This window comes from Ruditapes philippinarum, unplaced genomic scaffold (assembly GCF_026571515.1).
Source record: "Ruditapes philippinarum isolate M1 unplaced genomic scaffold, ASM2657151v2 ctg2489_1_1_1_1, whole genome shotgun sequence".
NCBI lineage: Eukaryota > Metazoa > Mollusca > Bivalvia > Venerida > Veneridae > Ruditapes > Ruditapes philippinarum.
The window spans coordinates 15826-160004 of record NW_026867168.1 but is presented as its reverse complement, the minus strand read 5'-3'; the positions used below and the strand labels follow the sequence as shown (position 1 = coordinate 160004).

Genomic DNA, 144179 nt, shown 5'->3' with positions numbered 1-144179 from the left:
TAACAATAACTAAACTGTCCTTACCTTTTTAGTTTTAAGTGTACTTTACTGTAGGCCTACTTGAGAAGTTTTCTTTTTCTTTCATTCTTTAAGCAAGTGATGATATCTACAAATCATAAACATACAAGGTTTTATTTAGGAAACAAAACACTAACCCATTTACACGGTTATGATCTGTGAAATCTGATCCTTCTGTTTCCAGAATATTCTTAGTATGGTTTTTGACAAAATAACGATGATATCCTATGTCCACCATATCGGTAACGTTTCACTGATTAAATTTGTTAAATAATCCTTTGTTGCATGCTTAAATCGTCTGCATGTTCCAGTTTGACACATAATTATTTACATTGCAATTACTTCCGTTGAAAACGGATGTTCACTTTTTGACTATTCAACAAAAAGTTATTTTATACGCGAAAAGCACACCAGGTTGCAAACAACTAAATTTTATAAATGTCATAGTTACTCCAGAGGAGAAATTGATGTCCTATCGGGGTTTAACATTGAAAATAAGAATGAATCGAGAAAAATGGCGGCCATTTTATTTCATTTTATTTAGGAAATAGACCACGTGACCTGTTAAAAAATACTGTTACCTATGTAACAGTACAAAATTCTTAGTCACGTGGTACACTTGCATTAACAGTAAAAATAACTCGCAGAGGCCTATGGGAAATTAGCATTACGAAAAAAGTGAGGGGCAATAATACAAGTTATTGTGCACTGCACTTCTTCTCAATTAGATCCTTCATCCTATGAAGTTTTAAGTCAATAACTTTTAAAGTGTATGACAATTGGCGCGAACAAAAATAAAGTATGCAACTTAACAGAGGGCAATTACTAAAAAAATAAAAATGCAGAGTAACGATTCTTGTGCACTGCACTTTGGGCCCTTAAAATAAGCATGCATACCAAGTTAAGAGTCAGTCTGACCTTAAGTGACCGAGTTATGCTCCGGATAAAAAATAACGTATGACAAGAAATTAACAATGCCATGAAACCAGGTTTTTCAATTATCATCATTGTAAAGTATAAGTCAGTATTTTGTAATAACAGCAGATAGAAAAAATATCTTGACCTTGGTCCTAGGGGGATAATAAAATTCCTAAATCTAGTTATTGACCGGAAACCGATTTTCTATTTTTAGTTTTTCTAGGTTGATCCTTTACGGGGCCAAAAAGCTATCTTAAGTGAGGTCTTTACATAAGCTTAGTTTAAAGCAAGTTTCATTAAAACATCTAATTCCAAACTGAAGTTATTGACTAGAAATCGATTTTCTACTTTTAGTAACCCTGGCCTCAATCCTTATGAGACCCAAAAGCAATCCCAAAGAAATCTTCACAAAATGTTACTATACACCAAGTTTCATTGAAATATCGCTTTCCAAATTCTAGTTATTGGTCTGAGAATGGTTTTCCATTTTTAGTTAGTAACCCTGACCTAAGGGGGCCCAAAAGCAATGATAAGCGAAATCTTCATTAGGCTAACTATAGACCACATTGCATTGCAATATCTTATTCCAAACTCTTGTTATTGACCGGACACCAGTTTTCTATTTTCAGTAACAGTGACCTTGACCCTAGCTGCTTAAAAAACCCATCCCATTCATGGTCTCTACAAAAGTTTGATTTACACCAAATCTCTTTCCAAACTCTAGATATTGACCAGAAACGTATTTTCTATTTTTAGTAACAGTGACATTGAGCTTGACTGTAGGAGGCCCAAAAGCAATCAAAAGCAAGGTATATACATAAGTTTATATACACCAAATTTAATTGAAATTTTTCATTCCTTTCTCTAATATTCTCAGAAATCCACATTCTTTAAAAATTTCAAACATGTGTTTTAATAATGGATTCAGAACATGTTAGATGTTTAACAAATAAAGAAAGTAGCGTTGAACATGCACAATGTAAACAAAGTAGTATTTTGACTTCCATACAAATTACTATTTCACTATAATTAATCCAATTACTAATATAGCAACAGAAGCAAATTTTAGTTCCTCTACATAGCAAATGAGTAATGTTTTGGAAATTGTAACAAGATACCAAAAATAAAAGTTTTTGAGAAATAAAAATGATAGCATATCTCAGGCATAATGGGCCTTTAATGTTAGAAATAGTTTTAGTAGAAAGTTGAAATGATTGTCAATACTCGATGAATTAACATGTTGGAAATGCAAAGCCTGTATCCTTGATTGAGTTCAATTTGTTTGAGTTAGAAAAAGAAAAATGGAAATAAATGTTAGGTAGGGATAAGTCCGTTAGAGGAAATTAACCGTAAGATAGAAGATGCTATCTTAACTGTGAATGTGTTGAAAAACATGTTCTCTTTTATTGCCCTTTATATGATGAAGTCAGGACTGTTTTAGTCTCAGCTTAAAATGATATATCAGATGTAATCTATGACAATGATAAACTAATTTTGACCATTAGTAATGAAAAATTTATGTATGTTGCTGTCAAAACCTGCCATAGCATTTTAAAAGATAGGAAATCATTTGTATACTCTAGGTCGTAGCCGTTTAGTATTTTTACCAATTACAAGTCTTATTTTAGATATACATGTATACGTATATGTATGTTTAGTCTTATAAAATATTGGTTAAAAATATGTACATATCCAGAATCAAAATAGAAATATTTATTTGATGTAAAAGAATGACGCAGTTAACGAACCAAATGTAACTAACTGGGTGACTAATGTTAAGAGCTTACTGATAAAACTTGGTTTTGAACATGTATAGTTAAATCAAGGTGTTGCAAATAAAGAACTCTTTTTATTTATATTAAAGCAAGGGATAAAAGATATATGACTGATTGATTTTAATAACAGATTAGAAGACTCGACAAGAGCACCGTTTTTTAGAACAATTGTTAGTTTTAATTTTAGCAAATATCTAGATATTATAAATATCCGTAAGTACAGAATAGCTTTAGCACGTCTACGTTCATCTCATAGATTACCTGTAGAATCTGGAAGATTGAGAACCAGAATGTGTTCCTTTTAATGAACGACTTTGTCATATATGTAACATATTAAAAGATGAATACCGTTTTGTACTTGTATGCAATATGTTTAAAGAACTTCGTACAAAATATATCAAAAGATACTATTGGAATCACCCTAGTAATGTAAAAATTTATTGCTCTTATGGCTACAGAAAATGTTACAGATATTCGTAATTTAAGTATTTACACTCGTATAATGCTTTTATTAAACGTCAGCAACAGATCGATTCAACGTAGATTGACAATTTTACATGAAGTTATATATAAAGCATAATGCTATGTTTTATGCTTACTAAGACAAAAATACGTTGTATAAACAAATTGCTTTACATTATACCTTAGATGTTATAATCAGCTTTTGAAATGTACTCTTACTGTCAAGTGTTAACTCATCAAAAATGAAAACGATGACTCGATAAAATATGAATAGAATGTCTATATCATTTTATAAGACTACTTTAAATTCTTGGTCAAACAAATTGCTTTATGTTATATGCTTAATATTACATTGATGATAATCTAGTCATAGATACCTTTTAAGTATAGGTTAGTGTTAATTATTTTTGTTAATACATATTATTAAACATTAACCTATTTAATGATCAACATTTTTTTTTTTTCAACCAAAAACAAGGCATTTCTCTAAATCACCGATAGCTCCGCCCTTTCGCTCTACAAGATGTCTACACCTTGTCAAGTTTCTAACATTTCACATTTAGATAAGCTAAATAAATGGCCCTTTCAACATATAATCAGGCACATTTTTACTGAAATGTCACAGAATTAATACCTTAATCTACAGTAATTACATTTGGCTAAAACAATGGAATTAATGAAATGTGTACATCCTTTTAAAATTAATGGAAAATGTGAGAAAAATTAGAGATTATTAATTGATACAAATTCGTTATGAGCTTCAAGTTATTCACTAACATTTAAAATCTCTATTGATTTGCTCATTTGACAAAAACAGTTCATTTTATTTTTAGTGTGTCAATTTTGGTTAACAGGTGGAGGGGGTTAGTTTACAATGAGTTTTCCAGCCAAAAATGTAATCATTGTATTCTTGATATCAAGGATTGTTAATGCAGTTAATTCCTATCAAGTGAAAGAAAATAATTTTTGGTGACTTTTTCTAGAAAATATAAAGTTAAAACAGTCAGCAAATTTATAACAGACATTTTTCTTAGAGTTAAAAGGATATAAAAAAAAGTTACTATGTAATCATTTGTCTCTGCGTACCCCACATGTATTATCTATGTAATAAATCAATTGATTGTATCCTCACATTTAGAAAGCCTAATTATTTTTACGTTGGCATTGTTTTGCTAACTTTATATTTTACAATTCAGAGTGTAAACCATACCTCTAACTCCTCCTTAATATAATGCATTACTGAAATTTGTTAGACTGGTTAGACGACAGATTAAGTGAATTTTATTTAGTTAGTACACATTAACCAAAGTAAAACTCAGCAGAAATTTGAAAAATACTACAATGTGATTGGACAAAAAATAATGTTGATCATTAAGAATGGTTCCGTAGATGGAGGCTCCTAATATTTCTGTTTATTAGGCTGGTGTTATATACAGATCACCATTATGTGCTCTATATTTTCGTTTTCGTATTTCGATAGGGCATATATGTGTTGGTGAATGTATCAATTTTAGCACTACGTATCATTTGTGGATAGTGCCCCTTTTAAGAAAGGGCAAAATCCTTAAATGATAGAAGCATATTATCTGGGAGCATCCAATCTCGTTAACCATATTGTTATATAGAAATTAATATGGTTTGTCTTATTGTAATATTTATATTATTTTGCCTCTCCTATGCGAGATGTCATGTGAAACCACGCTTGCTTCGTTTATATCTTGTTCACTGAAACTTCTTGATTTTGTAATTTTATATTATTAAGACACTTAACGTGAGCAAGCTCAAAGTGTATGAGCTCCTTTCCTATTTACCAAAGAATTATTTTCAGTGAATACACATGCCATCTCGACTTTTTGTCACGTATTGCTATGTTTCTGCTTTTTGTTTAGTATATATTGATGTTTTGTCAATGGCTCTTTTTAAGGCTTTAGTACAAAATAAAATGATAGATGTTGAGTGTGTACATTCAAAATTTTGAAATATACATTGTAAAACATATGGTAATTGAATAAATTCTAGTCAATCTTTATATTTTAGGCATGTGTTAACTAATACACGGATCGTTTTAGGTTTTAGATCTTACAATGTACACGTGTTTTATATTAATTTTATAGTCTCTTACAAATCATTTATTGATTGTTCACTTATTGGTAGGGTGACAATTACGAAAAAACTAGCCTATTTATAGGGACTACCCGGACCTATTTTTTTAACAAGACATGTCATATACCAAAATGTTCCCAAATTTTGTCGTTTCCAAATCTGCCGGCATAAATTGACATAAATGGTGGCGAACAGAGAAATCCAAGATGACGTCCAAGATGGCCGCCAAGAAAAGTACCACTTAGTCACTATTGCTTTAAGCAGTTAAAACAAATGCTTTTGTTCTTCAATCGCATTCCGGTATCAAATTGATGTCAGGAATAAAGTTATATTACCTACTTTTAATGTAAAAGTGTTGTTAATGGTAAAAAGCAGATAACGTACAAAAATGATAATATTTAAAGATTTCCTGCTCATTTTTCCCATGTTTTTCGTGCAATTCTTAAATACAAAATTAAGTTGTTTTATCATGTCTTATATAACAGGAAACAAACTTCTTATATAAGAAAAATGCCGCTGAGTGTTTTCATTAAATAGTAAATTTTGAGATCAATGTGTATATCTGAGTGGGTGGGGTAAAATAACAAATTTGTCTTTATCACAAGTCCCATAACTCTTTTTTGCTTTTTGCATATTAATGCCCCTATTTCGACTGTGAAATTCTTGGTTAAGTTTTTGCGTGTAAGCTGGTATCACCATAACTACTGAAGGGAATAGATTGAAACTTCACACACTTGTTTTCTGTGACTTTCTTACGTGTTGGCACAAGTCCAAAAACTCTGATTTGCTTTTTTGTATATTAATGCCTTTTTCCGATCTACAAAATTTTGGATAAATTTTTGCGTGGATGGCGTTTGTAACAGCCAATGTTTGACAATTTTATGTAAAATAATATATTTCCCTTAATAAAACATCTTTTTGACAGGCTTTGTGCCTGTTTTTTGTGACAATTGTATGCATTCATTCTGTATATCCTACCAGTAAACATACAACTTAATTAAATAGATTGTAGCATTTCTTATGATATTTCCTACAGTGATTGTCCAATTTAACATGTGCATGTGAGTGGGTTGGGAATAATGTAATTACTGTTTTTAAAGGATTTAAATATGACATAAATAAATAACCAGATGATATCATTATTTTTGCGTCATTGAATCAAACATATTTAAGATGTTTACGTTTACCGTAAGTAACAAATTTTTTTCATAGTCAAAATAGGAAAGCATTCAATTTGATAAAATATGGTGGGGTAAACACTTAAAATTTTAAATACACTTTAAACACTGTATACAATTGATTTCGCGCAGTTTATTTGTAACAACCGATTTTAATTTCGCTTTTTCATTGAATGTACATGTACCTAAATTAACATTTCAAAAATTCAATGCAATTCCATTTTAATGCAGCAATACCTTTCCTCAACCTAATCAAATTGAATTAAATAAAACAAAAATGAAAAGAAATTGAAATATTGCTAACTTATGCTTACTATTCTTGAACTTGGTAAATTTTAGTATCTTGTCTTGTAAAACATTATTATAATTTAATGAATCAAAATGAATTCAGAGCAACAGATAAGGTGCGTATTTGCGTATTTACGCAATTAATTTTACAGATTACGCAATCAGAATTACCATCAGCAAGTATTAATGGATTACTTTCCTTACAGTTACTTAATGGTGTGGATATGAAGTACAGAGATCTGAGTTGGGACACGATAACTGAAATTCAGAGTTCTATATGTCAGGTTTTAAAAGATAATGTTGTGACTGAAATTAAACATTCAAAATATTTTGGATTGATGTTAGATGAAAGCACTGATGTAACAGTGGAAAAAAGGCTTTCCATTTGTATTCGCTATGTTAAAGGAGGGGAAGCAGTGACAAAATTTCTTTGTAATGTTCCTGTTGATGACGGCTGTGCACATACCATAATGAACTGTGTAGCAGACACAATGGATCAACTAGGTATACCTCTTCACCTTTGCACATCACTTTCAACTGATGGTGCTGCAACCATGATGGGAAAACGTTCTGGTGTTGGTGTTCAACTCCAGGCCAAGTTCTCCCCATTCTGTGTCCAAACTCATTGCGTGGCACACAGACTTAACCTTGCCTGCACTGATACAATCAAGAAAAGTGAGTATATGGTTAAGTTCAGAGATAAGTTCAATTCCCTCTACTTTTTTATGAGTGCATCCAGTTTGCGGATATTGGCTCTGAAAAGAATTCAAGAAGTCCTACAAAAGCCAGAATTGACAGTAAAGCAACCACATTCTATAAGGTGGTTAGGACTAAAAATGCAGTTGAGGCAGTTTTCCATTCCTACTCGGCAGTGATTGCAACTCTCTCTAAGTTTGCTGCTGAAAGATTCCGGTGGCAAAAGGTTTACACAAGTACTTTAACTCTTATAAAGTTGTACTGGTAACTACATTCATGCTGGTTGTCCATAGTGAATTAGCTGTACTGAGCTGTCAGCTGCAGAAACAGAACCTATTGTTCAGTGAAATAAATCCATTGGTAGATGGTACCCTGGCAAACTTAATACCTTGGTTTCTTCTGATGGAGAAGCACTTCATGAAATTAAACAAAAAATTTTAATTGAAAATGATGAGGCTAGTTATAATGGAGAGAAAATGTTTTACAATAAGAATATGGAAAAAGAGTTTGAATCAATTAAGAGAATATCTAAAAAAAAATGAAAAAGAATATTAAAGAAAGATTTAAGAAGAAAGATATGGATATATTTGATGACTTAAGTAAAGTGCTAGAGCCAGAATTTGTGGTTAGTGTAGACAAAAGTGATATTGAGGGAGCAGTGCAGCACCTGGCTACATTCTATGGCTATGAGAAAACAGTGAAAGTTGTAGAAGGTAACTTGATAGGGGTACAGCTGAGCATGAAACTATAATTGAGCCCCTTCTAGATCCTATCAAGTTAGAACAAGAATGGCAAAGGCTGTATGGAATGATCAATGGGGCATATGCATCTCTGACACCACATAAATTGTGTAAAAGAATTATTCTTCTCCATTCAGATTTATTACCAAATTTTGCAGCTCTTGCATCTATTGCATTATGCATGCAACTTACAAGTGTGGAATGTGAGCACAGTTTCAGCGATCAAAATCGTTTAAAGAATAAGTACCGTTCATCTCTTGGATTAGAAGCATTAGACACTCTTTTGACAATCAGCATGTTAGGACCATCTGTGAATGATTTTGATACCAAACCAGCAGCAATCACCCTTTGGCTTAGAATGAAGAAAAGGAGGAAGGGAAGATTGTTCTCTGAATATAAGCCAAGAGTTAAAAAGCAGAAACTGTGTTAAACTAGTGTTTCCTTGACAACTCACTCCAGGCATTTATAGGAAATAAAAACATTCAGATGATTGCACTTTTAATAATTTGATTTGAACTGGACAATTGTACTTAATTGAACTCTAAATATCATTTATATGCTATATGTTAAAACAGGTAGTTTTTACAAAGTTACTTTTAGTCTGGCATAAATCTGATTTATGCATAGTTAATAGAAAATAAAACAGTTGTGAAAAGTTTTAGTAAACAACCGTTTTAGCTTTATTGGTATTGAAACCATGATATTTATATCTTCATAATTGAATACACAATTGATCTTAAAATCATAGTGTAACTGGTTTTAGAATACCCAATTAAATAGAGCCAATACCCAATTCCAGATGAAATGATGGAGTAATACCCAATTCACTTCTAAAGCTTATCTGTTGCTCTGATAATCCTTTTCACAGAAAACGAAATTTAACAGAAATATAAACGCAAAAAAGAAAACGTTCCATATAATGATTTTATCTAGTAGACTACTACATTTATAGTTTGAATTTATATAACAATTGTAAAGTTTTAAAAACCTCATACTTTCAATATCTTAATGTAAGAAACCAGCAGGGTATTTTTTTGCATAACACCCTTTGTACATGATTTAGTGAATGACAGCACCTTGTTCATAACTAATAAGATTTATCACATTTATCCCATTTCAATAAGTTTATTAAATGATTAAAAAACAGTTCTTTAAAACATCAAGGTTCAAAGCATTCAACTTACGTCTAACATTTTTACTCTTTACCGCAACTGCTCAAGTTATATTCTGCAGTCAAACTTTGTCATCATGGTGAGCAATATAGAACTACAAGGACCCTCTTGTTCTTGAATTTTACTACAATTACATTCCATTTCACCTGTTTAGTGATTGGGTGTTACTATACCGAAATGTAGGGGGGGGGAAGGAAATTTACTATGATCAAATGTGCCTTTATTGTATTCAAATTCAAAAACTAGTGATTATATTCATTTGGCTGTTTACTCTTACCTGAAATTTCAATATGTGATACCTACCCCACCGACTCAGTTACATGAAAGATCAGTAAATATATGAAGAAACTCATCAAAGAAAGCGTACATGTTAGAATAAGTTTTCATATTTACATAAGAAATATCCAAGAAATATAACAAATGCTTGTTAAACTTTGATAAACGATAGAAAAATGCAAGTAAACTATTTAAGCATAAACTTAAAAGGTTGAATGAAACACTATTTACAACTTATAGTGCTTAATTTCCCAAAAAAACTATTAACAATCTTGCATACTCTGTCCAAAAGGGACTGAACTTTGTTATAAAGTATAGATTAAAGTCTTTTAAGTAGTTTATATAAAATAATAACAATTTAAAAGATAAAAGGAATGTTACTTACAATAAATTTGTGATTTTGATTAAATTATTATTTTACCCCACCCACTTAAAATACACATTTTCTCAAAATTTACAATGTATATGAAAAAATCAATAGCACATTTCTTATGCAGAGGATGGTTTCTTGTAATAAAAAAAACATAATACATTAATTGATTTATAAATTGCATTATTACATGGAAAAAATTCGGACATCTTTAAATATTGGCAATTTTTCGTTATTTTCGACACAATTTTCAGCCTGTGTCTGTACAAAGGTATTTTTACATTGAAAATAGATATTAACTTTGTATGTGTGACGTGTCATGGATACACAATGCATGAAAAGAACCAATGCATCTGTTTTAACTGATTAAAATCAAGTAAAAGTAAGTAAGTTGTAATTTCCATATTTTTGGATTTCTCCGTTCGCCACCATTTATGCCAATTTATGCCGGCAGTTTTGGAAGCTATGAATATATTGGAACATTTTGGTATATGACACCCCTTGTTAAAAAATGGGTTCAAGTTCCTGAATGGCTTGATTGTCACCCTACCATAGATGTAAATTGTAGATTAGATCTGTAAAATATATGTGTATATAAAATGTGAAAGAAACTGAAATAAAATATTCTTATTTTATATAACCATAAAATTGTTTATGTTGACTACGTCAGGTTATTACCGTTGTATAAATTATTTGGTTCCGTAAACTGTACATAGCGACCTTCAGCTCGAACCGCTCACCCGGTTTCCAATCATCGAGGGTTGAATGTGCGAAATTCTGTTAGTGCTAGGTTTATTCCTACACTGACAGTGACATTGTAGCGTCTTTTCAAAGAAATATGCTGAAATTTTTGTTTTATTATTCAAAAACACAAAAAGTTGTAATGCTTACAGTTCAATATTGCAGACACAGCTTAAGCATTATGGATGTAATAAGATTTATTTTTCCATTATAGATACAGAAAAGCTCTTGGTAATGCAGGTAGAACAAGTTTTCTGAAGGATACAACAATATACTCGTACAGATGTCTTTGGATACACATTTGATGAGAGGTTAGATAACCGGTCAATACATTCTTTTGTTCTTTTCCTCATTATTTACCTTTGCATTTTACCTTTTTAGCACTTATTTGGGATACTTAGTTGAGCTTTAAAAGTTTTTTGAATATAACTTATTAAAAATAAATCATTTCTTAAAGTAATACTTGTAATCAATGTAACCGTGTTTTTAATGACCTTTTTACTTCAAGTGGAGGACCATGGATATATAACAACTTTGAAGTCGTTCATTGGGACGATTAATAAATTTATAATTGGCAATTACCATATAAGCCAGTAATGAATCGATACGCATATAGGAATATGGTCATAAAAAACCATCTAGTTAGCTAACTGTTAAGTCGTTATTGTTTTTTCCTGTTTGTTCTGGTTAAATATGGCAGAGGCAGGCGTGCGAAGGCCGTGACATATTCACACATCACCAAGGCAAACAAAGAAGAGCGACGTTCATAGAAACAACCAGAAACGTCTGGCCCGTCCGAAGTACCGAGACCAGTAATTCAAGCATTGTGTGTAATCAATAAGGATTGTCTTCGTTACTCTACCAGAATCATCATTTTCACAACTGTTTCTGTTTGATTATCTATTTGACATATATTCAGGGATAAAATTGGGTAAACTGAAAACTAAATAATAACATGCATTCTCACATGATCTTCACAGAATAGTAATTAACTTCGTGCCAAGTGTTTCATCTTCATATTTTTGGCAGTTTATGTTATATAAAACTCATATGCTTTTATTTATTTATATTTGAATTATTACAATAACTTGGCGTATTTTCTGTTGAGGGAGAAATGTTTCTGCCCTACAGTCCATGCCCGAGAAAATACTACTTCTGGTTGGTATTGCATAACAACGAACCGCGTCTTAAAAGGTCTAGCTCAAAATCAGCATTTTAAAACAAAGCCCAAAATATTTTAAATTCATAGCCATGCATTTTATGCAGCAAGGAAAAGTGTAATTGCTATAATATTGTCGTGATATTAACTACGTCTTTTAAACACTTGGATATATGACATACATTTAGGTACCAGTGTCAGAATCAAAACTAACCAGAGTATTTCCTTTTCAGTTTGTCAATATTGATCGTTTTTAAGGATAGGGTGTTGTGCTTTGTTGATGAAGCGATATTTTATGACAATTACTAGCCAATGTTCCGTATACAGCCATTGGCGGAACCCCACGGGTACTGATCTCGCTGAATTACATTAAACACGGATGGAATTAAGGTTTTTAAACAGACTGATAAATTCTAAAACGTAAAATTTATTTAAATATCACTTAGTACTTTTTACAGGGTTGCTTTATATTTCAATCATTTTTCTTTTCTCATTGTTTTCTTTTTTGCTGTTTACTCTAACATAATATGTTCCATTGTAAAATACTTAACTAATTTGCGAATTTCTTATTTCAACTAACCGTTGTGTGCGGTCATGCCATGAACTGTGCTTATATAAATTGTAATAAATGAGAACACTCATAAGCTTCATATCTTTTTGCCCAATCCAAAAATGTATGTTGTAAATATTGTTCACATGTTAAATGTTATGATGAATCTATATGTAGAACCAACCAGAATAAAATTACCAATACAGTAAAAACTCCATAAACCGGAAATGCTCTGGACTATCATAAATTTGCGGTTAAGACAGGATTCCTGATTGCGGAGTTTTTTCTCTTTAGTAAAGTATTATTTGTATTTTAAAATCTGATATACTTCTGCAAACCTGCAATTAAAATGCAAAATGTAATACAATGGTAGGATACTACGTCATCGCGCACCTGCTGAATGCTCCCACTTGGACCATTTTTTCGTCGACTCGAAGGTAAAATACAATTTTATTATAAGAAAACGTAAGAGTATCAAAAAATCATGTAGCGCACCAAAGAATGGCTATAGTACTTGAGATGATTGTAAATAAAGTTTATAGATTCATTGCCTGGTTTAGGCCTGAAAACGGGATAAGTGTTTTTCTCTGAATGCTCCCACTCGGACTTTTCCCGAAACATATTAGAAATAAGGTTAAAAACCTTCTTGAAAATTATTTTTAACGTACCGGAACATAAACCGAGTCATGTTTACACATTTTTCTAGATTGATTTCAAATATTTCTATTCAAAAGTTAGTTTTTTAAAGTCTTTTTTTATAAAAATGGAAAATGCTCCCACTCGGACTCGATTTCAGAGATGCTCCCACTCGGACCCAAATATATACATCTTGAAAGCGCATTGCTGTGTTAAGCTTTTGTGGATTATTCTCACAATTTTTACACCATTTTGTCAATAACTACTGTGTTTGGCAACATTAACTTTTCCTTCTTTTTACAGAGATCACTTCTTTGATTCTGAAGAATGGCGTCGTTGGGCAGGAACAAGGTGCCATGGCAAAGTTTCAACTGACAGGATCACTATACAGAAAGGTGCACTTGGCTTGTGTTGGATCCGAAGGGATGATTCAAAATTATTGCCAACAACAAAGCTAGGACTATAAGACTTTAGATGGACAGTTTGGATCTCAAGTCATTATACATTGTTTAGTGCCATACTGGATTAAGATTCTGTTGGACTCGTACACATATTAGAGGCCTGCATTTATTAAAAAAATGCTGACTTTAATATCTTGTTAATAATTTAAAACCCAATGATTTGCAGGTTTGTTAAACTTGTGATTTAGATTTTAAAACAACATAATGGTACGTTTATGAACATAAAGAAGTCAATGTCTATCGGTTGATTTGAATAGTTTATTAAAGAACAACATGTAAATCATTTTTGTCATGAACTGGTTAAAAAGTCAGTGTACTGCCATACACATAAAGCAGGCATCACAATTATTGACAACTTTGACAATTTTATGAAAGTTGTATCATGTGTACGTATTTTTACCTAAAATAACAAAATTAGATAAATAACAAAACAAAGATCACAGTTATTTCTTTATCACAGTCTTTACCATATCTTGGTAATTAAAGACCCTGCATGTAAGTTATATTTCAGGTTGTTACCAATTGAAATTTTATATATATGTATATAATTATGCTACTAAAACAATTTTCAAACATTGTGGAATATGTAAAATACGTGGTGCAAAAGCTTGTCCACATTATATGTAATCATTAAAATATACATGTATGCATTCATTTCTTACTGAAGAATTCAACTTACACTTAATAGAATATATATTTCTAATTACCTCCCTTTATGAAATGTAAAGTCGGTATTATCTTTACAAACAATGCTTTTTAGAACAAACAATATCAATTTGATAAATCTTCATTTGAGCATTATATTTATTATATATAAAACCATAGAAAAATGATTTCAGGATATTTAAATGACGTTAAAATAAAACAATCATACAAGAAGGAATCACAGACAGTAAAATCCCCCGCTAAAAAGGAGGAGATACATTTCATAGGGGAAGTAACCCTTACATATATGTAAAAATTCCAAGTAATGACATTCGTGAAAATTAATGAAAAGTTATAGCCTAGACATAATAAATCATGACAAAAATAACACTCCCATGAAAAAAGAAACAAAGAAAAAACAACAAAGAACCATTAAGTGAACACTTTTGGTCCTTGTGCTCTGCTATTCAATTCTATTAAACATGTTCAATTTACAGTTTCAAGTTTATATCTCAAATAGCTTTAGAGGTATGGTCGTTGCAAACAAATCATAGTGAATAGAAAGAGCAAAAACTCCAAAACTGGAGAGTTGTCATTCTTGTTTGCGGTATTTTACTTTATTGAAATCTATCCTCCAGTGAAGTTTCCTATGAATTGATCCTTTATGACACATTGTCCAAAAATTGACGCAAAAACTGAACAAAAGACAGTTACTTAAAAGAACTATTATTCTTGTATTTTCTAGAGGATTCCAGGTCCCCACTGAGATACATCCACAGTTGGTATCTAAAATATTTGCTCCAGTTATGCCGTGCCAAGATGTCCTGCCATGTGCTTTCTTACGTCGCAATGTGGTTTATACCTTTTCCCATGCTGGTCAAAAACACAAATACTTTCTGCAAAACAAAACGTTATTATGTTTTTAAAATGTATAATCCAATTCTTTCTGATTTCAGCGACTCTATTTTACGAGGAATTATTTCAACACAACCCTTTTTTTCTTATTCTTAGGCCGATAACTGATCCTCTAAGAAGACATATTTACGAGACTGTTATGATAAAATATGTCACAACTTTAGTGATCTAAATATTAGTATCGTTTTTTAAAAATGCTGTTTCATTGAATTCTAACTGATTCTATGAATATATAAACGTGAATATAAAGATATTTATGCTTTCAAAATTTGTATATATTTAGGTCCGAGTGGGAGCATCTCTGAACTTGAGTCCGAGTGGGAACATTTTCCATTTTCATAAAAAGAATTAAGAAAAACTGATTTTTGAATAGAAATATTTAAAACTTATATAGAATAAGGGGTAAACATGACTCGGTTTATGTTCCGGTACGTTAAAAATAATTTTCAAGAAGGTTTTCAACCTTATTTCATATATGTTTCGGGAAAAGTCCGAGTGGGAGCATTCAGTGAAAAACACTTATCCCGTTTTCAGGCCTAAACCAGGCTATGAATCTATAAACTTTTTTTACAATTATCTCAAGTACTATAGCCATTCTTTGGTGCGCTACATGATTTTTTGATACTCTTACGTTTTCTTATAATAAAATTGTATTTTACCTTCGAGTCGACGAAAAAATGGTCCAAGTGGGAGCATTCAGCAGGTGCGCGATGACGAAGTATCCTACCATTGTAATAATTGAAGAACTTTCACAACTCATTATGTCATAGTGGTATGATCGATTAATGTAAACGTTATCGTGTTCGACTTATATTACGCAAATGTTAACGGGTAGACTCATAAATTTAATAATGGACTCGAGTCAGTAAGTCAAATTTATAAGTGACAAATATGCCAGACTTACTTACCTAGATAGCCTTATTGAAGGAATATCAAAAGGGTTAACTTATAGGATTCTGAAGAACGACTTGGAAGTAAGGCGAATAACTGCCAGATTGATAGACTTCCCGTTCGCTAACATCAGACCAGAAGATATGACAGTCGCCGTGTTTTCTAATATTGCGAGTATTCTCCAGATTTTACACCCTGTGACTTGTTTCATTTTTCCTAGAGTGCAGGTCCAGCGCTGAAAGAGTATCTGCCATTTTTCAGTTATTGAAAGGTTGAAAGGTTTACCTAAGGAGGGCTACTTCTTTGAAGCATTTAAATTGGATTGAACGTCTGGATATTTGTATTACTGTTGATGGAGATTATTTCGAGGGATTGAAAAAGTTAAATCTGTTGACACATTGATCATATTGTATTACATATTGACCCACCCTCATATCAACAAGAGAGAGCGACAAGTCTCCCAAAACATAGTTATTATATTTTCTTTAGATATAGAACTTAATAGTTTTAGGAACTTGTTGCTGATGTAAATTTATTTATATGAACGTATAATGTTTTTACATTTAAAGAAGATAAAATATCTCGGTTGAAATTGTTTCGCTATATTTTGTTCTATTCTTGCGTATCAGACTGGCGTTTCCGCTAGTTTTACCCATGCCGGAAATTTCGTCTGGCATGGGGTGCCAGATGAGTCGCGTGCTGTACAATGGCACGCATGGGATGACGTAATTTTACCGTTATGAATAAAGTTGTAATTTCATACGCTGTTGTAAGAAAATATTTAAGGTGGTAATGACATAAATTCCATGGAAAATTGTTTTATTAAGGTAAAGAGTTTAAAATATAATGGAATATGGAAGAATATGCGAGAGAAAATATCTGACATGTTTGCGGTTCGGATCGGATTATCCGTCGCTCGGGTACAACCGCCGGTGGACGGGTCCCCTTGGGACTTATATTCCGATCTGAACCGCAACATATGACACATATTATTAATTAAACGCGGTCATTGCTTTATCTCTTGTATTATACAAATAATGTTTATCTTTTTCTTTACAAAACATTCACAATTCAAATAGACCAGTAAAACACGAGTAATAAAAGTATCCGTTCTATTTTGTTTGCATATAGTTATATCACTTTAGTAAGGTGCTTTAAGCGCATTTGCTTTTTCATAATTGTAAACAGAAATGTGACCAAGTATTAATTTCATTTTTCTAATAACTTCATGTGAAATTCAAAAATAATTTTCTTTTCAAATCTTACTTATGTTTCGTGTAATTTAGAAAAGTTCAGGTGTTTTACTGCATAAAAGGTTTTGATATTCATATCCTGTTTCTTTAGGGATTCTGTTTTACTCTATTTTATCCGCATTTTTGAGCACAATGTAACATATTAAATTTCGTTCTAAATGCAGAATATATAATAACTGCAGATAGACGATAGAACATAGTCAATATGCTCTTGAGCATGAATATCATTTTTTTTTACACGAGAATGCCACGTACTGTACATGTATACTACTGAATTATGAAACAAATATATACAACAGAAGTATTGGAACAAACAAAATATGTATACATTTATAAAAGTACTCAATTCAGAAAATAAAAAATTGTAAGAAACCTAGGAATATTTATTGAAAATGCTGTTAACATAAGAATGTCTATCATTCAATTATTATTTATAATGCAGACTTATAAATATTAATACTATTAAGTAGAAAGAATCTAATGTAGTCATTAGCAATTAGATATTGATATTATTACATTAGTGTTTCCTTGTTTCAAAATGGACTGTGTCTTTGCACTTGCTTTAAGGGTTTAAGGGCTTCATAACCTCTGATCCCCTTTCAAAATTCCATTTTATTTAGTTCCGCCAATTGTTTTCTCGTTTAGGGCACACGCCTTTTATTACTTTGGGACCATACGCCGCTTTTCATGGAATGGCACGGAAGTGTCACATTGAAGGTTCTATGATAACCGCCGTATGAACACATCTGCGGATGTTTCTAAATTCAAAATTTTACTATTTCACGTTTAAATGTTGAATTCTGCTCAAGCCGGTGCTAGGGGGCGTGGACGGTAACTCGCACTTGACAGTACCGTCCATGAACAGGCTCAATCAAACCGAGCCTGCAACATTTTCAATTTTGCCATGTTGGGCTTTCTTTAGGGATTCTGTATTTATCTATTTTTTTAAATTATCTGAGAGAAAATTGATATAGAAAAGTGAAATGCACTTACATTCGTAAACAATTTACATATGTTTTTTCCTACAAGCAGGAGATGCATGTTATATTCTGGGGAAACATTTCATACTTGATCATATAACACAATCTCTTGTTTCTAGTTTGAAAGAACTTTGGCATATGAATAATTGTAAAAATTACTTTGTGTGTGATATGCATATTTATCTAAGAAATCCGTACGTTTGTTTGAGGACATGAACACTGTTCGTTGTCTTGTATTATGCCATTATCATGGGCCTATTATCATAAGCCTTATTTGATTGACATAAAATGTTTGTCTGTAGTAAATAACGATCGACTGTACATTTTCTCTCTTGTTTGTAACAGGTCTACTTTTTCGGATAGACTTGTTTAAGCAAGATGCATGTGCTAAGGTGGTCTAGTGAGACAGTCCTGTTCGTGTAAAACACGTGAAAAGATGCCTACGTGCAGGAAAAGAAAACAAACAAAAAAGAAATCTGAAATTAAAAATGGAAATTAAATGAATGTTTTTTCATACAATATTCCTTTTATTAAAAAAATTACATTCAGAATTTTTAACGAGATAATAATAATTCAATTGAATGAACGTAGCAAATATTCTAACATATATATATCAAATATTTCAATAAGAATAATTGATAGCCTATTGTCAATTTGCAAATAATTGTATTGATTTTTCATAATATATGATAAAATTGGATGTTTTAAGTGTACATTAATTAAATTTCACATTATAATATATAATTCATAACACGTCAAACACTCTAGAAATTTTGCAGCATGTAAACATTGTACCTCAATTTTATTTAGAAAATTATAACAAAAGTTTGTCTCCCGAAAGTGCGCTCTACTTTAAAATAGCTGAGCGGTACTGTGACTTTTGTGTCATTGAAAAAATGAGCTTTTGACAAAGCGTTCGCTTCTTTAATTGCAATCCTTCGAGCTGTTTTTCTGAGCAAATATTTTGCACTAAGCTCCTATTTAAGTGTCCCTTTGAAAGTAATGATTAAAATTATCAAATAAGTTAATAGTTATTACCGAGTGTGTACGTTATATATATAGTGTCACTATAGGCAAGTTTTTGACCTGGATAAGAATGAAATTCGTGACAACGTCTTTCCTAGACCTCTGTCGATATCCTTCACATAACATAACTGTCACATGACATCGCACTATCTAGTGGAAAGCATTTTAAAAGGGAATGTTTATAAAAACAACAGACAACGACACGTGAACTAACATGTTCAGACGTTTACAATTTAAATGCAAGAACAGCATTAATGCATTAACATTCTGCAAAAGCATAAGGACGCATTTAAAGTCACAGCCAACAGCGCGAGAGATCAATATTCACACTGTTCGTTCTACATAAATAATGTAATAGAATAATACAGTTTTGATTAATTGTTGTTGAGTTTAATAATACGTGAAGTAAAATGAGCGATCCGGATTCATAGTAAACGATGCATAGAAAATGAAACATTTATACAGTTTCCAACCGGCAATTTGTTTTTATTTCCGGAACCAGTACCCTGCGATTTTCCTGAATGTCCTTAAGAATTATTGACTGACGTTTATCTTCTTTCCCTTACGATTTCCGCAATACATCCTGAGTTTTATTCTTTTAATTAAGGCACATTATGCCTCAGAAATGAATAATGTTTTTATATTTACAAAGGACAAACATGAGTTTTAAAATATTTAAATAATGGTTTTAGAGCATGTAAGATCACCTGAGGAAAGCAGCACTGAATGTGAAATTATTTGTCATTAAAGTAGCAAAATGTAAACAAAGTAGCATTTTGACATCCATACAAAATACCACATCGTTATAACTATACTAATTAACAAAAGCAACAGAAGTAAAAGATGTTGCAGATTTCTGGCCAATGAGTAAAATTCTGGAAACTATAACAGGACACGAAAAATAAAATACCTTTTAAGAGATAAAATTTAAAGCATTTCTGAGGTATAATGGGCCTTCAAAAGTATGGTAATGTTTTCCCTTAGATTTAGAATTATCAAATTAAATGTCATCCCCTCTGCCTCATCAATTTTAATGTCAATCTTGATAATACTAGTAATTGTCTTTTATTTTGTCATCAGTCACATTCTTGTCATTTTTGACTTTGAAAAATAACAACTTGTTCCTGAATTCTTTGCACCGCAACTCGGTAATGCAATCGTTACAATACTGATTCTTTGTTTCAACTTTATTTTAACTGCTAACAATAGATTCATAATTCATAAGGGCGTCGACTGTCTTGCTATCAAATTCACAGCTTAATTCATTTTTTAAATCTTTTTGTTTGTTTTGTCGACCGTTTTTACAAGGTTTTGAACTTTCATCTTTTATCCGACCATTATACTCTTGGTCATGCGACTATTTTTATTGCGCATAAATTGTTTTCATTGTACGTCACTACAGGTGTAATTGGCTTTCAAATTATCAATTTCGTGTTCTTTGATGAATTATTTGAGTATGTTTATCAGATATGACCATGTCAAAACCAAAGAAAACACAATCATTATCAAAATTCTCTTTATATGGCTTTTTCGACAACCCTCTGCTTATTAAATGGAATGGCTGAGCACGCTTTTATCAGACAGCTTGTTTTTTTTATCTTAATTATGGTCACATATTAAAATTCAAAGCGATATCATAATAATTAATACATAACTTATAACATAGTAGCAAACGATCAAGGTATTTTATGATGTTTAATGGTTCAAAATATATAAAAACAGCACGATTATACAAGTAGTTCTTAAAGATATACTATGCTCAAATTAATTTTTTGAAAGTATTGATAATTGCTACACAGTCTCTTTGTATGTATAAAATAAACATGTTTCGACTTCATTTAAAGTAGATAAGTTATGTTTTGAACTCTACACACTATAGGTGGTCACAATATAAATATATAGTGTCATTAAAAGAACTGGCAGTTTTTTTTAAAGAAAAGACCAACTTTACTTGACCTGTAATAGGGAATACAGCTTCCAATACATAGTTTATTCATTTTTTATTCAAATTACACATATTCAGTAAGGATTTCATGGATTTTAATACATTTCTGCGATAAAAATATTTTACCCAAATATGAGCATAGTATATCTTTAAATATGAATGCATTTAGAATTTTATGTTGTACAATATATATAACTATCTTTATACCTTAAAAGACTATGAAAATTATTGAAACTTTGTTCATCTGTTGGAGGTGAATATATTTAGGGAACCAGATAAAAGGTCAGTGAAACCTATGAAGAATACAATTTTACGTGTTTTGATGCATTCAAAATTTAAACTCCACTTACAGGCTTCTTTCATCCATAGTTAATTAAAATGGATTCACTAGATGGCTGATACACAGATGAATGCTTTGTGTATTGCATAAAATATAAAACGTGTAATACACATTAATTGATGTTCAACAAAGTTTAAATTACTAAGCTTACCGGTGTTTCTAGACATATTTATATTTAAGCATAAATAGTGTTTCTAGAAATATTTCTAAGAATGGAAAAAAATTATTCTATACCAATCTGTTTAATTCTTTATCTATCTATGAACACTGCAAGCTGCCAGGAACAGCAACATGTGCATCACATATTTTTCAGTTTGGCCTCTCGGCAAGCTCTATAATTCAATTGAACACTAGAATCTAACGTCTAAGCATTTCTATATAAAAGAGAAAAGCATAAAGATATACCAATGCCGAATATATCTTGACAATAATTGGTCATCTTTAATCCCAAATTTTATACAAAAAAGAATATTTACATCTGCGTCATAATGAATTGTAACGGCTGTAAATGCTTTGACAAAATAGCACGGTGAAATCAGACTTAAACTTGTCTCAAAACTCAGTTTGCACCCATTCTCAAAACTTACCATGTAATACGAATTTTATTACATCAAATATAAATCAAAGTCAAAGTTTCTAAGTATTTGGAAACAAATCTATATTGTACACAATTTAATGCGTTGAAAATTCCGGATCTTATGTCTCATAGACCCCAACCTCGCAAAGAGCAAGGTTATCACCGTTGTATTTAGTATTCGGTTTTGTTAACCGCACATAGCGACCTTGCATGACACTGTTGCAATTAAGTTCGATCCGCTCAATCGGCGGATTATCGCCGAGATAGAACGCGCAAAATTCTGTTGGTGCTGGGTTCATTCCTACACTCACAGTGACGTTGTATAGTCTTTTAGAGAAATATGCTGAAATTGAAAACGTGTTAAATAAGACATCAACACGTGAAATGTTTGTATAGATAAACAAGTTAATATTGCAGTTGTGGATGCAATAAGAAAAATTTGTTCCATTATGGATATAGAAAATCTTACGACATGTTAAAAATTTCTGAAGGATATAGCAATATACGAATACCTTTCAATCAGGTAACCAAAAGCTCATTGATAAAGCGACAAGATTACCGGTCAGTACAATTTTCCATTTTCTTCCTAATTATTTATCTACTCATCTCCATTTACAGCTGGTTTACAATGCGCGTTTTACGTTTTATTATGACTTAAGTTTTGATTCGGAAATAAAGTTAAAAGGGATCACGATCCTGTGCTACTTAGCCAATCTTTACTGATTTCCTTGAAATATATTTAAGTTCACAACAAATTGAAAAATATTCATTTCTTGAAGTTTTATTTGTATTCTTTCATAAAAGAAATCATCGTTACTCTTGATGGAAATGAAAAAAACTCTCGAGAGCAGTGGAGATAAAAATAAAATAGTTTAAAACCATAGACAAGATCGTTTTGTGTTTCTTCATGTTTTTCAAAGATGACTCGATATAATTACAGCCCTAAGTACCGGCTTAAACCCTTTTGCAATTTAAACATAAAATGGTAAGTATATATGATCCGGAAAGACCAGGAAAATATGACAACAATTAAGTTGTTCAGTGCATAAATGATCAAAAAATATACTATTTACAATTACCATAATTAATAAGCCAGAAATTAATCGATAATCATAAAGGAATATGATCATATGAAATGTGTGTAACATCAAGTAAGATAAACTATTCAACTGTCTGATTACTGATACAAACATCAAAGTGATCAACAACGCATAGCGACGCCAGGAAAAAAGGCATTATTTTTTGTACCGAACAGAGACGTAGGAGACTAGTAAAACTGTATCAAGCTTTGAGACGGAAACTTAAATGCCAAAACTGAAGACTGATTATGAGTTGATATCATTGTCTTCAGTTAACTACGAGAATTATCATTTACATAAAATAAATATCAGGTTTCTATTTGTTGCACTATATTTTAAATTACCTCTAGGTATAACTTTAAATCAGTAAAATTCTATTCAAAACAAAGCCTGAATATCATTTGATGCAATACCATCTTAGAGGATGTCTTAATGTACTTTATGATACAGATAAATGTGCCATAGATATTATATTAACAGCTGAGTTTTAGCACAATGTATCTATATTAAAGATACTTGGATTTAAAGATATTTGGATACATTATATCGATTTTAGAACTAGAAACAGTTTTAACAAACTATTGTATTTTAAAACAATGATTTCACTTTGTCCCTCGTGCAAATCGTTAATATTTAGAACATAATGTGGCTGCTACCTTCCATTGTAACCTGTATGTATATAACATATATACAATCGTAAAGTATCGTGTAAATATCATATTTTACATTTAATAATCTAATGTTCATTTATTCGGGTTCATCATAGAACGCTTTAAGTTAAATAAATATGAAATAGGGCTGTTTACCACTTTTCCTATTTCTTATTTTTATTCTCCGTATGGAATAAACCTGTTGCAGGTCAACTTCCCACCAAGCGGTTTGTTCTACATGCGAATTTGTGTGAGAACATGGGTTAGTAAAAAAGTCCGATATCCATATTCCATCTGTTGCCCGGTTAGCTCCATAGCCCCTGTAGGTAGAGCTCTGTGTAGCCGGTTTCAGCCAAGCTTTGTTAACGTCGCCTTTAAAAGTAGAACAGCTTAATTGATCAAAGATATCCAATTACATTAATGAGCAATCTAAATCAACATGACCTTTATCGTATTTTTTATATTTTAATAAAGTGCTTAGGATAAACTTGATATAAAGTTTACCGTACACATTTTTGTTACACTTAAATTGACATTATATAACTATATATAAAATGTACCAACAATTTTAAAATGTACCAGATAATCATAAAAAGAGAGTCAGAAAATATGGTTCGATGTCATTCTAAATTTGAATACAATTAATTACTCTGAAGATATGCATATTAAAATAATCTCTAATAACAATAACATTCACTTATAAACATAAAAGAAATATTTGCAGAGCTTGATTGTGCCTAAGATTATAATAACTCACTGATTACAAAAGTGCAATCAATACTTGGCATCCAAACACCACTTTTGTCACATGTTATGATTTCTTCAGTTATAGCAGAACTAACATCACTAGTTCTAGTAGAGGCATAGCCTTCATGGCATGTCACTGTGGCGTTTGTCGGCTGCTGTCCATTGGACGCTGTCTCAATCTCACAATTTTGTAAGATAGGCGCACTACATTCTGGAGAAAAAGGCAAAAATTATATCAACAAAGCTTATAGATATCACCAAGAGCTTGATTCTTAATAGAATAACTTTCAAAATTAAAATCTATGTTTCAATGGACAATTGATATGAAAGATAAAGTGTTTTAATGCAAATAGTTAAAGTGACATTATGCTCATCAGCAATATATTTCTATAGATTGGTTATAATCGTATAATGGTGTGTGGCTAATTTTTGATAAAGAAAAATGTAAGGAACAAAATATAAAAAGCACCTAAATTATAAATAGTTTTTCCTACTTTTTAAGAATTGGGTCACTCAGATAATTTATTATTTTTGCATTGTTTAATAAAGAATTGAACACAATATGGGAAAATGTAGTGTTATTTTGAATATAACCTGTAAACTCACCATGGGCATACTGTCAATTTAAAGTTTTATCTTATAGTCTTGATTTTGTGAAACACTATAATATTTACTGAATAACTAACAACATAAATAGATATGCTCATTCTTCCTTTTTTGTTCATTTTGATTAGAGAATACTGTGTGTTTGATTTTCTGGTCGCGAAATATTTTATAATTGTGCTCAATTCGTTATATTACATAAAAAGAGGATATTTAGTGTAAGTAGGTTCATAACTGAATTTTTGGAAATTGTTGAATAAAATTAGATTATGTGAGCCTCTGTCTTCTACGAATTCAAAACCACCAATTTTACTTTCATGCAAAATCATAATTGCGACCAGAAGTAAACGAAGTAGAAATGAAACTAAACAAACTAAATATTAACTCAATTTATATAATACTCAAAAAAAGAAAAGTTTTTCAGCCAGAGGCTCGCATAATATGATTTTATTCAACTCGTTCAATAAATTTATTATTAAACCTACACTCATTCAATATCCTCTATTTATTGCATACAATGTGACGTCAATCATGTCATGTCAAACCGGGGAAAAAAAAGGCACGAGTTTGCGATAAATGTGTCATAAGACGTTTGCCCCTATTTTAATTCAAATGATTCATATGTTTGCCCGTCTGAACAAAAATACGTATAAATGTTTATGTAGATCTATATATAGAATCAAAAATAATGAAGTCAAACCTTTCCAGCATACGGGATAAGGGATCCAAGTTTTGTTTGTCATACATTTGATTGAATTATGTCCAAACAAATTATATCCGTCATTACATTCAAATGTTCGAAGACTTCCGAATGAATTCATATTACCCCAAACCTTTCCGCCAACTACTTCCACATAAGGACATTCTGAAAAGAGTATCCAAATCAATGTTACTGTGTTTTTAAGGCATTCTAAACGTTGAAAAATTTAATACATATGGGAATAAGTATCGTAAAACATTTGAATGATTTGATCAATTTCATGTTTGATATCGTTTGATTTATGATTTAAGATTATATTGTCATGATGGCAACGCTCATGTTTGACATAGGATGGAGGTCCTCAGCTTATCCGTCCGTTTATATAATTAGTTATAAAGATTGTTGACAGGTTATATGGCCCTATATAAATGGCTGTTTGTAAATATACCCCGATGCGCTAGGCGAGGGTTATATTGCAAACAGCCGTTTATTTTGGCTATATAACCTGTCAACAATCTTTTTTACGAATTTATAATACAGCAAACATCATTTTTAGAGAAAAAAAATAAGATTTCTTCATGAATCGACAACAGACGTGAGTATAAAACTATATAAACGTCACGATTATCCAATGAAAAGCGACGTTACAAACGTGCAGTATTATAAACTGTGACATGAAGTGAACGCAAGACAGACCCGTAGGGAAAGTTCACAAATTATCGTGCAAGGAATCCGACACGCTCCTATTCATTAATTGAACATGTCATGAAGTACAATAAAGTATATCCCGATAAAACTATGTATAATCTGTTGATAAAAGACAAGTATCGACAGATATAAACATAAACTACCTAAAAGTTCCCTGTAGGTAAAACATCAACATCGCCATCTTGCCAAATATGGAGGGCGTTCGTTGCCAAAATTCCAGACATGTAAAGTGTTCCTTTTTAAAATGACTTTTGAAAATGCGAACTTGTATGCCTACCATTTTTATTGTAAACCTCTTAATTCAATCTTTTATTTGAAGGTTACCGCCTTTATATAACAAGTTTACATATATATCGTAACAACTGACCTAACATCTAAAACGACAACAAATTTACAAGTTCGTATCTTCCATTGCATGCAATACATATGCATGTTTGCACACTTATAGATCTGAAATATACAAATGAAACGTAATTCTCGAATACGGAAAATAGAGTTTAAGAAAACGTGTTACCAGTTGTAGAACTACAAGAGTACGTTAACACAGTAACATGTTTAAAATGACAAAAGTAGATTCACAAAGTTAAACGATTTTAAGTCAAGCATAACGCCCGCCCCCTCTCGGAGTATTTACGAACTTCTATTGCGGACAGGTATAAAACGGCGCCTCTCCATATTTTTTAATAAAAACTGAGGGACAACATACGGCATTTTTCATAAAATATATATGTTACATTTGTTACAAAAAGTTTTGTCAGTAGCAACATCACTTGAAAAATTGCTGATTTTACCATTTATGATGAAGATAACTTATGTATTACCTTATTTTTAACATCGTGTTCTTATCAGTTACAAATTATTTATCATTTTAGTGATTAGCCTGTCCGTGCTCTGCCTAGTGCCCTGTCCTGTGTTTTGTTTTGGGTCCGCCTTGGCTTCTTGCCACTTGTTCTTGTTGCTGGGTCGTGTGGGGTTGCGTTCATTGAGCGCCGCCTTTCCTTGTTGATCTTGTTTATCATATATTCCTGAGAAACATCGGCGATTGGGAAAGTTTTAGGGGAAACAATGACCAACTTCAAGGTAGTAATTTTATTAATAATGTAAAAAAAACACCCAATATTCTTATTGGTATCATTGAAAAATGTATTGGCACAAATTTCATTTTCAACAAAAACTATGCAAGTATATTTTAAAGCGGCCACCGAGATTTCCTTTCCGAAATCAAGAAAATACTTATCCGTAGCACATATGTACAATCTTTAATAAGGTATTTTCAGTATGAATAAAAACGTTTTGCACTTGTTCCTTATCCCTCATGTACAGACTCAATCAAACCGAGTCTGCAATTCTTATGTAATTTTGTAGTGATTGCTTCCGAGGGATCACTTTGTTTCCAGATTTTTATACTTCACAACAGCAGGTTTCAAGTGCCGTGAGGCAGCTGTAAAAAGTTGCCCCGTACTTCACTTCAGTGTTGTTATATTTTTCTGGTCTTTCGGGATCATTGATGCCAGCGCTATTAAGTGTTGAGAATTGAGTACCGTTCAAGCCGGTGCTAGAGGGCGTGAGGCATGTTGCACTTGTTCATTATCCCTCATGTGCAGACTCAATCAAACCGAATCTGCAATTCTTAATGTAATTTTGTTGTGATTAATGCTTCCGAGGGATCACCTTGTTTCCAGATTTTTAATATATTTGTTCAAAACTTATGGTCTTAACTTCATTCAATATTTATTTTCCTTTTTTGAATAAAGTATCTAAAGGAAGCGACGTTATTTTTTTTCCCGAATATATGAGTGTGGATTTAAGAGAAAAAAAAACAACGATAAGTTAGAAACAAAATTTTTAATACTTCTACGTAATTAATTTTCATTTTTAAGGCATCACTAGAAAGTTCATTAAGGATTCTTAAGCACTATTAAGTGTTTGAGAATTGAGTACCGCTCAATCCGGTGCTAGGGGGCGTGAGGGATGTTGCACTTATTCATTATCTCTCATGTACAGACTCAAATCAAACCGAGTCTGCAATTCTTATGTAATTTTGTTGTGATTAATGCTTCCGAGGGATCACTTTGTTTCCCAGAATTTTTTACTTGAGTCTAAAATTATCAACGCCGCCTTTCCTTGATGATCTTGTTTATCATATTCTAAAATTATCAAAATTGACCAAGAAATAAAAAAAGTAAGAGTAGGGGGCGCCATGTTTCTCTTACTGAATTTTCAGAGTGTGTTTTGTTTTTTTTTACTTTGGGGATCATATGCCGTTTTTTCATGGTATGGCACTTACGTGTCACATTGAAGGTTCCATGATAATCACCATATTAACACATCTGCGGATGTTTCAAAAATTCAAAAATTGTTCCAGTTCATGTTGAATTTTGCTTAAGCCGGTGCTAGGGGGCGTGGACGATAACTTGCTCTTTCCATTACCGTCCATGAGCAGGCTCAATCAAACCGGCCTGCAACATTCTCAATTTTGTCGTTTTGAGCGTTCTTTAGGGATTCTTATTTTCTCTATTTTACAGAAAGTAACATGATAAACTTTTTAACGAAAAGTTAATTCATTTTGATTTAATTCCTTTTTATTTTGAGGCATTATATAATTATATATCACAAATCGTATTAATCACACTTTTATTTCAATCCAAAATTATCAAAATATATTACGAAATAAAAAAAAGTTTGGAGGGAACGCCGTGTTTTTCTTACCAATTCGAGAGTGTTATTTTCAGACTAAAAAAAAAGCAATACATCTATTTAATTCATTTTTATTTCCGAGGCACTCATAGAAAGCTTATGGAGTAATCTTTCATTTGATACAAATTATATTGGACTTTTTATAGAAATAAAAAAAAAAAGTTAGAATGGACGCCGTGTTTTCCTTCACTTTATTGAGAAATAGGAGAGAGGCGACGGGTATTATACCTGTCCGTACATTTCCGTGATAGAAGATCGTAAGTACTCAGAGAGGGGCGGGGCGTCATGCATGACTTACAATCGTTTAACTTTGTGAATCTACTTTTGTCATTTTAAAACATGTAACTGTGTAAATGTACTGTTTGTAGTTCTACGACTGGAAACACGTTTTATTAAATTATATTTTCTGCATTCGAGTTTTACATTTCATTTGTGTTTTTCAGGTACATATATATATCTACAAGTGTGTAAACATGCTTATGTATTATATGCAATGGTAGATACGAACTTGTAAATGTGTGTTAGGTCAGTTGTTAAGATTTACATGTAAACTTGTTATTTAAAAGCGGTTGCCTTCAATTAAAAGATTGGATTAAGAGGCATATCATTTGCTGTGCACGAATGCAATCAAAAATGCTAGACATACATATTCGCATTTTCAAAAGTAGTTTTCAAAAGGAACACATTACATGTCTGGAATTTTGGCAACGATCGCCCTCCATAGCCAAAATGTTTGACCACGTGATCACGAAATTGACATCTGCGCTTACGGTTAATAAAACAGTACCCATATGCTTCATCTTATTTTATAGATTACTTTTTTAAAGATGTTAAAAAATTAGATTTACTGATTATTGTATATAATATAATTAAATAAGTTTATAAGTCGTTGTAATTGATGTTTCGCAGTTAAAAGGCATTTTATTGACAGAATTAATATTTTGAAAACTTTAATGGTATAGAACGACATTAAAATAATTGTTGTATCGATTATTGCATTAGAATGAATTTGTAAAGGGTATTTGCAAATAAAAGATAAAGTTAAATCAACTTATATGCTATTCTGGATAGGTTTCGTAACGGGTCAGATTAATAACTTCAGTGCCGCATTATATGTAAAACAAAAACGTTAAAAAGCAGCTTATAGAATTTTGGAGGTCAGAAGTTTGGCATAATTGATATACATAACTAAACATATCACATAAATAAAATGTTAACAAGCAATTTCGTTGAATTTATATCCCCCGCCGAGTATTCGTTATTACTAACACAACAACTGAAGATATAAGGCTTTATTTATATATTTATCATGGCATAAACAGTAATATTCTTTGAACTTGATAAATATTTAGGGCAATAACAGAGCCATACCTTTGTGTTAAGTAGTAATATCTGGAAATGCCAATTAGATGTATGCATACTGCATAACTAATCAAGGGCCATAAATCTGAGTTATTAGTGTCTGACCGGAACAAGGCGACTATATGCACATCCCCTCTTCGTTTCCCATAAAGTTTCATTGAATTCCAACCAATAATTACAGAAAAGTAGCACAGAAACGATTATTGCTCTGGTTGTATACTGCATAAGTTTTCAAGGGCCATAACTCTAATTTAAAATGTCTGACCCGAACAAGGCGATGATATTGAAGGTTCCAATAAAGTTTCATTGAATTCCAGCCCGTAGCTGCAGAGAAGTAGCGCAGAAACGAATATTTTTCTATATGCATACTGCATAACTAATCAAGGGCCATAACTCTGAGTTAAAATGTCTGACCCCAACAAGGCAATGATATGCGCATTTTCTCTTGGTATTGAAGGTTCCCATAAAGTTTTGTTGAATTCCAAACAGTAGTTGCAGAGAAGTAGTGCGGAAACGATTTTTGCTCTATATGCATACTGCATAACTAATCAAGAGCCATAACTCTGAGTTAAAGTGTTTGACCCCAACAAGGTGACGATATGCGCATCTTCTCTTGGTATTGAAGGTTCCCATTCAGTTTTGTTGAATTCCAGCCTGTAGTTGCAGAGAAGTAGCGCGAAAATGATTTTTGCTCCCTATGCATAATGCATAACAAATCAAGGGTCATAACTCTGATTTAAAGTGTCGGACCGGAACAAGCCGACGATATGCGCATCTTCTCTTGATATTGAAGGTTCCCATAAAGTTTCGTTGAATTCCAGCCAGTAGTTGCAGAGAAGTAGCGCGGAAACGATTTTTACTCTATACGCATACTGCATAACTAATCAAGGGCCACAACTCTGAGTTAAAGTTTCGGACCGGAACAAGCCGACGATATGCGCATCTCCTCTTGATATAGATGATTCCCATAAAGTTTCGTTGAATTTCAGCCAGTAGTTGCAGATAACTAGTCCGGAAACGAAATTCGGACGGACGGATGAACAGACGGATGGAAGGATGGACGGACGGAAGGCCGAACGGACAACGCTAAAACTATATCCCCCTCCCGATTCCATCGGCGGGATAATTAAACAAATTTTACAAATAATAGATTTCTAGAAAGACAGACAGTACATACTGCTTTGTTGTCATAAAGTATTCCTTTTAAACTTTTTATTTGCACTTTATATCAAACACATCACACCATAATTAGGACAGCCACATCGATTATTGCTTTTTTTTGTTATCTTTTTAATGGATTATTGTAAGTTAATAAAATATTTGTCTTCCCTTGAACTAGCCATAAAAACAAATATGTACATAACTATTTACCTTGAGCTGAACATGTGAAATCATCCTCACAAATTTGAATGTCGGCGTCGGCAATGATCTGACTCTCATCCGTCTAACGTACCAAGAGTAAAATACGGAAAGTAAAATACGGAAAGTAAAATACGAAAAGAAAAACTCAAAAATCTTTACTGACTTTTGAAATCTTAAAGTAATCAAAATAGAAAATTACTTGTGTATTAAATGCCAACTTTATTGTTTCTTCCGAAAGTTTGCAAATAAACTTATCGAAGATGACGTAAAAATTCTTTACAGAAAAAAGTATTTTTAAACAGAAAAATATAATATCAATTATCCCAAAGGCAAACAAAAATGTCTGTACCAATTGTCTACACCAATTTTCATAATAGCTACGAACACGAAAAGTAGATATTTCCAACGTTAAATGTTTACTTTCATATCATTTTATTTTTTTTATTTTGTATCAAAACTTTTTTTAAAAAAAAACTCATCTTTTATCATTTAGTTATTTATTTATTCAATGATATTTTATTTTGCTTAAAACTTACAGCTTCGATGTCACTTCGCTTTATATTTACACAGTCGGCAAAATATTCCTGCGTAAGTTCTCCATTATATAACTCGCATAATAAAAACCTCTTTCTGTAATTAAGTCCTGTGCATGCCGACCGAAATACACAACTGGACACGCAGTCATTTAAAGATAAATTAGTTACCTTCAGAATGTTAAAACTTGTCGGAATAACTGCACAAGATTTGAAATTAGTTATTCCATATTTGATATTTAAGCTATTCTTCTTAAATTTAAAACAATAAACATTTGCAAAAATAGAAAGCAGCAAAACGTTCAACATTTCATTTCGTAGATTCATGGTAAAACTTATACCAAAAGTGACGATTTTTTTCTAGATTCGCGAACAATCTTTTATAATAATTATGAAAAGATGATCCACTGTATCCCGTCTACCCGCATGTCGATAAAATTGATACCGATTCCCTCAGTCGACACTGCTTATTAGAACATCAATTTTCCCCCGATAATTTCTGCAATTACTTATTTATTAGACCAATTTAACTTTTCCAGGTCAAATACGAACATTGCTACAGTCAAAGAGAACGGTTTCATTCACTAGTTGTTCAATGGAGACGATGTTAATAAAATATAACATTAAAATATAAAATACATGTATATCTTTATCTGTATACATGTTTATTCACTACGATTCGACGATCCACAGTTTTATATACTTAGTCGATGATGGCAAATATTTGTAAAGGTGAAATAATAGTGATATATTTCCGTACTTTGGCATTTATTTTGTTAATTACACTGAATTTCAAGTTCCTGTCGCCTATGTGTTACAAGCAATACGTCTGATAATTCCACATGGAAAGAGAAAACACATGTTGTTTAGAAAAAAGATGTCATGCTTTTACAAATCTATTATGAAAATTAGCCCGTGTATGTTCGTCAGGCAGTTAAACAAGTTGCATGTCATTCCGTTGAAGCCAAAAATCTACTGTGATTCGAGACCCAAAAATATTTCGTCTCTCTGTCAGAAATACCTGCATATATAAGTGTTACGGAAGCACTGTCTCTGCTTTAGCAACTCCCTATGCATTGCAAAATATTATAAATTAACTGGTGCTTCACCTTGAAGATTTTCTCATTGCTTTAAGTTTGTACACATAGTTGCAACTAGAAAATTCATGTATCATCGTATATACCATACAGAAGGGTTCTTTGCTTTGCATGGGGATTTACTCTCTTCTTCTATTCCCGCAAAACATGTCGGTTTTTTACAAACATGTCAAAGTGTTGGCAAGAGACATGTAAATTATCTTTATGGAAAATATTGAAAATGTCTTATTTTTTTTCCTTTTCATAATATTCTTACTTATTCATTATTCATGCATTATGTACATAACAAGACATGTCCTTTGACATCACACTATTGTCTATAAAAATAAAAGCTAGGCAAAAAAAGTACAAAACATCTTTAAAGACTTACCAACCTAATTTTTGAAATTAAAGCTAATAACTGTAATGCTTTGGAAAATAATTGTCAAATAGGAAGAAAATTAAGCAAAACTAAATTGACAGTGTTAACGTCCATTTAGAAATGCGCTAAAATTTCGATTTAATAGCAAATATCTATGACAGTTAATTTTTTTATAAAATTTTAGAAAAAGGTAAACCAGTGCAATATCTTTGCAAAAGATGGCATCACTTTTAACGTTTAAAGTTAATGGGTTTGATAACTTTTGAGAAAATGAAACTGAAGGAAAAGGTTAGCCAATGTCATCGAAAGGGTCATAACATTAGCAACATTTTTTTTCTTCTGAAAGTGTAGCTTTATATAAACAAGAGTTGCTATGTCACCTTACCAACAACCCCCTCCCTCTCTTGACACCATATACTTGAAGAGTCTAGAAGTACACTGATGACGAAATTCTGCACTAACATACGTGCACAGAAATATACAAAGGAAAAATATTTACCATAAAGTTAAGTACTCCACATGGAATCATTCGTATTGTCAGTTCGGTAACTATGTGTCATGTAACTTTATACCATGTAGGTGTAGTGTAAAAAGTTTGCATTGTATGAATAAGTAAATGGAAGCCTGAAATGTAACACTCAAATATCAATTGTTATTTTTAATTTGAATGCCATAAAATTAACTGCGAATGCCTTTTTTAGACTAGAAACAGTATTCTTGGGATTTTTATTGTTCATTTCATCAATGTGGCGCAGTAGCAAGAAAGAAATGAGATCAGTTAATGAGTGTGAATAAACAATGTTATTTATGCCTCAATATGACTGAAGTGAGTGCATGGAAACTATTCCTTTGGTACCATTCTACAACATTGTTCTATATCATTCGTATTTCAATATAGCATTTACAATGCTCTTTATTCTGCTGGAATCTGTTAAAATTGATTAACAAATGCGATATTGTTTCGACTTTGGAATGAAAAAATGGTCAAACATTATACCATTTAACACTTGACAATAATCATTAACCGCTGTTTGATTGAGGTTTTACATTTAATAAGAGTTAAGCACGATTGCTTTAGGGTTAGTTTATTTTAATTTCAAGTACAATATCAATTTTCAAGTGCATCTAAAAGTGTACAAGGGTTAGCAGTGTTCAATCACCAGTGCTCTTGGAAAACCACGAAACACTGAAATATTAGGTCAAATGATAATTAAGATCAACTCTAAGGTAATCTATAATTACTTACACTTCTAATGCATTTTGATTTGTCAAGAAGATATTGTCTCCTTTTACAGATCAAAAATGAAAAATACCAAGCATATGTACCTCTGAAATATAACGATTGAAAATGACTTCAAAGAAAATAAAATATTGACTTTACACTAACGTTTTGCCTACACTCCTGCGCATCGGTCGAATGGTCCACAATCGGTAACGGTAGAGTATTTATTTAGCACATAAGTCACAATAAATAATAGAAATTGTGTTATCCAAAACAAATCAGTGAAAAAATACAGATAAAAGAGTATGGATATCTCATAATTACATTTTCTATTTTTAATGTCATAATTTCTTAAAATAACCTTAAAGTTTTCTCCATCTTACTTTTTATATGACTGTGAATAAGCTTGATTTTTTGTGGATCTAGTCATTATTTTGATGGTAAAATTTCTTTATCTTAGTGATTTAACATTTTGATACAAATAATACGAAAATGCATGAAAGTATATATGATAAATACTATTTAAATAATTTGTTTTCAATTGATTAGGATTTATATAATTTATAAGGGTTTACTTATTTAGTTTATTCGCTAGATGAGAAAAATCGACGTATAATCACGTGACCTATTGTTTTGGTAATAGTCGGTCAAGGATAATATTAATGTTCTGTTCTGATAATATTAATGGTATCGCCTTTCGTAGGGAAATCTTGTTGTTGATGTTATTGTTGTTGTTGTATGTGTGTGCGTGCGTGCGTGTATGTGTCCATGTTCAAGCAAACATTACTGCGCGTCCGTCAGCACCAAAACTATAAAACTATACATTTGTATATATTTTAAAAATACGTAAAAATCCAAACTTTGATCAAAGAAGGCTCACAGATATTACTTGCAAGAAAAAGGTATTCTACATAATTGGTTTTTCGCAATTACTATTAAAATTTGGTTACTCACTTTAACCATTTTGGAATTATGCATATGTTTTCTATCACACGACTTTTAATGCATAACTTAACATGTAAAACTAATTTTGAGGTATATACAAATATACTTATGTTGTCTAAACATCTGTTTTTTACGAAATTTGTTCCTAACTATTACTTCGTTAACAATTTTCTTAAATAACCAGGCTTTAATGAATATAACTATAGAACTACTGGCTACATAAAACTGAAGAAATAATAATTGTACCGACAAAAACAATATTAATTCCGTATATACAAAGGGATAATACACCCTGAGAATGACATCGTAGAAACAATATATCAAGATAGTCTTATCAGAAAAATCATATTATGAGAATGGTATTTCTAAAGTTCGAACATTTTTGCAGCGTCTTTGACACAAGTTCTGTATATATAAAATCGAATGTTTTCAGCACAAAGATCTCAAGAAACTTTCTTTTAAATCGATGGGTTGTGGTAATTAAGTCATCAAGCGTTTACAGCATGGCAAATGTTTAAATTAAATATAAATTAAATACTGAATAAAGAATAAGGCAAACTTCATATAAATTATTTTGGCATGAAGAAGTCTTCATATTATATCAGTATCTTTGCTACTAGTGTCATGAATATAATATGACGGACATATTGATATATGAGCCGCGTCACGACAAAACCAACATAATGGGTTTGCGACCAGCAATGGATCCAGACCAACATGCGCATCCGCGCAGTCTGATTGGGATACATGCTGTTCGCTTACAAACTCTATAACAAGTACAGAAACTGATAGCGAACAGCATGGATCCTGATCAGACTGCGCGGATGCGCAGGCTGGTCTAGATCCATGCTGGTCGCAAACCCATTATGTTGGTTTTGTCGTGATCGACACGGCTCATATAATTTTATAATTTGAAAAGGGGTTAAAATTGCATAAATATATCCTAACGAACGCCCCTAAAACGGCAAAATTAGAAATATTGCAGGCTTAGTTTGATTGAGCCTGTTCATAGACGGTACTGGTAATTCGATAACTATCGAGGTCACACATAATGTGCACCATAATTCCTTATGTGAAAAATTAGGTATTCATAGTCTTTAAATATTTTTTTCTGAAATTCAATTCATAATTCTACCCTCCTGAATTTCCTTTACATAAGCACTGTTTTGAGGCCAGATTTCGTGAAAAGGTTGTTTTTTAATTCGATTTTGTGACATTTTCTTAATAAGCATTGCATTTTTTGGACACCACAGAATCCTTGACGGAAAAGTATTCATGAACGCTGCAAGTTTTAACAGAACATTACACTCCATTGTTATAACCATTACAAATACAAGTGTTTAACACTTTTAATTGTGACACATGCAACATTCATGTAAAACATATAAATATTTTTTGACTAAACTGTACTTTTATTTAACCTGATAAAACTATTACACATTTCCAATATCATCTAAATATGACTTTGCATTTGTATTCTTTGTCCGTTTTATCCTACGTTTTAAGCATACATATTTTCTTTGAATCCCCATATTCTAAGCTTTTGGTCGTCTTTGTTAAGATATTGATACAAATCATAAATTGTATCCATATTCATATTTTCTTGCAATCTATAAAAATAATTCACTAGAGGCTTTTTAACCAATACCCTACATAGCTACCTGTTCATTAACTCAAAGTTACTCCATCTCATTTGCCTAACATTCATATGTATATTTTAAATTCGGCTGTGTGTCTGATCTTTTATAAAGGTTGCCTTCCTGTAACGTTCCAGTCACTATTTGATTCTTACAAGTGTTTAAAAGTCGTAGTGTATGAATAGCAATGAATATGTCAGATTTAGAGCCATCATTTTATGATCAACAAAAGAATTCAAAAATGAATGCTAAACTTATAATTGAATGCAATAGAAAATTAATGCGATTGTTATTTTTATGACTGGAAAAAGGTGTCTTTATTTTCCATTTTGTTTACACAATTGCTGCTTCTTTTAAATTAAAAGTATTGTGTTTTATATTTGGGCAAATAAAGTGCAGTGGTCTGAAATCGGAAATGTTCGTTTCAACAGGAATATAATTTGCTTTACATTCATTTCCTAATTCTCCGACTGACTGCAGAGTGAAGTGCATATGATTCATTTTAACTGCAATGTCTGTAAATGTCGCTTTTCTGTCTTATATTTACAATATGGGTACCTCTTTGTTCTGTTGCGACAAGTTACAACAATTTTGAAACGATTTTGTATAAAAATGATGAACAACTATTACCAATATCGATCAATGTTTGTTTTATATCTAAATAAGGTCCTTTGCAAAGTTTCATAATTCAAAATTTGTGATGTATGTAAGTGACATTTGCTCATTTTCCACTATACAATTTAGCTGAATTAGCTATACATTTTTAAAGATTGTCATTCATAATGGCAAATGGCCAATAATTAATAATAACAAATGTCTAGAGTAAAAATATTAAACTTTATTCATACATTATTAAATATAACCCAATGAAATTACAGCGTTTCTACCACGTGATGTTATAATAGTTAACTCTTATCAATTTAGCCTCATTTCCATTTCAAGGGTTCAACACATACATATCAAAACCATATTAACAACATGTAGCCTCGTTATCAGTTCCAGAGTACAAAACATTCATATTAAATCCATACCACACCCCTATAACATCGCTTTCAGTTTTTGAGACCAAAATATCTATATCAAATGCATATCGTACTCCATGTAGCCTTATTTCCATTTTCAACGTCAAACATTTTTTTTTATCGATTCCTTATTGTAGCTGAAGTCAAAGTCTCAGAACTTTCAATTATCTCAAGGAAAGTATGGGTAGTTTTTGGAACTGGAAGCTGTGTGGGAGGCATCTTTTTGGTCACAGAAGCTGATGGTGTCTTAAAAAGATCTGAAAAATATGAAACAGTATGCTAATTATCTTCTAATTATCTTCTTTAAAAAATACACCACATAATTAATGCAGGTAAAATGCATCATATTCAAATAATCATTTTTTTGTTATATCGATGTTTTGTATATTTGTTTTAAAAGCATTATGTTTTAATAGAAAAATGTGGTAAAATAGAACTTTTTTATATCTGTATGATGTTTATTTATTTATATATTATGTTTTTATTAATTTGAATCATAATTAAAGTGAAAGGAAATGAACATTACATCTCTGATATCTTGAATATAAGTAAAACTTACAATAAAAGAAACAGACACGAATATGAATATATTATGCATTGTGCTTAACTAGTTTGATATGTGCAAGAAACGTACGTTTCTTATACAGTATGGAAGCACAAAGAACTGTTTAGACTATCGCTAGACATGTATATTTGAAAAGGAAAAAGGGGGAAAGATGGTTCATGTAACTGACCAATAATAACTTTTTGGAACCTTTTAAAGTTAACAAAAATAAAGAGTTGTTAAGAACTTAAAATAGTGACATTTCTAGTGCATAATATTACATTAAAGAAGGTATATAAAAACTCTTCAAACAAGTAAAAAATGAAAAAGAAATGGGGAAGGACGTGTTTTAGATATGAGGTAACACTTTTCGATGCAATTTACACCGTTATTTGCAGGTTAACTTTGAAAAACAATCAAGAAATTGTGTAAACCCGACGGAACATACCGACTGTAACTGATTGCTGACAGTGTAGTTATAAAATAATATCATAGTTCTGCCAGCATATAAAATGACTTTTACATAAATTTTGATATGATATTAGACACAAATGTTTCGAATGTCCGAGTAGGCAATGTATAATGTTGTTTTTCCTGTCTTTCGTTAATAATTTCAATGATTGAACATATAGTCTTAAAGGAAAAGATAATATCTAAAATAATGATATTTAACTTGGAAAAATACGAGTACAGGGTTTATATTGAAATCAATTCGGAGAATTTGTAAACAATTAAAGCAGGTGATCAAATATGTGCAATGTGTATTCAAAATATTGACTCGTGTTATTATTAAACACTAATGATTACACTAAATTCCAACCTTTTACCTTTTTAATAAATTAAAAGTATTGAGTCTACTCTATACCAAAAATGAATTTATTTGATATCAATTGAGTATTAAAGTGCAATATTATGACTTTCCGCCTTAATTGGTAAAGGAAGAGTGGGGTGTAATGTCGCAGGCAACCACTAGGCACATAAGTGCAGCCGACGTTCCATAAAATAGCTTGATTGACATGAAATATATCAATATCCCACGTACAGCGGTTAGGAGCATGTGGTTTAAAGTCAAAGCATAGTGTTGATTGTATATGCATGTTCTATAAATCACTTCCAACAATCCTTTACTATGATTTTTGCGCCACAATTGCATAATGATGATTTTATACTAATCAAACATTGATTGTACTCGTACTACTTATTCGACTACATGTTATTAAATTTTAACTGAACAAATATAGTTTTATGATAGTATGATTTGAGATATTGTTTTCTTTTGCAACTACGTTGGTGTCATAAACATTAATTATGTCAGTATCTTCATTTATTTTTAAAAGTGGCATGAAGCTTATCTTGTCTAAGACTTTAAAATAGTAAAACTGATATCTTAGTTCTTATCTTTGTAAAGCTTCAAGCAAAAAAGTGCATGCCGAACTTCCATAAATTTGATTGACATGAAAGCTATATCATAACGTACACGTTAGAGCTGTTTTAAAGTCAAACAATTTGATTGATATGCAAGTTCATAAATCATTCCTTTAACAATCCTCTGTACATTGCTAACAATGCATAATGATATTTATATATAACTCAAACATTGATTGTACTCTTTACTACTGTATAATAGGTTTAGTATTGTGCAATAAAATAGGGCAACTTTAAATGAACCAATTTCGGTGAAATAATTCGAATCAGACATGTTTTATTAAGTTCTTAAATACAAATAATACATATATGTTTATAATTGTTATTAGATCAATAAACTATATAACACAATGACATTGACTGCTAATAATAACAGCTCCTTCCATAGGCCAAAATAAAAAGCATTCCATAAGAGACGACGCCGCTCACCGGCGTCGCCAATAAAAAAGTATTTATACTTGAGAGCAAAATAAGATAAGATATTCTAACGAATAAATAACAAATGTATGGTTTTTCTAATTTAACACTAATCAATCAATCAATATTATTCAATATGGCTTGATTTTTGAAGTTTTATTTGAATTAATGAAATTCATATTAAAAGAGGAAATCTCTAGGGAAACCATAAACTCGTTTGAATTAGAGGCAATCATCTCCCATGCCCCCAGCACCGGGGTATACAATATTCAATAAGCAACAATACAAATATTGGAATCAATTATACCGACAGGCCAAAAAACAAACAGCAACACTGTTAAATTAAATAAAGCACGGAGGTAATTTCAACATAAAACTCTTGAAAAGGATAACTTTCTTGAGGGAAATGGAGGCGTGTTAATGTATCAACTAAATACAACATGTACAAATGCAACAACTGTATTAGAAATCTTATTGTAGCATTATAAAGATAAATTTAGGAAATTTATTTAAAAGCAAATTGGAAATGGATGACAATGCAAGTCGCGATAATTAAACCATGAATTACTGTTGCTCAATGTAATCATTTGTAAAAATGCAAACATTTGTGTCTCGTTCTGTAAGTACGGAAACATTAAAGGGCCTCCATTTAGTGCGACCATGATACTTTATCGGTATAAGTTGTCATAATAACTAAACTGAAAATATGATACATATTATTTCTAAAGTTAATACAAAAAAGAACTTTGTGAGTGTAAAGCATTTCTTGCTGAACTAAATATCTTGCATGCATGATACTAGATGCAAAAAGCAATATTTGATTTAATGACAACACCTGCTTATCTTAATCTAATTCAAATATTATCTTTATTAGCCTGTGGAACAAAATAAACAGTAGCATTCTTAAATCGCTATGTTATGCATACTTATTTAACTTACATCAGTTGTTCGTGGGGAATCGATTTATAATCAGTTGATAGAGACAATTTATGTTCGTTTCCGAAAATATGATAGCAGTTGGGCAGAAACATTTGAACGCGACAAACATACAGCAATATCACAAGCATTACTAAAATCATATGAGCAGCCTTAATTTTTGAAATGATAAAATACAAATAAAGCTTGTTAATGTAATTAGTAATTAAGACGTACACTTCACTAAAGTACCTAATTGTATCATCAAAAAAATTGATAACCTTTAACCTGCTTGATCAAAAATGATTAGTTTTTGTCACCAGTATAGAGCCAGGCAAGCCTGTACATCCGCGCACTTGCCTTTGCTCTTCACTGTTAGCTGACTCATTTTAGTGTCCATCTTGATATCCTCAAAGTTAATAATGGACAGTTGCAAAACTTGTATCTAAGAAATTTAACATATTTAAGGTAAAAATCATATATAGATGAACTCCTCTGAAGTTGTTGACGTAATCATTAACAATAAACGTATTTAGTGTTTAAAATTATTTTTTGTCCAATGAGATGGCAGTATTTTTCAAATTTTGAAAGATTTTTTTTTAGTAAATGAGCTTTAAACAACCAGTGCTACTAACTAGGTTAATCGAATGAACTGATTAACCGCCGCTGTTACGCATGTGTGCCTTGAAGGCGTAGCTACAGGGATATTGGTTTTTTGTTTACATTCGTGCGATGCACAAGAGAACAGCTGTTAGTTTAGACGCTCGTCTTATATTATCGTGGACATTTTTTTCATAGAAATACATAGGATTAAAGAGAAAGTAGCCGTGAAAATAAACATATTTATTAAATTACCCTGTCTCTCCATAAACAAAATTATATATTATAGATGTAATTCCTTGTTTAGATTAGTTAATTTGATAATTTAAATGGATAAAAATATCGGTTGATATGCTGTAATAATATTTATCATTTGTGTATAAACAGAAAGTATTGGGTGATTAACCTGTGATTAGCAGACACAGTGAATGAAATGATACAAGATGTTGGCTGCAGGAGAAAAAAAACATTGCTTTGCTTAACGAAACGTTTGGGCTTTTATTTTTTATTTACTATACATATTTTATTTCTCTTATTCTGTTCGTTTTTTTCTTGTTTTTTTTCCTAGTATTTCAGTGTTGTTGTTGTTGTTGTTGTTGTTTGTTGTTGTTCGTTTTGTTGTTTTGTTCGGATATAAAACAAACTGCATGCATAAGTACTATTTTCTTATAATAATTACACAATCACAGAAAATAAAACCATACATTACCGTTAGTATCATACAATGTCGGGAAAATAGTTTCTTTTGTGAAAATGACTATTAAAACAAATCGTGATACGAATTGCTTAAAATGTCGATTTTCAATTAATTCGAAGTTTATTGGTTTATCATCATTTGCATTTCATTGTCGCTTTAAATGTCCCAGTTGATTAATGTTAAAATAAATAAAAAAAATTGAACTCATAGCCACAGTTGCAATCTTTTACTGCTGTGTGAAAAATGGTGACCTGCACTGTTTGTCAATGGTGTTGTTGTATCAGCTGGTCCTACAGGATAAAATAGTGGGGTGGGAGTAATTCTTTTCACTGTCTCATGTTGTAACTCGTGGGACTGACAGCCGAATGTATGAATATATGATTATGCACATTTTTGTTTGTAGGTAATTGTAAATTAAGCAAAAAAGCAAGATGAACACCTGTTTCATTAAAACTCATTATTAATCAGGTGGTTTCAAGATGTAGCCGAGCAATTATCGAAAGAATACCAACATACCGAATTCTAATTAAACTAAGTCTAGTGTATCGATTAAAAAAAACGGTTTTATTTGTCTATGGTTTAGATCTTATTCCGCCTAAAGATTAATTAAAGTATAATCTAATTCTACCGACAAATATTTAATCAATTGGAATATTGTCAAATTCAAACATAATTATAGGAAAACAGTCCAAAAGATGTTTCCTGTTTTAGTTGGTTTACAGTTTTATTCTCTCTTTTTTGTGTTACCTGTTCTGATTATTTAGGTAACCATACCATAAAACAAGGGTATCTTTCTATTATTTGATAGTAGTCAATGCCCCATCTACTATAATACAAGAATTAGTTTATATTTTCCGAAAAAGAATTGTTTATTTAAATGAAAATAAGGGCCGACTACTTATACTATTTCATTACCATCTCATGTTTATTTTTCATGAAAGTTTTGTTCAGATAAAGATTATGATATTATACGTACAAACAATATTGTTGATACAACACGATACTTTACAATAAAAAAATAAACAGTGTCGTCCGTAATTCATCCATCCCGATGTTGTTATACATGTATATTCTAGGAATTGTTTTAAATATTATCAGCGTTTTAACACTGCTTAATCTTTCCCCTACTGGTGGCCAAGATCTCCAGCACATACATGATGTCTGACCCTATTCCCTATTCAAATCAGTACATGTTTGAAAATTATTTTAAGATGATGAATTACTTTCACCAGATTGAAAAACGGACAACTTCATTAAAAATATTTAACGTTGTTAGGGTTTAATCAAAATATATTGACGTGCCGAAGCTAGATTCTGAGATTATTTTTGTTGTGGGTCACAATCTCCCTTCTAGATGGGGGAAATTGCCCAGACAAAAAATAGCACAATATCTCATCGCGTAGTACAATAAGTTGGACTAAAGGGTTAAGCCGATGTATATGTTGCATTTACATTGTCCTTCATGAACAGACTCAACCCGATTTCATTTACCTGTATTGTTTACTTTTTATTAAAATATTTCTTTTGAAATCTATTACGTGTGATCTTAGGATATGCTATATAATATAATATTATATTTATATTTAAATGCATCCTGCATTTCATGATAACTTGCGCTGAAATCTGATCAAAATCCGTGATCTTGCACCCAAAATAACGTTCATGATGTAATAAAACATTTGAATGCCATACTATCATCTTTTGCATCATGGGAAATTTGTTGTATCACTTATAACTACATGTAGTAGATTTTACCACATATTTACAAACTTTCTTGTACAATAATATCTAAATGCTTATCACCTGTATTGAAAATGGATATGAAAATCGTACGTTTGGATAATGGATATATTTTGTAACGGAAAGACTTTATTTTGCCTGTACGTATTTCAATGAAAATATGTATTGACCTAATCAAACATAACGCCATAATCAAAATAATTTGTAATACAATACAATTTGTCTTCGATGATTTATAAATGGCATGATACTCGAAGCAATATAAGTGGTAGACTCCAAGCAAGTCTAAAGCTTATTTTAATAAAGATTTATGTAAAGTAATAGGCTAGTTAACAATGACCAGATGTTACATTACATTGTACACACTATGTCGGATGATTAGCATATACCTTTTTAACCTCTTTGTCATTAAAAGGTCCGTTAACACTTATAATTTTAAAGCAGAAAAACATTTATGTAAAGTATAATGTAACTGTTATGGCAGAGTATATAAAGATATATTTCGTGTTTATGTTAAAATTACAGCAATGTATCAGTTATTGTTAATTATAACTTAAAAACATGAATGCTATCTGACAGTTTGGGTAGCGATAATTCTATTTTACCCTGACTAGGTTCTGTTTGTATTACGCAGACATCTATATTGAACACCATTTCCTTATGTTATACACACAAAAGCAGCACTTTGATATTTAGATAACGCCAACAACTTTTTTGCACTTTCATATCAATTCCTTGCTCCCCCTTCTTCTCGCAAGAGCTGCAAGATCTCGCGTTGTTTTCATAGAACATGTCCGTGGACGAAAAGCGTCATCTTCTTCCTCTGTGTCGGTACCGTCCAATGCTGTGACACTTGATGCTGATCGCACTGAATAATTGTCTAGCCCAAATTCACTGCCTTCAGTTGATTGTAGACTTGTAGTGGAGTCTGTCGCGGGACTTTTTCTGTATTTCCTGGATTTGGTCAATGAATGGATTGTGTCTTGAATATCACAGAATTGTCTTTTAAGTAAAATATCATGTTGTCTCAACAGTATCTGTAAATAAATAAAAACAATTATGTCCGTAAAGGAATTATAATTATTCTTAAGTTATCGCTACTAGAAAAATATTAATGTTCCTTCAATCAGTTTAAATCATACATACTTTTATTAGAAATTTTTAAAAAGTCAATTCATTGAGTGCCTCTATTTTATTTTTTCTCCTTTAAAAAAGTAATTTAGACAGCATTTGTAAACATTCGTATTATATTTGATTGTTGTTGGTTTTTCTGTCACCGCAGCTTTTGTTTGTATTGTTGTGGCAAAAAGTGATTAGCGTGTCTGTATATGTTTGCGTGCATGCTTATGTATATTATATTAAATTAAAAATAAACTTCAAAATCCCTCCCCCTCAAAAAAAAACAGAACAAACAAACAAAAATGTTCGGTTTCAACAAAAAATGAAAGTACTGTTCATTTGGTGTAAGATTTTTAAAATTGTTAAAAAGAAATTTTTCAAAAAATCTTTTTGGCATATATTACTTCTTCTAGACCTTTGATATTTTTCGTTAAGCGTTATCTCGTGCAACTCTAACAAGTCTATTCAAATCATCGCACAAAAAGTCACATTGACCTCGCCCCGGAGTCACCTAGTTTTTTGTTTGTTCATAAGTAAAGGGATACCTTTAAAATTTCTCCTTTGGAACTACAAGGCTTAATGTTATGAAAGTGACTATGACCTGGGGGTCAGATCCAGTCCTGTTTCTTATGTCTAAGCATTGTAATATTGTTTTTTTTATATAAAACGATACTCACGAGCTCTTGTTTCACCCACATAATGGCTTGCATCATATCCCTCATTCGTTCATCTTCTGTCTCCTCGTGCTCAATGATGATCGATGACTTCCGTTTTGAAGCAGACGACAAACCAGGTGACATTTCGTCTTTTGAGAATTTTTCATATCTTTTAGGCAATCGCAAAGCACCAGGTAAACTTCCGTGTCGTAACGGTATTATTCCATTCTCCATTTGGAGAAAAGTGAACTCACAACTTTTACTACTACATCTCCTATAAAATATGTAAAGTTTTCTATAATTATTAATATATAGAATAACCAGATTTTTTCATAGAATTATAACAGGTTAAAGCTTTTCCCACTTTGCGACACTTTTGAACTCTCCTTGTTTTCTGTAACCCTATCCATGTTTTATATACATATATTGTTGTATGTATTCGAAAAATTAGGTAACAAAATGAAAGTTGCAAGTTTGAGAACAAAGCTTTGTTAATATCAAGACAAGTATTTTTATGTATGTTATATGTACTCTTTATTTAGTGTCACATATTCTTTAGAAAACGTGCATTCACAGAATAAGCTAACTTTTCAAAAAGCTGTTCAAAGTGCATAAAGTTTATATATCAGCTGCAAATTATAGTTTAATTTTTTTAAAAAGAATACTTCCAAAATGTTTGTATGAATGAAATATGGTAGTACATTGCGAATATGAAAGTGAATGCACAAAAGCATTGCTACACGGTTAAAACCCTACTTAAAAAGAAACAGCATATATATATATATATATATATATATATATATATATATATATATATATATATATATATATATATATATATATATATATATATATATATATATATAAATCTTCGTCCCGGAACATTTTATTCTGTTTATATACAATGACATGTGTATTCAATAACAGAAACATCCTGTGTTACAACTTTTCCGAAAATAGAACATAAAATTATGGAAACACTATCATTATACTGTTGAGTAATTTTTCTAGCTATATAACTTTATACCCTTTAATACCAATTTAGACCACCTTGCGATTGATCTATTATAAACGTATTCCATCAGCTTTTATACACATTCTATATAATGATATTATGTTTATCTTATCAGTGATTAACATCATAGACAAAAAATGAAGGACGTGTCTGAAACATTCTTTGCAACTTTTACTATACGAGGTTTAATTCGTGATATATCTATGGTATGTATGGAAAAAAAAACTGCAAGAGTAATATTGTCCATTATTGTAAATGCTCAAAAACAAAATGTGAAAAGACACATATTGTCAAGAAAGATCTCCTGACTATGAATTCAAACACATTTGTCACAACCTTTATTACATCTTATTACCTGAACTAGCGTGAGTTTACAATCAAAATATTAATTCTTTTTTTCATGGCAAACATTTAAAAGAAAGTAAAATTTAATACAAAAAGTTAAACAAAAATACCTCAGCATTTTTGCCCGTTACACGTGAACTCTATCCAGTGAAAGAATTAAAATCATTTCATTTACATAATATATAACTAAACAGACACACACGTTCAGAATAAAATCCCTTAATGTTTAGAGTAATTACATTTCAATTTTTCCTTTATTCTCTGTGCAATTCACACAGAAAATGAAAAAAAAACGTGTAGTTGGCCATGTGGTAACAATATTCAATATGATTTACACCGTGTTTTGAATAAAACGTTGAAGACAAGAAAGACAGGTAAACTTAGAGTAGCATCAGCAACTCTGTGTTAATCTGACGAATCTTACAGACTGTAACTGTTAGCAGACATTCTAATAACAGTTCAGGCGTACTTGCATTTTAGTATGACTTAACATGAATAGTTAGTTAGGTTTCAAATGTTTGTTTTAAAACAAATATCCAAAATTGATGAGATCAATGTCAAATAATGATATATTCATTCTTTTATCTACTTGAAATGTAGAAATGTACAAAAAAAGGCTAATGCTAAAACGAAATTCTCATTGGTTCTAAATAAGCATTGTTAACAGTAATTGTAATGAATGATTGCAAGGGCATAATGGAAACAATGATATTTAAAAATGACGATATTTCACCTTAAACATATAGAGTTTTGAAAAAAAAACATCTTTTATAGACAATACAAAAAGAAATCATTTGATAAAACATTTTACATTATACTCAAATTTTAGCGCGATGGTTATGTCTCACATTCAAGTTTTCACTCAAGTTATAATAAACATTTCTGAGACAAAACTCAATCTGTTTGCATATGCCAAAGTAAACAATGTATATTTTTTCATTTTTTCAAAACATTTTGAATAGCATGGATCCAGTTCACCACGGTATACAAACCAAATTATTTTGTTCTCAATTGAAAATTGAAATCTATTAACATTTGCAGAAAAAACACTTTAACATATGCATTCAGCAAGAATCGTATTTTGATTAAGTTTTCATATTCCATAAACACTTCATTTAAATCTCATCAAATATTCTTTTCAAGTCAAATCTTTTTAATAATTTCGGATATTTTAACGTGGTATGGTCTGTTTATGAATCAACAAATGTTCGATTTTACAGTACGTTTAAAAAGAAAGAATGCTATATAAGATATAGCTAGCATGTATTTATGTATATGTATATTGTGTTCTAAAACAGGTTGTGATAAGTAATTGTAAAATTAAAAAGTTGCCCGGAAATGATCTAGTCTGCCACTCACATTTTACAGAAAAAAATTCATCGGCACTCATAAAATATTAAAGTTTTAGAAGTTTTCAATTTTCCGGCAAAACATGTGATTAGACATAAAGATAACTTTGAAACCCCATAAAATTATAATCTGCATTCTGAAATATTACCCACTGTACAAAAAGCTACAAAGTTAACTTAAAAATAACATATATATATTAAGATATGGATCTATTTCAGTATAGTATTATACGTACAACATAAACTGTTCGCTTGATCTTGATAAATTTAAGCAACAAAAAGTAACATTTCTTTAGATTTCAATAATTAATTTTTGACTGAAGTATCAACTTAAGAAACAACAATTTCTTTTTAATGTTAAAAGGTTAATGTAATATCAAATTCAAAGTAGGTTGTTATCTGTATTTCAGTTGTCACACTTGCTGTATTATCAATTGATGTCTAACAGACGCGGAAAATAACCTGATCCGATAGCTAAAACGAACTATCGTGTATTAAAATAACGTACTGGGAATTTCATCTCCTATTTCCCTCAGCTTTTTTAAGCTGTTGTATTCAAGCTTCATTAAAGTCTCATTCCACATATAATGTAAAAATGCACTTTCTTCTTCCTTTGTCTTTATGCAAACAATGCATGTGATCATTCTAAAATAGAGTGTTTGGGGGCTAGATACAGTTAACAATGACTTCGTAGTAGATTTGGAGTGCATAATTCAAATATTGATAGCAAAAACGATAGGAATCAAAGTGAACCGTTTCTCAAAATCCAGAAAATATCATTACACAATATCATAAAACGCTTATCAGCAAATAAAAAATACCCTATAAAAGATTATTTTTCTACAACATAATGTTGATTACGTACTTATAGGTCATTTATCTTCTTCAAGTAAATCGTTGTAAGAAAACAAAATGAACATTCAATAATTGATTATACTTTATTTTGACTAGTTGTTTACAGGGCTTTTGAGAGCTCCAAAACTGGAAAAATTTAAGATTTCCGAAATTTATGTGTTTTGAAATTATTGTATTTTCAAGCATCGACTCATATAAATGTTTATGTTAATTTGTCGTTGCAACTTGTTTCTGGTGCTAAACACATACATTCTTACTAAACAAAATGATATATTTTAACAAATCTACTAAAGCATGAATGCATTGATTTTGGCGAATATTTTTTTGAATCGTAAGATATCCAGCTCTTGAAAAGAATAAAGGAAGAATATTAATTAAAGCTTTGCATGTTTAATTTTTAGATAAGGCTTGTTCACTTCTTTTCTTTTATTTTCATATCATTGCTATCTTTTACGATTAATTAACTACAAAAGCTTTATTACCTTACTACAAAACTAACGTATCCAGCTTTTTATCAATATCCAGCTTAAACACAACTTATGTATCTTTCAAATGTAGCAGCAATGTAGCAGAATGTAGAAACGCGGTATATCTTTCTTAATTTCGAGACAGCAAAAGAAAGATCAGTGCATTTCAGCCAATTATGTTAACTCAATAAACATTACTTTTACGAGAAAAAAAATGACAGTTAGGCAGCATTATACAAATTCAATAGCAACATCTATTATCATACGCTACATGCCAAACGGGTACCCGGCTAGCATAAACATAAAACAACTATAAGTATACTGTAAACGTATGTCAGGATGGGGAAAATAAATACAATTCTTATACAGTTTCGTAGTTTATAACAAGTGTTTCGGCAACAACAGTGTCTAGTGAGTTAATAATACTGGATATAAATACATACCAACTGACAAGTTTGGATAACAATGTCGTTTTTAAGATGTTTACTGTATTTGAACTTTGGCGGTTACATTACTTGGAGGTCAAGACCGAAGTGACAACATTGGTTGGATTCCGACTTTAATAAGGTTCGATGTTTGAAATCCACCAATGAAACACCAGAAATCCGGAAATCCTCCAATGGACAGACGGTCGAATTTCTGAATCTGAAATCTTGGATTTCAATGGCGGCCATATTGAAATGTCATATAAAATCTACATACGAAAATCATTAATATACAAAAACATGTAGTGAATACTTAAGGATTTCTGACCTTAATCAATCATAAACTTTACATAAATTACGTTCTTGAATTGAATTTGACTGAAATTGATATTAACAATAAGAAATCTTTAATATAAAATATGAAGTGACAGATTTCAAAGATGTCTGTCATTGGACGTCTGCTACACAGAAAATGTAAAGAGAAAATCAGTTTTCTGCTAGACAATAAGGTAAGTTTAACATTTCTATCAGCTTAAATTGCAAAGTCAATAAGTGTTAATACAGTGTTCCTTCAGATCAATCAGGTAAGTGAATCTTGTTATTGTAGAAGTCAACAAATTATGGAGCTATAGGATTTCACAATGTCACTTGGATTTCATTAAAAGTTCTGTTGTAAGTACATTTCAGAATAATGCTAGAATGTCAGATCCTTACACACCCCCTCCCTAAGTCTTTAAGACTGATATTCCCTGAACTTTTTATACTGTCCGAAATAGGTACTAGACCACAAAATATTTATGATTTATTTCACAGTTAGTTAAAACTTCTGCTGTTCTGTAATTATTATTACTTTATGTATATATATTATATGAAAAGTTTATTTAATCAGATAATGTAAATGTCCTCAGTCTTATTGTAGTTTTTATGTCATGCTTAATTATTTTATTCAATTCCTAGGTGTTGATTCTTCAGATGCGGAAATGTCAAGATTTTATTCAGATGCGAATTTTAACACCAGCAATTTGTTTCAATATATCTTCCAATTCTTTAGAGTGTGATGCTGCTTCAAGCTGATACATGTATGTGTCTTACCAAGTTTTGACTATTTCTTTAAGCTTCAAAGATGTTTCAAATAGTAACCTAGATGGATGATACTCGCGTGGTAGCGGTTTGTTTGGAAGCAATTAATATGTATATTTATAACATACAGCATACATTCATACACAATTACTTTAGATTGAATACTACATATCTCCTAGTCTGTTTTAAAGCATTGAACAAATTTCTGATAGGCTCCTTATTCTGGGTACTGTTTTTCTAACCCAATGTCTACCAGTCATTAAGTTTCCCATAGAATACAGCAGCTTCACATTATAGAATCACACACGTTAAGACCAGACTCTCATGGCCATTAACACACGTGACATCATCCTAATGAAGTCACAATTGTCATCTCATCGTAATCCCTGGGTGATCAGGCCAGCATTACCGTGTCCCACTTTCCATTCCTCCAAAACTAATTTTATCATCCGTGAAAGGTGTTGTTATCTATGGTCATTCTTAATACACTTTTATCAAAGTAGGTATTCTTTCTTTTGTTCTGCCCATCTGAGATATGCATGTATTAGGTTCACAGGCTACCATGCTTACTTTTCCAATTCTAAAAATATATATAGGTCACCTATTGAAGTGCAATTTCCAACGTCACTATTTTGTTTGATTACTATAGTTTGTTCCATTCACTTGAGTGCATGACAAGTAACATGACAACACCAATTACTATTTGAAGAGAATTGTCTTTGTAATTAGATTAAAAATGATAAAACTGGCAACATAAAGTCTTTGTTTGGTACCTCTAAAATAACCCACATTGATGTTTGTACTTTTTCGGATACAATAACTTAAAAAGCAGAACAATTATCTGAATGTGTACCTGTCCATTGTTGGATATTACCATCTAAAATATTAAGTCTCTGATTTTCTATATCAGTTGTTTTCACATTTATTCATTAAAAGTCTTGGTCAATAATGCCTTGGGAATGTGAGATTTGCTACTTGTAACCCAAAACACTTTCATATGTTTGTATAATGCTGACAGCATGATCTAAAGCCATTCGCTCTTGTGCATTGTAACTTAAATCAGAATAGGCTTTGCGTGAAAGTTCAAAGAGGCCATCGGCAAAAGATGCAATAGATTCTGTTGGAACCCGTTTTCTTGCTTTCAGAGAAGATACCCACACTGGTTGATCATACTAGTTAGTAAATCTATTTTTTCGCAAGGCCTCAACCAGGCTGCGATAGCTTGATTTAATGTCAGTAGGATGTCTTGAAATAAAAACTTGGGCTCTTCCCGTCAGACAGGACCTTAAGGCTAAATTCATGCTATGTAAGTCCCAGCATCCTAATTCAGCATTTATTTCAAAATGATCTATGAATTCTTCAAAATTTTCATCTCCACTAAATGAATTAAGTTTAATATTTGGTCCTCTTGGCAACATTTTCCTTGAAAGTCCATTATATATGTCATAGTGTTTCGTCCACTTTGATGGTCTACCCCTTGGAGGGGGACTTCGGTCCTGACCTGCAAGCGGCTCTTCATCATTTGTGTCATACTCATCCAATGTAGAATCAGCTCTTTCAGTTTCAGTATGAAGATGTGGCGCTTCATCACCCCGCCTTTCATCATTCAAAGCTCTGTTGTTATTTTTCTGACAAAATTCTATTTCAGAATCTGAAGAGTCTGCCATAATGTGTGTTAATCCAATGTAGATACTGTTTGATCTCTATTTACTGTTAGTCATAGATATATGAGTACAGTTTATTCAAGGAATATAATGTTGTTGTTGTCAGTTCATGTGTATGTTTCTCACAAATAAAGTTTTCTTCACAAATTGAAATGTTATGTTTTTTTCTTATGGATGGATGGATGAGATGCACTAGTCTGGTCCGTTTTATAGGATGGTAAATAATTTAGACCATCCCACTACTTCTGACACCATTGTAAACGTATGTCAGGATGGGGAAAATGAATACAATTCTTATACAGTTTTCTAAGTTTATAACAAGTATTTTGGCAACAACAGTGTCTAGTGAGTTAATAATACTGGATATAAATACATACCGACTTACAAGTTTGGATAACAATGTCGTTTGTAAGATGTTTACTGTATTTGAACTTTGGCGGTTTTAAACCTTTATTTACATTACTTGGAAGTGACAACATTGGTTGGATTCTGACTTTTATAAGGTTCGATGTTTGAAATCCACCAATGAAACAACAGAAATCCGGAAGTCCTCCAATGGACAGACGGCCGGATTTCTGAATCTGAAATCTTGGATCTTGGATACGAAAATCATTAATATACAAAAACATGTAGTGAATACTTAAGGATTTCTGACCTTAATCAATCATAAACTTTACCTAAATTACGTTCTTGAATTGAATTTGACTGAAATTGATATTAACAATAAGAAATATTTAATATAAAATATGAAGTGACAGATTTCAAAGATGTCTGTCATTGGACGTCTGCTACACAGAAAATGTAAAGAGAAAATCAGTTTTCTGCTAGACAATAAGGTAAGTTTAACATTTCTATCAGCTTAAATTGCAGTCAATAAGTGTTAATACAGTGTTCCTTCAGATCAATCAGGTAAGTGAATTTTTATCTTGTAGAAGTCAACAATAGATGAAGCTATAGGATTTCACAATGTCACTTGGATTTCATTATAAGTTCTGTTGTAAGTACATTTCAGAATAATGCTAGAATGTCAGATCCTTACAATACTTATAGCTGTTAGGTCGATCGAGAGATTTTTTTCCAGAAGATAACATAAAATATAGAAAATATAACAATTAATCTCGAACAGATATAGATTTACGTAATTATTATAGTTCTAACAACAGCCTTATGTGCCACCTGGCACGAAGAGGATAGGTATGTAGGTATATTTTTAACACATAAAATAATAAGATCGGAACAAAACTATTAATCATGTAAATGTATGTAGACCAACTTAAAAAGTAGTGGTTTGATCAGGTTTCTCATACTTGCATAACTTTTGTCTCTTCCGTACATCGAATATATACCACTTTGGCAGGAATAGTCACGTGACACGCACCTGCTCAGAAACATTGTGTAATGTGGTAGAATTTTCAATTTTATCGAATTCACATGGAAACGCGTTTTAAAATGGAAATAACTGTGTCCAAAAATGTCACTCACCTAGATCACGTGAAATATTGTATCATGCTATATTAATGTTTTAGTGTTAGGGGGCTCGCAAATAAGAGAAATGTCAAGTATTAACTAATTATCTAATCACTTTATATCTGAAATCATTAAAATTTCTTTATGAAAGTTAACTTTTACCCTGTCACTATTAAAATATGTATGTTATTTTGAATTTGTTTGTCTGTGTATCTCTTAGTTTTAAGATGATAAAAAAATCTTACCTCAATAATGAATATGAAATTACACACTTTTATGTTTTTAACTATAAATTGTACCGTTTCCTTTTAATACGTTCATAAAAAAACACTTCAGAAGAATGTTTAATAACATTTAAAATCACTCGCATTAATATCACAAAACACTAAATACACAACATACATTCCTGTTCACAATTGAATCAAAACAGAAATAAATTTGACACTAAAGTTCGGATTATGTTTGCATCCTGGGTCGTGAGTAAACACTGCCTCATATGAAGGAAGATTTTAATCGTTTTACTTTTATGTTTAACAATACTGTTATAAGATCAAATTTATTTCCCTTTGTTCCTTCAAATTCTAAACTTTCAACCAAAGCATCTTACGCTTAAGACTATCATAAAATAGATCATGGGGAAATACGTGTGCTTTTGTCGGAGTTTCCTTTGTTGTATTACAAAACTATGTCAGATAAGCCCCGTGTATATTTCAATTGGTATTTTTAAACATTTTTTTAAACTCTATTTAAATTATTTTAGCTTTTCTGCTTCCGTTTAAACTATAACATTTTCATGTTTTGTCAATCGCTGTGTGTAAAGGAAAGAATATATCCTTTGAAAAAGGTGTTTTTCTATCCAATTTAATCAGTAAAAGTGCATTATAGAATCGAAATGATTGTATTGATTACAAGTAAACAAGTAAGAAAACCAATGCTTACTGGTGTTATATGATTACCACAGCTCCTTGCAGTTTAAAATCTATTGTCTCTATATACTCTCTTCAAAACTTATTTCCTTCACAAGACACTTATTTCACTAAACAAACAACATGTATAGTATTTCTTGAACATACCAATATAACAATTTCACAATAAAACTATAGAAAATTTAACGTTGCATATAGACTTTATCACTTTATACTTAAATCAACACTGATATTATTATTACAGGTTTTGCTCGATGATTTCTTCCTATGTTATAAACAAGAATCTCATATTTCATAAAATTACTATCCATCACTGTATTTCAATAAAATAAATTCTTTATTTCCTCATATAAACAAATACAGGTAACTTAAATGACATTATTATACACGAATGTGGCAAATAACTTCGGTGAACCAAATATTCGATTTCGCTTCAATGCATACCAGTTTAAGTATTAATATACAAGATAAATCGTGCTGATAAAATAAAACATCGTATAACAATTCTGCTTAAATGCATTAACTTCTTTTTACATTTATAAACATAGTATATTATGATAAACGGCGAGTGGTATCTTCAATATATTTATCATAAATATTTTCATACAGAAACGTTTATCTTCCCTTTTTTATCAATGAAAACACTATATTGAAAATATTTGACCGTTGTCCTTTTTATATTTTACTGTTCTTATATTTGTTTTAAAATGAAGGGTTAAAAGAGAATCCCTAAAGAACGAAAGTATTTGATCGTACAAAACGGCAAAATTGAAAATGTTACAGGCTCCTGTTCATGGAAGGTACTGGAAAGTGCAAACTAACGTCCACGCTCCCTCACATTGTCTTTTAGTTTTATTGGTGCTAAACTATGGAACAGTCTTCCAACTTGTATAACTAAAATAAACAAATTTCATCGTTTTAAGATAGCCATCAAAAGTCACTTTTTAAGTAGCATGTAAGTGTTTTTCCTAAAATTTCTTGCAAAAAAAAATTGATACGCTTTTATTTTTATTTTTTTTTATTGAATTATTTTTCGGCTCAGGTTTACTGTTCCATTTTTTGAAATTTGTTTTTAAATTTTTTATTCAGACTTTAAAAACTCTCCCTTTTTTTCAAAAGTGTAATCTATGGCATGTTCTTTCCTAACTGTAAGTTCATATTTTAGTTACTATTAATACACCATGGTCCCTGTGATAATAAATCACAATTATCCTGTAAACTGTGATAATTTTTTAATGTAATCTTTTCTTAATATGCACATGATTATTTCTTAATGTGATACTGACTTTTTAATGAATTACATTACTTTACATTTTAAATTGTGATAATTTTAAATGATATCCTTCATTAATGTGATTTTTCTTATAATAAGTGATATTTTTTTTCTTTTATGAAATACCTCTCTTTGTCATGCCACCAAATGCTAAGGACCACAATGGAAATAAGAGCTTGCTCTTTTTTGTGTTATCCTTGGTTTTGGGAACATGTCATGGTTTACATAATATAGTATTTATTTATTTATTTTTTTATTTATTTATTCATTTATTCATTTATTTGTAATTGTTTTAATCTATATTGTGTTTATTTATCATGTAACATGTTTACCTTTATGCCGAAATAAATCTATCTATCTACATGTATTTGAATATATTCTTATAATTTATAAAGTAAAAACACTTATCAATGAACATATACACGTATGTTCACAATTTTCGTACAGAAAATTATTCAATCTTGAACGCTTATGTATACGTAGTCTACGTCATTTATTTATTGTTAAATTGTATTCTACCATCTTGATTCACATTTATAAATTGTATTGCTGACCCTTCGATACTTAATGGTTCTCACAAAATGTAGCTTATTCTAATCTAACAATCTGACAAGGCAAATATAAATCAAAGTCAACCTTAATAAGATTAAAACATTAAAATAGCCGTATGAACTATTTATCGGATAAAGTTCCTAACATTTCTAAATAACATCAAAGTTATAGTAAATGTTTTATCACTAAAATCCTTCAAATGTTTTAAATCAAGAAAATGCAAACAGACCAAAAAACGGAACATATTAAATCACTCGAGGTGACACCGAGGTCATACCAACGCGTTGATAACAAATCAAAAGTCACATTTATGTGGCTAATTTAAACACTTCATTTTAAAAAGACGTTGTTAACAAACTTAATGTAGCGAACACTTCCCTTCCTAAGAACAACCACGACTAAACAAGGCTTTTGATAGTGGGAGAATGGGAGAAAATGAGTAGTAAATTGCAAGACTTTTGTGGCGTAAGATAAAAATACTAATATGCGTGTTGTGATTTTTTATTCATGTTTTTATGAATATTTTTTAGTTATAATAGTATCAATTTTGATAAAAATAATAATAAAGAATAAGTAATCCCTCTATAGATCACTATGAATATACATCAATTAAACAAATTATTTTCTACAAATTACATAAAAAGAGTTGGCAAGACATTGTTGCACTTTATCGAGGACTCTCCTGATTTTTCATGGCAGTAATTTAATATATCACAAATCTTAACTCAATAATTTGATCAATGTCTCTACTTTGATAAGTCTAGTACTTTCAAAAATAGATATACCTTACCCTTACCATTTAAGATGTTAGCTGTTTAACGTCCGTTGAATTTACATTTCCCTCTGAACAATAATCTTTATACGGGACAAAACATCTCTCTCCCACGTTACAAACTTGAAACTCTAAAATAAGGAGCAAAAAAATGTGTTTAATATATATTTTACGACGTGATGGCTTCTTAACGACTATATAAAACACGCACCAATTATAAAACGTTCATTTCAAGCATATATAAATAAACAAAATCAAATCAACTCTATTCAAATAAGTTTATGAAGGGGCATTTATCTTTAATTTTATGTCATATATCACGATGTAAAATTAAAAGAAAATATTTTCCTACGGAAATAAAGATTTGATCGTTGTACTATGCATTCATAAAATCTTAAAATAACATATGCATGTATTTATGTCTTTACCGATAATTAGGTTGATTCATACAAGAAAATATTGTGCTAGATTAACTGTTTGTCTTTTATGACGGAAAGGATGTCTGTATTGTATACAAGTGTGATCTGGTACGAAGTTACTAACGTAATGACAAATTATGTAACGGCCGGATATATAAATTATGACAGATACATTGAGATATATACTAAAAAGGTACATTACAAAAAGCATCTTGATCACCTACACTTGCATTTTGACACTAGACACAAGGACTCTCGGCGCTTCGCACGTCGTCGCTCCTGGCCTAACAAAGTCCACTCGAGTTAAATACAAGATCCAGGTAATCATATAACATATTTATATTAAAGTTCTACGTTTCTTAACTGCTTTTACCAATACTTTTTACAATTCCTTTTTATACATTTATTTATATTTTTCTAAAAACTATATGTTTCAATAAAAAACGTACCTACATTTACTAACGCTCTTGTTCTACGTTACAATTACATTTGATATTTCCAGCCTCCAGTACCAATCAAAGTAAATATTCTATTCAAATGAATGACAGTATGTAAAAAAATATCCATCTAATTAACCATTTTCTTTTAACAGCATCAAACAAATGTCCAAAATCTTTATTGATAAAGTGAAACAGATTGGATTCGTTATATTGCTATCATTTTTTACAATCTATAGGCTTATTAAATCAATATGGTATAATAAGTTTATACAAGCATAATGTATTATAAAAAAAAGTCGTAGCTAAAGTAAACAGAGAGTGGATGTTCATGATTTTTGTATTTGAATACACATTACGAATTGGAATAACTCGTTTAAAATAACATGTAAGGTCCCTAAAATACCTTTAAATCTGGAGTTACATTTATTTAATGTATGAATAATGCAAATTATCATGTTATACAGAAATATATTACAATAGTTCAGTAGACATGCATCCTCAATTTTTCCATCGGCTTGATGATAAGCCGTCTAAATATTTACTGTTGCATCTTATGTAAGCAATGAATCGTGAATCATTGAGCAAAATGGTATCACAACCTAATGACTCTGTACAATAAAGCAAAGCATTTCGATAAAGTCTTTTTTCGATAAAGGCTATATGATTATTAACAAATGCTAGATGAATTTTTTAGTTATCGAGACATTACTAAACACTCTAACAAATTACAATGTAGCTATTTTACAGCTTTAAGAATATAGCTTCATAACAGTGTTTCGAGACTAAATGATATGTAAACGATATCATCCTAATCTTGCATAATGGTGTGAAAACTTTAAACCGTACTTAACCCTAGCAAGAAACCAGATTAAAATGCCGTGCTCCATTCAGTAAGCTTTTAAGAGCCATTGACTTTCAAAGAACTGAAAAGCTAAAAGTCAAACATTTTAAAATCTTTGAATAAGAAAAAAACAGCTTAAATAACAATGTGTTTTAATTAAAGGCGACATAGCGGTCATACCAATACATCGATAATCAGACAAAAAGTCACCTAGGCGGGACAAAGTGATTACAAAGCTGCATGACTGTAAGACAAAAGTTAAATGCAATTATAAACGGTTGGTAATATGCCATTATAACTAAAAGCTAGATTTAACCTCAAACCTGCTCTGATATAAGTATTCAAGCTTAAGGTAAAAAAGAAAAAAGAGATACTTATAGTATAGAGCCTGGTCAGGATTCGTGGCTGTTCTCTATATTGGTGGCAATGGCTCATTTCTTTCGGTTCGAGCATGTTAAAGTTAAAAGTCTACAATGAACACATTTTCCATAATTATTTCAAATATTGATAAAAACATTGTATCATTTGAATATTCTTATGAAATGTTGCTTGAAAAAATAATGATAAAGTTCTAAGTGATTTAGAATGAACATTAATATGATAAATAATAATATTTTGTTCTAGACCATTTAATTATCCGCTATATAAATATATGACATATCTCATCATGTATCTCACACTTGACGACAACTTAAATATAATATTTTCGTGGTTTGTTGTTATGTCTAATATACTACCAAAGTAATTATTCATTGTATTACAGACTTTTCATTTAAGGCCAATTCACTTTAACTGTTAAAAGTATGCATATGTTATGCATATGTTATGTTATGTTATGTTATGTTATGTTATGTTATGTTATGTTATGTTATGTTATGTTATGTTATTATGAGACACAGTATATACCAAGTTTTTTTTTATTGGAAATGGTTTAATTATTGATCATTACATGAGTTTTGAAAGATTTCTTTTCTATATTGTCAGAAGAACAATTGTAATAATATTTCAAGTTTCAAATGTGTCAAAATGTCATTTACATCTTTTAAACTAAAAAGATATATATAAATTGTAAGCACAGAAAAGTTAACTTGTCAACTTGTCTAAAATCTATACACTCATATTTTACTTTTAATCATTATATAAAATCATTTGCATTTGAGCGATCTTAAAATGTCAAATAAATACAAGCACATATATTGTGATGTCCTTCAACGCTATTAATTACTACACACTCTGTATCAAAGTACAAGAAGTGACGAAGTCACAGTTACTATAGCAATATGATAATTATCATTGTAACTCTGTTCGTGATAAAACATTTACTAATAAGATGTATTTCTTTATGGCATACCATCACCTATAAATTACGCCGTCGGTTCTCATATTTCCAACTTTTTTGCCATTTTAGTAGGTCACAATGATCTTAGGCATATGAAGTAAAAATTGAAGTAAATATATCCAGTTCTTCTTTATGTAAAATAAGGAATTTAAGCCCTATTAGATAAACAAATTATCATTGACATATAATATATCATAGTAGTGATTATATATTAAAAACCTCAATTTCAGAGTGTAATGAAGGTGAAAATGCGATGACCGGCGCTATACTGCGTTTGTGTGGTATTTTGTCATAAAATTGAAATAAAGTGAGATGGATATTTCAATTTATATGGGTTAATTTAAAAGTTTGAAAAAAGTGTTTACGATACTGTATTTAACTGTTTCGGTGTTGGTTAAATAGTAAAAAATTACTCGTACATCAGTGAAATACTTAGACGGAATGTTGCGGTTGAGTACAAAAAATAAATGTGTATCTATAAAATTTGCTTATTCAGTGAAAGTTAACGTATTATTATTATTATCATTATTATTATTATTATTATTATTATTATTATTATTATTATTGACAAACCAGAATGGCATTTTGCATTGAAAATCGTAGTTCAAGTTTAAAATTTCAAAACAAAATAGAATATTTATTCCAATGAAGACCAAGTAGCATCATCAGCAAAAATATGCCATATTAAAAATAAAAGTATAAAATAAAATAAATATTACAGGTTATATACAAGAGTATCTAATTAACGGTCAAATTAGTGATATATAGGTAACTGACCTACCTATAGACAAGTTATATCTCCAAGTTTATCCGACTTGTGATAGTTACTTATCTCTTTGATGCACTGTTCTAACACTTTGTAACAATCTTTATACACTTAATCATTACCTTCCGACATTGAAAGTTGACATCTTATCAAAACCTTGTGAAAACGTTTCCCTTATAACCAAGCTAGGTAAGTATTTCAATAGGAGGTTAATTGGTTTGAATGGTTAGTGTAAACTAGTCGGGCTGTCGTATTTTGATAAGTAAACTGCCTATATGTATTTCAGCTGATTTGATTAAACTATTTTATTTCAAATTTAACATAAGAATGTTAAAACCCATGCAAATTCAAACACCTGATTGTATATCATTTTTATTACATTACTAACACTGATAAAACGCGGACAAATATATTCATTTATCAATTGAAAACAAAATCAAAACAAAAAAATGCAAAAATAAACCGCAATGCAGCTGCAGGCGTGAATAGTACGTTATCTCGTTTCTTTTACTTGTCAATCATTAGAAATGACTAGTGACACAAAGTCGGTTTGCCAATTCTATATAAGTGATAATTTCAAATGTTGTTTTTTCCTTTTGGTGTTGTTGTTATTTTTGGTTGTTGTTGTTTGTTTGTTTGTTTGTTGTTGTTGTCTTTTTTCTTTGTTTCGGTTTTTTTTGGGAGGGGTGGGGATACGTCTCACCAACACAGTTTAGAATATATGTCGACTTTCAAGCCTTATTGGCGGAGGAAAACCTCAGGTGCCTTTTCGTAAATTATTTCAGGTACGACAAGACACCTGACTAGGACCATCGACGTTCCGTTAGTTAGTTGGATAGCTTCGCTTCTAAACATGAAAGAGTCCAAATCCCTGCATGGATTCGAACCACAGTGGTGAGGGACAAGTTGTTTAAAGTCAATGACTTTACAACTCGGTCGTACAAATGCTTAACAAGATGTTTGTAACATCATATATTAAACATATCAGTTGATTATTTCATTCAAAACTCAACAATAATGTTTTGAACATATTTAAGAATGATTCAAGCACATGTCTTTTAAACCAAGTTTACGTCATTTACATTTTGATCATGTTTTCATTGAAAGTGCCAGTGACACTTCTCATTATGAAATTTCCTTTCTTAATTTTAGTCGATTAAGAAAAGTCCCATACTTTATGGATGTGGCAAAAGCCTTACGAGTTTCAAGTGAAACTATTCATTTCAGATCGCATATTAAAAATTATATGAATGTAGTTTGACAATGATTACTCACAACGCTTCAGCAATTTCGCACGTTTTGGCGCTAAGAAAATGTTCATTACATTACTATTTCATTATTTTTATTTCATTGCAATGGGTTTTTTTAAACAACGGGATAGCTTGCAAGTTTGAAATATTCTTTTCATTTTCGGTTTAACTAGATAATAAAAACAGGGTTTTCACTGAACAGATTCAATCAAATTGAAAATTATATTGTGCTACTTGACAACTCGTAACAAATTTATACGACCCTTCAACACGGTATAATGTGTGTTTACTTTTTTAATGGTACTCATAAAATATGCTTTATTCTAACTTAACAAATTCTCGTAAAAAGATAAAGCAAACTAAATTTTAACCCAATGAATGTATCAAATACATATTTTACATTCTTAACTATTTAATTACCTTCACTCTTCAATAGTGGTTCAAGTTTTTTTTTTCTGTCCGAAGAAAAAATTTACAAAAAGAAGCATTTTAAACAATAATGTTCACTGTAAATAAAGCAATATTTCACAAAGCTATGGTTAGAAGGTTTAATATAAGATACATAACAAAGATATCATTTAAATGTAACAGCAAAAAATATTTGACAAAAATACCAAAGTCTTGCGATCACATAGGTAACTTGTAGATCTACAAGAAACGATGCAAAGAACGGTCAATTGTCAGAGGTTGTTGTTGTTTGTTCTCTTTCTTTTACTCTTATTTTTCTTTCTACTTTTTTGTTGTTTTTAAATCTCTTTTAATATTTCCTTATTGAAATAATAAAAAAAGGACAAATAATAATGAAATTGTTCAATATCATCTGTATAATTCCTTTTTCCGCATATATCTTGTTATTCTCAGTGTCTGTATTTTTTATTTAATTGATATTCCTTACCTTGATTAATTAAATATATGTATTTCAATTACACTCAACTACTGATATAGCAACATATAATGACCCCTAAAGGTTACTGTACATCTGTTTGATGTAATGATCCAGCTTGTCATTGCGAACTTTAAACGCTTTATCATTATACTTTGCACTGCAGGTTAACATATCATCTAAACTTTACAAAAATAAACCTAGCAAAGATGGTATTTTACTGAGAGTAAATTGGTTTAAATAGAAAGTTTAAATGAACTGTTTTATCTGTCTCTGTTTTGATAGAGATTATGTCAAAGATATTTGATTGGAATTCTACGTATGTTTGTTGCGATGTAATTTATTCAGTTTGAAATATGTCTACAAAATGAAATATCCTTCTTTCGATAAAATGGGCGGTTTCAATGAACCACTTACAAAAAGGCTTCATTTGTCCCCTGAGTTTCCATATACTTAGCAGTTTGCTTCCAAAGTATTCACAGAAAGTGTCTCTCGTTAAAATACATTTCTACAAAAATACCAAATTCCTCGCGATCACATTGGTAACTTTTAGATCTACAATAGACGATGCAAAGACCGGTCAATTGTCAGAGGTTGTTGTTGTTTGTTCTCTTTCTTTTACTCTTATTTTTCTTTCTACTTTTTGTTGTTTTTAAATCTCTTGATATTTCATTTTGTACGAGAGCCTGTAAAATGTCATTTGGCTTGGATTTCTTAAAGCTGCTTTTCACTAACATATTTTCTATTATATACCTTCAAAGTATTCGCCCTTTAACAAAAAACTATTGGTACCCTATTTACCTTATGGTAAAAAGACATATAAATGTAATCTTCACTATTTGTAAGGTAATGCTAAATTACGTTACCAAGAAATTTTCTTCACTTCTGTTGTTTGGTATTTTGTTGTTGTTGTTGTTGTTTTGTTTTTTTTTTCTTTTGTTTTTCCTAGAAAGAAAGCATTATCTTTTAGTCTACATTTAGTCTTAGATATAATGAAAGTCACTTGAACTTACATCAAATTAAGAAAGTTGATGATTCATCATTACCAAAATTTTAGAGGTCACAACTGTGAGACGATGGTTTTCGTGTATAAGATGAAAACCTTTTGCTTGTTAAAATCTCAATTTTTCAGTGACTGTATGACCAGATGAACAAGGTAATTGAACAACTTGTACACTAAAATTAAAGTAAAATTCAATATAAACGATTTTCTGGTCAGAGTGAATTTTTTAGAACACTGTATTTATTTATTGTAAACTTGTTTATATTTGTATTCTTGGACAAGTTAAAATTAGAATATCTGGTCTGTTCTGATAAATAAATCGGATAAGAAGAAATGCTTTAAAATGCCTTAGAAAATGATCGAATTAGGGTATAATTTAATAAGGGTACATGTATTTCTAATACAAACTTTCTTTGCTTTACCTACATGTACATTGTATATGTTAATTTTAATTTCATCAATGTAAATGTTAAAAGCAAATATGCCCCAGAAAAAATGACTTTTGCCTTTTTCAGAAAGAGCAAATATGAAGTTTTATAATGTGTAAATAATGGTTTAAGAGCATGTGAGATTCTTATCACTTGAAGAAAATATCACTGATTGTGTCATAAGAGTAGCAAAATGTAAACAACGCATTGTTTGACTGCCATACTGAATATTAAACCATTGTAACTATACTTATTGCCAAAAAGAAAAAAAAGCAAATTTAATTGTACTTAAGAGCAACGTTTACGGAAACAAACGGGAATAGGAGACATACAAAAATAAAGTTTGGATCCTTGCAAACGATATCATTCTGAAACTATACTCCTTTAACTACCAGGTAATAAATCTATGTTAATGTAGCATGAAAGATTAGTTTGATTTTTTAAATTAGGATCTCAAATAAAGAAGAACAAAATCCCTAAATAACGCCCAAAACGACAAACTTAAAAATGTTGCAGACTCGGTTTGAATAAACCTTTTATGAACGGTACTGGAAAATGCAAGTCATCGTTTTCGCCCCCTGGCACCGACTTCAGCATAACTACTCTAACTGAAGATTTCCAATTCTTTGTGGAACGTTTCGCAAAACAAACAATCAGCTATCCCATATTTGCAAAATAAAGTTAAACATTTGAAATTCAGTTGTTATTCAATTAAAAACCGACAAATAGATTATTTATATTATTACACCAACACTTTATTACTTAAAAAAAGAGGAAAATACGAGGGGAAGTAAGAAAATATCCGGACTTTTGACTCGTTCTCGAAAACCATTCAACATTTTAAAGAAAATCTTTCTACTCTTTTTCAAAATATTCTCCACCTACGTCTACGCACTTTTGCCATCTTCGTGGGAGCTTTTGTATTCCCGCTGTGAACCATGACGTAGCCCTATGTTTTAGGTACTGTGTAACAGCAGGTAATAAAGCCGCCCTGGTCTTATATTTCTTTCCAGCAAGCATTTTTTTTCAGTTCTGGAAACAAATAAAAGTCACAGGGGGTGAGGTCTGGGCTATAAGGAGGATGAGACAACAATTGCCATTTGTAAGAGTTGATCACCTCCACTGTAGCTGCGGCGGTATGGGAGGGGGCGTTATCGTGAAGAAGGAGGACATTTTTCTGTGCTAACCTGGGACGCATTTGCTTCAGCTTTTCTCTGAGATTTTTCAGAATTACTTCAGAATAGTACTTGGCGGTGACAGTTTGACCTTTTGGCATGAAATGAGTAAGTATCATTCCTCGTGAACCCCAAAAGGCAACAAGCATGATTTTGCCAGCCAAAGGAGACAGCTTAAACTTTTTAGGAGGTGGGGAACCAGCTCGTTTCCACTGCTTTGACTGAGCTTTTGTCTCAGGTTCGGAATAATGAACCCACATCTCATCTCCAGTGATAATGCGGTTCAAAACCTTATCTCCTTCACGATTAAAACGACTTAAATGTTCTTTTGCATTGGTTACTCTGGTTGCCTTTTGAGCTGCGGACAGCTGTCTATGCACCAACCTGGCACTTACCTTGCTCATGCCTAGTTCGTGTAAAATCTTGTGTGCCGATGCCTTACCGATGCTAAACTTGTTGGCTACCTCCTCCAAAGTTAATCGACGATTTTTGTTGACAAAAAAATTAACATTTGCTACCATTGTTGGGGTCACCGCCTCAGCTGGCCGCCCAGTCCTAGGCCTGTCACAAACACTTGTTCTGCCTTCACGAAACTGAGAAACCCAGTTGATACACATTTGTCAGAAAATCTTTTTTTAAGCCTCTGGAAGATGTGGCAGGGCTTTTCACCTTCTGCAACCAGAAACTCTATAACAGAGCTTTGTTCCTCTAACAAAGAGTCCATGATAGACGAATCACCTATCATATATCAGAGGGCAATATACTGTGTATACACAACTATCATTGAAAATAAACTGACCACGTTATTGGCGAATGAATGTAGTTTTCACCAATAAATAATGTGTGTATATAGCTGCACGTGGAAAGAAAGGAGCATGAAACGTCCGGATATTTTCTGACCGTCCCTCGTACATGTATAATGTCCTTCTTCCCAAATCTCCATAAATATCAGTATTACAAATACTTCATCTGGCGTTTTAATTATTTTTACCAACCTAAAGTGACTCCTTAATCTCAAAGCACCTTACATTTTTTACTAAATTCTATAACTTTCGGTTTGAAATGTATTAATTTCTTATCCCAAACAGATACATTACCTAATATGAAATATATTTTTCTTCAGATTGTCTGGTGGTTTACCTTATTGCCGTATCACCATAAGGCAAATAAAAGCGTCAAACTTATTATTTGTAATCGAATACAGCATTGACGTGATTTTGATTATATAATTATATGTGTTCATCAAATAATGAGAATATCAGAGGCAAAATTACCTTCACTTTTAGTAGCTACCCATCATCACCAATAATGAAATCAGAATATGAATTGCAAAAAAAAAACGTACTGAAAAACTTTAGACGAAACATAGCATAACCGTCCATGAACAGGCTGCAACATTTTCATGTTGTGTTGGACTTTCTTTAGGGATTCTTGCTTTCTCTATTTTGTCTTACACATCTTTAAAAATATACAATTATTTTCTTATACGTTTTAAAAACCCTACATATGAAATGAGTTGCTGTAGTTATACTTGTCGAATTAAAATTCAAAGGCAATAAAAAACAAAAAAATTGTAAAATTTATCATTTATTCATATATTAATGTATAAAATGGAAGAGGGAATAAATATAGCATAACTTATTCAACTTTTGTCTTTTTCTATATCCAAATTGTGCTCTTTTTATTTTCATAAAAGCATTCTCATCGTCTATTATGATTTAAAAATAGTTTGGAAAATATTTTGTAAAAAATTCTTGGGAACAAAGTGGATCCCTCGGAAGCATTTAATCACAACCAAAATAACATAAGAAAATTGCAAGGACTCGGTTTTGATTGAGTCTGTACATGAGGGATAATGAATAAGTTGCAACATCCCTCACGCCCCCTAGCAAGACAACTGAGACCAATTTGACATTTTTGCTTTAGATTTTAAAAGGATTTTATTGGAAAAAAGAGATTAAAAAATGTTTTAGCAAATCTTTTAACACAATTTTTTAAAAATTTACTTCCCGTGGTAACGTCTTGTTCCGAGCGTTTAAAATGACATTATGTCCTTTCTTTCTAGTTAAGTTGGCTTTTTAAACTGAATTTCAGGAAAATTTGACTGATTATAATGGTGATTTGACCAAACAGTTTAATATTAATTAAGGTTAAATTAGGGATAGTTTTCAGAAACTTTCTAAGGCTATTTGAGTTTTTAAATCGGTTCATGCAAAGTAAATTATTAAAATTGAATAATTTTAAATTGTCTAAATGTAAACGTTCCCCTGTTCACGTTAATTTAATATACCTTTGACGGGGCCATTAAGTGTATTTTTTACTTCCATGTGTAATATATCGTCTGGTACCTTCAGTGGCAGAATCTAGAACCGATTCATGGTAATCTTCACAACTTCCAACCGTATACTTAAAAGCTTCCTTACCTGTTGAAGGATATACTTTCTGTACACTGCCGCAATAATTGATTACAAAGGGTATGTAAGTCATAAAACTGTCTACTAGCATGACATGTGAACTACATCTTTCACTTGTGAATATATACGAGTACATTTGAAATTGTAACGTACATGGATAAATATGACAGTAGGATGAATAAGTTGGTCTTTATGATGGACTTAAACAAATGTCGAAACAACTGGTCAAGTGATATCAAAGAAATTTTTATACACTTTGGTATCATTGAACATTTCAATAACAGGACACCAATAACGCTAGATACAGTTAAAACACAGCTCGTTAACTTGTACCAGACAAAATTGTCTTAAAAATATAGTAAACGTACCAAAGTTCAGATCATATAGACAGTTTAAATCCTATTTTGTCCAGAAGCAGTACGTTCAGCTTAATCTTAAACGGAAAGAGCGACCATACTTAGCGCTATTAAGATGCTGTATTGTCACTTTACGCGTAGAGACCGGAAGATATATTGGTGAGCCATTAGAGAAAAGACAGTGCAGAATGTGCAATTTGGGTGCTATCCAAGATGGAAACACCAGTTTGTTCGTAGAGTTCTTCTGGTGTAATTCGCAGCCAATTTTCGTTCAACGAAATTTCGATAACACAGAGACCCAAACTAACATGAGGTGGGAGATATGATTAACGTGGTCCTATGTCTAATGAAAACCATTATCCTAGAAAACTTTCGAAATAAATTCTTCAGGCCTATATGAAACGAAGAGACAGACTTTATCCGTGAATCATGTGTGCAATTTCCGTATTACCGTTATAATGCGTGAATAATATTCAAGTTCAATTTATTGTAATGCGTAACTACTAATATACTGTGTATTAAATGCAATGTATTACTTTATTAATTTGCATTTGTGCAATTTATTTGCATCTGGTCATTGACTTTAAATTACAAACATACTATGCGTTTACATTCTAAATGCCTTTTCATGCTAATAATATAATTGTTTTTGGAAAATATGTGACTTGTAGGCGCATTGGGTAGGGTGCTTGTAAATGTTGTGAAATGGATATGTATTTCACATAAAATAGCACATGTCACTGAAATAAAAAAAAACTTACTCACTCACTCACTCATTCACTCACTCACTCAATTACCTACTTACTTAATATTTTGAGCATGTTAAATGCCTGTTACCAGACGAAAGTAGCGCTAAGTGTAAAAATTTTTGTCATAAACGTAGCAAAATGTATACATAATAGTAGTTGACTTCCAAGCAGAATACTAATTAAGTTATAACTATACTAATTGCCACAAAGCAACTGAAGAAAAAGATGATTAATGTAATTGACCCATGCATGACTTTTTGGAAACTGTTAAAGTATACAAAATAAAAAGAAGTATATTGAGAATAAGATACTCCGCCGAAGAAAAACTGGTCACTTGCATTTGTTTACTCTCGGTTTTCCATACAGAGACATAACGAAATGTAAGCATGCTTGCATAATAATGACATACTAATTTCCTGAAGGGTTATAATTGGAACACTTATGTATGTGTTTATAAACAAACTTAGTCTATGACTTCTAATCCAGTTACCTCTCTGGTGTGGGTTCGATCCCCGGGAGATGCTTTGGTAGTTTATCACGGAGGAAGGTAGTCTAGTACTGGTTAACTCTCCAGGAACGATTGTTAGGAAACTACCGAAAAGGCGTAAAATGAAACAAACAAACAAAACTAAACAAACTTGTCATGTTTCCGTAATTGAACTAATGTCTAATACCAACATCTACACAGCCGGTAAGGCAATTATTTCTTTTATAAATAGTTTATTAATATGCAAAAAAAATACATGAAAATTGTAAAGATTATATCTATTGAACACATCAATAATCAAACATTGTATCATATATTAGGCACTCATAGACATCATAGACTAATGGTACCTGATAATTTCTGTTATTCACGTTCTTTTGGACTAAGTTCTTACGCAAAATAAACTGTTCACTAGAAAATGTAATGAGATCTGAATTGAAGAAGAAGTATTGTAAAACAGAGCTTAAATATCTGAGCAATTTAACTAGAAAGTTAACGAACTATCCTGTACATATTATTTTAGGACTAACCTTTACATTTTATTTCAGAATGGCAATAACTATCCTTTATATTTTAGTTTAGAACTGTCTCAGAATGACAAGAACTATCATTTATATTTTATTTTACAATGGCCAAGGATATTCACAGATTTCAATTTGCAATTTTAAAATGGCCAATGGAAACTCTCCTTATATTCAGTTCTTCCTTAAATTGTACAGGCCTTCGGCCGGACAAAATTGTTGAAAACTTAGAATAGGGGCATTTCTGGTGAATAATGGGACTTTAATGGTTTATAAGATAAAGTATATGTAATTAAAAAATGAAAAAGAAATGGGGAATAACGTGTTTTAGACATGTGGTAACACTTTTCGATGGGATTTACATTGTTATTTACAGGTAAACTTTGAAAAATAATAAAGCAATTGTGTTAACTTGACGGAACGTACTGACTGTAACAGATTGCTGACAGTGTAGTTATAAAATAATAGTTGCACCAGTATATGAAATGACTTTTACACAAATACCATTTTGATAAGATATTAAACGCCAATGTTTCGGATATACGAGTAGGCAATGTATAATGTGTTTTTTCTGTCTTTCTTTAATAATTTTAATGATTGAACAAATAGTCTTAAAGGAAAAGATAATATTTAGATTAATAATTTTTAACATGAAAAATACGAGTGCAAGGTTTATATTGAAATCAATTCGGAGAATTTGTAAACAATTAAAGCAGGTGAACAAATATGTGCAATGTGTATTCAAAATATTGACTCGTGTTATTATTAAACACTTATGATACAAAAGTCCAACCTTTTACCTTTATAATAAATTAAAAGTATTTAGCCTGGCCTATATCAAACATACATCTATTTGATATCAATTGAGCATTAAAGTGCGATATTATGACTTTCCGCCTTTTTTGGAGAAGGAAGAATGGCGTGCAATATCGCAGGCAACCACTACGCTCCTAAGTACAACCGACGTTCCATAAAATAGCTATATTGCCATGAAAGAGCTCAAAGTCCCGGTGAAAGTCCCACATGAATATCATGTGGTTTAAAGTCAAAGCGTTGATAATTTTCGTGTTTGTTGATTCTAAACAATCTTTTCCCACAGTCCTTTCCAATGACTTTTTGCAACGCAATTGCATAATGATGAATTTGTACTAATTAAACATAATACGGACAACTTATTCAAATATCTTACTTAAATTCAACTGAACAAATCTATTTTTATTATAGTATGATTTTAGATAAAGTCAGTTTTTGTAAAAACTTTGGTGTCATAAACATTAATCATGTCATTTTTTCATTTTTTTTAAAAAGTGGCATGAAACATATTTTAAAATAGTGAAACTCGTATCTTAGTTCAAATCTTTGGCAAGCTTCAAAAATGATAAATTTGATTAATACTTTCATTTGATAGCGAACAAGCTAAGACACGTTACAGTGGTGTATTTCTGGCAAACATTTATGAGAAGAAAAGATTGATTTTACATCCCCTGTAATGTTAATTGCATGCACTTTAGATATAACTGAAAAGCAGAAATGTATTTTATATATGATTGTGTATAATCATGTCTTTAAATATTATATAAAAACACTTCAGAGTGAGTATAAATGATACTACAAGGAGATGAGAATATTAAACTTTCGTTAAATAAACAAGTTTTGTTTAATTAATTATCTAGATCACAAAATATCAGTACATGAAGTCTTGGTAAATAACCCCACCTGCTGCTCTCTTAAATGTTGCATTGATGTATTACAAGTTAGAAAAAAAAATATCTTCTCTTGAGAACAAAAAAAAAGATGTTCAAACGAATAAAAAAACAATTCTATGGATTTTAATGTAAAACATTAATATCAATATATCTTGATAGTTGAGGTATTATTTAAATTAAATTGAAAGAGGACATCCCGGAGAAGAAAGAATATGGAAACCATAACTTGTTTGATAGGGACTATTTATTACAGGCAATGGAATGTGCATTTATCTCACATGCCACGAGCACCGGAGTATACAATATTAAATTAGCAACAATACAAATATTGGAATCAATCATCCCGACAGACCAGAAAAAACCTACGAAATTTAATAAAGCATGGAGTTAATTTCAACATAAGTCGCATAGCACTTAACATATACTCATGATATACATGTATAAGAAATATTTGTGCAGCATATTAAAGATAGATTAAAGCTTATTAAGTTATGAAATTTATGAAATTTATTCAAAAGTCAATTAGAAATAGATAACAATATTAATGCAAGTCGCGTTAATCAAAACATTTATTACTGTTGTTCAATGAAGTCAATTGCAAATAAGCAAACATTTGCATTTATATGCTAATCTCATGAAACTCTGCCGTAAGTACTGAAATGTGAAAGGGTATTCATTAAATGCGATAATGATAATTGTTTTAACGACATAAGTTATCATAAAAACTAAACTGAAAATATAGTTAAAAAGCCCATTATGCCTCCGAAATGATATCTATGTCGAAACCTTTTGTGGTATCTTGTTTCAGTTTTCAAAAAAATACTCATTTGCCATATGCATTAATTTTCTTTCGCTGATTTGTTATATTTGCAATTAGTATAATTACAGTGAAGAAATATTTTATATGGAAGTCAAAATACTACTTTTAAAATTGTTTAAATTTTGCTACCTTTACAACATATGTTCAGCGCTACTTTTCAGTTGTTAAATATCACATTCTCTAAATTCATTATCAAAACATTATTAAACACATGTTTGACATTTCTAAAGAATTTGTTTTTAAAAATATGGATATCTGAGGCATAGTGTGCCTTTAAAATACACATTATTTCTAAAGTCACTTTGAGATTGTAAAACATTTCTTGCTGAACTAAATATCTTGCATGCACAATGCCAGATGCAAAAAGCAATATTTGATTTAATGACAACACCTGCTTATCTTAATCTAATTCAAATATTATCTTTATTAGCCTGTGGAACAAAATAAACAGTAGCATTCTTAAATCGCTAATTAAGGCCTCAACAGACGGTAGGATTTTGAAGTACAACACTAATTAAAACTAAGATGTACAGACAAACCTTAATGTGTGAAGGCTGCTATTTCTTGAAGCCGGAAACCTTAAGTCTAGATGTAAGGGATAGGACATGTTCTATTTTGGAAAATCTTGTCGTACAGATTTCTACAGACCTCCCACAATGACAAGTAACAGATTACCAAATTATCTCCTGATAATGGGTGTAATGAATGAAATTCCAGAACAATTAGGGCTAAAAGGTAAACATAGTAGTAAGATGGGGGAAAATGATGTTGAAAAACTCTTCAGGAGACCCAAAGTTGTGTTATGTTCGAATCCCAAATTGTTCCGAAAATGATTATGTCACGGTATTGAACTGTTCTCTAATCAGGGGAGGTAGTTTGTAGGCGGCCAGATAGCTCAGTCAGTAGAACCGCAGTACGGTATCCGAGGGTCCCAGGTTTGAGTGGTCAGGCTGCACATTTAAAAAAAATTAACATTTCTTTTTTAAAATATGGAGGTGTTTCAATCATTACTCATGGCGAAAAAAAATTATTTAGTGAGTAGATTATGTAAGGGATCAGATGGGAGGGAACTTTTTTAGGGAAACCTGAGATGATTCCTACAATGCAGAATTACCGTCTGAATGCTAGTGTTGTATTGCTTTGAAAATTGTACATCTTATCTCTAATTAGTGTTGTACAACTAAATCCTACCGTCTGTTGAGGCCTTAAGCTACGCATACTTATCTAACTTATATCAGTTGGTCGTGGTGAATCGATTTATAATCAGTCAATACAGACAATTTATGTTCGTTTCCGAGAAAATGATAGCAGTTGGCCAGAAACATTTGAACGCGACAAACATACAGCAATATCGCAAGCTTTACTAAAATCATATGAGCAGGCATCATTCTTGAAATGATGAAATACAAATAAAGCTTTTTAATGTAAAGTGTAACTAAGATGTACACTGCAAAAAAGTACCTGATTGTACCATCAAAAATAATTGTTAACCTTTAATCTTCTGGAACAAAAATGATTAGTTTTTGGCACCAGAATAGAGCCAGGCAAGCCTGCACATCCGCACACTTGGCTTTTCTCTATTCTGTTGACTGACTAATTTTAGTGTCCATCTTCATATCCTCAAAATTAATAATGGACAGTTCTAAAAATTGTATCCAAGAAATTTGACATATTTATGTTAAAATTCATATATAGATAAACTCCTCTAAAATTGTTGACATAATCATTAACAGCAGACGGATTTAATTCATTGTTTAGATTAGTTAATTTGATAATTTATGTTGATAAAAGATATGGTTGATATGCTGTAATAACATATATCAACTGCGTATAAACAAGAAATATTAGGTGAATGCAGGAAAAAAGCATAGCTGTGCTTTACGAAGAGTTCTGGCATTATGTAATATACACACACTATTTCTTTCAATCGTTTTGGGTTCTTTTGCTGTGACTGTTTTGTTTGTTTGTTTGTTTATTTTGGTTTTTTTGTTGTTTTTCTTTGCTCGGATATAAAACAAAATGCATGAATTAGTACAATTTTATCATACATCAAACACACTATCATAAAGCAAATTATTAAGAAAATAAAACCATACGTTACCGTTAGCATCATACAAAGTCGAGAAAATACCTCAAAAATATTAAAAGGGACTTCATTCAGGTATTTTGACCTGATGGGACTGGAAATATTTTCACCGGTTGATCTTGGTATGGACCAATAATTTGTATGCAAAATTTCTTATCATTTGCTCGCTCCATGTTTCCAAAATAACCTTTTGTGAAAATTACTCTTTCAAATCGTGATACGAATCGCACAAAATGTCGAATTTCATTTTATTCTGAGTTTGTTTATTTATCATCATTTGCATTTTATTGTCGCTTTAAGTGTCCCAGTTGATTTATGTTAAAATCAATCAAAATTTCGAATATCAAACTCATATTCACAATAGCAAGTGATAAATGATAGCCTGCATGTTTGTTAATGTTACTGCTGTATTAGGCTGGTCCTTCAGGATCACAAATTATATTGTGATAAAAATACCACTAGTGCGGGGTATTCTTTGTCTCATGTTGAAACTCACAGAACTGACAGACGAATATATAAAAAACATGATAATGCACATTTTTTGTTAAGTAAAAAAAGCAAGACGAACACCTGTTTCATTAACACTCAATATCATTATCAATCAGGTGGTTTCCAAGATGTAGCCGAGCAATTATCGAAAGAATACCAACATACTGAATTCTAATTAAACTTAGTCTAGTGTATCGATTAAAAAAACAGACGGTTTTATTTGTCTAGGGTTTAGATCTCATTCCGCCTAAAGATTAATTAAAGTATAATCTAATTCTACCGACAAATATTTAATCAATTGGAATATTCTCAAATTCAAACATAATTATAGGAAAACAGTCGAAAAGATGTTTCCTGTTTTAGTTAGTTTACAGTTTTATTCTCTCTTTTTTTGAGAAACCTGTTATAATAATTCAGATAACCATAAAATAAAACAACAGTATCTATCTATTATTTGTTAGTTGTCAATGCCTCATCTACCATAAAACAAGTACTAGTCTATATTTTCTGACTAGATAATTGTTTATTTAAATGAAAATAAGGATTCATAAGATTGGGCCGACTACTTATACTATTTCATTAACCATCTCATGTTCATCTTTCATCAACGTTTTGCTATGATAAAGATAAAGATTATGATATTATTCGTACACTGTTCTGGCAATAGTTTAACAAACAATATTGTTACTACAATAAGATACTTTATAATAAAAAACAGTGTCGTCCATAATTCATCCATCCCAATATTGTTATGTATTGTAGGAATTTTTTTTAAATATTATCATCGTTGTTATCAACTCATTTACCAATGCGACAAGTGCAGACCAAGATCTCCGGCACATACATGATGTCTGATCATGGTCTGTACTATTCCCTGTTCAAATCAATACATGTTTGAAAATTATTTTAAAATGATGAATAACTTTCACCAGATTGAAAAACGGACAACTTCATTAAAAATATTTAACGTTGTAAGGGTTTCATCAAAATATATAGACGTGCCAAAGCTAGATTCTGAGGGGTTTTTTGTTCTAGGTCAGAATCTCCCTTTTAGAGGGGGAAACTGCCCATACACAAAATAGCAAAATGTCTCATCGCGTATTACTATTAGTAGGACTAAAGGTTTAAGCCGATGGAAATGTTGCATTTACATTGACCTTCATGAACAGACACAACCCGATTTCATTTATCTGCATTGTCTACTTTTTATTAAGATATTTCTTGTGAATTTATTACGTGTGATCTTAGGATATGGTATATAATAAAATATTATATATATATTTAAAGCAGCATGCCTCCAGATTCATGCTAGGTTTCATAAAAAAATTGAAAATATATTTAAAAGTTAAATATTGTAAAGTGAACAAAGAAAGTTATTTACACATTTCAAACAGCACTTACAATTCACGTAAATGACCAAAAAGACATTAATACCTCTTACTGCGTTAGTAACGCAGTAAAATTATAGTGATTGATACTGCAAAATCAGTCATCAATCGCACATAACTTGTTAATAATTAATTAGATATTTGAATTTTTTTACTTTTGTTAATACATTTTTCTAAAGATTAAATTACTTGAAATATTTCGGCTTATCTGGAGGCTTGCAGCTTTAAATGCATCCTGCATTTCATAATAACTTGCGCTGAAATCTGATCAAAGTCCGTAATCTTGTTCCCAAAATAACGTTCATAATGTAATAAAGCATTTGAATGCCATAATATCATCTTTTGCATCATGGGAAAATTGTTTTATCACTTATTACTAGTAGATTACATATTTACAAACGTTTTTGTACAAAAATATCTAAATGCTTATCACCTGTACTGAAAAGATTATTCAAGAATGGATATGAAAATCGTAAGGTTAGATAATGGATGTATTTTGTAAGTAAAAACATTATTTTGCCTGTGCATATTTCAATGAAATTATGTATTATCTTAATCAACCATAACGTCATAATTATTTTAATTTGTATCACAAAACAATTTGTCTTCCATGATTTGTAAATTGCATATAGCGTTATACCCGAAGCAATATAAGTGGTGCACTCTCCGAAAGTCAAATGCCTATTTTTACTAAAGATTTATGTCAAGTAACAGACTAGTAAACAATGACCAATGTTGATATTACATTTTCAACACAATGTCAGATGATTTACATATGCCTTTTTAACCACTATGTCATTTAAAGGCCCGTTAACACTTATTATTGTGAGGAAGAAAAACATTTATGTAAGGTATAATATAACTGTTATGACAGCGTATATAAAGATATATTTCGTGTTTATGTAAATTTACAGCAATTTATGAGTAATTGTTTATAATAACTTAAATACATGAATGCTTACTAACAGTTTGGATTTCGATAATTCTATTTCACCCTGACTAGGTTCTGTCTGTATTACACAGACATATATATTGAACACTCGTTCCTTTTATTATACACACAAATAGCACTTTCACATTTAGTTAACGCCAACTTTTGCACTTTTATATTAACTCCTTGCTTCCCCTTCTTCTCGCGAGAGCTGCAAGATCTCGCGTTGTTTTCATAGAACATGTCCGTGGACGAAAAGCGTCATCCTCTTCCTCTGTGTCGGTACCGTCCAATGCTGTGACACTTGATGCTGATCGTACTGAATAATTGTCTAGTCCAAATTCACTGCCTTCAGTTGATTGTAGACTTGTAGTGGAGTCTGTCGCGGGACTTTTTCTATATTTCCTGGACTTGGTCAATGAATGGATTGTGTCTTGAATATCACAGAATTGTCTTTTAAGTAAAATATCATGTTGTCTCAACAAAATCTGTAAAAAAAATAATTAAAAACTTTAAAAAATAATTCCTTCTGAACTATGAGGCCTAACGTTGCATTAAGCATTTCTTAACGGATTCTCAGAGCATTAAACCTTGGATGAAACTGACCATGCCTCTGGGGTCATAGGTCATATTTTAAAAACTTTGTATCTTCATTAGTATTAAATATTAAAACTTCATGATATATTCAGACATATGATATATTTAAACATGTTTATCGTGTACATTTAAACATGTTAATCATATGACTTGCGAATAATTTGATCATGACCTTCATTAGGTTTAGATGACTACATATTTGGAAATAATGACTAGATATAATTCTTAACCCATAATAAATTTAAAAGAATTCAAATAATTCATTTGTATATGCAATGGCCTATACCCTACATTAAGATTTATATAATAATCGTGTTGTACTCATTATGTTCAAATATTAAATGAATAATTGCAAATTGATGTATAGATCGATATTTTTGTTCAAACTATTATTAATGCTCCGGCATTTATGTAACAAATCCAGTCTTGTTTCTTATTCCAAATAATTGTACTTTTCTTTAATATATTCTTGTTTAACCCACATGATTGTTTGTTTTATATAAAACATTACTCACGAGCTCTTGTTTAACCCACATGATGGCTTGCATCATATCCCTCATCCGTTCATCTTCTCTCTCCTCGTGCTCAATGATGATCGATGACTTCCGTTTTGAAGCAGACGACAAACCAGGCGACATTTCGTCTTTGGAGAATTTTTCATATCTTTTAGGCAATCGCAAAGCACCAGGTAAACTTCCGTGTCGTAACGGTATTATTCCATTCTCCATCTGGAGAAAAGTGAACTCACAACTTTGACTACTACATCTCCTGTAAAATATGTAAAGCTATCTATAATGTATTAAATACGAATAACCAGAAAATGCTTGAAGTTATTACATGTTGAAGTTGTTCCACTATTTGATTCATTTGATCTCTATTTGTTTTATGTAACGATATTCATTTATTTATATACTAGTTTTACTTGAGTATGAAAGTGTATAAATACTGTAGTTTATATTCCAGATTGAAAATAAGTCACAACATAAGAGTAACAGAAAGAAATTGAGTATAAAGTTTTGAAAATACCAAGAAAAGTAGTTATATGTATGTATATGTATTTTTTATTTAGTGTTACTTATTCTCTAGAAATTGTGCATTTACTATTCAAGGCAATAAACAATAGAAACCTGTTTAAATAAAGTGTATAAAGTTATATATCACCTGCAAAATTATAATTTGAAAAAAAATAGTATACTTCCAAAATGATTGTATGAATGACATATGGTAGTATATTGCGAACATGAAAGCGAATGACGCATGCACAAAATCATTGCTAAACAGTCAAAACTTGGAATAGCAGCATTATTTTTCCTAAACATTTTATTTTATTTATGTACACTATTCATGTGTAGATGTAAAACATTTTCGCAAATCAAACATTAGATTAAAGAAACACTATCATTAAACTGGTGATTTATTTTTCAAAATATCCTTTCATAGCAATGTGGACCGATGTAATTACGTATTCTATCAGTTTTCATACACATTTTAGTAATAGAAAGAGCATCGAAACACGAGGCTATCTGATTTGTACGAGGGGGCGTAGCCCCCGATTATTAATCAGATTGCCGAGTGTTTCGATGTTCGATGTTCTTTCTCTTTTATATCATAGTCAAACATAAAAACACGCTCCCTGTTGTCAAAATATGAAACCCCGGGAAAAAGGAACCAATGAACGAGCATCTGAATATGCTATTTCTGTCTCTTTCTCTTCCACTTCCGTCACAATATGTAAACCCCAGCAAAAATGAGCCAATCAATGGGCATGCTCTGGAGTGCGGGTAACTAATACCTGCACTCTAGTTAACGCACTGCGCATGTATATGTAAACGATTTAACTGACACATTTTCAACAGAAAGGTCCCTAAACTATGATACAATATAATGATATTTTGTTTATCTTATCAGTTATTAACATCATAGACAAAAATGAAGGAAGTGTCTGAAACATTCTTAGCATCTTTTACTATACCAGGAAAATTTCATAATATATCTATGATAAGTATAGAAAAGAAATTGCAAGAGCAATATTGTCGATTATTGTAAATGTTAAAAAAAATATTATAAACAAAATGTGAAAAGGCACACACTGTCAAAGAATTTCCTGACGATTAATTCAAACATTAGTCACAACCTTTATTACAACTTATCGCGTAAACAATCACAATCTTAAAATCTTAAAACTTTTTTTCCATGGCATACATTTAAAAGAATGTACAGTATCGTGCAAAAAGTAAAACAAAAATACCTCAGCATGTTTGCCCGTTAAACTTGAACTCTATCCGGTGTAATTAAAATCATGTTTATCTATATAATGTTTATCAAAACAAAACGTTCACAATAAAATCCTTTAATGTATGGAGTATTTACATTTCATTTTTTTTCCTTTATTATCTGTACAAATCACACAGAAAATGAAAAAACGTGTACTTGGCCATGTGGTAACAATATTCAATATGATTTACACCGTGTTTTGAATTAAACGTTGAAGACAAGAGAGACAGGTAAACTTAGAGTAGCATCAGCAACACTGTGTTAATCTGACAAATCTTACAAACTGTAACTGTTAGCAGACATTCTAATAACAGTTTAGGCGTACTTGCATTTTAGTATGACTTAACATAAATATAAACTTTTAGTTAGCTTCCATATGCTTATAAGATCAATGGCAAATAATGATACAGTTATTCTTCAATCTACACAAAATTTTGAGCAAAGTAATGCTAAAACTAAATTCTCATTGCTTTTAAATAAGCATTGTTAATATTTTTTTCATTTTTCATTCGTTAACCAGTAGTTGTAATGAGTGATTGCAAGGGCCTAAAGGAAAAACTAATATTTTAAAATGACGATATCTCACCTTAAACATATAAAGTTTGGAAAATACATTTCCATAGACAATAAACAAAAAAAGCATTTGATAAAACATTTTACATTATACTCAAATTTTAGCGTGATGGTTATGTCTAACATTGAAATACATACGAGTGTCTACTCTAGTTATAATAAACATTTCTGAGACAAAACGCAATCTGTTTGCATTTGTCAAAGTAAACAATGTATATTTTTTTTCACTTTTCAAAAACTTTGTAATAGCATAACCTGTATAAGTTCATCATGGTTTACAACTTAAATTTTTTTGTTCTCAATTGGAAATACAAATCTATTAACATTTGCAGCAAAACACTTTAAAAAATGCATTCAGCAATAATCGTATTTTAATTATGTTTGCATAATCCGTAAACATTTCATTTTAATCATAACAAATATTCTTTTCAAATGAAATCTTTATAATAATTTCGTATATTTAAACTTATGGTATGGTCTGTTTAAAAAATCAACAACCAATTCGATTCTACATATACATTAAAGTCACATTATGCCTCAGAAAGGCATTATTTATATCTTTAGAAAGGTCAAACATTAATTTTATAATGTGTAATTAATAGAGCATGTTAAACGTTTGTTAAATGAATGAAATACCGCTTAATATAAAATAATGTGTCATACAGGCAGCAAAATGAAAACAAAACGGTACTTTGTCTTCCATAAAAAATGCTAAATCACTATAAATGTACTAATTGCCAAAAAGCAACAGAAGAAGAGACAATTCAGTTAATTGGTCATTGGGTTACTTGTTGAAAGCTATAAAAGAATACCAAAATTAAATAAATAAATGAAAGCATTTCTGTGGCATAATGGGGCTTTTAAAAGAATGACATGAGAAATAGCTAACATGTGTTTATGTAAATGTATAGTGTGCTCTTTACATGATGTTATAATTAATTGTAAAATCAAAAAGTTGCCTGGAAATTATCTACTCTGCCAGTCATATATCACCGAAAAAATATCACTTAATACAACAAGTTGGCACTCATAAAATATCAAAGTTTTAAAAGTTTTCAATTTGCTGACAAAACAAATATCATACATATAAAGATATGGATCTATATCAGAACAGTATTATATACGTTTAACAAAATAAACTGTTCGCTTGAGCTTGACAACATAAAACAACAAAAATAATTGTTTAGAAACATTTCTTTAGGTTTCAAGATACAAATATTTGACTGAAGTATCAACTGAAGAAACAACAATTTCTTTTTAATGTTAAAAGATTAGTGCAATATCAAATTTAAAGTAGGTTGTTATCTGTATATCAGTTGTCACACTTGTTGTATTATCAATTGATGTCTAACAGACGCGGAAAATAACCTGATCCGATAGCTAAAGCGAACTATCGTGTATTAAATTAAACGTACTGGGAAGTTCATCTTCTATTTCACTCAGCTTTTTTAAGCTGTTGTATTTAAGCTTCATTAAAGTCTTATTCCACATATAATGTAAAAATGCACTTTCTTCTTCCTTTGTCTTTATGCAAACAATGCATGTGATCATTCTAAAATAGAGTTATTGGGGGCTAGATACAGTTAACAATGACTTCGTAGTAGATTTGGAGTGCATAATTCAAATATTGATAGCAAAAACGATAGGAATCAAACAGACCGTTTCTCAAAATCCAGAAAATATCATTATCACAATTTCATAAGACGCTTATCAGCAAAAAAAAAACCTTATAAAAGATTTTTTTTTACAACATAATGTTGATTAAGTACTTATATGCCATTTATCTTCTTCAAGTAAATCGTTGTAAAAACAAAATGAACATTCAATAATTGATGATACTTTATTTTGACTAGCTGTTTTCAACTCTTTAAAACAGGGCTTTTGAGAGCTCCAAAACTGGAAAAAAGTAAAGATTTTCGAAATGTGTGTGTTTTGAAATAAGTGTATTTAAAGCATCGACTCATATAAATGTTTATGTTAATTTGTCATAGCAACTTATTTCTGGTGCTTAACACATACATTCTTACTAAATGTAAGGATATATCTTAACAAGCATACTTAAACATGACTGCATTGATATTGGCGAATATTTATTTCATATCGTAAGTTAAAACAGTGATAGATATCCAGATCTTTTAAAGATTTACGGAAGAACATTAATTCAAGCTTTGCATGTTTATTAGTAAGATAAGAATTTTTGCTCCATTTCTTTTATTTTCGTATCATAAATCACTGTTATCATTTACGATGAATGATCAAAAAACTTTCAAGTTACAAAAGCTTTATTACCTTACTACAAAACTAACGTACCCAGTTTTAATCAATATCAAGCTTAAACACAGATAAGTTACCTATCTTTCACAAATGTAGCAGCAATGTATCATCGCTACAGTTGGAATATAAAAACAAACGCGGTACATCTTTCTTAATTTCGAATCAGCAAAAGAAACATTAGTGTATTTCAGCAAATTATGTTAACTCAATAAACATTACTTTTCATTACGAGAAAAAATGACAGTTATGCAGCGTTAAATTAGTTTAATAGCAACATCTATTATCATACGCTACATGCCAAACAGGTACCCGACTAGCATTAACATAAAACATTTAATGTCGAAACTCTTTTTTCCCCAGACGATAACATAAAATACAAGAAAAAAATAACAATTAAATCTCGAAAGACATAGTCAAAATTTACGTAATTATTATATTTTTAACTTATCAGAAAATAGGATCAAAACAAAACTGTTTATCATGTAATGTATGTAGACCAACTTATAAGGTAGTGGCTCAGACCTGGCGTCTCATACTTGCATAACTTTTGTCTTTCTCTCCTACCTTGAATATATACCGTTTTGGCAGGAATAGTCACGTGCCACGCACCTGCTCAAAAACTGTGTTATGTGGTAGAATTTTCAAATTCACATTGAAGCGCGTTTTAAAATGGAACTGTGTCTAAATATGTTACTCACCTAGATCACGTGAAATATTGTATCGTGCCATATTAATGTTTCAGTGTTAGTGGGGCTCGCAAATAAGAGAATTTGTCAAGTATAATTAATTACTTTTATATCTTAAATCATTAAAATTGCTTTATGAAAGCTATGTTATACCCAGTCACTATTAAAACATGTATGTTATATTTAATTTGTTTGTTTGTGTATGTCTTAGTTTTAAGATGATAAAAAATTCTTACCTCAAAAGTGAATATGAAATCACACACTTTTTAGTTTTGAACTATAAATTGTGCCGCTTCCTTTTAATACGTTCATAAAAACACTTCAGAAGAATGTTTAATAACATTTATAATCTCTCACATTAATATCACAAAATACTAAATACACAACATACATTCAGGTTCACAATTGAATCAAAACAGAAATAAATTTGACACTAAAGTTCGGATTATGTTTGCATCCTTGGTCGTGAGAAAACACTGTCGCATATAAAGGAAGATTTTAATCGTTTTACTTTTATGTTTAACAATACTGTTATAAGATCAAATTTATTTCCCTTTGTTCCTCCAAATTCTAAAATTTCAATCGAAGCATCTTACGCTTAAGACTATCATAAAATAGATCATGGGAAAATATGTGTGCTTTTGTCAGAGTTTCCTTTGTTGTATTACAAAACTATGTCAGATAAGCCCCGTGTATATTTCAATTGGTATTTTTAAATGATTCTTTAAACTCTATATAAATTATTTTAGCTTTTTTGCTTCCGTTTAAACTATAACATTTTCATGATTTTGTCAATTGTTGTGTGTAAAGGAAAGAATATATCCTTTGAAAAAAAAAGTGTTTTTCTATCCAATTTTATCAGTAAAAATGTATTGTAGAATCGAAATGATTTCATTGATTACAGGCATACAAGCAAGAAAACCAATGCTTACTGGTGTTATATAATTATCACAGCTCCTTGTAGTTTAATACCTATTAATTATAATGTCTCTATATTCTCTCTTCAAAAATTATTTTCTTCACAAGACACTTATTTCACTAAACAAACAACATGTATAGTATTTCTTGAACATACCAATATAACACATTTCACAATAAAACTATTCAAAATTTAACGTTGCATATAGTCTTTATCACTTTATACTTAAATCAACACTGATATTATTATTACATGTTTTGCTCGATGATTTCTTTCTATGTTATAAACAAAAATCTCATATTTCATAAAATTACTATCCATCACTGTATTTCAATAAGACAAATTCTTTATTTCCTCATATCAACAAATACAGGTAACTTAAATTGACATTATTATACACGAATGTGGCAAATAACTTCGGTAAACCAAATATTCGATTTCGCTTCAATGCATACCAGTTTAAGTATTAATATACAAGATAAATCATGTTGATAAAATAAAACATCGTATAACAATTCTGTTTTAATGCATTAAGTTCTTTTTACATTATTAACATAGTATATTTTGATAAACGGCGAGTTGTATCTTAGTCTACTTTAATATAATTATCATAAACATTGTTTAAAGTAATGATAAATACAAAAAAACATTTATCTTCCTTTTTATTTTTACAACTGTAAACACTATATTTAAAATATTAAATCGTTGTCCTTTTTATATTTTTAGTTGTTTAAAAAAACTCCCTAAAGAACGAAAACTAAAAGGATCCCTAAAGTACGTCAAAAACGGCAAAATTGAAAATGTTACAGGCTCCTGTTCATGGACGGTTCTGGAAAGTGCAAGCTAACGTCCACCCTCCATAGCCCCGGTTTAAGCACAATTCAACATTTAAACATGAAATGGTAAAATTAAGAAATATCGGCAAATGTGTAAATACCTAGGGAAGTACCTCAAACAATATTTAAAGTATCAATCCGCCTGAAGATATTATATGGTCCTGCTACTTTTTATTAAGATATTATCTTTTGAACATATTTGCACACTAAATGAAATAAACAAAAACCTTATGAAGTACATAAAAACGTTTTATATTATATTTAGAAGAAAACTGAGAGGAAAATACATTACGTAATAAGTTGAACAATTCTACTGCAAAAAGAATTATATCAATCCATTTAGTTCTTTACCCTTTTTGTAAATTTAGTACATAAAATCACTTAATTATAAGTTCTGTATCCTATTTGTAAATTTAGTACATAAAATCACTTAATTATAAGTGACGTGTGAAAGAAAATGCCATGTCATAAGATAATAGTTGATAAGTAGCTCCTACACATCGAGAAAAAATATCAAGATAAAAAATTACATTTAACTTTACAATGTACAAATTATTCCAATTAAATATTACTTTTCAAAACAATGCTTTGTTTTTCTTTGCAAGATTTTATTTATTTCTATATCATATATAAGCATATAAAATCGTGTTTTCCGTACCGTGTAAATAAATTGTAGTTTAGCTGACTTTAAAAACAGTATAAAAAGATAAATAAATGAATTATACATAAAATGTTCAAAATAGAAATCTTGCCACGCACCCTAGCACCGACTTACGCAGGATTCAATTTTAAGACATGCAAATAGCGAAACGTTGAATTTAGAAGCATCTGCTGATGTGTTCATTCGGTTGTTACCATAGAACCTTCAATGTGACACGTAAGCGCCATTCCGTGAAAAGCGGCGCGTATGGTTCAAAAGTGAAAGCCTTAATATGAACTAAATAAAAAGAAATTTTTAAAGGGGGTCACAAGTTATGAAGCCTGTATTCGCAGATAAGTATTAAAAAAGGAGGCAACATTTTCTAAGGGTGACTAAGCAGTATTCAAGTTCTAGGAATACTGGAACCACACGAAGAAAAAAGTATCAAATACAAGGAACTAAAAGAACCATGAGGTCTTCAAGGATCGGAAATATAACATCTCTTGTATGTACGGGGAGACTTTTTACATTAAAAAAATATTGCTTTTTCGTCACCCAAACATGTCATCGAATAATCATTTGGATAAAAAAATAATTTTCAAAATGTTTCCCTGATATTTTCCATTATTTCTATACAAAGATATTTGACCTAAATAGTGTCTTACAAATTTCGCACATTCATGCCTTGAACTATTTAATCATAAATATCATCATGATATATGAGGATGACTTCCGTATTCGGTTTAGATACCTTTAAAGAAAACTTCAGTCATATCATGTACAAATTATGTTTTATTCAGTAAAACAGAGGTTGCGGTTTAAAATTTCACGAATCTAATCAATAACTCTAGATGATGGTCATTACAATATAATTCAACAAAGACTTGTCGACAAGTTGATAAAGACTTCACAATTGGGAATAAGCTTTCTCAACAAAGCTACTTTCATATCGTTTAATAAAGATATCAATTTACATAAATTTTTACATTAAGCAATGATTCACCAAATATCTTTGTATTTTATCTAACGATAAACGAAATAAATTAAATTTTAGCCTGTCGGAGAAATAATAGATAAGGTATTTAATTAAGTTAACTGGCATTATACCACAGACAATATAAATGAAGTATCTTCTATTATAGAAACTCATCATCCGCTGTTCTCCCCATGCACTGCACAACTCCAAGCAATATTCTTCACCACCGCTCATCACGATCGCACATGACTGGCCCCCCTCATCTCTCTCTAATCCACTAACCTCTCTATTACGTTATCACTGCCATAGAATGTTCAAGCTTATTCCTCTGTTGCCGTTACCTTTCCCTCCTGTTTACTCCGTTTGTTGTTCCTTTCATTCTTGCGCTCGATCCATCTGTCTTGTTCTTCTAATTCTCATCCTTTACTCACAGATACCTTCTCAAACTCTAATTGATAAGACACATGTACCTACACTACAATACTGAATAATCAAAAAGTACGTCAAGGACTGACCATAACCAGCTGCACCCATTCCTGCACACCACTTGAGCCAATTCTTGCCACGCAACGGACGTCAGTCAGCACACCAGCAATTAAACATGACCAATCCCCTTTCAACGGTGTGATATGGCCAATGCCTCCATTCCTCGTAGCTCTTATCCCCTACGTCAGCCACTCTGTGCTCCACCGCTAATAACATCGGTGCTCATATCAATCATATTCCAACGCACTACCATACGTGCCCCACAAAGTGCAATGGCTTCTCCCAAAGACAATTATCACCGCCCCCCCTATCCCATTCTTCATCCAATAACTCCCCATGGCACCTCTGTACCCCGTACAATCAGCCCACCTTTATCTCTTTGCACCTCCGAACATATAATACACAACGCACCATGTAGAAAATGCCTCACCCCCCCCCTCCCGCCCACACTCGAACTCATGCTCACCCTACACTCACTCTCAAACAAACCCCCTATCTCCTACCCACTCCGCACAATGCACAAACGACCCCCTCGCCTCTCGCTCATCCATCTAACGGCCCTTACTACGAATACGCCGTGTTTTTCATAAATGACGAAACAAATCACGCCATCCCATCTTCACTCCGCCCGTCAATCCTTATACACCCAACCCAACTACATACCCCAGTTCCCCATTTAAAACCCCTCACTCTTCCACAATTTTCAAAATCCAGTCGCTGCTAAACATCTAAAATCGAATCCACTACCAATTCCACACCTTGTAAACACATCCCGACAATTCGATGCATACCACAGTCATCCTCCGTCCTGACCTATTCCACTTGACTCAACTACCGCTTACCATTCCTATACACACCGCTTCACAAGGCTAGTATGCTTCTCATAAATCTGAATTGAAGTTTACCATTGTAATCTTTTTATTTACAACATTGTTTAATAAGTTTATTTATTTTTGTTTTAGATCCTGTGTAGTTAATTGATGAAAGTAACATGACAAATTTTATAAAAAGAAAACCTTACATTATACATAATTTGTCGAAATGAAAGTTAAAAGTTTGAGTTTGAGTTAATATAGATTTAGATTTGATTATTTATACAGTGAAATCTTATGTCGAACTAGGGTAATTTGAATTGTAACATGTGGGTGCCATTAGAACCATATGAAAGAAAAAGTTTAATTCATAAATTGGTTAATAGTAGAATGAATAAAACCAAAGTCATATAGACATATTTAGATTTAGATACAAATGTAATTGAAACAAAATGTGTGTGCTTTTGATAAGCGTGATATGTAACCGTAGTAAGTAGTAGTCCCACAGTGAATAAACGGAAAATAAAGAAAATCCATTTTGATAAGGCAGAACATAAAAAACAAATAAAAAGATAATAAGATGTTGGCTGCATGAGAAGTTATCATTAATCTAATTAGCGTGTAGTTTTTGCTAATTTCTTCTGCTTTTTGTCGACTTAACATCGTCTAGTCGGCATAAAGAGATTTTCAGAGATATAGCTCGACTTTAACATGAAAGGAAACACAGAGAATGTTTTTGTAAGACGAATAATTATTTTTGTTTAAATACAAGGGAAAAAAGAAAGAGAAATAAAAATAACTAGGAGAATAACATAACCACCTAAACTTTTATGTATTTTCAGAACTCTGAAAGAAGATTTTGTGGAAATGTTTTAATGTTTGATTTTTTCTGTAATCCATTTGCGTGAGCATAAATAAGCTTTTTTTTTCTTTTTGGGATAGAATTTGCAGGATTCTGAAAAATATCCTGAAGCCTTGTAGGCCAAACCTAAAATAAGCATGTAAAACAAAAATCATATTACTATTATGTTTCCGTCTATATAAAATAACAATAGTGTAAAATGTTCTGCAGTTTTAGAGACTACCTGTCAATAAAGCATTCACCAAAATATGTAATATTTTGTACCAATACGACATGTATGTATTTTGCCGTACATTTACCAATAAATATCTTTATATATTGTTTTGCTTTAAAGGGTATAAATCTATATCTTATGAAATATTTTTTATAAAATTTATCAACAGTAAAATTATATTGGTTCCATTATTATATGGTTGATTCCCGAAAAAGTTGTAACATAGAATGTGACACACATAAATATTGTATGTAAACAGAATAAAATGTTCTGGAACAGAATATTATTTAGCTATTTTAAGTAAGGTTTTATCCGTTTAGCAATGACTTTGTGCATGCACCACTAGCTTTAAGGCAGTTTATTGCCATTTTTCATTTCATACAAGCTTTTTGGAAGTGTTCTTTTTAAAATCCAAACAATAGTTTTTGCATAGGATATACAGCTTTATACACTTAAAAATAAAAAATGGATGTAGACTCCTTAATTAGAATAGAATTAAGATGTTGGTAAAGGAGCAAAATATATATAATATATAAAATGTTCTCAAAAGAATAAAATATTTGAAGATTTATTCATAAATCCCATCTATTGCTCAAGTATATTATGCTGTCTTTTTATTTCTTTATGTTTTCATATTCCAAAGACAGGTCATTAGTTTTCTATTGGTTTAACTTTTACCATTGATAAGTATAAATAAATATATAAAATAATTTTCAAGTCAAAAGATAATAATTACCTTAGAATATATCTGCTGAAGAAATACCCTCCGAAAATTAAGTTTTGATACTTGTTTTATATCACTTTATCAAATCCAAGGCACAACATCAACATTGAATTTTAAATTTTACTTGACCTAGTCGCAACTGATTCGGTATATGAGTGTAAGTATGTGTAAATTGAAAGCATAAACAGGCCGTTTGATCGTTTCTTTGATTGGTTATAGATTAAGAGTACAGCAATTCATTTCATTAACTTGTTTGATTTACATTTTTCCTTAGTATGTAAGATTGAAATGTCTGATTAACCTGTGTTTGAAGAAACTGACTGTATACTAGTTTAGCAGTGTGTTTTCATTATTATTATTATTATTATTATTATTATTATTATTATTACTTTTTAGTTTAGTTTTTAGTAAAAAACATACCAAAGAACTGAAAATTGACTATCCAAAGTTATATGGTCTTACACGAAGGTTACAATTGTGTTGTTTTGTTTATTGTCATTGTTGTTCTTTCTTAAGTTCCTTCTAAAATCTAACGGTAGACATTACTGTCATTTGTTTAATGATAATATGGCGAAATGATTTAGAAATTTAAGACTTATTCATACCTCATATAAGTTTATCACATACAATCCAGTATTGATTTAAATACTCATGCCTTAAAATACAAGAGCGCAAGTTGCAAAGATTTTAATTTCAAATCAATGAATTTTCTCCATAATTCCATGAATAATGTTACAAAGAACGGAAAACTGTGGCAATGGCATTAGCAACAGACAGTACATTAGATGTTTGTTATTTGAATAATTATATTCTCATAATGTTAAAAGTAAAATTACTTATCAATGTACATATATATGTTTACAATTTTCACACAGAAAATAATTATATAGTTTACGTTTATGTATACGTATTAGTTATTTATTTATTGTAAAATTGTATTCTACCATCTTGATTCACATTTATAAATTGTATTGCTGACCCTTAGATACTTAATGATTCTCACAAAATGTAGCTTATCCTAATCTAACAATCTGACAAGGCAAATATAAATCAAAGTCAACCTTAATAAGATTAAAACAATAAAATAGCTATATAAACTATTTATCGGATAAAGTACCTTACATTTCTAAATGACATCAAAGTTATAGTAAATGTTTTATCACTAATATCCTTCAAATGTTTTAAAGAAAATGCAAACAGACCAAAAAACGGAACATATTAAATCACTTGAGGTGACACTGAGGTCATACCAGCGCGTTGATAACAAGTCAAAAGTCACATTTGTGTGGCTCATTCATACACCTCATATTAATAAGACGTTGTTAACAAACTTAATGTAGCGAACACTTCGTAAAAACAACGACTAAACAAGGCTATTGATAGAGGGAAATGGGAGAAAATGGGTAGTAAAATTTATGCATGACTTTTATAACGTAAGATAAAAATACTCATATGCCTGTTGTGATAAGTGATTTTTATTAATGTCTTTATGAATATAATTTAGTTATAATAATAATTATTATAATAATAATAACAATAAAAATAAAATAAAGCAATATGTCCTCCATATATCAATATAAAGCAATTAAACAAATACATTTCTTCAAGTTACATAAAAAGAGTTGGCCAGACGTTGTTGAACTTTATCGAGGAACTCTCCTGATTTTTCATGGCAGTAATTTAATGTATCACAAATCTTGACTCAATACTTTGAACAAAGTCTTTGATAAGTTTAGTACTTTCAAAAATAGATATTCCTTACCATTTAAGATGTTAGCTGTTTAACGTCCGTTTAATTTATATTTTTTCCTCTCAACACAAATCTTATACGTGACAATACATCTCTCTCCCACGTTACAAACTTGAAAATCTGAAATTAGGAGCAAAAAATGTGTTGAATATATTTTACGACGTGTTGGCTTCTTAACGACTATATAAAACACGCACCAGTTATAAAATGTTCATTTCAAGCAAATATAAACAAAATCAATTCTACTCTATTCAAATAATTTTATGAAGGGGGCATTTATCTTTAATTTTGTGTCATATATCACGATGTAAAATTAAAAGAAAATATTTTCATACGAAAATAAAGATTTGATCGTTGTACTATGCATTCATAAAATCTTAAAATAACATATGTCTTTACCGATATTAAAATTAATTCATACTAGAAAATATTGTGCTAGGTAAAATGTAGATCTGTTTTGTATACAAGCCTGATCTGGTACGACGTTACTAACGGACATTATTACAGCCATATTAATTGTGACAAAAATACATAGATATATTTCTATAAAGGTTCATTATAAAGCATTTGTAATTACACATTGAATTTGACCTTAAAAGGTTCTCACTAGCATGTCACGCTATCGCCTTCGCAGGTCTGCGTGAGCACAAGTTCACTCGAATTTGAATAATGGTCCTGATACGACATTCATATAATACTTAATTTTATTATTATTACTACATTTCTATACTACTTTTAAAAGTTATTTTTACTATCGTCTTTTTATATTTATTTATATTTTACTAAACAAGATATGTTCACCTAGATTCACTTACATTCTTGTTCTACTCTACAATTAAATTTAATATTTCTAGCCTCCAGTACCAATCAAAGTAAATATTCTATTCAAATAAATGCCAGTATGTAAAAATATATCCCTCTAATTAACCATTTCCTTATAATAGCATCAAACTAAAGTCCGAAATCGTTATTGATAAAATGAAACAGTTTAAACTCGTTATATTGCAATCATTTTGTACAATCTATAGGCTTAATAAATCAATATGGTATAATAAGTTTGTACAAGCATATGTTTCATAATAAAGTCGTAGCTAAAGTACACAGAGAGTGGATGTTCATTATTTTTGTATTTGAATACACATTGTTATGGGCTTGTTTATTTAGACGAATTGAAATAACTCGTATAAAATAAACATGTGTATTCAAATATAAGGACCCTAAAATACCTGTAAATCTAAAGGTTGTAGTTAATTAATGCGTAATTACAAGCATGCAAATTATTATGTTATACAGAAAGACATTACAATAGTTCTGTCGACATATATCCCCAATTTTTGCATCGGCTTGATGATAAGCCGTTCAATATTTTACTGATTTATGTTGCATCTTATATAAGCAACGAATTATGAACCATTGAGCAGAATGGAATCACACCTACTGACTCTATACGATTAAGGTTAGGAATTCCGATACAAGTTTTTCTTTTTGGTGAAAAACTATCTGATTATCAACAAATGCTAGATGAATTTTTTGTTATCGAGACATTACTAAACATTCTAACAAATTACAATGTAGCTATTTTACAGCTTTTACAATATATCTATGACACTAAATGATATGTAAACGATATCATCCTAATCTTGCATAATGGTGTGAAAACTTTAAACCGTACTTAACCCTAGCAAGAAACCAGATCAAAATGCCGTGCTCCATTCAGTAAGCTTTTAAGAGCCATTGACTTTCAAAGAACTGAAAAGCTAAAAGTCAAAACATTTTAAAATCTTTGAATAAGAAAAAACAGCTTAAAGAACATTGTGTTTTTATTAAAGGCGACATAGCGGTCATACCAATACGTCGATAATCAGACAAAAAGTCACCTAGGCGGGACAAAGTGATTATTGTAAGACAAACGTTAAATGCAATTATAAACGGTCGGTAATATGCCATTATAACTCAAAGCTAGATTTAACCTTAAACGTGCTCTGATATGAATTTTGAACCGTCCATTCGAAGTTCAAGGTAAAGATAAAAAGAGATACACTAATAGTATGGATAGAGCCAGGTCAGATTGCGCGGATGTTCTCTATATTGGTTGCAATGCCTAATTACCTTTGGTTCGAGCAAGTTAAAGTGGATATAGGTCTACAATGGGAATACAATTTTCCATAACTATTTCAAATATTGATAAAAGAATAGAAATGTATCATTTGAATATTCTTATGAAATGTTGCTTAAAAAAAGATAAAGTTCTTAGTGATCAGGAATGAACATTTATATGATGAATAATAATATTTTGTTCTAGACCATTTAATTATCCGCTATATAAATGTATTACATATCCCATCACGTATCTCACACTTGCCGACAACTTAAATGTATACTATTTTCGTGGTTTGTTGTTATGTCTAATATACTATCAAAGTTATTATTCATTGTATTCCAGACTTTTTATTTTAGACCAATTCACTTTAACTGTTAAAAGTATACATATGTTATGTTATGTTATGTTATGTTATGTTATGTTATGTTATGTTATGTTATGTTATGTTATGTTATGTTATGAGACACAGTATATACCAAGTTTTTATTGGAAATGGTTTAATTATTGATCATTACATGAGTTTTGAACGATTTTATTTCCTATATTGTCAGATAAACAATTCATGTGAGGAAAATATCTTTAAAAATTACTATATCTCTTTTAAGAAATTAGTGTGTAATATGTTTCAAGATTCAAATGTGTCAAAATGTCGTTTACATCATTGAAAGTAAAAACATAAAATTATATTTATATAAAATATCACATTGTAAGCACAGAAAAGTTAACTTTTATACTTTCAATCGTTTATTATTCAGGTGTAAGAAAACAAATACAGAAAGAAAATAAATATTGACTTACACTGTCTAAAATCATCCATACAAACTCATATTTTACTTTCAATCATTATATAAAATCATTTGCATTTGAGCGATCTTAAAATGTCAAAAAAAATACAAGCACATATATAATGATGTCCTTCAACGCTATTAATTACTTCACACTCTGTATCAAAGTACAAGAAGTGACGAAGTCACAGTTACTATAGCAATATGATCATTATCATTGTAACTTCGTTCGTGATAAAACATTTACTAATAAGATGTATTTCTTTATGGCATACCACCACCTTTAAATTACGCTGTCGGTTCTCATATTCCAATTTTTTTGCCATTTTAGTAGGTTACAATGATCTTAGGCATATGAAGTAAAAATATCCAGTTCTTCTTTATGTAAAATAAATCCGTATTAGATTCATGTATAATATATCATAGAAGTGATATTATATTGAACAACTCAATTTAAAGTGTAATGAAGGTGAAAATGTGGTGACCGACGATATATTGCGTTTGCTGTAAAATTCAATCAAAGTGAGGTGGATATTTCAATTTTATTTTATATGGGTTAATCTTAAAGTTTGAAAAGTGTATTTGCGAGTGTACATTTTACTGCTTCAGTGTTGGTTACATAGCAAATTATTTCAATTGACTTTTAAATTACTTGTAAGTCAGTGAAATACTTAGACGGAAAATTGCGGTATAAAAATAAATGTTATCTATGTATATTTAAAGAGAACAACGAACCAGAATTACGGCATTTTACAATGAAAATCGTAGCTCAAGTAAAAAAGTTTAAAACAAAAATAAAATAGAATAATTATTCCAATGAAGGCCAATTGGATCATCAGCAAAAACACGCCATATTAAAAATAAAAGTAAATAAAATATTATAAAGAATTCTATATAGGGAATATACAAGCGCATCTAATTAATGGTCAAATTGGTGATATATAGGCAACTTACCTGCTGATAGACAAGTTATAGCTCCAAGTATATCCGTCTTGTGATAGTTAACTAATCTCGTTGATTTACTGTTCTAACACTTTGTAACAATCTTTATACACTTAATCATTACCTTCCGACATTGAAAGTTGACATCTTATCAAAACCTTGTGAAAACGTTTCCCTTATAACCTAGCTAGGTAAGTATTTCAATAGTAGGTTAATTGGTTTGAATGGTTAGTGTAAACTAGTCAGGCTATCGTATTTTGATAAGTTTAATGCCTATATGTATTTTAGCTGATTTGATTAAACTATTTTATTTAGAATTTAACATAAGAGTGTTAAAACCCATGCAAATTTAAACGCCTGATTTCACATCATTTTATGTTACTAATCACTGATTAAACCGCTGACAAATATATTCATTAATTCAATTAAAAAGATCAATAGAAAAAAAGCAAAAATAAACGACAATGCAGCTGCAGGCGTGAATAGTACGTTATCTCGGTCCTTTTATTTGTCATTCAATAAAAATGACTTTTGATACAAAGTCGGTTTGCCTTTTTTTATAATAGTGATAATTTTTATGTATAAAGTATATACATAAATGTTGTTGGTTTTTTTTCTTTTTGGTGTTGTTATTAATTTGTTGTTGTTGTTTGTTTGTTTGTTTGTGTTTTTTTGCGGAGGGAGACCTCAGATTATTCTCTGTGAATTATTTCAGGCACAAACGGACACCTGACTTCCGTTAGCTAGCTGAATAGCTCTACACATGAAAGAATCCAAAGTCCCTGTCGGGATTCGAACCTACAGCGGTGATGGGCAAGTTGTTTGAAGTCAAGGACTTTAACAACTCGACAGTACAAATGCTTAAAAAGATGTTCGTAACATCAAATATAAAACATATCAGTTAATTATTTCATTTAAAAATCAACAATAATTTTTTGAACATATTTAAGAATGATTCAAGCACATGTCATTTAAATCTAGTTTACGTCATTTACATTTCGATCATGTTTTCATTGAAAGCATCAGTGACACATCATAATGAAATTTCCTTTCTTAATTTTGGACGATAAAGAAAATCCCCATACTTAAATGTGACAAAAGCCTAACGAGTTTCTAAGTGAAACTATTTCATTTCATATAGCATACTGTAGTTTGAAAATGGTTACTCAAAACGCTTCAGCAATCTGGTGCTTTTTAGCGATATGAAAATGTTTAAAGAAATCGGTTAAACTAGATAATAAAATGAGGGTTTTCACTGAACAGATTCAATCAAATCGAACATTTTATTGTGTTCTGAATCATAGCTGCTTGACACCTTGTAACAAATTTATACGACCCTTCAACACGGTGTTATGTGTGTTTACTATTTTAATGGTACTCATAAAACATGCTTTATTCTAACCTAACAATTTGACGTTAAAAGATAAAGCAAAATAAATGTTAACACAATGTATGTATCAAATACATATTTTACATTCTTATCTATCTAATTACCTTCACTCTACAATAGTGGTTCAACCGAAGAAAAAATTTACAAAAAGAAGCATTTAAAAAAATAATGTTTACTGTAAATAAGGCAATATTTCACAAAGCTATGGTTAGAAGGTTTAATTTAAGATAGATTAGAAAGATATCATTTAAATGTAACAGCAACAAATATTTGACAAAAATACCAAATTCTGGCGATCACATAGGTAACTTGCAGATCTACAATAGACGATGCAAAGACCGGTCAATTGTCAGAGGTTGTTGTTGTTTGTTCTCTTTCTTTTACTCTTATTTTTCTTTCTACATTTTTGTTGTTTGATATTTCCTTATTGAAATAATAAAAAGGACAAATAATAATGAGATTGTTCAATAGCATCTGTATAATTCCTTTTTTCCCATATATCTTGTTATTCTCAGTGTCTTTTCTTTTAAATTATGTAATTGATATTCCTTACCTTGATTAATTAAATATACCTATTTCAATTATACTAAACTACTGAGATAGCAACATATAATGACCTCTAAAGGTTACTGTACATCTCTTTGATGTAATGATCCAGCTTGTCATTGCGAAATTTAAACGCTTTATCATTATACTTTGACATTGCAGGATTAACATATCATCTAAACCTTACGAAAAACAACCTAGCAAAGATGGTATTTTACTGAGAGTAAATTGGTTTAAATAGAAAGTTTAAATGAACTGTTTTATCTGTCTCTGTTTTGATAGAGATTATGTTATTTAAAACTTATTTACGAAGATCTTTGTCTGGAATTCTACTTATGTTTGTTTATAATCTTGGGTTTGTGAATATATAAGATATTAAACTCTAACCAAGCGTCTTAGACTTCTCGTACACTTACCTGATAAGTGTTTATGTATTAGAGCTCATAAAAATCATGATGAAAAAATGAATAGTATTTTAATAAAGAAATTTCAGGTAACGTGTTGTTTTAATTGGGAATGGCGGAATGAAAATGAGGTGTGTATTAAATAATATCAATTTCAAATATAGAAATACCTACATATCACCTGATTTCATGATTTTTATTTCTTTATCGATAAAATAAAGGGACGGATTTTCTATGGAACAAACCACTAAACAAATTGTAGTATCGGGATTTTTCCTGCCCTACAGTTTTAGACTATTTCCACTTATGACAAGAGTTCATCATAGATTGTGGAATAATATATGAGTCAACATTTGACGCTCTGTCAGTTCATCTGTAGAATAGTACTATATGTCGTATTGAAAGGGCTTATAATATTTGTATTATGGCTTGATAATCCTCGTTTATTGGACTGCGACAATTTAACCGTTGTTCACAATTATACTTTTATGTGTGCATTTTGAAAAGTAACATCTGTGTTGTACAGTTAGTTTTTGACTCTTGAAAGTCTTGCATTTGGTAAACAATTGTAAGTTGGCATTATGGTAATTTTGGGAATGATAAAATTTGTAATAAATACTAAACCGCAATTACCTAGGCCGTTGTAAAGTAATTCCACCTTAACAAACATAATGCCAAATTTATTTGTATCCAGGTACTTTATGTCAATGGTAATGAAAACATATTTATAAAATAATATTATCTTCACGCCTTTTTGGAAGGTAATGATAAATGACACTCTCAAAATAACCACATGACTTCTGTTGTTTGTTTTTGTTGTTGTTGGTTTCTATAAAGAAAGCATTATCTTTAGTCTTGGACATAAAAGAAAGTCATCTAAACTCAGGTGAAATTAATATCACGGATGGTTTATCACTGCCAAAATTTTGGAGGACAATGCCACACCTGTGTTAGATAGTTTTTGTGTATAAGAGGGACAATCTTTTGGTTGTTCGTTTCTTATTGTAAATTCTCACTTTCTCCTGTTTTTCAGTCACTGTATGACAAAATGAACAAGGTAATTGAACAAGTTATGTGACAGACAGACAAGTGCTCTAGAATTAAAGAATATTCTCTTTATAAACGACTTGCCTAGATCTTGTCAGGATGAGTTTTGTCTAATTCTGTACGAATGTATTGTAAACTTGTTCATATATGTATACTAAATAGAATATCTGATATGTTTTGAAAAAAAAAAACTTGTCTATTTAGAAAATTATCAAACAAGATTTCAAAATTATAAGGGTATTCCTAACTATCAAACGTTTTTTGATATACCTACATGTATATGCTATTCTTAATATAATCAATTTAAATTTTAAAGAAGCTTACACAAATCAAGAGTTAAATTTAAGTGCATCTTTTTCTTTTTTTTACCAACTGTAAATTTCAAAATTGATGGTTGAACTATTTTTATATACTCTATACGGAGTGCAACGTTCATCCAATGCGGCCCGTGCAATATCGTGAAGTACAGATCAGAAGAAGGGGGCAACAAACGGTATTGAGACCACAAGAATGAAGTGAAGTGTGGATCCCTGCAAACGATATAATTCTGAAAATATACATCTTTAACTAAATGGTAATAAATCTGTTAGTTTCTATTTAGATCTAAAATAGAGAAAAAAGAACCCTTAAATAACGCCCAAAACGACAAAATGTTACAGGCTTGGTTTGACTGAGCCTTTTATGAACGGAACTGGAAAATAAAAGCCATTGTTTTACGCCGCCTTAACAATAATTAGTTTTAGTGAAACGTTTCACAAAGAAACAATCAGCTATCCCATATTTGCAAAATAAAGTTAAACATTTACGTTAATCAATTAAAAACAGATTATTTATATTATTATACCAAAACTTTATTACTTAAACAAAAAGAGGAATATACATGTTTAATGTCCTTCTTCCCAAATCTCCATAAACCTCGAGTGACTCCTTAATCTAAAAGCACCTTACGTCTTTTACTAAATTTTATAACTTTAGGTTTGAAGTGTATGCATTTCTTATCCCAAACAGATACATTATCAAATATGAAATATATTTTTCTTCAGATTGTCTGGTGGTTTACCTTAAATGCCGTATCACCATAAGGCAAATAAATGCGTCAAACTTATGGTTTGTAATCGAATACAGCATTGACTTGATTTTTATTATATAATTATATATGTTCATCAAATAATGAGAATATTAGAGGCAAAATTATCTACACTTTTGGTAGCCACCCATCACCACCAAGAATGAAATCAGAATATGAATTGCAAAAACGTACTGAAAAACTTTGTTGTACACATCTGTAAAAATATACAATATTTTTCTTATACAACTTTTACCACACATATCTAATTAGTAGCTGTAGTTTTAGTGTCGAAATTAAATTTCAAGGCAATAAAAGAAGTGTATATTATCATTATTCATATATTAATGTATAATAGGATGAGAATAAATATAGCATTACTATTCATCTTTGTCTTTTCTATATCCAAATTGTGCTCTTTTTTATTTTCATAAAACGCATCTCATCGTCATATATCAAAATAGTTTGCTCAAATATTTTGTTACACAACTGAGACAATGACATTTTGCTTAGATTTTCAATAGGACGATTCATCTGGACAAAAGGAAATTAAAATGTTTTAGCAATCTTTTAACACAATCTTTTTAAACATTCAATTTCGTGGTAACGTCTTTGTTCCGAGCTGTTAAAATGACATTATGCTCATTTCTTTCAAAGTTAAGCTGAGCTTACTAACTCTAAGTATAATTCAGATGATTGACTATTATATTGGTGATTGTTTATATAACAGTTAGATTAATTAAGTAAATTCCAGTGGATATTTTCAGAAACTTTCTAAGGCTATTTGAGTTTTTATCGTTCATGCAAAGTAAATTATTAAATTGAAATGAATTATGTCTAAATGTAAACGTATTTTGACTTTTCCTGTTCACTCAATATATAACATTGGACGGGCATAATATTATTTTGACTTCCATGCGTATATATCGTCTGGTAGTCAGTGCCGAATCTAGAATCAATTCATGGTAATCTTCCCAACTTCCAACCGTATACCTTAAAACTTTCTGACCTGTTGAAAGATATATACTTTCTGTACACTGCCGCGATAATTGATTACAAAGGGTATGCAAGTCATGAAACTGTGTACTAGCGTGACATGTTTACGACATCTTTCACTGATAAATATATGCGAGTACATTTGAAATTGTAACGTACATAGATAAATATGATAAGGCTTTGTTAGCACTACCTGACAGTAGGATGACTAAGTTTGTCTTTATGACGGACTTAAACAAATGACGAAACAACTGGTCAAGTGATATCAAAGAAGTTTTCATACAACTTGGTATCATTGAACATCTCAATAACAGGGCACCAATAATGCTTGATACAGTTAAAACACAGATCGTTAACTTGTACAAGACAGAATGGTCTAAAAATAAAGTAAACGTACCAAAGTTCTGAACATATAGACAGTTTAAATCCGATTTTGTCCAGGAGCAATACGTTCAGATCTTAAACGGAAAGAGTGATCATACTTAGCCCAATTAAGATGCCTTATCATCCCTTGACGCGTTGAGACGGCAGATATATTGGTGAGCCATTAGAGAAAAGACAGTGCAGAATGTACAATCTGGGTGCTATCGAAGAAAACACACTTTGCCGTAGGATGTACTCTGTACTCCGATAATCGCAGCCAATTGTTCAACGAATTCTTAGATAACACACAGCTACATGAGGTGGGAGATACTGATAAACTAATGAAGCTATATCCTAGAAAACTTTCGAAATATATTGTTCAGGCCTATATGAAACGAAGAGACAGACTTTACTCATTAATCATGTGTGCAATTTCGCTTTAACAGTAATAATGCGTTCATAATGTTAAAGTTCATTTTATTGTTATGCGTAACAACTAAAATATAATATACTGATGTATTTCTTTGTTAATTTGCATTTGTGCAATTTATTTGCATCTGCTCATTGACTTTAAATTACAAACATACTATGTGTTTAAATTCTAAATGCCTTTTCATGCTAATAATATAATTGTTTATGGAAAATAGGTGACTTGTGCCCGCATTGGACCGGGTGCTTGTATTATTAATGTATGACTTTTTGGAAATTTTTAAAGTACACAAAATAACAAGAAGTATCTTTAAAAAAGATACTCCGCCGAAGTAAAACTGGTTAATTTGCATTTTAATTTCTTAGTTTTCAATGCAGAGTCATAAAGAAATGTTAACATAGCTTGCATAATAAAGACATAATAATTTCTTGTAGTTTTGTAAATGGAAAACACTGTAACATGTATGTGTTTCTAAACAAACCTGTCATGTTTCAGTAAGTGAACTTATTTCTTTCACCAACATATACGCAGTCGGTAAGGCAATTATTTTTTTAAAAATACTTTATAAATATGCAAAATATGTATAGATTATATTAATTAAACACACCAATAATCATATAATATATTAGGCACTTATTGAACACCATAGACTAATGGTATCTGGCAATTTCTGATATTCACGTTATTTTGGACAACGTTCTTACGTTAAATAAACGGTCCACTACAGTCGTAACACTTTTCGACGCGATTTAAACCGTAAATTGGAGTTTAACTTTGAAAAACAATCAAGAAATTGTGTTAACCTGACGGAACTTACACACTCTAAATGATTGCTGACAGTGTAGATATAAAATAATATCATAGTTGTGTTAGTTTATTTGTTTGTTTGGTTGGTTGGGTTTTACGTCACACTGCACAGTATTTGTCATATGGCGACGTTCCAGCTTTACTGGTGGAGGAAGACCTCAGGTGACCTTCCGTGCATTATTTCAGACATGAACGGGCACCTGAGTAGAACCACCGACGATCCGTAAGCTAGCTGGATAGCTTCCTTTTATGAAAGAATCCAAAGTCCCTCTCGGGATTCGAACCTACAGCGGTGAGGACCAGTATATGAAATGATTTTTACATAAATGCCATTTTGATTAGAAATTAGACACAAATGTTTCGAATATTGTATAGTGTTTTGTCTGTCTTACTTTAACAATTTCAATGATTAAACAAATAGGCTTAAATGAAAGATAATATTTAGAATAATAATATTTAACTTGAAAAATACGAGTGCAGGGTTTATATAGAAATCAATTCGAAGGATTTGTAAACAATTAAAGTAGGTGATCAAATAGTGCAATTTGTATTCAAAATATTGACTCGTGGTATTATCAAACACTAATGATACTAAATTCCAACCTTTTACCTTTATAATAAAGTAGAAGTATTGAGTCTACCCTATTATATTAAAATAAATATATTTGATTTTAAGTATTTATGTGCCATATCATGAATTTCCGCCAAGAACGATGTGCATTATCGCAGGCAACCACTGGGCGACGTTCCGTAAAATTGCTGGGTTGACAAGAAAGAGCTAAAAGTATAACTTTGATAACTTTCGTGTACGTTGATAGTATATATTTATGTTCTATAAATCACTTCCGACGATCCTTAACAATGATTCTTATTGCGCCACAACTGTATAAAGATGATTTTATACCAATTGAACATTACACGGACTACTTATTCAAATACCTATTCTTAAATTCAACTGAACAAATCTAGTTTTATAATAGTATGATTTGAGATAACAGTCTATTTTTGAAACTGCGGGTGTCATAAACATTAATGAAATCAGTATCTTCATTTATTCTTAAACAGTTGGATGAAACTTATCTTGTCTAACACTTAAAAATAGTAAAACTCGTATCTTAGACCAAATCTTTGGCAAGCTTCAAAAAATGATAAATTTGATTGATACTTTCATTTGATAGCGAGCAATCTAAGATACGTTACAGTGATGTTTTTCTGGCAAACATTTATGAGAAAAAAATATTGCTTTTACATCCTCTGTAATGTAAAATGCACGCACTACTTATATATAACTAAAAGCAGAAATGTATTTTTATATTTATAGTTCTGTCTTTGAATATTATACAAAACCACTTCAGAGTGAGTATAAATGATATTACAGGGAGATAATGTTATTAAACTTTCGTTAAATAAACAAGATATGTTTAAATTAGTTTATCTAGATCACAAAGTATTAGTAAGTGCAGTACGGGTAGTTGTCCCACCTGCCGCTCTCTTAAATGTTATATTAAAGTATTTAAACTTGAGAACAAAATAAGATATTCTAACGAATAAATAAAAAATGTATGTTTTTTCTAATGTAAAACATTAATATCAATATGACTTGATATTTGAAGTTTTATTTAAATTAATGAAATTAATATTAAAAAAGGAAATCTCTAAAAAGGATAGAATATTGAAACCATAAACTCGTTTGAATTAGAGGCAATAATCTCCTATGCCCCCAGCACCGGGATATACAATATTCAATAAGCAACAATACAAATATTGGAATCAATTATCCCGACAGGCCAAAAAACAAACAACAACACTGTAAAATTACATAAAGCACGGAGTTAATTTCAACATAAGTCGCACAGCACTTGACACATGCTCTCGTGAGTAAAACTCTTGAAAAGGGTAAATATCTTGAGGGAAATGGAAGTGTGTTAATGTATCAACTAAATACGACATGTTCAAATGCTACAACTGTATAAGAAATCTTATTGTAGCATTATAAAGATAAATTATAGTTTGTTTAGTTAGGAAATTTATTTAAAAGCAAATTGGAAATGGATGACAATGCAAGTCGCGTTGATTAAACCATTAATTACTGTTGCTCAATGTAATCATTTGCAAAAATGCAAACATTTGTGTCTCGTGCTGTAAGTACGAAAGCATTAAAGGGCCTCCATTAAGTGCGATCATGATGCCTTATCGGTATAAGGTGTCATAAAAACAAAACTAAAAATCAATTTCGTCCTTTTATTTCAGTTCATTTTTACCCGCAATGTTTTCCCCATGAATTGTCATCTTAGATTTAAACAACATTACTTACATTATTTGATTTTAATCAAAATGGAATTTGATTTGAATAGGAATTTATAATAAAACAAAGATTTAGTAGATACTGTACACTAATTCCACGGAGAATTTTGCAACTGTAAATTAGTCGGAAATTCGTTTCAATCGTCTTATGCCCGGTTATTTCGAAAAGAGAATATACTGACTAGAACAGCTTAGAAGAGAAACCCAATCGAACGCAAAAGTATCAAAAAGGCGATCTGTCATATTCAATTTCATATATTTATTGAAAAGCAGTTAGAATCATCTAGAAAATATCGTTATTGTGTTTTTATACTCATTCTGACTTATATCTTTTTCCAACACTTTTTGCCATCGCGCAATCGAACAGACCCCTACCTATAACGGAAGCTCTTCTAAAGTATCAATCGAACAGGCTATTAGTGTTAAAATGACCAATGAAAATTCTGCCTATATTCATTTCTTTACTGTTAATTTTAGCGGAAGTCAAGGTGAAATCAGACGGCCTTCGGCCGAAAAAGAACTTTGCGATTGTAAAACATTTCTTGCTGAACTAAATATCTTGCATGCATAAAGCCAGATGCAAAAAGCAATATTTGATTTAATGACAACATCTGCTTATTTTGATCTAATTCAAATATTATCTCCATTATACTGTAGAACAAAATTAACAGTTACTGTAGCATTCTTAAATCGCCAAGTTATGCATACTTATTAAACTTACATCAGTTGTTCGTGGTGAATCGATTTATAATCAGTTAATAGAAACAATTTATGTTCGTTTCCGAGAATGTGATAGCAGTTGGGCAGAACCATTTGAACGCGACAAACATAACAGCAATATCGCAAGCTTTACTAAAATTACATGAGCGGGCATCATTCTTGAAATGATGAAATACAAATTAAGCTTGTTAATTTATATAGTAATTAAGATGAACAATGAACTAAAGTACCTGATTGTATCATAAAACATTGTTAAACTGCTGGAACAAAAATGATTAGTTTTTGTCACCAGTATAGAGCCAGGCAAGCCTGTACATCCGCGCACTAGGCTTTGCTCTATACTTTTGGCTGTCCATCTTGATATCTTCAAAATTAATAATGGACATTTCTAAAAATTGTATCTAAGAATTTTAACATATTTATGGTAAAATTCATTTATAGATAAACTCCTCTAAAATTGTTGACATAATCATTAACAGCAGACGTATTTAATTCCTTGTTTAGATTAGTTCATTTGATAATTTATGTGGATAAAAAATTCGGTTGATATGCTGTAATAATATTTACCATATGTGTATAAACAGGAAGTGTTGGGTGGTTTATCTGTGATAAACAGAGAGTAAAAATTAATGATGCAATATGTTGGCTGTACTGTGCTATTCGGAAAGTTTTGGGCTTTTTATTTTTCATTTACTATATACAAATTATTTCTCATTTTTGGCTAAGTTTTTTATTCTAGCATTTCAGTGTTGTTGTTGTTTGTTGTTGTTTGTTGTTGTTGTTGTTGTTGTTTTGTTCGGATATGAAACAAAATGCATAAATTAGTACTATTTTATCATTATGATAACACTATCATAAAGCAAATTACATGTATTAAGAAAATTAAACCATACATTACCCTAAGTATCATACAACAACGAGAGAAAATACCCCCAAACATTAAAAGAGACTTCATTCGAGTAATTTGACATGCTGGGAATGAAAATGTTTTTCGGAAAAATATAACCACTTGATGTAGGGTATGGATCAGTAACTTGTATGCCAAATTTCTTATCCAACGTTCACTCCATTTTTTAAAAATAGTCTTTTTGTATAAATGACCCTTAAAACGAATCGTGATAAGAATCGCACAAAATGCAGATTTTTTAATTAATTTTGAGTTTATTTATTTATCATCGTTTCCATTTTATTTCATCCACTTTCTGATTAAGTGTCCCAGATGATGTATGTAAAAATAAAACAAAATTTTGAATATCAAACTCATATTAACAATAGCAAGCGTTTAGTGCTGTCTGATGTTGTCAATGTTGTTGACTATCAAGCTGGTCCTTCAGGATTACAAATTATATTGTGATAAAAATACCACTAGTGCGGGGTTGTTCTTTTTCTCATGTTGAAACTCACAGAACTGCAGACGAATGTATGAATACATGATTATACACATTTTTGTTAGGTAATTGTAAATGGAGCCGAAAAGCAAGACGAACACCTGTTTCATTAAAACTCATTATCAATCAGGTGGTTTACAAGCAATTATCGAGAGAATACCAACATACTGAATTCTAATTAAACTAAGTCTAGTGTATAGATTAAAAAACAGACGGTTTCGTTTGTCTAGGGTTTAGATCTTATTCCGCCTCAAGATTAATTAAAGTATAATCTATTTCTATCGACAGATATTTAATCAATTGGAATATTGTCAAATTACACACATAATTATAGAAAAAACAGTCGAATAGATGTTTCCTGTTTTGATTGGTTTACAGTTTTATTCTCTTTTTTGTGAAACCTGTTATGATAAATCAGATAACCATAAAATAAAACAACAGTATCTATCTATTATTTTTTAGTAGTCAATGCCACATCTACCATAATACAAGAAGTAGTTTATATTTTCTGACTAAAGAATTGTTTATTTAAATGAAAATAAGGACTCATAAGATTAGGCCGACTTCTTATACTACTTCATTACCATCTCAAGTTCATCTTTCATGATTTGCCGGCATAAACATGATGTCTGATCTTGTTCTGTACTATTCCCGTTTCAAATCAGTACATGAAAATTATTTTAAAATGATGAATAACTTTTGTTCCGGGTCAGAGTCGCACTTCTAGAGGGGGGATTTTGCCATTTCGCAAAATAGCACCATATCTCATCGCGTATTACAATTAGATGGCCTAAATTGTTAAGCCAATGTAAATGTTGCATTTACATTGTCCTGCATAAACAGACTCAACCCGATTTCATTTAACAGTAGTGTTTACTTTCTATCAAAATATTTCTTTTGCATTTATTACGTGTGATCTTAGGATATGTTTTATAATACTATATTAAGATTTAAATGCACCCTGCATTTCATGATAACTTGCGCTGAAATCTGATCAAAATCCGTAATCTTGCTCACAAAATAACGTTCATGATGTAATAAAGCATTTGTTTGTTTGTTTGTTTTTGGGTTTTACGTCACATCGACACAGCATAGGTCATATCGCGACGTTCCAGCTTTACTGGTGGAGGAAGACCTCAGGTGCCCTTCCGTGCATTATTTCAGGCACGAACGGGCACCTGAGTAGAACCACCGACGTTCCGTAAGCTAGCTGGATAGCTTCCTCACATGAAAGAATCCAAAGTCCCTGTCGGGATTCAAACCCACAGCGGTGAGGGGCAAGTGGTTTGAAGTCAACGACCTTAACCACTCGGCCACGGACGCCCCAATAAAGCATTTGAATGCCATACTATCATCTTTTGCATCATGGCAAAATTGTATTATCACTTATTATTGGTAAATTTTATAGGACGAATAGATCAAAACCAGTCTAGTAAACTTTATCACATATTTACAAACTTTGAGCGTTCTTGTGCAATAATATCTAAATGCTTATCACCTTTATTGAACAGATTATACAAGAATGGATATAAAAATCGTAAGTTTGGATAATGGATATATTTTGTAACGGAAAACATTATTTTGCCTGTACGTATTTTAATAAAAGTATGCATTGACTTACTAGTAATCAAACATACATCATTTGTATTACAATACAATATGTCTTCTATGATTGGCGTCCGCGCCGAAGCGCGGCGCTCTTATGGAATGAGATCAGATTTTGTGAAAGGGCGACAGCAACTTCTCGAGTTTTTTAGTCGGTCATAATAAAAGCCGAAAATTCCGATCGGTATGAGGGTGCTTGATTATTAAATAAGAATGAAATGTCGCGATATGTTACAATGAATTTTCGCAATGCAAACATTTACAAATGAAATAACCTTTTCCGTCAATAAATCGCGCTCTTCGGGGTTTTTTATTTATCATTTTGTAGTACACAGTCGGTTATCATGTCATGGTATGTTATTGTTGTACATGTATCCTAGAATGATCAGTTGATGACCTAAATATTCCAAAAACCTATTTATAGATATATCTTTTTATCACTCCTATCGGTAAATGCCGGTCTCTCCCGGTCTATTTTGACCAGGATTTACTAGTGACCGGCGAATAGTACCACACGTTTATTGTCCGGTCTCTCCCGATTTTGGAGTAGATGTTTGATATCGTTACAATTGGAAAAAAACAACAATAGCATGTACCATTTTATCTATATGAGATAAAAACAATAAATATGTACACGGATTTATATGTAATATAAATCCGTGATATGTACAATAATTGAGAAAAAGGTACATTTTTTATGGTATTAAAATGACATTATCAACTTTGAAACATTTTATTTAATTATTCAATTTGTTATCCGTGTTTAGTAAAGATGCCGAGGAATTATTCAAAGTTACAAATTAGATTTTATGAATTATTCAATTGATCGATAATTTAAAAAATGATAAAGAAAAATACAATGTACATGTACATGTTTTAAGAATAAACAATATTATATATTGAAAGATAAACCATAATTTACTGACTTGTTCCAGTTAAGCTTTTATTTATAATCGTCGGTCAATATGACAATTGAATTCTTAAAATTTATTTTACAATTTTAATAAAAAAGAGTAGTAAAAACTCAGTATTAAAATAGCACATAAAACACAAAAAAGAATAAAAGAAAACAATATTCATAAAATTTGTATTTTTTTAAAATTAAAATTAATAGATATTACAATTATTGTATAATAAACAATTATGCTCAACATGATCAACATGGTAATATAACCAGTGTCATATTTTTACTAACTTAAAGTGTGAACAGATACCTTAAGGGGGTCTTCGCTAATAGCGATAACATGTACATAATAAGGGACAAATGTGTGGTACGTGTTGATCATGCGTTACACATATGGATTATAAATGATTGCATACATGTATATCCGTTGCTATTAATAACCACGATCATAAAGAAATAACAAGTAATATTCTAATCTCTAGCATGCCAATCAAAGTTCATAATGAACAATGTCTTTCGTCCGCTCATTCATAAGTGGTATACATTTCTGGTAGTTTATAAGAATATCTTGTCATCATATGTGTACTAGTCTTCACTTGCTGCATTTCTTGCTTGGACGCCCTTTGATGCTTTGCATCAATGCTTTTCTTGTTTGTAAATGGAATGGCATATAGAATGATACTCTGAGCAGTACAAGTGGAAGACTCTCGGCAAGTCAAAAGACTATTTTTACTAAAGATTTTTGTCAAGTAACAGACTAGTAAACAATGACCACCGTTGATATTACATTGTAAATACCATGTCATATGATTAACATACGCCTTTTTACCTCTTTGTCATTAAAGGCCCTTTAACACTTATAATTGTAAAGAAGAAAAACATTTATGTAAGGTATAATATAACTGTTATGACAGAGTATATAAAGATATATTTCGTGTTTATGTACAATTATATCAATTTATGAGTTATTGTTAATTTAACTTAAAAACATGAATGATAACTAATAGTTTGGGTTATGATTTTCACCATGACTAGGTTATGTCTGTTTTACACAGACATCTATATTGAACACTCTTTCCGTATATTATACACACAAATAGCACTTTCATATTTATAGATGTCACAGGGTGAGAAAAATGTGCAGCCTGACCAGGACTCGAACCCAGGACCCTCGGAATACCGTTCCGCGGCTCTACCGACTGAGCTATCCGGCCGCTTACACATCTTCTCCCCTAAATAGTGAACAGTTCTGAACCGTGACATACTTCACCACAATATTGAAATTCGTCCTCGAATTTCAGAAAGCTACAGAGCAATGCTAATTGAATTCTGAGCTATAAGCAGTCACGGCCCCACGTTGGGCGCCAAATGTCACAGGGTGAGAAAAATGTGCAGCCTGACCGGGACTCGAACCCGGGACCATCGGAATACCGTTCCGTTGCTCTACCGACTGAGCTATCCGGCCGCTTACACATCTTCTCCCCTAAATAGTGAATAGTTCTAAACCGTGACATAAAATGTCACAGGGTGAGAAAAATGTGCAGCCTGACCGGGACTCGAACCCGGGACCCTCGGAATACCGTTCCGCGGCTCTACCGACTGAGCTATCCGGCCGCTTACACATCTTTTCCCCTAAATAGTGAACAGTTCTGAACCGTGACATACTCCCCCGCTATATTGAAATTCGTCCTCGAATTTCTAATGGGTAAAGAGAACAATGTGAAATTGAACTCGGAGCTTATACCATCACGGTCCCCCGTTGGGCGCCAAATGTCACAGGGTGAGAAAAATGTGCAGCCTGACCGGGACTCGAACCCGGGACCCTCGGAATACCGTACCGCGGCTCTACCGACTGAGCTATCCGGCCGCTTACACATCTTCTCCCCTAAATAGTGAACAGTTCTGAACCGTGACATAGATAACGCCAATTGTTCGCATTTTTATATCAATTCCTTGCTCCCTCTTCTTCTCGCGAGAGCTGCAAGATCTCGCGTTGTTTTCATAGAACATGTTCGTGGACGAAAAGCGTCATCTTCTTCATCTGTATCGGTACCGTCCAATGCTGTGACACTTGACGCTGATCGTACTGAATAATTGTCTAGTCCAAATTCACTGCCTTCAGTTGATTGTAGACTTGTAGTGGAGTCTGTCGCGGGACTTTTTCTGTATTTCCTGGATTTGGTCAATGAGTGGATAGTGTCTTGAATATCACAGAATTGTCTTTTAAGTAAAATATCATGTTGTCTCAACAGTATCTGTAAATAAATAAAAACAATTATGTCCATTAGAAAATTATAACTACTCTTAACTTATCGTTACAAAACAGTAATTAATATTCCTTTGAAGTTTAAATCAGATATACTACTATTAAAATCTTTTTAAAAAAGTCGATTCATTAAGTGCTTCTCTTTTTTCTCCTTTATAAAGTAATTTTGACAGAATCTGTATTCTTACTATATTTAGTTGTTGTTTTTTTTCTATGTCACCGCAGCTTTTGTAATAATGTGGCAAGAAGTGATAGGCGTGTCCGTATATGTGTGTGTGCATGCTTATGTATGTTATATTAAATTTATAAATAACTTCAACATTTCACCAACAAAAACAAACAACAACAACAATACAAAAAATCAAAAATGTTCGATTTCAACAAAAATTGAAAGTACTGTTCATTTTGTGTAAGATTTTTACGATTATTAAAAGAAAATAATATGAAAGCATTAAACAAATCTTTACCCCGAGCGTTACCTCGTGCAACTCTAACAAGTCTATTCAAATCATCACACAAAAAGTCACATTGACCTCGCCCGGAGTCACCTTGTTTTTTGTTTGTATACAAGTAAAGGGAAACCTTCAAAACTACAAGGCCTAATGTTATGAAAGTTGCTATGCCCTGGGTCAAATCCAGTCCTGTTTCTTATGTTAAAAAATTGCTATATTGCTTGTTTTATATAAAACGTTACTTACGAGCTCTTGTTTCACCCACATAATGGCTTGCATCATATCCCGCATTCGTTCATCTTCTGTCTCCTCGTGCTCAATGATGATCGATGACTTCCGTTTTGAAGCAGACGACAAACCAGGCGACATTTCGTCTTTGGAGAATTTTTCATATCTTTTAGGCAATCGCAAAGCACCAGGTAAACTTCCGTGTCGTAACGGTATTATTCCATTCTCCATTTGGAGAAAAGTGAACTCACAACTTTTACTTCTACATCTCCTGTAAAATATGTAAAGCTATCTATAATTATTAATATAAATAATAACCAGATTTTTCACAGAGTTATAACAGGTTGAAGTTTTTTCACTTTACGATACGATTGAACTCTCCTTGTTTTCTGTAACGCTATACATGTTTTATATACATATATTGTTTTATGTATTCCAAAAAGTAGGTAACAAAATGAAATTTGCAAGTTTGAGTACAAAGCTTTAAAAATATCAAGAACAGTAATTGTTGTTCATGTACATGTAATTTCATGTAATGTCGCATATTCTCTAGAAAACGTGAAAAAGCTTATTCTTCAAAGCAGTTAACAATAGAAAGATGTTCAAAGTACATAAGTAATATAGTAATAGTAATATGCATTAACAGTGAATGGCACGTGCATCAAATCTTTGCTATACGGTTGAAATCCTATTTAAAAAAAAACATCATAATGTTGTAATTTTTTTCTGTTTAAGTACAATCTTATTCTGTGTTACAACCCTTTCGAAATCGACGATGAAATTATGGAAACATTATCATTATACTGTTGCTATTCTGTTCAAAATATTTCAGAAGGTATAACTCAATACCCTTGGATACCAATGTTGACCACTGTGTGATTGAAGTATAAAATACGTAATCTATTAGTTTTATACACATTTTATATAATGATATTATGTTTATCTAATCTGCGATAAACATCATAGGCAAAAATGAAGGAAGTGTCTGAAACATTCTTGGCAACTTTTACTATACAAGTATTAATTCGTAATATACATATGATACGTATGGCTCAAAAATGCTAGAGCAATATTGTCGATTAGTTTAAATGTTCAAAAAAAAACATTTTAAACAAAATGTGAAAATACACACACTGTCAAAAAAATTCTTGACGATTAATTCAAACATTTCTCACAACCATTATTACATCTTATCACCTTATCACATTTGCGTAAACAATAACAATCCTAAAATCTTAAAACTTATTTTTTCAATGGCATAATTTAAAAGAAGGTACAATTCCATGCAAAAAGTAAAACAAAAATACCTCAGCATGTTTGCCCGTTAAACTCGAACTTTATCCGGTGTAAGAATTAAAATCATTATATTTATGTAATGTATATCAAAACAAACACACACTTTCACAATAAAATCCCTTAATGTTTAGAGTAATTACATTTCAATTTTTCCTTCATTTTCTGTACAATTCACACACAAAATGAAAAAACGTGTACTTGGCCATGTGGTAACAATATTCAATATGATTTACACCGTGTTTTGAATAAAACGTTGAAGACAAGAAAGTCAGGTAAACTTAGAGTAGCATCAGCAACTCTGTGTTAATCTGACAAATCTTACAGACTGTAACTGTTAGCAGACATTCTAATAACAGTTCAGGCGTACTTGCATTTTAGTATGACTTAACATAAATATAAACATTTAGTTAGGTTTCATGTGTTAGTTTTAAAACAAATACCCAAAATTGATAAGATCAATGGCAAATGATGTTATAGTTATTCTTCTATCTACTTGAAGTTTTGAAAAAAGAAAGACTTATGCTAACACTAAATTCTCGTAGGTTCTAAAAATGCATTGTTAAACGTTTTAATAGTAGTTGCAATGAGTAATTGCAAGGGTATAAAAGAAACAATAATATTTCAAATGATGATATTTAACCTTAAACTTATCAATTTTTGAAAATAAACTTTTATAGACAATAAACAATAAAAGTATTTGATAAACTATTTTACATCATACTCAAAGTTTAGGTTGGTGATTATGTGTCACATTGAAAAACAGTCAAGTGTTTACTTTAGTTATAACAAACATTTCTGAGACAAAACGCAATCTGTTTGCATATGCCATAGTATACAATGTATATTTTCCATTTTTCAAAACATTTTAAATAACCTGGATCCAGTTCATCACGGTATACAAACAACATAATTTTGTTTTCAATTGAAAATTTCAAATCTATTAACATTTGCAGACTAACACTTTAACAAATACATTTAGCAATAATCGTATTTAAATTATGTTTGCATAATCCGTAAACACTTCATCTTAATCATAACAAATATTCTTTTCAAATCAAATCTTTATAATAAGTTCGTATATTTAAACTTATGGTACGGTCTGTTTATAAATTCAACAACCAATTCGATTTTACAAATACTTTAAAGGCACTTTATGCCTCAGAAAGGAATAAATATTTACTTCTTTAGAAAGGTCAAATATTAGTTTTATAACGTTTAATTAATGGTTTTAGGGCATTTTAAATGCTTGTTAAATGAATGAAATACCGTTTAATGTAAAATAATGTGTCATACAAGCAGAACAGAACAGAACAGAACATACTCTTTATTCTCTTAGGTACATAAGTACAGTATGAGGAAAATAATCATAAAACACAGATTTAAGTTTGACAAAGGTGTATAAGTAATACATTGGGGGAGACCGTAATAAAGTTTGAAAGTAGAACATAATCCGTATATGTAGATACTATATAGAAACAAACAAAAATATGTGAAATGTAATGTAAGATTATGCCTATATTCTGATAATTACTTAAATTTGGCCATTAAGGTTTTACAAAAAAATAGACAAATGCTTTAATTTGTCAGGTGATTTCATATTCAACAAACTATTAAAACAACTGTCAGTGTTTGAAACTACAAAATTTAACTTATTGGTAAGAATTGACCGTTGATACATAAAGAAAGGGCAGCTTAATAAATAATGTGTTTCGGTGCCTAAATCATCTAGGTCACAAAGTGTGCACTTTCTGTCATTGAATACTGTTCCGTCCCACCTTCCGGTTTCAACAGGAAATTTATGATTAGAAGACCGAAATTTAAACAAATTTAATGCGTCACTATGCGGCAATAAGTTAAATATGATTCAAATTCTAATGTGGATTTAAATGAATTATATATTTTGCCTTTATTAGAAGATTGCAAATTCCCGTACCATTGTTGCTTGTACTGATCTATTAACGTGAGTTTTACCAATGCACGTGTATTTAACGGTATATTTGTATAAAATTGATTTAACCACAGGTATGAACGGCCAGCTAAATCAAGTATTCTCTTAAAGTACGAGGTCCATTTAAAAGTTGCGGTTTGACGATTTACCATATATGTATAAAGTTTAAACGATAACTTGTTAAGGTCACCAGATAGTAAGCGTGTCCAAAATCCTATCATCCTGCTTTTAACTACAACTGAGATAGGATACCTTCCCAATTCACCGTGTAATATATAAATAGGTGTACTTCTACGGGCGTTTAATAGTTTGCGCAAAAAATCGTAATGAACTGATTCTAACATATCTAAGTTTTCGAAGCCAAAATTTCTGAGCCATATGTTAGAATCGGTAAGACGGTGTGATCGAATAATTTTATGCTCAAGTCAATTGGTAAGTCAGCATTTCTAATTTTAGAGAAAAGTAAAAACATTGCTTTTTTGACTGCTCAACTATGTGTTTGCGGGCATTAAGAAATGACCCGGTACTTGAAAATTTAATTCCTAGATAATGATATGTATCAGAAAAATCGAGAATATTATCACCAAGTTTGAATTCGTAGTTACGAACAGACCGACAACCGAACACAATAACTTTTGTTTTGTTCAGGTTCACTGTAAGATCCCATTCTCTACAATAAGAATTAAAAGCGTTCAGACATATTTGGAAATCCGTTGGGTCATCTGAAATAATAACGGTGTCATCAGCATACAAAAAGACTAAAAGTTTAAGCCAATTAGATTCATTTACATCGTCTTCAAGTTTTACACCGATGCCACCTGAATCTTCAATACATGTCTGTAAATCTATAAGAAAAAGAGCGAACAAAAGAGGCGACAGATTCTCACCTTGACGGACTCCATTCATGCATGCAAAAAAGGGGGACAATTCACCATTAAGGGAAACACAAGATTTAATGTTACTATACATATTTTGAATGACTTTTAGAACCTTACCATTGATGTTAGAATTTAACAACTTTAGCCAAAGACTAGTCCTATTTACTTTATCAAATGCCGCAGAAAAATCTATAAATGCGCAAAACAATTTTTTCTTCTTATGTTTCAAGATGTTGATTATTGAATGAAGGGTAAAAATATGATCCTGACAAGAAAAACCTTTTCGAAAGCCAGCCTGATTTACATTAAGAATATTATTAGATTCTAAATATTTAGTTAATCTGCAGTTAAGTATTGAGGTAAACAATTTCCCAAGACAACTAAGTAAAGTTATGGGGCCTATAATTGGATGGTTCTTTTGGATCACCTTTGTTTTTGAATAATGGAACGATAACTCCATTAAGCCATGATGAGGGCATATAACCTGTGTCTAAAACAATGTTAAAAAGTTTTGTGTAAATCGGTAAAAAAATATCCTGTGTATTTTTTTATGTATTCGTTAAGTATATTATCGACAGGACTGCAGGCTTTACCATTCTTAAGACAATTTATGTTTCTTATTATTTCGTTCGTGGTGATTTGGGAATTTATTTCTTCGTTAAAATTATTTTGTTGCATTGGATTTGCACTTGAGGACAAGGAGCCCGTATTTGCATCCTTAAAAATAATTATAAAAATCGTGCATGCTTGGCATCTTGTTGTTAGAAGGCTTTGGATTTAATTTATTCAAAAAGTTCCAGTACGACTTAGGATTATTTGATTGCATAGATCTAAGATAAATTGACCTTTTATGTTTATATTGTTGCACATAACGATATATAATACGTTTATAAGACTTGCTAGCCTCATTTAATAGACGCTTATTGTAATCACTAGGGTATTGTTGATACCTTTTCTTAACGCGGTGATAATGTTTTCTAGCTCGATGACACTCGGGACCAAACCAAGGCCTTTTATTATAAAATTTACTACGCGCACGAGATTTTTGTGAGAAAGTAGTGTTTGCCGCAGTAGAAAGTAGGTCGCTTACCTGGAGTGTATTGTCCTAGGATGATAATTTGGACTTAACGGTGCATGGTTAAGTCCACAAACGGGGTTATCTGGATTATTATACGATATTGTAAAAATAAACACTTACATATACTATAAAGCATTATTCTTACAGTATCGTTGGTGTATTACCGTTATGGCTCTGTCGGTTGATCAAAGTTATCGTAACTTTTAGTATTTTGTACTCATAGGTTCGAACCCCACGTAGAGCCTTTTCATAACCACAATTTTTCTTCTTGCTCTGTTTTTTTTATCATTATTATTTATTTATTTTTTCGTTTTCCTTTTTGTTTATTCTTATAATATATATTTTATAGTATATATTCATTTTTTTTATTTATATTTTCTTTTTGTATATTTTGATCGCAGTGTGAAAAAATATTCGATCTCATATTCATGCATGTACATGTATATGAAAAGAAAAACAAAAACCGGTCAAACTTGTTTTCTGAACAATTGACTGTTCTGAGGTAAAAAAAAATGTGTCTTAGTAATGGTCGAACTTCAGCCTGTACGGGTAAAACACATTCCTGACACGGTTGCTCTACCTACTACGCTAACAAGAAATATGGTAACAGGCAGTTTTATTTTCAAATTTATAGGTTGTGGGATTGATCTGCCTTACCTATTTTTCGCATTGTTATTGGTCTTTGTTATGTAAACAAAGGCTCAAGTTATCATCCTAGGACAGTAATATAGTCAACTGTTTGTTGTGACTGTGGGGAGGAGTTAAGTTGTTCAGTAATGCGTTGCAAGCGTGTCAAGTCTATGTTATTACGGTATTGTGTAAGTTTATCATTTTGCCAATGTATATGTTGTGTTTCACTTTTAGTTTGTTGAATCGGTTCAGGTGGGACGGAAGCACCTATTACTATACTTAATAAACTATGTCCGTCTGACAGTAAAGGGTCCGTTTCAATAACATTAAAATACTCAGTATACTCAAAACAGTAAGCCGATGAAATAACGTAATCAATGACAGACTTGTGTTTAAAAGTAAAAGCACCATTTTGATCGTTTCCAATTCGACCATTTAAAATAAACATATTATTATTTCGACATATATCTATCAAGCGTAAACCATGAGAATTTATTCTACGATCTTGGGATTTCCTGTCTAATGGCACGGACAAATTCTCTAAAATTAAATGCTTATCAAAATACGATTGCGTTAATATGTCTACGTCAAAGAAATCGCATAAAAATGGGTCAGATGGTACGAAATCTCTTAACTCGGACGTCCTTGAGGTAAAGTCCCCAATTAAGTATACATATTTAAATTTACAACACATATTCACAACATTGTTTTCAAGCATGTAAACAAAACGGTCGTTTGACGTACATAAAAAATACTACACTAAAACACTTTAAATGTACTAATTGCCAAAAAGCAACAGAAGAAGAAGAAGACAGTTCAAATAATTGACCATGAGTAACTTATTGAAAGCTATGAAAGAATACCAATAATAAATAAATAAAATGAAAGCATTCCTGGGGCATAATGGGCCCTTAAAAGAAAGAATGAAATGGAATATAACATGTGTTTATGTAAATGTACATTGTGTTCTAAAACTGTTGTCATAATTAATTGTAAATTATCTAGCCTGCCGAAAGAATATCACTTAATACAACAAGTTGGCACTCATAAAATATTAAAGTTTTAGCATTTTTCAATTTTCTTGCAAAACATATGAATAGACACATAGACCTCATAAAATTATATTCTGCATTTTGAGATATTATCCGCCGCACAAAAAAGCTACATAGTAAACTTATAAAAAGATATGATCTATATCAGAATAGTATTCTACGTGCAATAAAATAAACTGTTCGCTTTTGCTTAAATAAAAACAACAAAAATAACTGTTTAGAAACACTTTTTTAGGTTTCAAGATATAAATATTTTACTGACTGAAATATCACCTGAAGAACAACAATTTCTTCTAAATCTTGAAAGGTTAGTGTAGTGTATATCAAATTTAAAGTAGGTTGTTATGTGTATTACAGTTGTCACACTTTTTCAGTTAACAGACGAAGTAAGCAACCTGATCCAATAGCTAAAGCTAACTGTCGTGTATTGAATTAAACAAACTGGGAAAATATTTTTTTCATCATTACTACAGTTGGAATATAAAAAAAAACGCGGTATATCTATCTTAATTTCGAGACAGCAAAAGAAACATCAGTGCATTTCAACAAATTATGTTAACTCAATAAACATTACTTTTCATTACGAGAAAAAAATGAGTTATGCAGCATTATATTAGTTTGATAGGAACTTCCATTATCATGCGCCACATGCCAAACGGTTAGCATTCACAAAATACAACTAAACTAAAAGTATTGTTATAGTTGTAAGGTCGATCAAAAGAAATTCTTTTTTCTCCAGAAGATATAAAAATACGATAAAAAATAACATTTAAAACTTTAATATTTTTAATATATCAGATAAAAAGATCGGAACAAAACTGTTAATGTAGACCAACTTAAAAAGAAGTTGCTTAGATCAGGTGTAGTATATATATACCGTTTTGGCAGGAATAGTCACGTGACACGCACCTACTTCTTGGTAGAATTTTCAATTTTATCGAATTTACGTGTTAAAATGGAAATAGCTGTGTCCAAAAAAGTCAGTCACCTAGATCACGTGAAATTGTATTATGCCATATTAATGTTTCAGTGTTAGGCCCACAAATAAAAGAAATGTCAAGTATTGATTAATTACTTTATATCTGAAATCATTAAAATTTCTTTATAAAAGTTAACTTATACCCTGTCACTATTAAAATATGCATGTTATATTTAATTTGTTTGTCTGTGTATCTCTTAGTTTTAAGATAATAAGAATTCTTACCTCAATAGTGATTATGAAATCATACACTTTTTTGTTTTGAACTATAAATTGTGCCGTTTCTTTTTAATACGTTCATAAAAAACACTTCAGAAGAATGTTTAATAACATTTAAAATCTCTCACATTAATAGCACAAAATACTAAATACACAACATACATTCCGGTTCACAATTGAATCAAAACAGAAATAAATTTGACACTGAAGTTCGGATTATGTTTGCATCCTTGGTCGTGAGAAAACACTATCTCATACAAAGGAAGATTTTAATCGTTTAACTTTTATGTTTAACAATACTGTTATAAGATCAAATTTATTTCCCTTTGTTCCTCCAAATTCTAAAATTTCAATCGAAGCATCTTACGCTTAAGACTATCATAAAAAGATCATTGGAAAATATGTGTGCTTTTGTCGGAGTTTCCTTTGTTGTATTACAAAACGATGTCAGATAAGCCCCGTGTATATTTCAATTGGTATTTTTAAATGATTCTTTAAACTCTTTTTTAATTATTTTAGCTTTTTTGCTTCCGTTTAAACTATAACATTTTCATGTTTTTTGTCAATCGTTGTGTGTAAAGGAAAGAATATATCCTTTGAAGAAAAAATAAAGTGTTTTTTATCCAATTTTATCAGTTAAAGTGTATTTTAGAATCGAAATGATTTCATTGATTACAAGTACAAAGGTAAGAAAACCAATGCTCACTGGTGCTATAATTACCACAGCTCCTTGTAGTTTAAAACCTATTATTATAATGTCTCTATATACTCTCTTCAAAAATTATTTCCTTCACAAGACACTTATTTCACTTAACAAACAACATGTATGATATTTCTTGCACATAATAATATAATAAATTTTACAATATAACTATGGACAATTTAACGTTGCATATCGTCTTTATCACTTTATACTTAAATCAACACTGATATTATTAGTTTGGCTCGATAATGTCTTCCTATGTTATAAACAAGAATCTCATATTTCATAACTATCCATCACTGTATTTCAATAAAATAAATTCTTTATTTCCTCATATAAGCAAATACAGGTAACTTAAATGACATTATTATACACGAATGTGGCAAATAACTTCGGTGAACCAAATATTCGATTTCGCTTCAATGCATACCAGTTTAAGTATTAATATACAAGATAAATCATGTTGATAAAATAAAACATCGTATAACAATTCTGTTTTAATGCATTAAGTTCTTTTTACACTTATTAACATAGTATATTTTGATAAACGGCAAGTGGTTTCTTAGTCTACTTCAATAAATTTATCATAAGCATTGTTAAAAGAAATAATAAAGACAAAAACATTTGTTGTACTTTTTTACCACTGTAAACACTGTATTGAGAATATTAATTCGTTGTCCTTTTTAAATTGTGCTGTTGTTATATTTGTTTTAAAATAATAAAGGGTAAAAAATCCAAAAAGAATGAAAAAAAAGGATTCCTAAAGAACATCCAACGCGGCAAAATTGAAACTGTTACAGGCTTCTGTTCATTGACAGTATTGAAAAGTGCAAGCTAACGTCCGTGCTAAATATCATTAGCTTAAGAAGAATTCAACATTTAAACAAGAAATGATGAAATTTATAATTTAGAAACATGTGTTTATAAAGAAGTTCATCAAACAATGATTAAAGTATCAATCCGCCTGAAGATATTATATGGTCCTGCTACTTTTTTTATAGACACATCAAAAGTTATTATCATTTGAACATATTTTCATACTTAATAAAATAAACAAGAACCTTATGAAGTACATAAAAACTTTTTATATTATTTTTAGAAGAAAACTGACAGAAATATACATTGAATGATAAGTTGACTTTTCTATTGTCCCGCAAAGTTGTATTTTAAAATAGAATTTCTATAAATCCACTTAATCCATTGCCCTTTTTGTGTCGCCTTGAAAAACGCGACATATAGGGGTTACTTTTGTCGGCACCGTTGTCGTTGTCGGTGTCGGCGTCCCCTTATGCTTGTCCGGACCATAAGTCAGTCATTATAAGTCGGATTGACTTCAAACTTGGTATGCATGCTTCTTATAATGATCCGAAGTGCATTTCACAAGAACCGATACTCTGCACTTCTTAATTTTTGAGTTATTGCCCTTTGTTAATTTTCATTCTTTATTTTTGTCCGGGCCATTTCTCCTAATGTATAAAAGCTATGGACTTGAAACTTCATATGATGATAGATCTCATTAAGAAGAAGTGCAGTGCATAAGAACTGGTACACTGCATTTCTTATTTTTTGAGTTATTGCCCTTTGTTAATTTTCATACTTTATTTTTGTCCAGGCCATTTCTCATAAATTATAGAAGTTTAATAGACTTGAAACTTCATAGGATGATAGATCTTATTGATAAGAAGTGCAGTGCACAGAAACTGTTGCTTTGCATTTTTATTTTTGAGTTATTGCCCTTTGTTAATTTTCGTCATTTTTATCCTGGCATCTGCAGATATGTTCATACGGTTCTTACCATAGAACCTTCAATGTGTCTCGTACGAGCCATTTCGTGAAAAGCGGAACTAAATAAAATGAAATTTGAAAGGGTGTAACAAGTTATGCAGTCTGCATTCACAGATAAGTAAGAAAAACAGGAGGCAACATTTTCTAAGGGTGACTAAACAGTATTCAAGTAGGAATACTGGAACCACTCAAAGGGAAAAATATTAAATACAAGGAGCTAAAAGTACCACAAATAACAATGAGGTCTTCAAGGATCGGAAATATAACTCTGATTGTATGTACGGGGACAATTTTTACATTTAAAAATATTTCTTTTTCGTCACCCAAACATGCCATCTTATAATCTTTTGTATAAAAAAATAATTTTATTTTTTTTTAATATTTTCCATTATTTTTATACATAGATGTCTCACCTAAACAGTGTCTTGCAAATTTTGCACATTCATGCCGTAAACTATATTATCATTAATATCACTAAACACAAAATGTATAAAGATCACTTCCGTATTCGGTTTAGATATCTCAGTCATATCTTGTACAAATTACGTTTTATTCAGTAAAACAGAGGTTGTGGTTTAAAATTTCACGAATCTATCGATAAACTCTGAGATGCATTTCATATTTCACAAGTTATCGACAAGGTTTGATAGACTTCAACATTGGGCTATTCATATCGTTAAAATGTTTTATTACATATTTGCAAAACTAAAAGCAATGCTGCGCCAATATCGTTTGTATTTTATCTCATAAAAACGACTTTCATATGTAGCCTGTACAGGCGAAAATAATAGAGTGGTTTTAATTAAGTTTAACATGCAATTCCAAAGACACATTAAAATGAAGTTCATCTATTATAAAGAACTATAAACTTTGTTCTATGAATGGCAAAATTTAAAGGTGATACTATCATAAAACGTATCGTGCAATGAATGCATGATCATCATTTTAATAAACTAAATCTTTTATGGTATTTTTGCCAATTGAATGTAAGTTTCTTTTCTTGTTGAGTCTCTTTTTATTTCAACTTGTTTGTTGTCGGATTTTGTTTGTTTGTAATTGTATCTTTATCAATATCTTCTCAATTAATTGATAAATGAAATGTTACATTAATACGTCGCTGAAAAATCAAAAGAGTGTCAAAGGTATAATAAAACTTGCTGATACAGACAACATTTAGCTCAGATATATGACAGATGAACAAGAGTCAGTCACTCACCAACAGTCTAAACAATTGGGAAACCCTTGACAAAGAGTGTGACCTCAGTTTATTGTCTTATGGATTTGGATTATTAGCAGTGTATTCATTATAGACTGTAGTGTAACAAAGTATTATGCGCCATGTCCTTCTGAGTTTCAAATACAGTTGAGAAAAACGATGCAGTGAAAAGGTTAAAAATGTGCTTTTTCACATAGACAGTTATCAAGCTTGCACGTTTCATCAATAATTATGGCTAACAACTTAGCTAACATACACGTTACTCGCCTTAACCTACCCCTCCAAATTCCATTTTAATCATGGAGTCTGCAATGGTAAAATAATGTCTCCTAATAGAAATATTTTTACATGTCTTGGAAGCTTCAAACAGTACGTGTAGTTAACAATAGCATTTACTTCAATTGATAATATAAAAACAAATATATGTAAAAACGTATGAACTTTGTTTAAATAAATAAATTCTACATAACAATTTTCACAATGTTTTAACAAAAACTGATATTGCCATGAAATGAAAACGACGTGTGTGGTATCATCTAAAGATTGTGCAGAATAAGCGCGTTGTTCTAAATGAGCAATTATTTCAGTTGTCCTTTATTAAAAATATACGGACTCTTTTAAAATATATCACAATTTTCAAAATTATCTGTGTAAAATCTAAATTGAATTCATTACAATTCAAACATTGTAAAAAAATCCGCAATTCATGATAACAGTGATCTCGAGTTGAACTATTGCACTTTGATACAACTAGTTAACATTCTATCAAAGCTTGACAAGGCTGGTATGTTAAACTAATTTAAATAGAAAGTTTAAACCATTTGTTGAATCTTTTTATTTTACAACAGTTGTTCAAGATAAGGTTTATTTTATTTTTATTTAAGATCCTGTGTAGTTTAATGATGAAAGTAACATGACAAATTTGATTAAAAGAAAATCTTCCATTATACATAATTTGTCGAAATGAAAGTAAAAAGTTTCAGTTTGAGCTAAAATAGATTTAAATTCGAATTGTTCATGCAGTGAAATCTTATGTCGAACTAGGACAGTTTGAATTTTAACATGTGGGTGCCATTAGAACCATATGAAAGAATAAGTTTAATTCATATATTTGTTAATTGTAGAATGAATAAAACCAAAATCATATAGACATATTTAGATTTAGATACAAATTTAATTGAAACAAAACGTGTGTGCTTTTGATAAGCGTGATCTGGTACCGTAGTAAGTATTACCCACAGTGAATAAACGGAAAATAAAGAAAATCCATTTTGATAAGGCGGAACATTAAAAAAAAACAAATAAAAATATAACAAGATGTTGGCTGCATGAGAAATTATCATTAATCTAATTAGCGTGTAGTTTTTGCTAATTTTTTCTGCTTTTTGTCGACTTAACATCGTCTAGTCGGCATAAAGAGATTTTCAGAGATATACCTCGACTTTAACATGAAAGGAAACATAAAGAATGTTTTTGTAAGATGAATAATGATGTTTGTTTTATATACAAGGAAAAAAAGAAAGAGAAATAAAAATAACTAGGAGAATAACATAACCACCTTAACTTTTATGTATTTTCAGAAGTTTTGAAAGAAGATTTTGTGGAAATGCTTTTCATGTTTTTTCTGTTATCCATTTGCATGAGTATAACTAAGCTTTTTACATTTTGGAATAAAATTTGCAGGATTCTGAAAAATATCCGGAAGCTTTGTAGGCCAAACCTAAAAAAGCATCAAAAACTAAAATCATAACACTATTTTGTTTCCGTCTATATAAAATAACAAAAGTGTAAAATGTTCTGTAGTTTTAGAGATTAGATGTCAACAAAGTATACTCTTCTTTCATTTACCAAAATATGTAACATTTTTTACCAATACGACGTGTATGTATTATGTCGTATCTTTACTTATAAATAGAAGATATTCTAGTTTTTTCTGTAAATACATGATTTATTTTCATCAAGTGGTATAAAAATAAATGTTTAATGAGTGGCGGTAGCCACGAGTAAAATACATGTATGTTAATTTTCATGCCACAAGATGAAAATAAAGCATGAATTTTCTGTTTATTATATACATTTTCCTCTTTTTTGACATTACAATTTGAAAGACTTTCCCTTAAATGTTGTGTACTGGCAGAATTTAAAAGAAAGTAGTCCGTCAAGACACCAGTGAAAATACGGAAAATATGTTTCACCGCAGTGAAAAATAAATTTTTACAGTGAAAATACGGAAAATGAAAATACGCATTTTATTTCATCAATATATCTCAATATTACATCTATAAGTATATAATAAATATCTTTATTTATTATATACTTACATATGTTCAAATTGTGTTGCGTTGTTCTTTTTTTGTCAACAGTGTTCCTACAAAAAAGAACATTGTTCTAACGATGAACAATAATGTCATTTGTTGGTGATCATAAGACCTGACAATCAGGCGAAATGATTTATTAAAGATAAATAAAATTTGAAGATAATCTAAACAATTTAGAAATTTAAGACCTATTCATATCTCATTTACGTTTATCACATAAATCCAGCATTAATTTAAATACTCATGCATTTAATTACAGCCAAGAACGCAAGTGGCAAAGACTTTAATTTCATACCAAATAATTTTATGAAAATTTACAAAGGATAAAAATATGAATTGAAAATGTCCAGACTCATGTTTATTTTCATAATAAATTGAAAATGTATTTAAAAGAATAAAATTTTGATGTGAAAGAAGAAAGTAATTTACACAATGCAAACGACACTGACAAATTCACCTAAAATACTAAAAGGACGTCAGAATATGCAATATAACCCATAGTCACGCAGTAGAAATATGGTGATGAATACTGCAAAATCGGTCATTAATCACACATAACATGTTAACTATTACTTGAATCTTGATTCTTTTTACTTTTCTTAAAATTATAAGTTTGAATTTCTTGAAATATTTAACTCATCTGGAGTCATGTAACTTTAACAGAAAAAAAGACAATCATTGGTATAGTTTAATGAATTGTTGTTTCAAAATGAAACATGCATACAATTAACTTCTGCAACTCTTTAGAAATGCTACAGAATCACTCTCAACCATATACTGCGCTAGATCCTTCAAGTCAGGACCAATCAGACGACAAAACTAGAAGCATTTATTTGAATATGTTGAAATACACCGTTCACAATATCAATGACCTTTGCACAGGGCACAACAAGTTGGTTTTACTTCATATTTGAGAACAGCAAATTCTATTTTCATTTATTGAATTTAGTAACTGCAAATTGAAAAATGATTTTCTCCATAATTCGATAAACAATGTTACAATGAACGCAAACGAAAACCTATTGGCAATAACATTGTAACGATTAGCAGCAGATAATTTGAATATATTCTTATAATTTATAAAGTAAAAACACTTATTTATGTACATATACACGTATGTTCACAATTTTCGTACAGAAAATTATTAAATCTTTAACGCTTATGTATACGTAGTCTACGTCATTTATTTATTGTAAAATTGTATTCTACCATCTTGATTCACATTTATAAATTGTATGGCTGACGCTTCAATACTTAATGATTCTCACAAAATGTAGCTTATCCTAATCTAACAATCTGACAAGGCAAATATAAATCAAAGTTAACCTTAATAAGATTAAAACATTAAAATAGCCGAAAAACTATTTATCGGATAAAATACCAAAAAATTCTAAATAACATCAAAGTTGTAGTAAACGTTTTATCACTAAAATCCTTTAAATGTTTTAAATCAAGAAAATGCAAACAGACCAAAAAACGAAACATATTAAATCACTTGAGGTGACACTGAGGTCATACCAACGCGTTGATAACAAATCAAAAGTCACATTTGTGTGGCTAATTTAAAACACCTCATATTAAAAAGACGTTGTTAACAAACTTAATGTAGTGAACACTTCCTAAAAACAACGACTAAACAAGGCTATTTTCATGGCAGTAATTCAATGTATCACAAATCTTGACTCAATACTTTGAACAAAGTCTTTGATAAGTTTATTACTTTCAAAAAATAGATAGTCCTTACCATTTAAGATGTTAGCTGTTTCACGTCCGTTTAATTTACATTTCCCTCTCAACAATAATCTTTATACGGGAAAATACTTCTCTCTCCCAAGTTACAAACTTGAAACTCGGAAATAAGGAGCAAATAAATGTGTTTAATATATATTTTACGACGTGATGGCTTCTAAACGACTATATAAAACACGCGCAAGTTATAAAAAGTTCATTTCAAGCATATATATAAACAAAATCAATTCTACTCTATTCAAATAATTTTATGAAGGGGGCATTTATCTTTAATTTTGTGTCATATATCACGATGTAAAATTAAAATATTTTCATACGAAAATAAAGATTTGGTCGTTTTACTATGCATTCATAAAATCTTATAATAACAAATATATGTAATCATGTCTTTACCGATATCAAAATTAGAAAATATTGTGCTAGGTAAAATGTAGATCTGTGTTGTATACAAGCCTGATCTGGTACGACGTTACTAACGTATAAATTATCTAACAGCCAGATATGTAAATTGTGACAAAACACTGAGATATATACTATAAAGGTTCATTATAAAAGCATCTTGATAATCTACACTTGCATTTTGACCCTAAAGGATTTCACTAGACAGGATCACGCTCATCGCTTCGCATGTCGTCGGTCCTGGCCTAGCAAAGTTCACTCGAGTTAAATACATGGTCCAGATATTCATATAATAATTTAATTTATTTATATTAACTACATTTCTATACTACTTTTACCAATTATTTTTACTATCGTCTTTTTAATATTTATTTATATTTACTAATTAAGATTTGTTCACCTAGATTCACTTACGCTCTGGTTCTTCTTTACAATTAAATTTAATATTTCTAGCCTCCAGTACCAATCAAAGTAAATATTATATTCAAATAAATGCCAGTATGTAAAAATATATCCCTCTAATTAACCATTTCCTTATAAAAGCATCAAACTCGTTATATTGCAATCATTTTGTACAATCTATAGGCTTAATAAATCAATAAGGTATAATAAGTTTGTACAATGATAATAAAGTCGTAGCTAAAGTACACAGAGAGTGGATGTTCATTATTTTTGTATTTGGATACACATTGTTATGGGCTTGATTATTTAGACGAATTGAAATAACTCGTATAAAATAAACATGTGTATTCAAATATAAGGACCCTAAAATACCTGTAAATCTTTGTAGGTTGTAGTTAATTAATGTGTAATTACAAGCATGCAAATTATTATGTTATACAGAAAGACATTACAATAATTTTGTAGACATGCATCCCAAATTTTTGCATCGGCTTGATTATAAGCCGTTCAATATTTTACTGATTTATGTTGCATCTTATATAAGCAACGAATTATGAACCATTGAGCAGAATGGAATCACACCTACTGACTCTATACGATTATGGTTAGGAATTCCGATATAAGTTTATTTTTTTAGATTCTATGGTGAAAAACTATCTGATTATCAACAAATGCTAGATGAATGTTTAGTTATCGAGACATTACTAATCACTCTTACAAATTACAGTGTAGCTATTTTACAGCTTTAAGAATATAGCTATATAACAGTGTTTCGAGACTAAATGATATGTAAACGATATCATCCTAATCTTGCATAATGGTGTGAAAACTTTAAACCGTACTTAACCCTAGCAAGAAACCAGATTAAAATGCCGTGCTCCATTCAGTAAGCTTTTAAGAGCCATTGACTTTCAAAGAACTGAAAAGCTAAAAGTCAAACATTTTAAAATCTTTAAATAAGAAAAAATAACAGCTTAAATAACAATGTGTTTTAATTAAAGGCGACATAGCGGTCATACCAATACATCGATAATCAGACAAAAGGTCACCTAGGCGGGACAAAGTGATTACAAAGCTGCATGACTGTAAGACAAAAGTTAAATGCAATTATAAACGGTTGGTCATATGCCATTATAACTAAAAGCTAGATTTAACCTTAAACGTGCTCTTATAAGAATTTTGAACCGTCCATTCGAAGTTCAAGGTAAAGATAAAAAGAGATACACTAATATAAATGCGACAGAGCGGTCATACCATAACTGTAAGACAAAAGTTAAATGCAATTATAAACGGTTGGTAATATGTCATTATAACTAAAAGCTAGATTTAACCTTAAACGTGCTCTGATACATTGTAAGAATTTTGAACCGTCCATTCGATGTTCAATGTAAACATGTAAACATGAAAAAGGAGATACACTAATAGTATGGATAGAGCCTCGTCAGACTGCGCGGATGTTCTCTATATTGGTTGCAATGGCTTATTACTTTTGGTTCGAGCAAGTTAAAGTGGATAGGTCCACAATGGGCATATTTTCCATAACTATTTCAATTATTGATAAAAAACAATAGAAATGTATCATTTGAATATTCTTATGAAATGCTGCTTGAAAAAAAATAACGATAACGTTCTAAGTGATTTAGAATGAACATTTATATGATGAATAATAATAGTTTGTTCTAGACCATTTAATTATCCGCTATATAAATATATGACATATCCCATCATGTATCTCACACTTGCCGACAACTTAAATGTATAATTCTGGTTTGTTGTTATATAAAGAAATTATTCATTACATTACAGTCATTTTAGACCAACTCAATTTAACTGTTAAATGTATACATATGTTATGTTATGTTATGTTATGGTTTAATTATTGATCATTACATGTATATTTGAACGATTTATTCTATATTGCCAGATATATGTGTAAAATATGATAAACAAGATCGACAGGGAAAGGCGGCGTTCAATGAACGCAGCCCCCATCCGACCCAGTAACAAGCGTCAGTGGCAAGGAGCCCAGGAGGACCCCAAACAAAAACAGGACAGGGCATAAGGCAGAGCACGGGCAGGCAAACCACTACATAAGAATAAATAATAAGTAACTGATAAGAATTAAAAGAAAACAAATAAATGATTGAATATTAGGCCCATAAAGTCAAAAGGCACAGGGGAAGGAGACATGAGACCCGGGGAAGGGGTAATTCATGTGAGGAAAAAATCTTTAAAAATTACTATACATGTTTCAAGAAAATACTGTTATGAAATGGTTTAATTATTGATCATTACATGAATATTTGAACGATTTATTCTATATTGCCAGATATATGTATAATTCATGTGAGGAAAAAATCTTTAAAAAATACTACATTTTTGTATAAATGTTTCAAGAAATTACTGTGTAATATGTTTCAAGTTTCAATTGTGTAAAAATGTCGTGTAACATCCTTGACACTCAAAAATAAAATATAATATACGCGGATAATTATACAAAAATATCACATATTACACATTGTAAGCACAGAAAAGTTAACTTTTATATTTATTTTCAATCGTTTATTATTCGGGTGTTAGAGAAAGAAATCCAGAAAGAAAATAAAAATTTACTTACAGCATCTAAAGTTATCCAAGCACATTCATATTCTACTTTTAATCATAATATGAAATTAATTGCATTTGAGCAATCTTTAAATTCACAAGCATATATAGTGATGTCCTTATAAACGCTATTAATACACACACTGTATGTCCCACTATTTTGCTATTTCAGTAGGTCACAATGATCTTAGGCATATGAAGTAAAAATATCCAGTTCCTCTTTATGTAAAATAAGGAATTAAAGCCTTATTAGATGAACAAATTATAATTCATGTGTAATATATCATAGAAGTGATTATATATTGAACAACTCAATTTAAAGTGTAATGAAGGTGAAAATGTGGTGACCGACGATATATGGCGTTTGCTGTAAAATTCAATCAAAGTAAGGTGGATATTTCAATTTTATTTTATAAAATCCCAGCCATAGTCAGAATTGATTGTTCGGGAGTAACATGTAGATATGAGTTAATCTTAAAGTTTGAAAAGAAAAGGTATTTGCGAGTGTATATTTTACTGCTTCAGTGTTGGTTACATAGCAAATTATGTCAATTGACTTTTAAATTACGTGTAAGTCAGTGAAATACTTAGACGGAAAATTGCGGTTGAGTATAAAAATAAAATGCTTATCTATGTATATTTAAAGAGAAAAACGAACCAGAATTACGGCATTTTGCAATGAAAATCGTAGCTCAAGTTCAAAAGTTTAAAACAAAAATAAAATAGAATAATTATTCCAATGAAGGCCAATTGGATCATCAGCAAAAAAATACGCCATATTGAAAATAAAAGTAAATAAAATATCATAAAGACTTTTATATAGGGAATATACAAATGCATCTAATTAATGATCAAATTGGTGATATATAGGTAACCTACCTGCTAATAGGCAAGTTATAGCTCCAAGTATATCCGAATTGTAATAGTTACTAATCTCGTTGATTTACTGTTCTAACACTTTGTAACAATCTTTATACACTTAATCATTACCTTCCGACATTGAAAGTTGACATCTTATCAAAACCTTGTGAAAACGTTTCCCTTATAACCTAGCTAGGTAAGTATTTCAATAGTAGGTTAATTGGTTTGAATGGTTAGTGTAAACTAGTTAGGCTATCGTATTTTGATAAGTTAACTACCGATATGTATTTTAGCTGATTTGATTAAACTATTTTATTTAGAATTTAACATAAGAGTGTTAAAACCCATGCAAATTCAAACACCTGATTTCATATCATTTTATATTACTAATCACTGATTAAACCGCTGACAAATATATTCATTAATTCAATTAAAAAATTCAATAGAAAAAATGCAAAAATAAACGACAATACAGCTGCGGGCGTGAATAGTACGTTTTCTCGACACATGACTTCCGTTAGCTAGCTCGATACCTTCTACACATGAAAGAATCCAAAGTACCTGTCGGGATTCGAACCCACACCGGTGATGGGCAAGTGGTTTGAAGTCAATGACTTTAACAACTCGGCAGTACAAATGCTTAAAAAGATGTTCGTAACATCATATATAAAACATGTCAGTTGATTATTTCATTTAAAAATCAACAATACTTTTTTGAACATATTTAAGAATGATTCAAGCACATGTCATTTAAACCTAGTTTACGTCATTTGATCGTGTTTTCATTGAAAGCGTCAGTGACACTTATCATTACGAAATTTCCTTTCTTAATTTTGGTCGATAAAGAATAGTCCCATATTTTATGGATGTGGCAAAAGCCTAACGAGTTTCTAAGTGAAACTATTTCATTTCAGATAGCTTACTGTAGTTTGAAAATGGTAACTCACAACGCCTCAGCAATCTGGTGCTTTCTAGCGATATGAAAATGTTCATTACATGATTTTAATTCATTTCATTGCAATATTTTTAAACAACGGCATTGCGTGCAAGTTTGAAAAATTCTTTTCATATCCGGTTAAACTAGAGGGTTTTCACTGAACAGGTTCAATCAAATCGAACATTATATTGTGGTTTGAATCATAGCTGCTTGACGCCTCGTAACAAATTTGTGCGACCCTTCAACACGGTGCATGTTATGTGTGTTTATTGTTTAATGGTACTCATAAAACATGCTTTATTCTAACCTAACAATTTCTCGTTAAAAGATAAAGCAAACTTAATTTTAATACAATGAATGTATCAAATACATATTTAACATTCTTATCTATCTAATTACCTTCACTCCACAATAGTCGTTCAAGTTTTGTCTGTCCGAAGAAAAAAATTTAATTACATGAAAACGAAGCATTTTTAAAACAATACTGTTCACTGTAAATAAAGCAATATTTCTTAAAGCTATGATTAGAAGGTTTAATGTAAGATAGATAACAAAGATATCATTTAAATGTAACAGCAACAAATATTTGACAAAAATACCAAATTCTGGCGATCACATTGGTAACTTGTAGATCTAAAATAGACGATGCAAAGACCGGTCAATTGTTAGGGTTGAAGACGATGTTGTTGTTGTCTTCACTCCTTTTTTCTCTTTTTTATTCTACTTTTTTTCAAATCTCTATTTATGTTTCCTTATTGAAATAATAAAAAAGACAAGTAATCATGAGATTGTGCAATACAATCTGTATAATTCTATTTTCCCCATATATTTTGTTATTCTTGATGTATGTAATTTTTATGTACTGGATATTCCTTACCTTGATTAATTAAATATACCTATTTCACTTACACGATATCACTCAACTACTGATATAGCAACATATAATGACCCCTAAAGGTTACCGTACATCTATTTGATGTAATGATCTAGCTTGTCGTTGCGAACTTTAAACGCTCTATCATTATACTTTGACATTGCAGGTTAACATATCATCTAAACTTTACGAGAAAAATCTAGCAAAGATGGTATTTTACTGAGAGTAAATTGGTTTAAATAGAAAGTTTAAATGAACTGTTTTATCTGTCTCTGTTTTGATAGAGATTATGTTATTTAAAACTTATTTACGAAGATCTTTGTCTGGAATTCTACGAATGTTTGTTGCGATACCTTGTGAAAGAATTTAAACAAAACCGCGTCTTGCTTTGTCCTACCTGTAAGTTATGTATGAGGTCATAAAATCATGATGATAAAAGATGTATTTTTAAAATTGTTTTAGAAGGTAATTGTTATTTCAATTGGATGAAAGTGAAAATGGCGTTTTAAATATATTTAGTTTCAAATATGTCTACAACATGTCATATTCTTCTTTCGATAAAAGGGACGGTTTCTATGGGACACTACTAACAAAATTGTAGTTCATTTTTCCCCAAAGTTTCCATTTCCTTAGCAGTTCACAGAAAGTGTTAAAAAATATAACTTTACAATTATGTACATCTGTCAGAAAAGTACTCTTTGTATGAGGGCCTATAAAATGTTATGTCTTTTGGCTTGAATTTCTTAAATGCTGCAATTTACCAACATTATTCCTATCATTAACCTTCGAAGCATTCTCCTTTAACAAAACACAATTTGTATCCGTTTTACATAATGATATAAGACATATCAATAAAATCTTCACCATTTTGGAAGGTAATAATAAATGACACTATCAAGATAATTTATAACTTCTGTTGTTTGTTGTTGTTGTTGTTTTCTATAAAGAAAGCATTATCTTTAGTCTTTGACATAAAAAAAGTCACCTAAACTCAGGTGAAATTAATATCACTGCCAAAATTTTGGAGAACAATGCCACACCTGTGAGACGACAGTTTTCGTGTATAAGAGGGACAATCTTTTGGTTGATCGTTTCTTATTGTAAATTCTCACTTTCTCCTGTTTTTCAGTCACTGTATAAAAAAATGAACAAGACAAGTTATGTGACAGACAGACAAGTGCTCTAGAATTAGAGAATTTTCTCTTTATAAACGATTTGCCTAAATCTTGTCAGGATGAGTTTTGTCTAATACTGTACGTATGTATTGTAAACTTGTTCATATATTTATACTAAATAGAATACCTGATATGTTCTGAGAAGAAAATTTAGTCTATTTAGGAAAATTATCAAACGAGATTTCAAAATTATAAGGGTATTTCTAACAACGTTTTTTGATATACCTACATGTATATGCTATTTTTAATATCATCGATTTAAATTTTAAAGAAGCTTACACAAATCAAGAGTAAAATTGAAGTAAATCTTTTTTTTTCTTTTACCAACTGTAAATTTCAAAACTGATGGTGGAACATAGACTTTTTTATACACCATACGGAGAGCAACGTTCATGCAAAGCGGCCCGTGCAATATCGTGAAGTACAGGTCAGTAGAAGGGGGCAACAAACGGAAGTAGAGACTACAAGAATGAAGTGAAGTGTGCATCCCTGCAAACGATATAATTCTGAAAATATACTTCTTTAACTACATGGTAATAAATCTGTTAGTTTCTATTAAGATCTAAAATAGAAAAAACAGAACCCTTAAATAACGCCAAAAACGACAAAATTTAAAATGTTGCAGGCTTGGTTTTATTAAGCCTTTTTATGAACGATACTGGAAAATGAAAGTCATTGTTTACGCTTCCTTGCACCGGCTTCAGCATAACTACTCTAAATGGAAATTTGCCATTTTTGTATGTAATTAACAATAATTAATTTTTGTGAAACGTTTCACAAAGAAACAATCAGCTATCCCATATTTGCAAAATAAAGTTTAACATTTGAGTTAATCAATTAAAAACAGATTATTTATATTATTAGACAAAACCTTTATTACTTAAACAAAAAGAGGAATATGCATGTATAATGTCCATCTTCCCAAATCTCCATAAACACCATCATTGCAAATACTTGATCTGACATTTTAAACATCTTTACCAACCTCAAGCGACTCCTTAATCCCAAAGCACCTTACGTCTTTTACTAAATTCTATAACTTTAGGTTTGAATGGTATTAATTTCTTATCCCAAACAGATACATTATCAAATATGAAATATATTTTTCTTCAGATTGTCTGGTGGTTTACCTTAAATTCCGTATCACCATAAGGCAAATAAATGCGTCAAACTTATTGTTTGTAATCGAATACAGCATTGACGTGATTTTTATTATATAATTATATGTGTTCATCAAATACGAATATCAGAGGCAAAATTACCTACACTTTTGGTAGCCACCCATCAGCACCAAGAATGTAATCAGAATATGAATTGCAAAAACGTACTGAAAAACTTTGTCGTACACATCTTTAAAAAAATACAATATTTTTCTTATACGACTTTAACCATACATATGTAATTAGTAGCTGTAGATATAGTGTCGAAATTAAATGTCAAGGCAATAAAACAACATGAAAATTGTATATTATCATTATTCATATATTAATGTATGAATGGAAGAGAATAAATATAGCATAATTATTCAACTTTGTCTTTTCCATATCCAAATAGTGCTCTTTTTTATTTTCATAAAACGACTCTCATCGTCATATGTTAAAATAGTGTGGTAAAATATTTTGTTAGACAACTGAGACAATGACATTTTGCTTAGATTTTCAAAAGGACTATTCATCTGGACATAAGGAGGTTAAAATGTTTTAGCAACTTTTAATACAATCTTTTTAAACATTTACTTTGTGGTAACGTCTATGTTCCGAGCTGTTAAAATGACATTATGCTCATTTCTTTCATAGTTAAGCTGAGCTTACCATCTATAAGTATAAGTCAGATGATTGACTATTATAATGGTGATATATAACAGTTAAACATAATTGTTTATATAACAGTTTTATCGTTCATGCAAAGTAAATTATTAAATTGAAATGAATTATGGCTAAATGTAAACGTATTTTGACTTTTCCTGTTCATTCAATATACACCACTGGACGGGCATAATGTTAGTTTTACTTCCATGTGTAAATATCGACTGGTACGTCAGACACTACCGCGATAATTGATTATGCAAGGGTATGCAAGTCATGAAACTGTGTAATAGCATGACATGTGAACGACATCTTTCACTGGTGAATACATACGAGTACATTTGAAATTGTAACGTACATGGATAAATATGATAAGGCTTTGTTAGCACTACCTGACAGTAGGGTGACTAAGTTGGTCTTTATGACGGACTTAAACAAATGACGAAACAACTGGTCAAGTGATATCAAAGAAGTTTTCATACAACTTGGTATCATTGAACATTACAAAAATAGGGCAACAATAATGCTGGATACAGTTAAAACACAGGTCGTTAACTTGTACCAGACAAAATGGTCTAAAACAAATAAAGTAAACGTACCAAAGTTCAGAACAGATAGACAGTTTAAATCCGATTTTGTCCAGGAGCAATACGTTCAGCTTAATCTTAAACGGAAAGAGCGATCATACTTAGCCCAATTAAGATGCCTTATTCTCCCTTGACGCGTTGAGACGGAAGATATATTGGTGAACCATTAGAGAAAAGACAGTACAGAATGTGCAATTTGGGTGCTATCGAAGATGAAAAACACTTTGTCGTAGGGTGTACTCTGTACTCCGATAATCGCACCCAATTGTTCAACGAAATCTTAGATAACACAAACAACTACATAAGGTGGGAGATAATGATAAACTTGTCTATATAATGAGACTATATCCTAGAAAACTTTCGAAATATATTGTACAGGCCTATATGAAACGAAGAGACATACTTTATCCGTAAATCATGTGTGCAATTTCCCTATTACAGTAATAATGCGTAAATAATATTCAAGATCATTTTATTGTAATGCTTAACTTATGAAGTATATAATATATTGTGTATTATATGCAGTGTAATATTATTACTTTATTAATTTGCATTTGTGCAATTCATTTGAATCTGCTCATTGACTTTAAATAACAAACATACTATGCGTTTGCATTCAAAATGCCTTTTTATGCTAATAATATTATTATTTTTGGTAAATATGTGACTTGTAGGCGCATTGGGCAGGGTGCTTGTATATGTTGTGAAATTGATATGTATGTTTATAAAAAAGCACATGTCACTGAATTAAAAACACTTACTCACTCACTTACTTACTCACTCACTCACTCACTTCACTCACTTCCCTACTAACTTAATATTTTGAGCATTTTTGATGCCTGTTACCAGACGAAAGTAGCGATAAGTGTAAAATTATTTGTCATAAACGTAGCAAAATGTATACATAATAGTAGTTGACTTCCAAGCAGAATACTAATTAAGTTATAACTATACTAATTGCCAAAAAGCAACTGAAGAAAAAGATGGTTTACCAAAAAAATCAACTGAAGAAAATGATGATTAATGTAATTGACCAATGAATGACTTTTTGGAAAGTTTTAAAGTACACAAATTAACAAGAAGTATCTTTAGCATAAGATACTCCGCCGAAGTAAAACTAGTTAACTTGCATTTGTTAACTCTTAGTTTTCCATGCAGAGTCATAAAGAAATGTTAGCATGCTTGCATAATAATGACATAATTATTTCTTGAAGGGTTTTTAATGAAACAATTATGTATGTGTTTCTAAAATGTCATGTTTCCGTAAGTGAACAAATTTCTAACACCAACATCTACACAGTCGGTAAGGCAGTTTTTTTATATAAATACTTTATTAATATGCAAACAAATACATGGAAATCATAAAAATTATATCAATAATAATATCATATTATATTAGGCACTTATTGAACATCATAGACTAATGGTACCTGATAAGTTATGTTATTCACGTTATTTTAGACAAAGATCTTACGCAAAATAAACTGTTCACTAGAAAATGTAATGAGATCTGAATTGAAACAGAAGTATTGTAAAACAGAACTTAAATATCTTAGCGATTTAACTAGATAGTTAAGAACTATCCTGTACATATTAATTTAGAATAAACCTTTACATTTTATTTCAGAATGGCAATAACTATCCTTTATATTTTAGTTTAAAACTGTCTTTGAATGACAAGAACTATCCTTTACATTTTATTTTACAGTGGCCAATGATATTCCCAGATTTCAATTTGCAATTAAAATTAAAATGCCCAATGAAACAACTCTCCTTATATTCAGTTCTTCCCTAAAATTTTACAGGAAGTCAAACAGAAAACAGACCGGCTTTCGGTCGGACAAAGTTGTTGAAAACTTGAAATAGGGGCATTTCTGGTGCATAATGCGACTTAAATGGTTTGTAAGATAAAGTATATGGAATTAAAAAATGAAAAAGAAATGGGGAATAACGTGTTTTAGATATGTGGTAACATTTTTTTCGATGCAATTTACATCGTTTTAGCAGGTAAACTTTGAAAAATAATCAAGAAATTGTGTAAACTTGACGGAACTTACAGACTGTAACTGATTGCTGACAGTGTAGTAATAAAATAATATTATAGTTTAGCCAGTACATAAAATGACTTTTACACAATAACAGTTTGATTAGATATTAAACGCAAATGTTTCGGATATCCCCAGGTAACCATTGGGCACCTAAGTACAACCGACGTTCCGTAAAATAGCTGGGTTGATATGAAAGAGCTCAAAGACAGGGATGAAGGGAATGTTGTCTGATATCAAAGCATTGATAACTTTCGTGTATGTTGATAGTATATACATGTTCTATAAATCACTTCCAACGATCCTTAACAATGATTTTTTTCGCGGCGGAATTGGATAATGATCATCTTATTCAAATCAAACATTGTCTTTACTCGTACTTCTGATTCAAATAAATGTACTTAAATTCACTCGAACAAATCTAGTTTTATGATAGTATGATTTGAGATGGAACCATTTTTTGCAACTACGTTGTTGTCATAAACATAAATCATGTCATTATCTACATTTATTTTTAAAAAGTGGCATGAAACATATTTTGTCTAAGACTTTAAAATAGTAAAACTCGTATCTTAGTTCAAATCTTTGGCAAGCTTCAAAAATGATAAATTTGATTGATACTTTTATTTGATAGCGAGCAATCTAAGACACGTTACAGTGGTGTATTTCCTGCAAACATTTATGAGAAGAAAAGAGATATGTTTTACATCCTCTGTAATGTAAATTGCATGCACTTTTGATATAACTTAAAAGCAGAAAAGTATTTTATCATATGTGTACTCGTATCGTTGCGTCTTTGAATATTATACAAAAACATTTCAGAGTGAGTATAAATGATATTACAGGGAGATGAGTTTATTAAACTTTTATTTAATAAACGAGATATGTTTCAATTATTTTATCTAGATCGCAAAGTATCAGTTCATAAAGTGTTGTTAAATTAATCCATCTGCCGCTCTTTTAATGTTACATTGATGTATTATTTCAAGTTGAAAAATAAAAAAGTACCTGTACTCAAGAACAAAAAAAGATATTCAAACAAATAAATAACAAATGTATGGCGTTTCTAATGTAGAACATAAATATCAATATGACTTAATCTTTGGAGTTATATTCAAATTAATAAAATTCATATTAAAAGAGGAATCCCTAGAGAGGAAAGAATAGGGAAACCATAACTCGTTTGATTGAGTCTATTCATTAGAAGCAATTGAATGTGTAATAATATATCATCTTCCCCAGCACCGGAGTTTACAATATTCAATTAATAAGCAGCAATACAAATATTGGAATCAATCATCCAGACAGACCAGAAAAAACCTACAAAATTTAATAAAGCACAAAGATAATTTCAACATTAGTCGCATAGCATTTAACACATGCTCATGTGAGTACAACTTTTGAAAAGGATAAATATCTTTGGGGAAATAAAATATAATACGAAATGTACAAATACTAATTTAAAATATACATGTATAAGAAATCTGCAGCATTATTAAGATAAATTAAAGCTTGTTAAGTTAGGAAAGTTAGTTAAAAGCAAATTGGAAATATATTACATGGCAAGTCGAGTTAATTAAAACATTTATTACTGTTCAAAGAAATCTTTTTCAAAAAAGCAAACATTTGTATTTATAT

General features: G+C 30.7%; 4 protein-coding genes and 1 non-coding gene across 15 annotated transcripts; all 5 read right to left on the bottom strand.

Moving 5' to 3' along the window:
• Positions 1-20956: 20956 nt before the first annotated feature.
• Positions 20957-32999, bottom strand: LOC132735129 (uncharacterized). Its single transcript, XM_060722033.1, has 6 exons — positions 32560-32999; positions 32033-32105; positions 25895-26059; positions 24602-24802; positions 24001-24216; positions 20957-22458 (listed from the first exon to the last, which is right to left on the bottom strand). The coding sequence occupies exons 1-6, from the start codon at positions 32881-32883 to the stop codon at positions 22235-22237; spliced, it is 1203 nt and encodes a 400-aa protein (XP_060578016.1). The 5' UTR covers positions 32884-32999; the 3' UTR covers positions 20957-22234.
• Positions 33000-43991: 10992 nt separating this feature from the next.
• On the bottom strand, positions 43992-92641 carry LOC132735124 (uncharacterized). Of its 6 annotated transcripts, none has more exons than XM_060722024.1 (3): positions 92520-92641; positions 46975-47227; positions 43992-46215 (listed from the first exon to the last, which is right to left on the bottom strand). In XM_060722024.1, the coding sequence occupies exons 2-3, from the start codon at positions 47185-47187 to the stop codon at positions 45901-45903; spliced, it is 528 nt and encodes a 175-aa protein (XP_060578007.1). In that variant the 5' UTR covers positions 47188-47227; positions 92520-92641; the 3' UTR covers positions 43992-45900. The 6 variants fall into 6 exon arrangements, with proteins under 6 accessions (XP_060578007.1, XP_060578002.1, XP_060578003.1 ...); XM_060722019.1 differs by lacking the exon at positions 92520-92641 and adding an exon at positions 48424-48578; XM_060722020.1 differs by lacking the exon at positions 92520-92641 and adding an exon at positions 59168-59298 and having other exon boundaries at positions 43993-46215.
• LOC132735125 (uncharacterized) lies at positions 78062-94397 on the bottom strand. Of its 4 annotated transcripts, none has more exons than XM_060722027.1 (3): positions 94270-94397; positions 80747-80999; positions 78062-80122 (listed from the first exon to the last, which is right to left on the bottom strand). In XM_060722027.1, the coding sequence occupies exons 2-3, from the start codon at positions 80957-80959 to the stop codon at positions 79808-79810; spliced, it is 528 nt and encodes a 175-aa protein (XP_060578010.1). In that variant the 5' UTR covers positions 80960-80999; positions 94270-94397; the 3' UTR covers positions 78062-79807. The 4 variants fall into 4 exon arrangements, with proteins under 4 accessions (XP_060578010.1, XP_060578011.1, XP_060578008.1 ...); XM_060722028.1 differs by lacking the exon at positions 94270-94397 and adding an exon at positions 86971-87312; XM_060722025.1 differs by lacking the exon at positions 94270-94397 and adding an exon at positions 82480-82703.
• A 19050-nt stretch (positions 94398-113447) lies between these two features.
• Trnat-ggu (transfer RNA threonine (anticodon GGU)) lies at positions 113448-113520 on the bottom strand. Its single transcript has one exon. It is a non-coding gene; the product is annotated as a tRNA-Thr (tRNA).
• A 294-nt stretch (positions 113521-113814) lies between these two features.
• Positions 113815-130950, bottom strand: LOC132735123 (uncharacterized). Of its 3 annotated transcripts, none has more exons than XM_060722017.1 (3): positions 130848-130950; positions 115020-115272; positions 113815-114310 (listed from the first exon to the last, which is right to left on the bottom strand). In XM_060722017.1, exons 2-3 carry the CDS (start codon positions 115230-115232, stop codon positions 113996-113998), a joined length of 528 nt encoding a protein of 175 aa, XP_060578000.1. In that variant the 5' UTR covers positions 115233-115272; positions 130848-130950; the 3' UTR covers positions 113815-113995. The 3 variants fall into 3 exon arrangements, with proteins under 3 accessions (XP_060578000.1, XP_060578001.1, XP_060577998.1); XM_060722018.1 differs by lacking the exon at positions 130848-130950 and adding an exon at positions 123088-124020; XM_060722015.1 differs by lacking the exon at positions 130848-130950 and adding an exon at positions 116309-116578.
• Positions 130951-144179: the final 13229 nt, after the last annotated feature.

Excerpts from the sequence above, each read along its gene's own strand:
- LOC132735124 (XM_060722019.1), bottom strand. Across the intron at positions 46,216-46,974 it reads TGTGGGTGAAACAAGAGCTC|ATACTGTTGAGACAACATGA; the intron begins GTGAGTATCGTT and ends ATTTATTTACAG.
- LOC132735125 (XM_060722025.1), bottom strand. Across the intron at positions 80,123-80,746 it reads TGTGGGTTAAACAAGAGCTC|ATTTTGTTGAGACAACATGA; the intron begins GTGAGTAATGTT and ends TTTTTTTTACAG.
- LOC132735129 (XM_060722033.1), bottom strand. The coding sequence starts at position 32,883 with ATGAATCTACGAAATGAAATGTTGAACGTTTTGCTGCTTTCTATTTTT. Across the intron at positions 32,106-32,559 it reads AGCGAAGTGACATCGAAGCT|ACGGATGAGAGTCAGATCAT; the intron begins GTAAGTTTTAAG and ends TTGGTACGTTAG. Across the intron at positions 22,459-24,000 it reads AATAAGAAATAGGAAAAGTG|CATATTTCTCTAAAAGACTA; the intron begins GTAAACAGCCCT and ends TTTCAATTTCAG.
- LOC132735123 (XM_060722015.1), bottom strand. Across the intron at positions 114,311-115,019 it reads TGTGGGTGAAACAAGAGCTC|ATACTGTTGAGACAACATGA; the intron begins GTAAGTAACGTT and ends ATTTATTTACAG.